At 40.9% G+C, this 144,179-nt stretch overlaps 3 protein-coding genes and 1 pseudogene across 25 annotated transcripts; 2 read left to right on the forward strand and 2 right to left on the reverse strand.

Annotated features, from left to right (window-relative positions):
- Positions 1-9,356: 9,356 nt before the first annotated feature.
- Positions 9,357-29,273, reverse strand: MLC1 (modulator of VRAC current 1). 6 transcript variants are annotated; one of them, XM_066990356.1, is made up of 14 exons: positions 28,825-29,272; positions 26,320-26,523; positions 25,793-25,930; positions 24,963-25,146; positions 22,997-23,086; positions 21,042-21,095; positions 20,843-20,944; positions 16,872-16,973; positions 15,730-15,801; positions 15,138-15,254; positions 13,309-13,365; positions 12,153-12,275; positions 11,898-12,065; positions 9,357-9,944 (listed from the first exon to the last, which is right to left on the reverse strand). In XM_066990356.1, the coding sequence occupies exons 4-14, from the start codon at positions 25,140-25,142 to the stop codon at positions 9,870-9,872; spliced, it is 1,140 nt and encodes a 379-aa protein (XP_066846457.1). In that variant the 5' UTR covers positions 25,143-25,146; positions 25,793-25,930; positions 26,320-26,523; positions 28,825-29,272; the 3' UTR covers positions 9,357-9,869. The 6 variants fall into 6 exon arrangements, with proteins under 6 accessions (XP_066846457.1, XP_066846468.1, XP_066846477.1 ...); XM_066990354.1 differs by having other exon boundaries at positions 9,358-9,944; positions 24,963-25,179; positions 26,370-26,523; positions 28,825-29,270; XM_066990352.1 differs by having other exon boundaries at positions 9,358-9,944; positions 24,963-25,179; positions 26,332-26,523; positions 28,825-29,270.
- An 839-nt stretch (positions 29,274-30,112) lies between these two features.
- Positions 30,113-70,356, forward strand: MOV10L1 (Mov10 like RNA helicase 1). 6 transcript variants are annotated; one of them, XM_048080834.2, is made up of 27 exons: positions 30,113-30,250; positions 32,567-32,754; positions 39,071-39,227; positions 39,609-39,721; positions 40,622-40,812; positions 42,646-42,786; positions 44,702-44,943; positions 45,067-45,262; positions 47,207-47,401; positions 48,073-48,184; positions 49,654-49,831; positions 50,427-50,497; positions 50,849-50,940; positions 51,715-51,773; positions 52,254-52,369; positions 56,441-56,537; positions 57,464-57,621; positions 58,145-58,291; positions 58,667-58,788; positions 59,639-59,738; positions 60,003-60,167; positions 61,664-61,837; positions 62,652-62,801; positions 64,416-64,523; positions 66,619-66,756; positions 67,538-67,629; positions 68,074-70,353. In XM_048080834.2, the coding sequence occupies exons 1-27, from the start codon at positions 30,163-30,165 to the stop codon at positions 68,081-68,083; spliced, it is 3,600 nt and encodes a 1,199-aa protein (XP_047936791.2). In that variant the 5' UTR covers positions 30,113-30,162; the 3' UTR covers positions 68,084-70,353. The 6 variants fall into 6 exon arrangements, with proteins under 6 accessions (XP_047936791.2, XP_047936790.2, XP_047936789.2 ...); XM_048080833.2 differs by having other exon boundaries at positions 52,266-52,369; positions 57,464-57,642; positions 68,074-70,351; XM_048080832.2 differs by having other exon boundaries at positions 57,464-57,642; positions 68,074-70,350.
- A 17,374-nt stretch (positions 70,357-87,730) lies between these two features.
- On the forward strand, positions 87,731-114,864 carry PANX2 (pannexin 2). Of its 13 annotated transcripts, none has more exons than XM_066990397.1 (7): positions 88,739-88,880; positions 95,863-95,950; positions 97,853-99,313; positions 99,747-100,223; positions 105,709-105,857; positions 107,002-108,453; positions 110,333-114,864. In XM_066990397.1, the coding sequence occupies exons 5-7, from the start codon at positions 105,815-105,817 to the stop codon at positions 110,692-110,694; spliced, it is 1,857 nt and encodes a 618-aa protein (XP_066846498.1). In that variant the 5' UTR covers positions 88,739-88,880; positions 95,863-95,950; positions 97,853-99,313; positions 99,747-100,223; positions 105,709-105,814; the 3' UTR covers positions 110,695-114,864. The 13 variants fall into 13 exon arrangements, with proteins under 13 accessions (XP_047936781.1, XP_047936778.1, XP_066846504.1 ...); XM_066990413.1 differs by having other exon boundaries at positions 95,863-95,930; positions 99,181-99,313; XM_066990394.1 differs by having other exon boundaries at positions 88,742-88,880; positions 95,860-95,950.
- A 20,853-nt stretch (positions 114,865-135,717) lies between these two features.
- LOC106040466 (tetraspanin-7 pseudogene) lies at positions 135,718-139,597 on the reverse strand (annotated as a pseudogene).
- Between the last annotated feature and the right edge of the window lie 4,582 nt (positions 139,598-144,179).

Genomic DNA, 144,179 nt, shown 5'->3' on the forward strand with positions numbered 1-144,179 from the left:
CTTCTGTATGTGTGGTCTTGCACATTTAGAAGACAGTAAATCTGTGCCCATACTTTCTGAACTGTTGCATAATCTTTGTTTTTATAGTTAACAACGATCCCCCTACTGAAAAGGGAGGAAATTAGACTCTGGGGAAGTCCAGTGAAACAACCTATTATTCTGATTAGAAGCTTCTTTTTTTTGCCTTTTTTTTTCTCAAGGGAAAAGAAAATAAAAAGAAAAAAAACAAGACGTGTTTGTTTGTTTGTTTTTTAAGACTGTGTATATCTCCTAAGATCATCCTACACACTGTGGTTATTTTCCACTTCACCAACAATGAAAACTTAGCAGGAACTTATTCTCCCTGTACAGCAAAACATTTTAGTGGTGCAAAATCAGCACTGGTGACTCTGTCTAAAGCTTTAAAAAACATCAGCTGCTTTAATAATCCAGTCATCTGATTGATAGAGCATGGAACTTTGGACAAGCCTCAAGCAAAGACATATACTCCATAAATTATGCTTACAGTGCAGTATGTACCCCTTTAAATTGTTTGACTTTTTCACTACTCTGTGTAGTTGTTATGCATATTCATGTATCACTGATCTTCCTTTGCATGTGATATCAGTAAGATAAAACTACTTTAAATTAGCTCCCCAAGTACAAAATGAAAATACTTTTTTTCCTTGCGGTACCAATTATTTGCTGCGTGTGGAATATCAGTCATGCCAGCAACATCCTTCAGTGGCAGGGAATCTCTTATTCCAAAAAATTAAAAACAAAGACCGTGCCTTCAGAGGATGCAGCTATTTTCAGCCTTAGTACATGTAAGCAGCATAGCTTTTAGAAAAGTAACGAAAATAAGTATGTATGCACTTTTGAAATAAAACATAGGTTATGATTATGATCCATTAGCTGATCCATCTTACAGGCATTGTAAAAGTTACAACAGCCATGGAATACGTGCAACTTAATAAAAAGAAGCTCATTTTGAAAAGCCAGAAAATTTCATCCTCTTCTCATACAATGAAAGGGAATGCATCTTTAAGGCCAAACTCTTTAGTTATGCAAATTATGCTTAAATGCTAGAGTTAAGTAACTGAATGACTAATGAATCCACTTCACCTTTCTGAAAGGCCCTGGGGGTAAATGAGGTGTCTTGAAGATTAACATTTCCGTACTCTCCAATACCATGATAAGATGCACGTTACCAGTATATCTCAAATAGTAGATTTTGCTTACACATATTCTCTTGCAGGAGTGAAGACAGACAGTGAAACAGCAGAATGTATCTGCCTATATTTGATGTGAGGTGCTAAATTTTCTGAATCCAACTCAGATTTGGGCTGTCTTTACAAGGGTGTAACTGTATGTGTATAATCTGTGGACATCCTACCTCTGGCAAGGTGAACGTTATCTTCTGGCAGGATTGGCTGCTCTGTACTCTGGAGTGAGAGCCCATATATCAGAGCTCTTAATGTATGTTATAAAGCCAGCTAAATATTGCATGGAAAAAAATATGTTCTTCTGACTAAGTGATTGTTAGTTCATACTTTCTGCGGCTTTGTGCAGAAATAGTCTAACACTGATATAGTTAGCAATTTCCAAGGGCTTATATTTATGTGATCACAATACAAATTCTCTTTTTATATCATTATTGGATGGTAAGAAATGAAGATACCTCTTCATTCTTGACTGCAAGAAAGGATGCCATGACCCACTCTAACAGGTCCACATCTTTCTTGTGCTGGGTGTTCCTGCGCTTGCTGCAGTAATATTGTGACTATGAAGCAAGCTCAAGCTAATTTTAAATACTATATAGGACACTGTATTGCCTACGTATGGTCTGTTGTATCAAAGGAACTCTTTCAGTTCTGTCTGCTTCCCAGGCACAATAAATCTTCACTTCTAGAGAAAAAGCAAAGAACTTCCATTTCCCATTGTGTATAACAGGGACACTGACATTGGCTTCTGCAAGTAAACAAGACAAAGCATGTGCCACAGATAGTGACTTGGTTGTTGTGTAACATCATCTAACTTCTTAACTGCTGAAAATTAAGCAGAAATTTGACCATTATTTCTAACTCTGTGCTTATCCGTTCAATGCAATCTGATATGCAATACTTGATTAATCAAAGCTCCACATCCTTATTAATATTATCTTTACATGTGACTCCTTTAATATACAATTACATGTTGCACTTACATGGTGCCAAGTTTTTTCCAGTGTAAATACATATTTACTGGCATCTCTTTCTGCTGGCCTCCAGGCAAATACCTGCTCTGTGCCGTGTGTCTGATTCTCAGAGTTTGGTCCATTGTGACTGTACCCAAGTGAGTTCAAAGTATCTCAGAGCACAGACAAAACTGATTTTGCCACCCTGAGCATGAGGAACCAGGCTGTTCTTGCCATAGAAAGAGATGGAATTGTGATGCCAAAGCCTTGGGCAGACAAAATTGTCACCCTTCAGCTGCTGCCTTTGTGGAATTACCTACATCACCTGCAAGCAAGAGTCCCAAATACATCAAATCAAGAGGGCATAAATTGTATTCTATGACTCTGGAAGAAACAGAGACCATGAGGTCAGTTGCCACTCAAAGATCTGTTGCCATATATATACATCTGCCTACACTGACATGATTAGAACTAGCAGTATTTTGCTCAGGAGACGCTTCATATTTTATTTCCCTTAGGGTTCCATCTCCCCACATCAAAATACAAAACGTTATACCAAAGGACAGGACTGAGTTCTTCCACTTTTCAGGCTCAAGTTGCAAAGTTTTACTTCCAAATCAAGCTGGGCATAATATATTTTATATACATAGTCTTCAATCCCATGGTTTTCCTACAGAACAGTAAGGAGATGAATTTCTTCACATACAACAAATTAGAAAATTCTTCTGTAAGGGGCATAGGTGTTTAAAGCAATACTAGTTTACTAACACTGACCTTTCAAGACACCTTTCCAAACAGGTGAAGACATATCCTGCATCTAGCCCATTAGACTTTGGCTTCCCAGCAGCTACCACGGGATGGTGATGAAGGGCTAAACCACTTTCTCTCTCTTCTGCTCCTTCAGTCACAAGTACCTTCTGTTTTCCACACAGGACCATTGGAATTTCTCAGCAGCCCCTCACCATCAGTCCTTTCAATCAGAAATACCAAAGAAACACCAAACTATGTTTAACACAGCAACCATAATCCAAGCAGCAATGAATGAATGCAGTACTGGAAACTTTCCTCTGATTTCTGTGGAGGGAGTATGTTTATCTAGTTATTCAGATTTACTGCTTGCATTAATACTGATGTACTGAAAGACAGAGAATTTTTCAGATTTGATGCAAAATATTTTCACCTGGACTCTGAGGCTGCTGACTAATGATAGCTAGGGAATGTTATAAACTTTGTTATGAATCAATTTCGTAAGATCTGTGTTAAACTTTCTAAAAACCTAAAAAGATATTACCTTACTTGAGTTCAGATAGATATACTGACTTTGTTATCATCTCTGATTTTGACATCTGTATAATGTTATAAAATTGAAATATAAATAAAGCCACACTGAAAATATACAACACAATGTCCTGAGTTTACTATGTGCTCACATCAACCCAGTTTCCTAACAGATGAAAGAAAATTAGAAGACATGGAAAAAAAAGAGCATTTGAAGGCGAGTTCTTAGGAACAAAATTCCCTTAATATCATTCTTTTCTTTTTTTTTCTTTTTTCACCAGCCCAGAGCTCTGAGTGTAACTAAGTACTTGAAATACTTTGGTGCTTCAATTTTAGCAATAAAAATTTTTAATTTTATCTGATTGCGGTTTTCTGCATGCCCACAAATATTCTTCATATATGTCTGCTTAAAGGAATGTGGCTATTGAGTGAGTTAGAAGTTGTCCTTACCTAAAAAGCTCTAGTGCATTTAAGATTCATAGATTTAGAAAGCACATAGGCTGAAGCCCCTTGTCCTGCCCACTTGTTCTCAAATGTACAAAATCCCACCTGTCAACAAGTCTTGCAGGCACAAAGATTTAAATAGTATACCCTCCCCAGTGCAAGCAATTGCAATGAATGACATTCATGAATCAACAGACCCAAGTGCATCTGTAGAGAACTATGTTGGATCCAATTATATCAAAACCTCTCAGTTCTCCACCTCACCAGATACTAAAATTTTTCAGTTGTGCTACTTTCATTGAAAAAACTCTGCAAAAATCTTCTGGGATTATTTAAAAAAAAAAATCTACTTCATTCTGGTGATCCTATTTTTTTTTCTGGTTTGGTTTGATTTTTGGTGTTTTGTTTTGTTTTGTTTTGGAAGGTGGGGAGGGAAGTTGGGGAGGTGGTTAACTCCAAAATTCCCTTGTGCTCTGAAATATCCATGAGTAGATTACAACTCGCCTTTAAAGTCCTACTGCATCATTGTTGGGACAGACTAGAGGTTATAGAGAGAAATACATACTCTGTGATTAGGTATGAGATCTATGGATTAGATTATGAATAAAATAGATATTGAAGTATTGGGTCATAATACACACAAAGAGATGCTTCACATGACGACAGAAGCAGCTTCTAGAATAGAAAGCAACCCTTAATGTGGAAGGATTGAAATAAAATCTCCTTCCCAGTTATCAAAATTTTAGCTGAGGTCAGCAAGGTAGGATCTCTGCTTTTAGGCTGTATTAACATCAGGACCAAAGAAGAAATAAAAATGAACTGAGTTACAGAAAGAAGGAAAGCTGCTTCTCATCATGTTCTTTTCTCACAAAATCTGGGAAACATCTTGCATTGAAAAACATGGAGCAGCAGATGACAGTGATATGGAGAAGTCTGGAAAGATTGACAGAGCAGCAACTATCAACAAAGTGATGCTATGCAGGCCTGAGAAACAGGAAGTCTAGGATAGGGTTTGAAAACTTATCAGCAACAATGCTGGCTTAAGATACTACTACATCTGCTTTCTTGGGCTGTGGCATGTCAATCCTTCAGTTGAAGTGAGGGTGTTGAACCACGCTGTAAACTACGCAAGGAAACCAATGCAGCTTTAAAACTTATTCAGAACAAAGAGTGATCTTGTGTGATTTAAGTGATTTGGGTATTTTTAGGCAGATCAGGCTGGAGCGTCAGAGGTGTCTTTCTGGAACTGAAACTGTAGAAGCAGGCAGTATAGAGCAGATCAAAGGTTTTCTGCTATCATTTCTTTTTTTCCATTTCAGTCTTGAACTTCAGTGTTTATATAATGCAGATAAAATTATTCTGATTTTTTTGTAACTTTTTATAGAAATCAGATGTTGGAAAGAACATTTAAAAAAACACAACGACTGAAAGATTAACCATATTGAATTAAACAAGACCCTTCCCGTAGACTTCAATGAAACTGGGTAAATGAGCAGCAGAAGAACATAAATAACTTGAACCAGGATTGCTGGCGAAGAGTACATATCCTCAGCGCTGAGCCTGAGTGAGTCAAGGCTTGTGTCTAGAAAAACAAATACCACAGCAGTTGATATTAATCCTGGTTATTTGTTAAACCATGCGCACAGGAACAAGCAAGAATCAGTTGTGATCCCTGCACTGTCAGTTGGGGCCAGTAAGAAAGACAGGCTACACCCTACCACAGATGATATAGGGGAGGCAGGGGCATGCCATCGGCATTTCCCCTCTGATGGGGCTTCTGAAAGCAACCAGTGCTGGGCAACCCCTAGCAATTCAACCCCTGCAGAAACCCTTGGCCTGTTGTAGCTGCTGGAAAGCAAAGCTGGCAATACAGAAGCACGTTTCCAAGCTCCTTCTGGATGCCCAGAGCCTGACAGCGTAAAGCACAGAACTGTGCAATACCAGGCAATCCTCCTGTTTGAACTATTTATTTTCCCATTGCAGGACACACAGCTGGTTTCTGATACCAGAATCCCTAAAAATTCTGGATATTTGGATTTCTGCCTCCCCAGTTCACAAGAAGCAGAACAGAAAAGAGCAGGGCTAGTTTAAACCTAAAACTCTGTGCTTTGTTTGAAGGAATTGCCACTTCCAAGCACTGAATGCACACATGTAACAAGGTGTTTTCTCAAACTAGGAGCGACATCAGATATTTAAACAGAGTGAACTAGGGGAAAAATCATTCAAATTAAAGAAAAAAAAAAGTGTAAGTTTTATATTTTTTCCTCATGCAACAGTTTATCTTCACAGGACAGAAAGGAAAAATGATAACCTGTTCACTACAGAGGTACAACCTTCAAGAGAATGAACACTAACTTGTAAACAGAAAAGTTAATTCAGAAAAAAATGTTAAAAAAATACTCCAGGGAAAGCTCCAGTAAGCATCACACCAGGATATTTTATACTGAGACACCTCTCTTGCCTTGAAAAGGGAAGTATGAAAAGCAAATTTTGATTGTATTTGATGTTCATAATTTGAAATTAACAAAATACCGATTAGAAATCAATTGGCTAATACAAACTGTTTTCACCTTAATTTGTTTCTTCATTACTTCTGCATAAATCTGATTCATCATGACACGCTCAGCTCTAGCATTGTTACTTCACTCCTTGGTTCTTTTACCTATAAATTTAGGGGTAGAGAAAGTTTACTGTGAAACACCTCATATTGGTATTACACAGGTTATAAAAGGGGAAAAAAAATCCAAAATTCATCTTTCAAAGATACTTTACCTAAAGTACAGTTAGTCATAAAATGAACGATACTCGTATTTTCTTCAGACTGTCAGTTTCTCCCTGAGGGACTTCCCACTCTGTAACAAACAAAAAGTACTTCTAACATTTGAAAAAACAGGAAATTATTATAAAAGCAAATCAGTTGCCAGGGAAGCCTGACTACTCCGGTTTCTGAAACTAATTTAGATTTTATTATTTTGATCTGATGGATTCTTTTCAGAAACACAAAAGCCAGATCAGAAACCATGCAATTTTTTACTTGAGAAATTACTTTAACTGCATTAATAGTCACCAACTAAGAAACCAACTGATTACATGGTCAGTCAAAAGCTGTAGTTCCTGGTATGGATCAGGTACAACCGTGCTTTTTGGAACAGGGGAAGTTCCAAATGGGGGACGTTCCTGTGGAACAGGAACTGGGGCATGTGACTAAAGCAAACCATAGATAAGGAATGTGGTGGGAAGGGAGAAGGAAAGTACTAAAACAAAACAAATATTCTGCTGATCTACCTCCAGTGAAGTCATATCTAACACCTAAAAGGCCACTATAAGTTTTCAGTGTCCTAAGAATGCTAACTAGATCAGCAGAAAACTATTCTTTTTTTTTTAATCGATAATTTTCTGCCAGTTTAATCGAATACCAGTCACTGTGAGTACAAGGGAAGAGGCCAGAGGAGACAATTCCCTTCAGCGCTGGGGTATCTCGTAAAATTCTCCACTTTCAGCTGCTGCAGACGAACAGTATGAAAGATCTAAATAACTCATACCAACTCAAAACTATCCACACACATATAAAAGCTCATAGCCCCCAGCCCACTTGTCCTGCCCCAGCTGGCAGGGCTGGGGGGCTTCCCACACCTAGCACCTCCTGCACCCACCTGGCTGCTGTCTCTGTGACCTTCCACAGGCTGCTCCTTGGGCAGGTGGATCCACAGCTCGCCATCGGCTTCCCAGATGGGCCACGGAGGCAGATCATCTACCAGCACACCCTAATTTACTCCATAAGCAACGAGATTTGCTCTGTGGTGAACACCAACGCACAAATCCTTTGGCTGGGGATAGCAGGGGCCACAGGGAGGGTGTTGCTTTGAATTACAAAAGCATTTACCCACAGAGTGAGGTTTTACAGTGAAGCTCTGTCTGCCTACGAGAAGCTCTTCATGTCAGCTGCCAGCCCTACATTGGTTATGGTTTAAAAGTCTCCACGATTCTCGTTCTTGCATGGGATAAGAAAATTTGACTTCCAGAGCGATATCCACAGCCCATTTAGTTTTCCTTTTTCTTTTTGATGAATGCTGTTTTCTTCACCTGTTAAAACTCTTCAGTTTCCCAAAAGAAAGGTAAATAGCACCTATTACACTGTCATTAGGTTCTTCCTGAGCACTCCTGACAGCAAAATGAAGATCAGCAGCAGATTACTCAGTTCTGACTGTTTGGAAGAGAGCATCTCAAATCATTGGACTCAAAAGGAGATTAAAGACGCTCAGTGCCTTGCCTTGTAATTGGATGGGTTTTGTGGAAAGGAAATTCCCTAAGAATGTGTCACTTCCTGCTAATTTCTTTTCCAACTGAGTTTGGTGATAGAAGTATGATCTTACCTTCTGCATAACCAAAGCCAATCATCATTTGATAAAAATGATAACCTCTTGAAGATACAGATTCAGTTTAATGAAGGCATTACCACATAAGGGAAAGCAAACGGTTGAGATACATTCGAACTATTCTACATGTGACTCTCAATCCTTTCACTCTAGAGTGATTCATGAAGAACTTTTACACCACCGTCTTTGTCTAGTCTTTAATCCATGTGTGAGATTTAAAAAGTTGTTTGAAGTTTATTTGTAGGTGGAACTGTCACTATTTCTTTGTGACTTTCAAAGAAATACTGTACAATCAAATAAATACTTTTTTGTATTTATAAAAATTGTAAGATTGTAGCAGGGAAAGTATTATCTATTTGTGGTGTTGATAGAATGTTCACACAAATACCACCAGTAAACAAATACATGAGATTTGGCAAGAGTAATCTCTGTGTATAAAAATGCTGTAATTGTTGTCAGCATTCCCAAAACCAAATGAAAACATCCCAGCGAACCTGAAGGGCTCCACCCCTCACCCATACATACCTTCTTTTAACTATATTTCCCCTCCCCAAAAGCAAAAAGGTGAGCTTTGCACCAGGTTCTGAACAAATTATTTGGTTTCAAATTAAAAAAGAATGAACTTCAAAGCCTAGAGTGTTTCAAAAACAAACAGAAAAAAAATACAAAAAAAAAAAAAACACCACTACCATTCATCAGCTATCCCCAATTAAATCAAAAAACATCTATCACCATGGAAATTCTTATATTCTCCAGTATCTACCCAGGTATACATACAATTCAGGTAGGAGGAAAAGGTGAACGGAATGGAGAATATCGCTTGTTAAAGAGCAACTACATTCTTTATGTTTAAAATGAGTAAGGAAAATAAATGCAAAGTAACATACTTAAAAAGACATCTTCATGTGTGAAAAAAAAAAAATCTTTTCCTATCAGTAGTAGCTCCAGTTATTTGGCTGATTGTTTCTGTTTGTTGTTATTTTTTTCATTTTGACTAGTGGATTTTGTGCTTGAAAACTCCAAAAAAGTCCCTTCCTCCCTTAACAGTTCAGAAACTGCAGCTTAATGGGAGCAAATACTCTATTTTCACCTCTACAGTTAGAATGTCAATCCACATTCTTGAGTTTCCACATAATAAAGACTTTTATTTATATAAAAGCAATGAGATGCAAAAGAACTTTACAACTCCTACAAAAGTGAAGTATAAGCAAAAAACAATTATAACTTGTACACATAACTTTACAAAAGCATTTTATCAGTTACAGATTGCATAACTGCAGTTATAACAATCTCTTGCACATATATGAAACCTACTGTATATTGTCATATTTTATTTTGCTATCAGCATAAATTGATATGAATGATTACCTTTGTTCCAATGGTATCTTTTAAAGCAAGACTAAGATACAGATACCAACACAAAAGACAGATGTATTAAAAATATTATCAACATATTTCACAATAATTAGAAAGACATTATTTACTGTGTTACTCCTTGGCTCCTACCACTGTAACTATATTGCTGTTTATAAACTGAAAAGTTTTTAAACCTTAATTCAAACAATTGATTTGTTGTATTGGATTGTACTGTATTGGCTCCATTTGCAGAATCCAAACTACTGAGCCATCTGCACCACAACTGCTTTCCAAGCTTTGTCTTTGTCAAAATCCTTTAAGGTATTATTGGAAACCTAAAAGGAAACAAATTTCAAACAAATGGAAATATGAAACAATGCTTTGGTTGAAAACTGAAGTTTAAGCAATTAAACATCTGAGACAATCTGGGAGAATGTAAACATGAATGCTTACAGTATAAACTATTAAAATATTATACACATTGCAAATTGCATAGCTTCGTATATTGTATGGTATACATTTACAATAGGCAAATATAATAATGTAAATTGTATAATACTTCAGACATTTGGGCCAATGAAACTTTGCCAAATTCCTGTTTTAATCACGTAACTCCAGCCCTCACAGTGCAACTGAAGCAAGATTTATCTACATACACGCAAGGAAAATAATGTCTTGCTTAAGGACACAGACTCGCGAAAAGCCAGAGACCTACACCTTTACCTGTAACATTATTCATGTGTTTAAATGCTACAAGGTATGCAAAAAAGTGTTGCTTTTCTGAAAAAATTTGCTCCTTTTAGCATTTGACTTGCACCTAATTGATCAGTGACTCACAAACAAGGCATACTTATGTAAATAATCCCCAGAAGAGAACTGTTCAGCCATGACATCACCTATGTTCAAAAATGTGACTTACAGCAGTGGCAATGCTGCTATGCTCCATCTTTTATACAGAACTTAATTCTCAGATCACAGATCCAAACAATTAGCAACCAACACTGAAAGCCTTCAGCAGCCTGAGGGGAACTTAATTCCACAGCTTGCACTTTCCATTACCAGCTGTGAAATAGCTCTACTGAAATTCAGTCCCTGCTTCCAGCACTTTCTATCCAGTGCTGTTTCTAGATGCTGTTTTCCAGATGCTCCTTCTCGAGTAGAGACTGAATACAGCACATCAACCTTTCCAATGCTGGACCAGCCATAGAGCAAGCACCCAGATGACTGGATGATTTACTCTGCCCTGTTCTTTAAGAATATAGTGCTTTGCTCTGTAGAGAAGAGATGAGGAAAGCCTCAGGGCTAAATGTGCTGTATAGGCTGTATAGTGTTGGGCACTGTAGGAGCTGGATGTAATTTATCTATGCAGACTGAAAAAAGCTGGGTTTCCCCAGTCCCTGAAAAAGCACTCTAGCCCTGAAATACTGTATGAAAAGTGGTAACGGTAATACTGGTACCACCATGCTCTAAGAAAGTATTCACTAAATCTGTATCTGAAAGGACAGCTTAAGCATGTAAGTGCAGGAGGGAAATAAAGGCTATCAATTCCGACCTTCATCATCAACTTCAGTAGTATAGTTAGGACATGGCAAGAACTGGGATTCCATACACCCTCCTCTGCTCTCTACTTCATACTGACCGGCACGTGTAGCCACTCATGCAGCTTGCCAAGTGTTGTTCCTATGCTCCACGTTCCTAATACTTCCCATTTGCAGTTTAGGGAACTTAGAACTAACTTGGCTTAGTACATTCACTCCCCTACAGCAGACCTTACACAGTACAACTGTACTGACTACTGTCATTCCATAGTCCAAAACTTCTGTTTGCATTTTAAAGGTTAAGTCCACTCCTTTCTTAATAGATGGCTATCCCATTATCAGAGCACAGTCATGCAAGGCATCATCTTTTCTAAAGATTTGTGCTGACATATATAAACAACAACTATGGATTGTCATATGCAGTAGGACTACCATTTTATTTTAGTACAGTGATGGACTTTGTCCATAATTGGGAGCCCATAATACAAATAGGAACAGATCAGGGCCTTAATCTTACAACAGTTTTTCTCGTGACAGGACTTGTCACAAATATGATTCTGTCATACCACAGTTATCATTTGACCAGCTAAATGTTATCTATTTACATTGGAATTCACCACTATATTCACATCTTTACAGTTTTACACAGCAGCTTTCACTTGTGATCTGAGTTAACTAAACACAAAACCTTACCAAAAAATATCATTTTTAATAAAGATTTTTAAATTTTATACTGGTGTAAATACATACCTCTGTTGTTCTGTATTCTTGTTTTTTAACCTGTGACTCTGCCCAGGACAAATCTTGAAGTTTCATTTTTGTCTTGTAATTTACACACTGTATTACAGTTCCAATAGTAAGGCATGCCTGAATTAGCAGCATCAACATCAGAAGCAACAGTAGTACATCATAAGATTGCTAAAAATAGAGACATGGATATCTTCATTCTTTTGTTGCTACTTTACTAGGTAGATGTTAATTTTCCAACCGCATAAAAATACATACTTTAACAGCAGGTGGATAATTTTTAAAGATGTCTACAACTTGCATGATACTGAAGGATAAGTATCCAGAAGCTGTGAACAACAATGGAGAGGTGACACTGCTAATGGCAATCAGAACCTCAACCTAAATAAAATAAGACAATAAATGATAAAGAGGGACAAAAACAAATAACAATTTTGGTTTGTTAGCTGTATCTCCTTAAAGCAAGCATAACAGAAGTGCATAAAATTACACGAGACAAATCTTCACAGCCATTTACATTGTACAGAGATACAGAAGCAAGCTTTGAATAAATTAATTTTCCTAGCCAAAACACTGCTGTTTTGTAATTCATTTTCCATTTAAGATGTGTGACGAGTCTTTTGTCTAATTTTAAAAGTGTCTTTCATATGCAGATAGGGGAAACAATACCATATTTAGAGACCTAGTAAAGAAGCATCATTTATTCTTCAGTTTGTATGAAACAATGAGAATTAACAGCATGTACTGCAGACTTACAACCTAAAATAACTATGCAAATAGATTTGAGTGCTTTGAGGCAATTTTATTGCAATACAATAGCAGCCTAGTTTTCATTCAAGTATCATCCTACAGGATCAAATTCTGACTTCAGTTGTGGTCATGCATCATTACTGACTTAAGTATGGCTGCATGACTGTAACTTCGAGCAGATGTTTTAAGCAGACTTTACTACACATCTGGGACACTCATGGATTAAATGCACTCTACTGAACATTCTTTATTTTTGTTGCTAGTCATGCAGATCAAGAAGTTGTTTAAAATAGGTTCTAAGTCCAATACAGACTGCACACCTAATTTTCTTCTTTCAGAAAGCACAGCACATAATGGAAAGGACCTCAGCTCAAGACCATGAGGGCAGTTCTGGTTGTACAATATGAAGTATTTCTTTTCCATTTAGCAATATCCATTCCCAAGGAACCAGTACAAAACCAAAAATAAACAAACAAAAAATCTGTAGAATTCTTTCCTAGAATTGATGGAAGACTCCAAGGGAGCTACTGGATTTCTTTTCAGGAATATCAACTTACACTCTTGCTATAAATTTCTGTTGTATTTGTAAAAGTAACTAAAAACAAGTGGGCAAATGAGTATTACTACACTCTAATGAAAAAATCCAAGGATTTTACTCACTTACCAGACATTTACTTGGATATTCAGCAGCCACGTGACTTGCAATGGCACTTGGAAAGCACTAAATGTAACACAAGGCAATAAAGTATAAAAAATAAATATTTACCTACTGGAAAATTACACAATCCACAACTGTGCAATAGTGATTCCCACTTGTTATAGATCACATCCTGAGTTTCCTGAACCACATATTCTTTTTATGACGCTATTGGTAATCAATTACTTAAATGGAGGTAAAACTAATATTCATTTAACTTACATTTAATGAGTATCATGCATTAAACCTACACAGACTGAAATATTACCCACAAAGCTTGATGCTTCTGCATGAAAAGCTAAGGAACCCCGCTGAACTTTGTGAGTTCTGCATTCTGAAGAACTTATTTATGATCTTTTCCCACTTTATACCGAGGAATTTTCCAGACATAGGAGCCATATATAAATCTAGTGTTCACGGTCATCCTTCTGAACTTCTTCAGTTTGTTGCAAGCAGGGTAGCACAACATCCTTTATCACAGGATCATAGAATCATAGAATGGCTTGGGTTAGAAGGGACCTTGAAGACCATCTAATTCCTGTGCCATGGGCAGGGACACCTCCCACCAGACCAGGTTGCTCAAAGCCCCATTCAACCTGGCCTTGAACACTTCCAGGGATAGGGCATCCACGGCTACTCTGGGCAACCTGTGCCAGTGCCTCATCAACCTCAAAGTAAAGAATTTCTTCCAAAAAGCTTATCTAATTCTCCCCTCTTTTACTTTTAAACCACTCCCCCTTGTCCTTTCATTGCACTCCCTGACAAAGAGTCCCCCCCCAGCCTTCCTGTAGGCCCCCTTTAGGTACTGGAAGGCTGCTAGAAGGTCTCCCCAAAAGCCTTCTCTTCTCCAGGGTGAACAACCCCAGCTCTCTCAGCCTGTCTTCATAGGATAGGTGCTCCAGCCCTCTAATCATCCTCTTGACCCTCCTCTGGACTCATTCTAATATGTCCATGTCCTTCTTGTGCTGAGGTCCCCAGAGCTGAATGTAGTACTTTAGGTGGGGTCTCATGAGAGCAGAGTAGAGGGGGAGAATCCCCTCCCTTGACCTGCTGGCTATGCTTCTTTTGATGCAGCCCAGGATACAGTTGGCTTTCTGGGCTGCAAGCACACATTGTCGGCTCATGTTGAGCTTCTCATCCATCAACACCCCCAGGACCTTCTCATCAGAGCTGCTCTCAATCCATTCTCCATTCAGCCTGCATTTGTTTTTGGGATCACCCCGGCCCACGTGCAGGACCTGGCACTTGGCCTTGGTGAACCCCAAATGCTTTGCACAAACCCAGGTAGACAATGTCAGTTGCAGATCCACCAATACTACAACCCCGTCATAGAAGGCCACCAGATTTTTTGGGCATGATCTGCCCTTAGTGAATCTGTATTGTCTGTCACCAATCACCAGACAACATGGCTTCACTAAGGGCAGATCGTGCCCTTAGTGCTTTATGAATGCACTGCTCCTAGGTGCAGGCTATTACTTCTTACAAGGATTACCAATCAGTTTCAGGCTTTTAAGACCATTAATGGTGATGGGATAAAGGTAACAATCTAAGGATTCTACCACACTGAAATTATACTCAATTTTATATTTTGCAGCCTGAAATATTCTAAAAACTGGGACCTGTCTGACAGAAAACTTCCAATACTCTTGTTTTATTACTCACTTCCATCTTGTAAATCAAAATAGAACAACCACATTTCATAATATATTAAGTATAATGAGAACATTCTAGTAGAGAGAAAAGAAGAAAAATCAAAGGCATTGTTTAAAAGAGTACATCAATTTTGCTCTACTTACAGCAACTAAGATCCAAAAGAATGTTACCGAAAGATATGGACCTGAGACTAGAACATCCATATTCAAAGCAATTATGCCACCAAATACTGATGAAATTCCAATAATCACCTCAATTACCTAAAACAAAGTAGAGCACACAAATTATTAACTGTGTATTTGAACACTAAATTTCCCTTCTGCATATAGAAAAGAACACACTGGAAGAAAAAAATAATGCTTTTGTGCTATTAGATATGCAAAAAGTCAATGTTTTGCAGATATAAAATATGGCAAAACTCCCGCTGGCTTAAATGAAAACAAGATTAGCTTCATTATACATATTTATACTCTATTTTATTAGCTCCACTAAACAGTTCAGTTCACAATACTTATCTTTAAGTCATTAAGTAGACTTTTTCCTATTGTACAGGGCAGTTACCATTTATCTTGCAATATTGTAAAAGGAAGCATTTTAGGATGTATCTGGTATTTCTGACTCTAAATCTGTTCTTTCAGTTCTTACCTACATTGAACTGTTTCTGACTTTAAAGGAGTTTAGCACTTAAAACAATGAAATAACAAATTGATTTAATGAAAGAAAACGAGTACTTACTGAGTATGACTTCAGAATTCGAGTAGGAAAGCTGACATTGCTTGTAACAATGGTACTGTCATATGCAGTATTCTAGAGGGGAATAAAAATCATGACTGAGAAAACATGCAAAGCAATACATTTATTCTAATATCCTGTGGAATCTGTTATAGATCCTAGAGATGGTAGGCAACGTCTGGTTGGTCCACCAGAACCACCAGTGACACACTGCAGTGTTTGCCAGTGTTAGACCATCAGTGTCAGACCACTGAAAACAAGTGAGGTAGTTCCACATTAGCTGTTACACTGCTTAACAGTGAAATATGCTCATCTTCTCTCCCTTTTCCACCTTCAAAATACATACTTTGTTCCTGATCCTTCCAAAGTTCTTTCAGATTTTCAGAAATCTTTCAGAATCTTTCAGATTTTGCAGACGTGGATAAACAGTAACTGAAGGACAGTTTACAACATGACTTTGTCTAGCAAGCAATGCTTCCACTGGAACACAAAATGGCATAGCACACATATTTGCTTCATTATTAGGTAAAGGAAATAATGTAGAAAAGAGGGTGTGATTTGGGAGAGCGATTATGAACAAAGACAATTTTATCTATAGCCCCAAACTGTGGGTTGGAACTAGATGATCCTTGAGGTCCCTTCCAACCCAGGCCATTCAATGATTCTATGAAATCCTGAAGACAATATTAATTGTCCAGACACCACCAAATCAGCGTACATGACAGACACCATCTCCACTTCATGCATCAAAAAGGCATTGCTTGCATACATACAAGTCACAGTATTCTAATGTTTCATACTTCATGGAGTTTTGTTCTACAAAATATGAATAAAACGTTTGCCATGCCTGTTCATAAAATATTCACACAGCCCCACGCTGCATAATTGCAGTAGTTCATTTTGCAGAGGGTCCACTGAACTCTTAAAGATAAAAGAGGCTATCACTGTTTAGTACAGTACGTTTAATTACTGTTTAAATCTAGTTTTATAATGTTCAAACCTTATTTTACCATGAAATATGATATGATACACCAGAGTCACCAGTAACTCGTCAACATACATAATATAGGAAAAATCTAATATCTTTTAGGTTACTTAGAAAAAACAGCAAAATACAATGAATTCCAATTTTTAAGGGTACCTACTTTCTTTCGCATACAGCAGTCTTCAGTAGATCTAGCTGAAATGATCACGGTAGTTGCCATGAAGATTTCCAGCAGAATAAGCAGAATCAAGTTGAAATTTATCTGTCGGTAGAATCCCAGACAAAAGAGTTATATCTTCCATATTAAAAGTAAACAAGGGGGTGGGATCCAGCTGTCTGTTTTCTCTGACATTTAGATGTATCTATTAATTATGTACTTTTTAAATTTTTTTTTTTTTTGATGAATTTCTAGGACAGCACTTAGTTGCCTACATAATACCTAGAATGCCTAACCCGAGAAAGATGTTTATTTCACTTATGGAAATAATCTGCCTGAAGAAGAGTGCATTATTGTCTTCCAAAAGACAGTGTTAATACATGGGGGATGTTACTAGGTACTCTTGCATTTTGCAGGACCTCCCATGTGAAACCAGAACACTGCTGCAAATCATGAACGATTCATAGGAACAGAAAGAAGACAAACAAGAGGGAGTTTGACCAGCCCAAGGGCTAAGGAAATCCACTGGGAGAGAAGAAGGGCCACAGGCTTCCAATCCCTACACAGCAAATCACGCAGTGCTGAATGAAAACGCATTCCAAAGAACTGGGCCAAGAGTCCTAGCTCTGTGTTCTGCCTCATGCGAGTAAAGCACTGATGAACACTCTTCATGATTTTACAACTCCTGCAGGTCTAACAGATTACTTTATTGTATAAAAACGGGGATGCTGCCATTCCTCCTGCCATTGTTCATCTTCAGGACATGAATATGTGAATGGAATACTTAATGTCCTCTTCGGATCCTTATCTACCTCTTTTTGTGAGACAATACCTGCTCTACATGGGTTTGATTGATCATTTTTTGGAGGCATGCAAGTTAGGCACTGTAGATCTCCCTGTGGAAGTCTTCAGAAGCACTACGTTTTTCCAGTGGCAGCCCAAGAAAATATGTGATGGTTAGGTCTGGCCATTGGGCAAAGTACCGGAAGTTTAAGGAGAACTAACCCCATTCAGAACCAATATAATTGTAGCAAACTGTTGTTCAATAAACTATATTGTTTCCTCATGTCAGACCTGTTTCTGGGATGATCAAATCTAAATTCTCCTTTGACATGCATCTTGCAGCGTAGGTTTTGGGTTTGTTTGTTTGCTTGCTTTTCTGTTGTTGTTTTGAAAAAGATCATACATGGCAGATTTGAGAGGCTTTTTTGTACTGAAATTCATCCTTTTCAAAAAAACACAACTGTGTTCCTTGCAGGACACAACAGACTGTACAGTTGTGCTAGAGCCACAAACAGCAATAAATATCATAGTGGTAAGCTTCTAGGAAAAGTGCTAGATGAAGAATAAAGGCATTATTTGGCAAAAGGAGAGGTGTCAAACATGTGGCCTGCAGAACAATTTAATCCAGCCTGTAAATTCCCATGATTTAGATTTGTTTTGACACATAGCACTGGTACTGACGTGGGCTGGCAAGGCCACGTTATACAGTGCAGTGCCAAGTAGATACACGAATTTGGGTCCAGAAGCACCATAACTACATGGACACACTAGCTCATTTAGTGTTAGCTATAAGAAAATAACAGAAATCAAAGAAAAACAGTAAATAAAATATAAATTTTTAAATTTAAATTTTATCTTTCCAGTATTTTTTCTGATGTGTCTAGAATATCAGAGTATTCCATTTGCAAAATTAATTCAATGTCCTTAGACCAAAGTAAAAATATCAACAGTTTTGAAGTTTGGGTGTTATTCTATTTGTATTTTTTAAACAGAAATACAGCTAAAACTAGAAGTAAATACCTTTTCAAACCACCTATAACAATGGGAAAATCAATGTTACATTTCAAAGTACGATAGAAAACTCTCTATAACTACCATTCCAGATACAGAGAACCGTGTAAGCTACATCCGTAACCCCCTTCTATGACTAAGGAACATGCAAGTGCAACTGGGTAGAAAATAGTGGATCATCACAACCTTAATTAAAGTTGTTCTGAACCTGCACCAGGTAGTAAAAATGTGGTTTATATGTAAAGCATAGAACTCAGTTCAAAATGTAAGTGATTTCATTTCACTATAGTTTTTTTAAACATACATTTAATATGATTTGAGATATCTTACAGATGTTCCAATCCATCTCCACAGGTCTGACAAATAATGACAGAGAACCTAGAAGAGACTGATGCCCTCCTGCGTCAGTAGCTGGCGCGAGGCAGGATGAGCCACTCCACAGCTAACTGGGACGCACACTTATGGTTAGGTAACCAAACCAAGCAGCTACACGCCAGCATCTCCATACACCCACATCTTCTCAGCTTCCACCTCTGTCAGTGGCAATGGCATCTATACAGACAGCAGAGGGCGCCCAGAAAGATACTCAGCCAAGCATTTGGGGCTCAGTATTACTGCTGCTGGTGCCATCTGAAATACTGAATCATACTGAACGTGCTTGCGTGAATGGTGTGGGGCACAGTGAGTCCCCTGGGCCCACCTTTCCTGGGCAGACACAGCCCCCGCTGACAGGGCCGTTATCCTGCCTACACACCTGTCTACGCGCAGAACCCAGAGGAACACATCCCAGCAATCACAGGGACAAATCTCCTATATCTAAAGCCAATACCACTTGAATTCCAGTGATCTGGCTGTCCGGTGTTAAATCTCCACAGCTCTTACTGACCTCAATACCCGGTCCCTGAAAATGAGGCCAGCTGCACAGAAATGTGAACCTGGAATTAGTTACTAATTTTAAAAGCAGGTTTGTAAGTATTGACCTAATATTCCACGCTTTTTACGGGGAAGCAAACACAATTAATTTAAAAGTTCAACATCTGTGAAATCTGGCGCTAACCAGATGTTATTAAAATAGCATAGCTAGCTCTAAAGCAAACTCTGTATTATTTTTCTGTTAAGAAGTCTTTTGTTAGTAACACCAATTTAGATCTCCTATATTATTATAGGGAGCTATTATTCTTGCTGAGCTATTACTATCACAACAGCTGATACAATGCTGGGAGAAGAAATGAACAATAGCAAATGATAGCAGTCATTGACCTTCATACGAAGTTGTACAAAGACGTAGTTGTATCAAGCACTGCTGTTCTGTGATAGAGCATTTATCAAGAGTAAGTATTTATCAAAAGTATATTTATCAAAAGTAACAATAACACCTACTGCTATATTACTCATTCTTACACATTATATTCTTATATAGTGTAGAGGTTTCAGAACATTTTACCATAGCCAAAAAAAAAAAAAAAAAAGTATAGTTTTACTTTTTGGTTTAGCCTACCAAAGACAAGTGTTAAAAGGTTGTGATTCCAAAACAGAACTTTTCCCAGCATGAAATACATGTGCTTCGAATAACATTCACAGCTGCCTTCTCTTTGTTGATGATGTATGGGAAAAATGTTCACCAAAAGTTTCTTTCCTGGTGACCTCAGAAGCAAAACTATACACTGTAGAAGATCCAAGAAAGGAATACACTTAATCTGAAATGTCCTAGAATTGCACTTTTGTGACACACTCTCATGTCAGTAGAATTCAACTCTGAAAATTGACTTATCTACAGCAGAGGTACTAAATCACTTTTTTCTCTTCTGATCCTACTCTATTTAAAAAAAATAAAAATTACCACAGTTAACAGAAAAGTAAACAGTCAGTTGATTAAACTGGATCACCTTTGAACATCTAATTCATTCTTTTGAACTTAAAATACAAGACAGGAAAGTTATTTTTATTTTAATCTCCAGTAAATTAGCTGTACTGTGCATCTTTTATCCATAGAAGGTTTTATATCCGATGTCAATTTTCAGGTCTTTTCTTACTCCAAAAGGCAAAGTTACTGCTTAGACGATCTCTCTAGATTGAGAACAGTGTCGTTAAATGTTATCTCCACTTTTTTTTTTCTTTTTTTTTTTTTTTTTAAATAAGGATAAATGTAGCATTAATTAGTAATTGTTTAGGTAACTTACATTTATAGCTGATGGATTTAGGACAAGTTTGCATCCAAACCAAATTAAACATGTTGTTGTAACCGCAAATGTAGAGACAAACAGAATCTGAAAATTGGGTATCTGTAAAACAGTTTCAGAAAGGGTTTCTCTCTCATTTTAACAACAGGAGAAAAAAAAAATATATATATATAATTGCCAATAAAAATCTCATACTTACCACATTAATTTTGTTCCTTGCTATAGCAAAGCTCACAACTGCTGAAGGAATACACTGGGAAAATTAAGAGAGAAGACTAGTGGGATATTCTGCACATAGAATTTTATATACTTTTCTATACATGGTTTTTATTGGGTCTGATTTAATATTACAGTTAATAATTGGACAAACAGAAGGTCTGAAGCTCTGAGGAAAGACTGTCCCTCTTGTCTGAGCTCATTAATTACATTTGGTATCTGAGGATTACCAGAGGTTTAAAAGAGCCTTCCATACCCCTCAGTTTTGACTAGCTACCTGGCACAATGTGATGAGTAAAGGAAAGAAAGAAAGTCTTTCACGAGGCATTTCACGCCTTTGTTAGTTCAAATTAACTCTAGAAGGCATGAGATCCTTAAACAGGAAAAGAAAAACACAGCTACTCCTAGACTTGGCCTCCACATTCTTTTAAAAAGAGAGTGCCATGGTTGCTGAAACTAGAATTTGGCCCATCTCAACCACACAGTTCCAAAGAACTTTATAAAAACTGATCTGCTGAGTCATATTGCATTTTAAGAACAGTGCCTAAGACCTCCAGGTTACTCTCACTAGGAAACTTTCACTGCATAATGGCAGAGCTAGATGGAAAAATCCCACATACAGGAAAAGTTTCAAAAAGTAATTTCTCTAACCTCTAGCTGCTCTGCATCACAATTGATATGTTACTATTACAGATCCAACTCTATTTTCCACAAATATGTAATGTTAGCAACATATTTATAAGCAAAATAAAAATATACTAAACTAAAATTATTGAAAAGATTTCCATGTTAAATGATTAATTGTGTAACAAACGCGGCATTTCTTCACTAATTATCTTTTCACACATCTGAGCAGCGATGGTTAACAATGGAACCACTACAAACAGATTAACAAGAACATTTAAAATTTTTGGCAGCACTTCCTTAACATCTAACCAACCTCTATTTAACCTCATGAAAAGATACATTTCAGTCCTGGATGCCCCTGAGTCTCAAGAACATCACTTGATGATGTTTAGGTGACTGAGTTCTACTCCTGGTCAAGATAGACAATAAGGTCTAGAGAGCAAAGCTGCTCTTCCTAAACGAGCCCGTGGTCATTTATAGAGCTATACAGCTCTCTAGGCTCTTCCAGCTGCATTGCCTCCATTATCTCTGGAAATTCTCAATAAATACAAGGTTTAAAGAGACAAAATTTGGGGCAGAGAAAGGTAACTACAGTAACTCAGTAACCACATTAGTGTTGCAGAGCATAACAGACGAGCGAAGTCATTAACTTCAAAAACTGCTTCTGCTTTATTCTAACACCTCTAGCAGAAACCTAAGTGACAACTCATTCACGGAGCAACTCCTGGGACTTGTTTAAAATAAAGCATCAGCCGTACATCTAACTTAAAACAAATCCACAGGTCAAGTTGCCAAAAAAGCAATGGTGGAACAGAATCCTGCCATGAACAAAGCAAGTACATCAGACTAATCTTATGCACAAAGATCTAAAGTGTAGGTTAAGCATATATATAAATACATAAGTAAGACAAATATGATTTGGATATTATCACAAAATACGCCGAAAAACATAATACTTTGAAATACAATCTGAAACACTTCTGACAGTATTCAGGCAAGAAATTCCCTAAATATAAAGCACTGCAAATTTTCTTAAAATCAGGCACAGAAAAAACATTCATGCAGATAATTACTGGCCGCCCATGGTAAGCTGGTTAACAAAAATGGTAGCACAGATCACTGTCTGTGAAAATGGCTACTCCCTTACCCATGGGAAGAAAACTCACTTCATGAACTGTTAAATAAGATTGTATATTCCATAAAGAAAGTTAGTACTAAAAAGACAGATGAAATAAAAAGAAACGAAATCCACACAAAGTATTTACTGATTTTGCTGTCAAACAGCCACAGCAAATAATTAAGAATGCTTACTGAACCTGCTGCACAACGTAAATAATCCATTTCAGATGGAAAAATATTTCCCAGATACAGTGAAAATCCAGAAGTAATAAGGAGGCAAGTCTGCAAAGCAACAAATAATATAAATTAATACAAATAAAACTATTTGTAAAAAAGAAGTGAGCAATTCCTTTCAAATTGAGCTACTGATGTACATGTAATAACGCAGTCTTTGTGTTAGTAATTTTGAAGCAAAATATCAAAGCATGTTGAGTTCTGAAAAATATATTTTGCTGTTTACCAAGACCTAATACTGAACAATACAAGCATGTTTGAATCAAGTACTGTGTCCTGAGCTGGCAAATACACTCAAAAGGTAATTGCAGAGGGTTCGACAACAAAAAAATGTTTCAGAAAACTCAACTAAGCCTCTACTTTACATTCCCTGTTTGGCTCCACCAACATTCATGATTTATGTGGGCAGCCAGGCAATTACTAATGAGAACACAGTAACAGGAATAATATTAGGATATATTGATGAAGGTCCTTCCACCTATATTAGTCTCCCTCCAAACTCCCTTACCACCTTCATCTAGTGGCATAACCATAAATGCTCAACTCCTGCTGTTCCCTTGCCAACCATTCTATTTATTCCATAATTATATCTGAGTTAAACTTCCAGCATTAAATGATTTATTCTTTTTGCTTGTTTGTTGTTGTTATTTGTTTGTTTTCCTTTGAGTATACATTTCTTCAAAGGGGTTGGGAAAGATGAGACAGAATGGCTCTTCTTTCTTGTTTGGATATTTTGTTCATGTCGCAAAGTTCTTGGGGGTTCTTTAAAAAGTCCTCATCAAAAGACAGATCAGAGAAAATAAGGATAGCATATGTGTGTATGAGCACACACTCACACAGAATTATGGCACACTGGAAGAACAGTATTTATAGAACACAACTTGAAATTGTGCTTGAAGCATACTGAATTGTTCTGCACAAGAACAGCCTATACCCTCAGCCACCTTGATGTCAATCTATATATACATTGCAACTGCTGCCCTGAACATGGTCCTTTTCGCCATGGAAGGAAATGCTTCTGTTGCTTAGCATACAGATACTGAGAAATTTTAATGCAAAGAAAGCCAGCTCTTAATTTGCTCTTTCTTTTTGTGTAACAGTACATCTGAAAGGAAACCCAAGTTTCACAGATTGTCAGGATGGAAAAATGTTCAGCTGTTTCCTCGAAAGTAAGGCACTACTTTTATTCACTGTGCAAAAATAAGTAATTACTGTATTAACAGTGAAACATATTTGATCTTACAAAAATTATTCTTCAAAACACACCAGATGACAGAAAAAGAAAAAAAAAATGACATAATTGTAATTGCTATAATGAACTTTAATTATCTTGGCTCAGGACATGGAGTAACATGATGCATGGGCAAGATCAGTGTCCGGTGACTCTAGAGCAGTGACACAAAAATTCAAACGACTATGATGTTCATGTAAGGAACAGAAGTATGTCACTCACTACATGAAAATTACATCAAATAACTCCATGACCATTGAAAACAGCAGAACTCGGCAATTAAATATCATATACATTTTTAATGCCAAAATGCTGTCATGCTAAGTAAAGTACTTTATCTTAAAATAACACATATGACCAGGATACTTGACAAAAAGGCATTGCTAATACATACAAATAGGTTGATTAAAACCACCACAAAATTGGTTAAAACCACCACAATCACTCTGTTTAATATTAAAGACAGCCTTTGTATAGCATATTTAATTAGTGCAAAATGATACAAAGAACAACATTAGTTACACTAAGAGTTACACTATAAATTTGCAAAATATGTTGCTTTCTGTGCAACTGTTTATATTCAATACCACCAGTGATGAAATTGTGACTCCTCTAATGATCCAAAAGAGGATAGATTCCAGGGTACTAAGACCTCCCTTACACTTTTAAATTTTCTATACACAAAGTACTTACACCCATCAGTAAAGAAAAGATCCATGTTCTATAAATAAAGCAAGGATGTAGCCTCTTTGATAGCTGAAGGTCACTGGATTTGATATCTGGTACATAATTTCCATTCTCTTGCTTTCCCCGCTCCAAAGTCGGCATTCTGTCATAGCTAAATTCTTCTCTGTAACCTTCTTCCCTGGTCATAACACTTCGCAAAAGCAATTAAATAATAATGGCAATGCTAATGATGAAGAAAGACCAAAAATATAACTTAGTTTCTTCGCATATTCAGATCAGTGCTCAACTATTATTTTTGTCTATTTAAGATAAAATTAAAAAGTAGTACTAGTACTAAGCTGCATTGAAATATGCAGGTTTAAAAGAACTTACTTGCACACGGTAACTAAATTACATCCTGTAGCCATGGTTCATAATAATACAATACAAATGCCAACAAAATGAAAGTTTGTGCACCTATGACAGCTCAACAGACTTTTATTGTAAGATCTAAAAAATATCTTTGGAAGTAACTCTATAATCAAAGTATTCCCCCCCCCCTTAAAAAAAATGTAGGACAGAAAAAGATTTTTAAACATGCTTGGATGTTAACATTTGATTGTAAAACTTATTGGGCATCTAAAATGAGAGACGTCACTATGACTCCGATGAACTCATATAATCACAGTAACTCAGCTACAGCAAACTATTTCTGTCTTACCAAGTATCAACCATTTTGCTTGTTCACTTTGCCCTTTTCTGTTCATCCCTCTGCCTGCCAATCTGTACAAATACCTTGAGTACCTTGCGTTAAAGTTCCTGCACATTTTTCAACCGTTAAAAACCTTCGTGCTTACCTTTGACTGAAAAGTTAACTGTCAGTTTAAAAGAGCCTTGTGAACACAGCTGCCTGTACACTTTGTGATCTTCTCACCGCTCAGTGAGTCATGCCGTCTTTGAAAAGTTCTCCCTTACACTTTGGCTTTCAACAACATCTATTCAGATGGGGAACAAAAGCACAGCAAAAACTTTGGTTAGGCCAGGGAACAGGAAAATGCCTCCTGAATTTTAATTAACAGAATACACTAGAAAATGACCGTACTACGCATATACAGATCTGCTTCCAAATCAGACAAACAAATGGAAAAAGTTTCAAATATCTTTTTTAATCAAGTACTACCCCTTACTTGGCATCTTAAATAAAACCTTCTTCATAGTTTACCAGTTGTATTTATTATCATAGCCAGTGATAATGATATTCAACAATCTGGTTCTTGTTTCAAAAGAGCAAAAGCTACTCAGAACAGAGTATTCTTTCAGAACACCCTACAGTTAGAAATTCAAGTATCCCAACAAGTTGGGAAGTTAAAAGTTTGAAACTTACCGAGAATCTTACCTTCACTGTAGAACTCTTCTTTAGCTTTTTCTACTAACCTTAGTTTTCTAGAGTGTTCAGATAAAGCCTGCACACTGGAATCGTGCTGACGTTCACACTTACAGAGCACCGTGATGGCTACACAACGTACTTAAAATCTAGCAGGCAGCAGTGACATGCATCAGCCAGCGTACATTGGATCCAGTCCTCTTGCTTATTAGGCAATAAAAAAAGAGAAAGAATGCTTTTATCTCGAAAATGCTGGCACCTTGACAACTACTGCAATGACAGGGTCTTTTGTGTACACTTTAAACACGGTTGTGCCCAAGCCACAATTAGATTTTCAGGACTCTGAAGAGCATCACCTTTTAAAGTATGCTAAAAAAAAACTTTAGAACAGCACTACTTTTCAATTTGTACTGACTGTAGATTTTGTTCTTCTCAAAATGCCAGCCAATACTGAAAAAATATCAAATGTTACAGTTGGAATAGGCTGAAACTTGGAAATTAATCATGCACTATACAAAGCAGTAAACTGTGCTGGAAAAGGGCGAAAAAAAAAGAAACTGTAGCCTAGCAAAACTGTCTTAAGCAATTAAGTCCTGTTCCTCTGCTCACAGAAGACACTATGCAAATACTTCCATTCTCTGTATCCTCTCAAAGACTATGTTTTAATGGAAAATGGATAGTGCTTACTTCACATCATTTTCAATGACTGTTAGGTACTAATAATAGGGGTTTGCCCTAAGATTAATTACCACAGATATAAAACAGGATCATATTTTATTCCTTTTGACCATTCGTGTCAGTTCAGGGAGGTGTTTGTTGATTTTTTATTTAAATACGCAAAGCTGGTGAGATATTCAGATATTTATTTCATCTAATATCTTTCAGTAAAAATGAATTTGTAATATCCCATGTCACTGAACGGAGCAGGGATCAACAACACCAGGAATCTCTGTTCACAATTCCAAGTTTTCCAGCCAGTATGGAACCTGAAAGCCCCCTCGCTCAAGCATGGCACTACAGCGTTTCCTCAGGTTACAGTGAGATTCCTTCTTCCCCCTTTCCTCTGCATTTCTCCGTATTTGCTGGCTTGCTTTTGCAGAGAGGCTCAGTATGCGATTATGGTACTCTCTGCATTTTTCATCAGTGTCAACAAAAAAACACCAAACCTTCACCCTTCAGTTTCTACTCAAAACCTTTTTCTGGGGATCTTATTTTAACTTCCCTTAATTTCATGTTTCTGACTCCATTCAAAGTCTTGGGTCATTTTTATATATGTACAAAAGGCACAAGGCAAGATATGGTAGTCAGAGCCCAAGTCACCTTGTAATGCTAGGTGCTGTACAAAGGGAGCTAGATGAGAGAGAGGTTCCTACTAATTCTAACAGGTGCACAGGAAACCTACAAAAAGACTGCAGAAAATACAACAATGCCAGCAGAACGTTACAGGCTTCTGAAAAGGGTTTACGAATTAAGCATGTTTATTCTAAGTTAGGTTAAAAGATAGCGCGAGATGACAAATCAAATTGTGAGAGGCTACAAAGAACTTAACAGCTAGAAATGACCACTGAACAGATTCAGTCTCCTGAAGCAGCTGTAGCAGATGCTGGATCATTTGCCAGGGCTGTGCCATGCGAGCATCCCCCACAGTAACCACAAAAGAGAAAAATTAGGTTGAAGATTATATTTGACCTGCCAAGGGACAATGTGATAAATAGGTACATAAACTTGCTATACTTATAGGTTTATATTACTAAAGAACAAAAAAGCATTTTAACCTGAGGCAGTTTCCCTACCTGTGAACCCAGGGTCATGCCTTTGTTCCCATTTGTAAATGCAAAAATATATAGCTCTGGTGACATTTATTTTTATCATGCTAACTCTTCCTTTTTCAGATGAGTTTTTATTAGCTCCATACATATATATTATTATATACACACACACACATGTATTCATGTTTCTGATTCAGTTTCTGATTCCTATATATAATACATAAGGAACTAATATACATAATATATATATATAATATAGTATAAACACTATTATACATAACATATAATATGAATATATAATAGTTACCTATGCAATCTTTCACACGTTATTTCATTACACTATTTTAGTTTATTATCTGTATTTCCTGTGTAGTATTTTTAGGTCTTTGAAAATCATCTCTTTGAAGTATTTTGTTTCTTTGGAGCCCATTCCTCAAAATCTTTGGTTTCCCAGCTTATGTCTGGGGACATGTACAGAACCAAGAACAAAATATAGGCCCAACAGCTTCAAAGGGATGTCTTGCTCCCCCAGTATAACACACATTTCCTTGGAAACTCTTTACTGTCTTTCACATGAATCATCATCTGAAGAGTTCACACCGGTTTGTATACACATAGATAGTACATATACTATCCAATTTATGCTATTGAAATATTATATGTTTTTATTTGTATGGATGTAGTAAACAAACATATCATGTTCACATGTAAAATGACATCCAGATTAAATACTTGCCTTTTCCACCTTGCAGTAAGATTCCTGAGCAGCACAAACAACCTGTGAAGGCTTTTATAAGCTATGTCAGGAACAGGATCTTCAGACAGGCATTTATCTCCTTCTAAAGAGGTCACTGACTACGGACACTCATACTCACACATCCTGCCTCCCAGTAAGCATCTCCCCAGTTACTCCAGAGCAGGACATGGGAACCCGTGTGTAATTACTGGCAACTTGAATTTCCTCCAGCCTAGGAACCATACAGAACTCTGTAAAAGCGTCAAACAGTCGCATTCCTAGCCCTTCCCTGCCTAAATAACGCCGAGCTAACCATATGAGCAGAAAATAAAAGGTTGCCGAAGACAACCGCTACTCTAGTCTCAGAATCTGATGACAGACTACACCACCTTCCTCCAACTAACAGCCGTAACGCAGTTTCCCACAGAAGTGTAGGCTGCTCTGCCAAACCTCCTGGAACTGTCTCCTCCGCTAGCCCCGTGCGGCTCTTCCCGCTGACGTTACCAGGATGCTGAGCTCACCAGCTCAGAAACTGCTTTGTGAAACACAATTTGTTAAATAAAATTTAAAGGGGGCTTACACCAAATGCCTAAAGCAGGTTGCGTGAGGAGAGCTGGTAAAAAATATCAAATATGGAAATGGTAAGCAACAGTTAGTCAAAGTTTATTTCCTCTAGAGCCACAGCAGCTCCTATATTAATGATAGGAAGACAAACAAAACTTGTTGTTGCTGTTCATCAAGTTTATAATGTTCTATTGCTTCCTCTATTGCTTTGAAACTTGCTTCAGCTGATGCTACAACTCAGTAGTTATTTGCATGTGTGTACTCTCCCACATTCTCCATGTCGCGTCAGTGGGTTCCATGCCACACTCCCAGGAGAAAACACGGGCACTGATGGGAGCCCTCAGGCCAGGCCAGGCAATGGTTTTGCCTGGTAACTCCTCATTTACAGAAATCCAGAAATCCAGGCTGCATCCCCTGATGCCTCCAACAGAATACACGCGCTCTCTGCTTGAAGATTTGTATAGTAACTCCACAACACACTAACTTTAATACCATAACACACCAACTTTATTATTATAACACGTCAACTTTATTATCTCTAAGGGCCAGGGAACGAAGCCCCACCCCCTTCACCCCCGACCCCGCCAACAGCGCCCTCCACAAAATGGCGCCCCGGCTTGCCCTGGCCCCTCCTGGCCCGCGGGCACGTGGCGGCGGCTGTCCCACGTGACCGCGAGCCAGCGGCGTGATTGGCTGCCGTCGGGGGGGGGGGGTGCGTGAGGGGTGGGAGGGCGCTGAGGTGTCGCTGTCGCTGTCGCTGTGGGTCGGAGCGCGATGCTCGGGCTGCTCTCCAGGGTGCTCGCCTTCTTCTGGAGGCGGGCAGAGGGCGAGGAGGGAGGCGACGTGTGGCGGGCGGGCGCAGGTAGAGAGGGGTTCCTGCAGGGCTGAGGGTTCCTGGGGCCGGGTGCGGGGCCTGTTGCGGGGGTGAGTGGGGCCGGGTCGGGGCCGGGCTGCTCAGGGAAGGGAGGCAGAGCGGGAACAGGAGCGGCTTGTTGCCTCCTAACCGCCTGGCAGCGTCCTGGCAGCTGCTTCGCACTGTGTCCCCTCAGGTCTTTAACCACTGTTGCTGCTTAGAGCATGGAGCGAGGCCTGAAGGGTGTGTTGTGCCAGTTGGCGCTTAGGGTTTTCCTCTGTAATACCGTGTTTGTAAGTAAGGTCTCTTAACTCATTTCAAATGGGCTCTTACGTGGAGAAGATCATAGAATCATAGAATATCCTGAGTTGGAAGGGGCCCCGTTAGGATCATGGAGTCCAACTTCTGAGTTATGTCCAATGCTCCTCACTTAAAATTGCATTTAGAAGAATTTACGGTGTTGATAGGTAGGTTGTTGAGAGAACACAAACATCAGCAAAAAAAAAAAAGTGTTAATACCTTTAAAGGATAAATTTAAGGCCTGAAGTCACTGGAAAAGTAACTTCAGCTTTCAATTCTTCCCTCTAAGAGGACATAAAGACTGAGGATAAAATCTTTTATCTAAGAAGTACAATTTTTGCTATGTTCCTTTACCTAATAGTCATAATGCAAGTTTAAAAAGTAAGCAAGAAAAGGTAAGCATCATTCCACATGTATGAATAAACAAAGCTACCTGAACATGTATTTCAACCTTTTCGTTTGTAAGTAGTTTTTGAAGGATGTACACTGCATCCTACTGCCAAAAATACTATAACCTCAATGCTTCGAGGCTTCAAAATGGTGTACAGTTAAGATGCTTCTAGTAAGGTTATATGTATTATTGGGGGGGGGGACAGTCGACAGGAAGGTTGTATGATGGAGTGGACTGCGCAACATGGAAACTTACTTACAATTTTTGTGCAGTACACACCCAGAAGTGAGTGTAAATGACTCAAACAATAAGGAATATTTTTAAAACAAAATCTTTCAATTTTTTGTTCTACATTTAGAGCTAGACAAAAGTGCCTCTTGGTTTCGCACATGGATACCTAATTGAAATTCTTTTAAGTACTACATCACTATTAACTAGTTTTCTGAGTATTTTCATAGAAGCTCCCCCAGGAATGCTTGTTTCTAAGCTACAACCTTTATGAACTAGGTGCATCAAACTAGGGAGGACTGTGTTTCTTGTAGGGCTGGAGCCTCACAGATGTTTCATAAAATGATATTGGCTTTTAAACAAAGCATTGTGTTTAGATTTTAAACCGTGTGCTTTGTGGCTGTAGGAATCTTTTATTTTTCATGCATACTGGCAGTACGTTTAGATTATAGGATAATACTAAATGTTTTGTGTTGGACCAGGTATATGGGGAGGCTTAACAAGGAGGAGCACTCTGGTGACTTAAATAGACATTTTGCTTACTGCAAGATTAACTACGATAAATGCAAACATGTCTTAACAAATGATGCTTTATTCAGACTACTAAAAAGTACTTCTTGCATACTTAGGTAAACAGAAAGCAAAACAAACTATTGTATTAATAGTCTTGGTTGTTAGTGTAGCTAATAATACCTTAGAACCGTAAAGCTGGGCTGAAGTATATTAGTTTAAGCCTGACATTGTAGTACAGTGCTGTTGAGGGAAAGTTTCTGTGATGTGTAAGTAGATACTGCTTCTAACCCAAAACACTTGAAAGTCGTGGGTTTCCAGAGGAACAGCACGTCTCAGTTCAGAAGCATACTAATTATTATACAAACAGCTGTGATAAATTGATTTATATAGCATCATGCTTGTTTACTTTCCCTACTTCTTCAGTATAGAAAACTTAAATCTGTTGGATTCCTTATGCAAAGAATGCTGAGAACTGTTTATTTTGGTGTGGAAAATATTGAAAATTGCTGTTGGCCCAGAACTTTTGGGAAAAGTTGTTTAGCTGAATGTTGTTTAACTTTCTGTTAACAGTTGTTTTAACAACTGTTTAGTTGTTAGTTGTTTAGTTGTTTAACCTGAAAGGTTGTTGGTTTTTTTTAATACTAAGTTTTTCAAAGTATGTTTTCCATACAGCTCAAAGACAAACATCACTTGTACTTAATGAGCTTTCTTCTATAAGCCTGCAAGTTTCAAATGTGAAACTGTTTTGTAATTGCTGTTGGTATTTAAGTTGGGCAAGAGAATGATTTCTTGATTAAAAAGTAGTGGTACTACTTTTACTTCGTAGCATTCATTACGCGTTTAATGGTTCTTTGACCAAGTGATTTGCTTTTACACCAACACTTTTCCTGTAGGTGCAGGTCATGAAGCAAAAACCGTGCAAGGAGTGGTGACAAGATTTTGCCATGATTATGGGATGATCAATGACTTGATAATCTTCACAAAAGATGCTGTTTCAAATGGCATGCCACTGGCTGTTGGACAGGAAGTTATTGCTATTGTTGAAGAGGACAAAATATCAAGTGGCTTGAAGGCCATCAGGGTAAGAGGTGAATATAAATGGTAGTCTCACTTTCTCTGTAAATTAATTGAGACTGTATTGTGGAAGTTACTATAATTTCAGTCTCCTGAATGCTGAATGGTTTAAGAAAAAAAAAAAAAAACTGCCAGCCTTTGACATACAGGGGATAAGTGGTTTTGGATTTAATGTATGCCATTTTTTTTAGCATATTATTCTTGTGCTCATGCTCTGAGTGTCGATCTGGATGTAGTAAATATTATACTGTTGGTTGAGGTAAGTGCATCAGAGTTTTGTTTTTTTTAATCAGACCTAACTCAAATCTGTATGTTAACTTTTGAGTTTGAGTCATATTTATGACATCGCTATGTGAATTGATAGGGAAATAAAACCAGTGTCTGTAAGCTTACTTTTTTGGAACAAAAGTGAACAAGAACACAAATGTCAGAATTTCTTATTGTAAAAATTCAGTAATTTAGTGCCACTGAGTTATAAAAAGGGATGTTTCAGTACCTCTTGATGTTTCATCTGTAAACCTACTTCAGGCTTGATGATCCATTGCTTCCAATTTTAATCTACTATAATTTTTTAAAATCAGCCTTAACTCAGATGCCTATGATAATCTAGCTTTCTTACACAGAGAAGCTGAGTCCAACAGCCCTTCTTTGTTTGGATCTTATGTAAACATAACTGCTGCTTCAAAGGCTGCCAGCCATGCAGAAGCAGTTGGTAACTGGGGGTACAGAACCAGCCTTCTTGGCTGGCATCTGCTTAGCTACGTTATGCTTTGAGTACAGCACTGGGCCAGTGTGCTTCATCAGCAAACTCACCGTGAGCCAAAGCAAGTAAGTCTAGCTGGACTTGAGCTGGCTGCAGGGAGCCAGTCTCAATACAACTGCAATTTTGAAGTTAACTTTCCTTGTAAATGGATGTTTTATAATGAAGGATTTTAGGATCTCTTGCTTTTTATAAAGAATATAATCATCAGAGTAGCTTCAGGCATCGTGTTGCAGGTAATAGGAAGTTGATGGTTAAACAAAATATTCTATTTTTTTAGTAAGCTTTATTAATAAAGTTCTTATACACAGGTTTAATGAGAGTAGAAGCTATCAGATTGAAGAACTCATCATTACTATTTACTTGCCTTTACTATGCTAAATTGACAAATGATGTAAATAATTAGGGAAAGGAGATCAAAATCTTGCACTGATTAGCATGTAGTGTTCTTGATGTCTCGTGCCTTCTTTCTGTGCACTATCCTGATTTCGTAACTTCAGAGACATTTTGGTCAATGTCCATTAATAACTGGCTGTCTTACAGAAGCCAGTTTGCATTATCTTGATGTGTACCACAACTCGCTTAGTGCCAAGTGGTATACGTTTGTAGCAGGATGATTTACAGATCATAACTGAAACTGGTGGCATCTCTGTTGCAATGTACTGTATCGTTTTCTGAGCTTGTTTGTTGAACAATCCTGAAACTGTAAAGTTGTACAGTGTATTTTTTATTTCTCATTCTCACTTTCCCCAATCCTTAAAATCTGAGCATTTGACCCATCTATTTTAATTTCCCATGTGTCTGAATTCAAGCTAAAACAGTAAACTACTGAACATTTGGAATTCCACTTGATGTCATGTACATGTGCGGAGGCATCTGCAATGCATCTGTGACATGTAGAGCATGTAATTGCCAGCGTGCCTTGCTGCATAAAACATCTAATGTTCAGAAAAGGATGCATGTGGTGTCAGGCATGTGCTAGATGTGTGTGTGAGCTTTATGTACATATGACCAAAAACGTAAGAATTTTAAAACTGCCTATTCATGCTGCTTCTCTTTTGAAGAGCTGTGTGTATGGCCAGTAGAGCCTTTGTAAGGAAGGACCAAATACCATCACAAGCTGCCTTGCGACTGATTGCATGAACAGTTCAGTTCATGAACACAGCTCTGTTCCCTGTAGTAGTCTTCCTATCAGTGTGGCTTTGTGGATGTAGGAGAAGTGAAGGTGTGTGTTTGCCATCTGAAAGAGTTGCTTTCTGTAAAATACATGTTCCTACAGATGGTAATCTAGAAAGATTTATTTTATTGTCTTTCTCCCTTAATTTGCCTTGAATTTAAAGATCGCCTTCGGATTTAAAGCTCTAAGTTCCATCAGTCAGTGTAGCTGTTAATTCTAGGGAAAGACCTGCATCTACTTAACCTGTAAATGGGAAACCAGTGCAAAGATGCTGGATGGTGGCCAAAAGCCTTTTTTGTGATAACCATGTTTTGCAGTTGAACATGATGATAATCATTCCATGAGATGAACACTGGGGTAATGAGGAAGCCAAACTTTCTGGCTGCTCTAATGACTTGCACGTAAGTTCCTCCTATTTCTGTCATGGAAATAGCCTGGAGGCTGCTTTATTTATTAAAATAAATGCAAATGTTCAGGATTTTTTCTTCTTTAGTGGCTGAACTGGCAGTAACTGTGCTGAGTCTGGTAAAATGAAGTTGGCTGAAAATGTGACCTCTCAAATAAAAGTAGATAGAAAATTAAAATGCTAGAAGACTAAGTGATTTGCATTTTACTGTGTGATGTTTGGGTGTTTAGATGCATTTTATGTATTAATGAGTTCTATAGATGATTGAGGAAATGCAGTAGAGTTACTTCAGTGGACTTTTTTCAAGCTCCGTTGCTGGTTTGATAATAACTAATGATATCAAACTATTTCTGAGATGTTTGCAGTTCATAACAAACCAGGTCTTTTTTAAACCTGAATTTAAGACATCTTTTTTTATAACATGATTTCAAGAAGACTTTAAATGTTTTCATGCGTACATTTTTCTCTGTTCTCTCCCCTCTTAATCAGAATAGCAGCATGAACAATTCCTGAAGTAAAGATGTTTCAAATTAAAAATAGAACTATGTAAGACAACATCACATAGTAAAATGAACTCCAGTTACACGCAAAATTCTGGGTGAGTTTTTCCTTGGAAACCTGTTTCATTTTGCAACCAGTGCAGTTTTGCTGATTAAATGAGACTAAGGAAAGGAGAGTAATAAGGACAGAGCTTGATTGTAGGACCTAAAATGAAATACCACAAGAAATCTAATGAAAGATTTCTAAAATATTGCCAGCTCTAGTACTTATATTAAAAAATAAAAATAAAAACCTAGCATCTTGTAAGGTAACCTCATGTCCCTTCATTTTATATATTTTTAGTGGAATTCACAACCCAGTAAGCAAGGAGACAAAACTCATTTCTTCAAAGGATGCAGTAGTCTGTGAACTCTTGCAAATAAAAAGAAAAATGGTACAACTGTTCTCAGACGTGAGAGGAAAAAATACATCCAGATTATTTTGAACAAGAATAATCATGACTGTAACGGACTTCCTACATAAGGATTTCAAGGTTCCCACTTCTGGTTGCAAGTTTCTGTCTTACTCGCTAATGTAGAATATTTAATTCCAGTAGGACAGCGCTGCTCTCCCTTCTTTAAAGGCCTCGTTTAAGTACTTGGATAAAAACCCAGACTTGTTCTGTACTCTGTATTAAAGCTTGATTCACTTTCTGTATAGTGGCACAAAGTTGAGATGTGTTGAGAATGTTGCTCAAAGCAGCCAAATAGCATTTCAGTCCATTTTTTCTGGGCACAGGAAAATTAGATTATTTTTAATCTCATAGGCAGAGGGGAAAAAAAAAAGCTTCCTGACAAGTGTAATCATTAAACAGGATTGGTGTGCAAATACCATTTCATATAACATCATCTTCTAAAAGTCTGAGCTCTCCCAGGCTTTCTCTGTCATAGAAAGAAGGCCATTTTGAGCTAGAACCAGGAACAATTTCTCTGGTAGAGGAAAACGGAGATGGAGAAGAAGGAAGAAAACTTACATTGGGATGTTTCATATATTTTCATGTGTTGAAAGCATTTCTGTAGGTGTGCAAGTTATTTTGACGCACAACTCTGTATGTAGCTTACACTAAACGTAAATTCAGTAGTCTTATGTGGATCAGTGTTCAGGGTCATTTAGACTTTATCCATATGAACCCATATAAATTGTTTAGGGAAGAGCTTGATATTCAGATCTTCTTGGTGAGTATTAAGATCTCTTTCAGACTGGAGCAAAATGTGCTTTTTTTTTAAAGTGGTTTTTTGATGTCATTAAAAAGAGTACCAAGAAACAATAGTTGTTTAAATGCAGTATAGCAGTATTGACTGTAAAATACGTAGTTGTATCCTTAAACTGTTTGCAAACTGGAGTAGAGATGGGGCGCTGAGTAACCTGATATGGCAGGTGGCATCCCTGTCCGTGTCAGGGGGGTTGGAACTGGATCATCTTGAAGGTCCCTTCCAGGCCAAGCCGTTCTGATTCTATGGTGACTTTACTCAGGTGGGCAGCTGAGCTCCACCACAATGGCTCTGTCACTCCAAAGGGAAAGGACTGACTGCAGCCCCCATTCTCCTGTGCTGCTGGGGTGGAGGAGGTGGAAGAGGGTGGATTGGGGAAAGGTGTTTTCAGTTTTTCTGTGTTTTTCACTTCTCTAGCTTGCTAGTAATAGGCAATAAATTTCTCTAATCTCCCTACTCTGAATCTGTTTTGCCCATCACAATAATTGTTGAGTGATCTCCCTGTCCTTACCTCAACCTTTGAGCCCATTGCATCGTATTTTCTCCCCCGTTCCTTTGAGTTGAGTGAGAGAGTAGCTGTGGTGAAGCTCAGCTGCCCAGCTGAAGTAAAACCACCACAGTCAGCATCTGGGTTATGATCTGTATGATCGAGACAAAGCAGTTAATACTCAGTCTATTCTTGCTTCATAATGTACTTGTTCTTGGTAAAATTTGTCTCCAGAAAGTGCACTATACAAATGTAGTAACAGCATGTAGCAAGTGTAAAATGCCTTTTAATATTTATGAAAAGTGTGGGTAAAGGACTGATTTTCATCTCTGTGCAAATGTTGATCTGTAAAAGAAAGACGATGTTACACAGACTCTTCTGTTGGGGTGACTTTTTTCACATACATTAAGAAAGTACTTTCTAGTTCTGAGTGTCTAATCTTCGTATAGAAGTGAAAACACTACAGCTATATTTTTCTTTTCCATCCAGTTTGGGTTGATTTTGTTCTGGTTACTTTTACCTGCATTATGCTAGGTTTCCTATCAGCTTCTTTATTCTGGTTGTCAATTCGTAGGTGCTTTCTGAAATTAGCTTTCGTGGAACACCGCCTTAAAAAGACGAGAATATTACTGACTGTGTTAACTTAATGATCTGATATGTACGCTTGCACTACATATGTATCATTCATTGAAGAAGTTGTCCACAGGCATTTCATTCAATTTGTTTAATCACCGCAGAGATACCTTGCATACTTTCATAATGCTTTCATCCAACCTAATCCTCATTACCCTCATAAAAGAACTGGTGATCTCCTTTCTTTTGCTCTGTTGCACAGTGCGGCTTCTCTGCATACTATACAGAGTCAGCAGTTCTTGTGTAACAGCTGAGTGCGTCTGTGTGGTGGCATTGGCATTGTTACTGGTTCCATCAGTGCTTCTAGGGAGCGAGGAAACTGAATACTAAGCATTTGAGATGTAGAGCCAGGACCCCTGACCCCATGATGGTAGTGCCCCTACAGAAGCAAGGAAGACAATTCACAGTTCTAGGAAATGTTAGTGTGCTTATATTGAGTAATTAACAGCAGAGCTCCTATTATCCTTGCCCCCAACATAACCATGCAGGGTTAAAAGGGTTTGTAAACATTGATAATTTGTGGCTTGGGTTCTGCAAAGGCCTGCTTAAGCAATTAAACTTACTTTTGAGGTGCTGATATGGAGAGCATTTAAGAAGCAGATGTTTCTTTTCAATTTCAATGATTAAAGAATGACTGAGGGACAGTCTAAAATGCTTAAGGTGTTGATAAATGGCATTTTGACAACGTGTATTTTTTTTTATTGCTTTCTGAAATAACGATGTTCTAGATCCGCTTGTGTACAGTCAAGTTGCAGGGTTGAGGATGCGGTTCCTCTTACCAATATTAAGAAAACTCTTAACAGTAGACCTAACACAGAAGAGGCGTGACAAACATTTGGCAAATCAATATTTAACTATTTTACTGACTACCACTGAAGCATGCAGCAGACTTCTTAAAGGGGGAAGTTCCTTGCTGTTTACTACGCATTCTTTTCTACAAAAACAAGCAGCTGTGGTGAGTATAGAATTGTCTAATAAGATTGACTTCCAGCAGCAGTTGGAATTCTGAGGATCATAATAAAATTTGTTTAACTGTCTGCTTTATAAAATAAGCACACACTTGTGAGTGTCAGCTGTGTATGTTTCTTTTCTTTTTATTGTATTAATAGGTAGATGCAGTCCAGACTACATGGGGAAGCTACAGTACCGCTTGTAATGCTTCTGAACAACATGTGAAAATATTAATTGGCAATATTACTTCTCTCTGTAAGGATGGTGGCTACATAAATCAGAATACTCATTTCACAATGGAAGATGTCTGTGAAGGTGTGTAGAGGCTTTCTTGTTTGTTCTTCCTTAATTTTCTGTTAATCTGAAGCACGTAGACCGCATCCCAAAGAAGTTCTGATAGTGTATGTAGTGAAACAAATAAGGGGAGTTGGGTGAAGAAAGCTTCATCATCGTTCTCACTGAGCATGATGTACTTGCAGTCCTGGTGTATACAAGTGTGCTTTCCACTGGCATCACTTGCATAGTTTGTCGTAACCTGCTCGGGATTTGAAGAACTAAAAAGAGAAGCCTCAACTCATTGGATCTAAATAATGCATTGTTCTGGCTGGTCGCATTGTTTAACTTCATTTAGTTCTGTATGGGAGTAACGCAAATGAAATCAGTAGCAATTAACATGAGATGTTCTGTTTCACATAGGTTTCAAGCCTTGGGTAGGTGACTTGGTGCAAGCACAATATTTTATTAAACCAACAACATGGAGCAGTGAAGCAGTTGCTGTAAAGCCTTTGAGATATAAGCGAGTGGATAAGGTAAACGTTCAGCATGTTGTTTTTCATGGAATCATAGGATGGCTCAGGTTGAAAGGGACCTTAAAGATCCTCCAGTCCACCCCCCTGCCATGAGCAGGGATGCCACTTAGTACATGAGGGTTTTTGACAAGGGGAATCTTTCATGAAGTTGTGGAGTTTGTGGGTACTTTTAGGATTGCTACTATTGGTACATATTCAAATGATAAAAGATACCAACTCATTGCTGGTTTAGAAATAATCCTATATGTGAAGGCTTTTTGAAAATTTAGGCACGTTCTGGGTAGAACAGGTTGATTAACATACTGGCTGTTGATTCTGAATTCGGATGCTTACTCTTTTAGTTACGTTGAAAATTCACAGATCCCTACTGCAGCCAAACTTTTAAATAAGTGAGGACTGGAATTTATGTTAAACTTGTCCAAGTATTGTGGCTTTGAAACAGTAATTGTCCCTTTTTTATTTTACTGAAAATACTCATGCCCTCTAGTAATAGTGATCTACATGACTTATTGTATTTAGCTTAATTTTATATATAGAATAATATCTGTTTGTCAAGCATAGGAAGAGGAGGAAAAGAAAATTCCTCCTGTTGTGACTGCTAGTACTGAAGTCTTCCAACTTACCTAATTTGTATGATGGGTATCATGATTAAGTCAAACATAGCACATGAAAGTAGAACCTAATGCTTGAAGTGCTTCTGTCTCTTTACATTTTAAAATCTATAGACAAGCACAGTGATTCTAGGTTAAGGCTGTATGTTTGTCTGTTATAAATAATTGAAATTTCAGATTGTTGCTCTGTTAACGCGAGCATGACTTGCATGGAAAACTAAGCAATGATAGTATGTCACTTAGATTAAGCAGGTAATACCAAGTAACACTGAATAACAACCTGTTACAGGTTCGCATTTCCAGCATCTGTGGAAGAAACGGTACTGTGGATGAGAATATATTTTTCACTTTGGATTCGCTGAGACTTCCTGATGGCTATTCACCTCGTGTTCATGATCTAGTGAATGTGATTGTGGTGGAGAGCAATCAGTCGTTTTATGTTTGGAGAGCTCTCTGCTTGGCTCCAGTCGACCAGAAGGGGTAACATTCATTATTTTCTTCTTTCCACTTGCTAATGAGTAGGGATAAATTGCAGTTTGCAGTTTAAATTTTCTTGCATCTATTAAGCAAGAGATACTGTGGTTTGGATTTTTGACTAGTTGTCTAGAAGACATGATGATGGGAAGATCAGAGTGTTATGTTTTAGCCCTGGCTCTTTCTCCTTCCTTTGCAGAAGATGGAGGCATCTGTGCTTACTAAAGGAGTAAAACCAGTAGCAGCTGTGCTCAGAATACAGCTAGGCAAGGATGGAATTTTTCACAGTTGAGTTAGAGTAATGCCAAGTTCCAGTAATTTGTGTTGTTCTTCTAGTGACGACTTTACTGTTTGAAACCTATTTTCAGTGGAACTGATGTGGAAATAAAAGTAGTTTAGTATGGGAAGAAGCACAATCTTATGAAATAATCCCCTACAGAAATGCTGAATAGGAAGTAACTATTCAGTAGCAGTTCTGCAGGACAGATCTGTAGCTGGACTCGTGAGTTCCAGTCAGCACTCAGTGCTGACAAGGCTCTGGTGGGATTGCTCAGCCTGATTATGCCAGCCAGAAATAGGCAGTGGACCAATGGGAGAGTCGAAATGAGTAAAACAGACCTTTCTATACCTCAAAAACATCAGGTATGGGACAGTTTGCTTTGTTCCTCTCTAGAGAAGATGGCGAAGGGCAGTACATCCATCTTCAAAGGACCTGTGAAGAATGGAATAAGCTGTTAGTTCTCACTGGAAATAATGGATATAGTAGGCTTACCTTGTACCTAGGTAGAGCTGGAAGTGTTTGCATCACTTTGTACGACAGTACAATTTGTTTGGTTGAGCTTATTAGTGATGGATTTTATATTCAAAAATCTTATAAAAGTAGATACTAGGGTTGACTTCTCAGTTTTCATGTATTTTCTTGCATCAAAAATGAGCCAGGGTAAGCTGCAATGGGAGACATCTAGTGGGCTTTGAGAGTAAACTCTGTATCTAATAAAGAGCAGCTGTGATAATTTTCTACTTTATTGCATTAGGTGACTAAGGTACTCACTGAGGGTATATAAATATCGGAGAAACAATTAAACCAAGGGCCATTTTAATTAACTGAATACTTTCTTCATTGTAGAGCAGAAATGATTTTGAAAAAGGCTTGCTGGTAGCTGACATTGACCATTGAGAGCTACAGTTGCTGTCTGACAGGAAGGAGCATGTGGCTCTGATCTTGTAGGCTTTTTTCATCACTAATGTGTGTAACAGTAGTGTTTAATGTTATTTTTTGTTTTTTCAGCTTTTTAAACTCTTTTTTCAGTATACTTGTAGACTGTTGCAGCGGGCAGAAGGCCTAAGTGGTTAGGGTATGTGTTCAAAAAGGTTTGAAGGCTAGTCAATTTCCTCTATCAAGCTCCGCTGCTCAGCAAGGCTCTTGCTAAGCATCCTGGTCTCTCTTGTGTCTTGGTTCAGATCCCAAAGAGATCCGCAGTGGCTTCAGTCACCATTTGGATTTGGTTCAGCTCTTCAAGAAAGACCAGCTAGCTTCTTAATCACTTTTATCTTATACTCAGAGTTTCAGAGTTCAGTTTATTGTGCTGTTAAAAACAAGCCTTTCATCAACTTGTTGCTTCAGCTAGTAAAGGTAACATAATGGTTTTGGAAGTAAAACTAGCTGAGAAAGCAAAGCCTCTCCCGTGCTTCTTCATAAACATTGTGACTGTTCTATGCTGTAGTCATTCTTAAAGATACTTCCTGAGTGAGTGTGCTGAATCAGAGATGCTTCCTGAGTTAGTTTTAAAATCACTACCTTAAATTGAATCACTACATAAAATTCAATCTTTTTTACAGACAATCTCCCTGCAACCCAGTTGATCTGGATGACCCGTATGAAAACTTAATGAGAAACAAAGGAGGGCTGGAAGTATCAAGAACAACTGATTTTGGAACTCTGAAGCAGGGGGAATCTAGAAGCATGACTGTTTGGATAGAGTAAGCCCTTCTGGTTGTTCTGAGCTTTCTTCCTTTCCACCCCTCCATAATCCGTAAACTTGTCTTTCATACAGAAGCCTTTCATAGTTAAATATTGTTGTTTACAGCTTTCAAGTAATCCACTGCAGTGGTTTTATCCAGCAGGGCAGCTGAGCTCCACCACAGCTGCTCTCTCACTCCCCCTACTCAAAGGAAAAAGGGGAGAAAATACTGGCTCATGAGTTGAGATAAGGACAGGGAGTTCACTTACCAAGTATTGTCAGGGGCAAAACAGACTCAGCATAGGGAAATCAGTGTAATTTATTGCCTATCGCTAGCAAACTAGAGCAGTGAGAAACTAAAAGCAAACCAAAAACACCTTCTCCCCCTGTCCACTCTCTTCTACCTCCTCCCCCCAAGCAGCACAGGAGAATGGGGACTGGGGGCTGCGGTCAGTCCCTGGTGGTTTGTCTCTGCTTCTCCTTCTCAGTCACTCTCTGCCCCTGCTCCATGTGGGGTCCCTCCCACGGGATGCCGTCCTTCCCGAAACTGAGCCTGCGGGGGCTGCCCACAGGCAGCAGCTCTTCAAGAATGCTCCAATTGGGTCCATACCACAGGGTCCATCTGTCACGAGCAAACTGCTCCAGCACAGATCCCCCACAGACAGCAGCTCCCCCCAGACCCCCTGCTTGTGTGTGGGCTCCTCTCCACGGGCTGCAGCTCCGGCCCGGGGCCTGCTCCTGCGGGGGCTCTCCATGGGCCGCAGCCTCCTCCAGGCCACATCCACCTGCTCCACCGGGGGCTCCTCCACGGGCTGCAGCGTGGAGATCTGCTCCATGTGGGACCCATGGGCTGCAGGGGGACAGCCTGCTCCACCAGGGGCCTCTCCACAGGCCGCAGGGGAACTGCTGCTGCGTGCCTGGAGCACCTCCTGCCCTCCTTCTGCACTGACCTTGGGGACTGCAGGGCTGGTTCTCACTCCTCACTGTCCCAGCTGTTGTTGCCCAGCAGTTGTTCTTGAATCTGCTCTCACAGAGGCCCAGCCAATTCTGTAATTCTGTGCTCGTTGGCTTGGCTCTGGCCAGCGGTGTGTCCCCTTTGAAGCAGTCTGGAGCTGGCTATGATCTAACATGTGGCAGCTGCTGGGCTCTGCTCAGAGGGGCCACCCCTGCAGCCCCCCCCCCCCACTACCAGTACTTTACCACATAAAGCCAATATGTCCCCAGATAGTGGGGTTTTGAAGAGGTTTTCGTATTGGATTTAGTGATGTCAGGATAGTCTTATTGAGCCTCTGTCTTATAGATAGTTCTCCAAGACTACCCAGTCATAAGTTTCTTCTCAATCCTCAAACTATTTCCTTTCTGAAATGAGGATCAATGTAAATGCTTTTGCTTGTGTGTTCAGTTTAAAATGCAGATACGCTGCGTTCCTCAGTCTTAGAGAACAAAACTGTTGTATACTTGCATATTAAAAGCAGACCAGACTTTTCTTTTTTTCCTAAACTTGCATGCTGGTGTACTATGTTGGTGCATCCTTGGATTTTGGTGGGGTTTTGTTCAAATCTGTACATAGATGCTGAAATGGAGTCCAACCTCAATACCACCTATTTGTTGCTGTGCGTTTTTTTCCTAAAAGTTTGTTACCCTGTGTTTGGAGAAGAAAAAAGCTGTTGCTTTTCTCATACACGGTACTTCTGTATGCATGTTGCTGGTTCTTTTGCTGTACTTCGTAGGGTGGTTGATAGACCTAAAAATAATAAAATTTAGCAGAGGTTCTAGGCCTCTAGCAGCAGTGTGATTTCTTCCCAGTAGTGGTTATGAAATAATGGTGACCTGACCCAACTACAAACGGTTGTATTTAACTACAGGTAGAATTAAGCTTGCAGAGATGACTACTAACTGTGCATTTAATTACGTAATTCCATAACTATTTCTAGGAATAAAGGGAGTGTACCACAGTCCTTAATCAGCTGCAGATTAGCTGGATGGGTGAAAGACAAGCAATTCAGTTTTCAGATTCCTCAAAAATGCCAGGACAGTCCATCAGCGCATCTGTCGTCTTTTGCAATAAATCAAGAAAATGTTTCAAAAGCTGCAGTTAATTTCTGTAATGGCAGTGGAGGAACAACATATGAGTCACTGAATAATGCGTGCGTTATGAAGAATGGAGTCATTTCAGGTACAGTGAATTATTACCATTTGAATTCTGAATGTTAACTTATGAGAAGATCCATAGGTTTGTTTGAAAAGGCTTGCCTGTGCTAGCCATAACAATCCTGATAAAATAATTTGTTTCCTACAGATAGAAACAATCCTCAGGAAAGAAATTTGTCAAAGACAAAAGAAAATGTTTCCCTGGTAAAAGATGAGAATCTCTATAATGGTGAAAAAGAGCAAAGAGATGATGTCGAGCAGCCAGTAAATCAAACTAACATTACTGGAGAAGTTGTCATACCACCAGGAGGAAAAACATTTGTAGTGATCGTATGCACAGCTGTGTAAGTATTTCTTTGTTCTCACTGGTATGATGGAAACAAATCATAAAAACTGACTTAATACTTCCTTATTCTGGGAACATTTTTTGTGTGTGTGTACATTAAAGGCAGCCAGTATCTGTTAGCAAATGATGTAGAAATCTATACTGGAGCTCGAAGTGGTTGGCATTTTAACACTTCGTTCTGATGTTTGTCAAAAGAAAAGATGGTAGTAAATGAAGAAATACAGTGGGAATGGGTAGTTTATGGAAAAAGGCAGTAAGGTAAAGGTAATGTCTACAGCTGGTTATATTCTGTTTGGGAAGTCAGTTGCTCTATGAGCTCTAGAGCTAATGTAGTTTTCCAGGGGATTTCTGTGTGTTGTATGATGTTTCTTCTGGTCTTAGCACCGTGAAGTTAAGTTGTATTCACGTTGCTCTATGTCCAAATCTCAAACTTCCCTGTCCTGTGATATTAAGTGCAAGTTATCTGTGCCAAGGGGGGGGGAAAAAAAAGCTTTATTCCTTGAAGGTCTGATTCCTAGAGGTTTGCAAATACTTTTTTTAAAAAAATAGAAAATCACCTTGTAAATGAAAGTACTCTGCTGTACAAAATATTTCATGGAACTGGCTAAGAATAGTAAGTTGTGGTTTTGTGAGCTCTTTCAGAACTCAGGAAGGAACCTCTTGCTGGAAAGCTTACTTTCATGTATTTTTTCAGTTACTTTTGTTGTAGATCTACAAAATGTGTACTACCACCATCAATTTTTATGATCATAATTTCCAAGTTGAACAGGGAAAACAAAGTCTAATTGTTTAATTCATCAAAATTATAATACATGAACTTACCGGCTACTTCTGTTAACCCCTGCCTTACGATTTTAAAACGGTAGCAATTTTCCTAGGGTGATATAGTTGCAGTTTGGAAGGTAAGCTGCCAGCATGGCACGTCTTTATGGACAGAGATGTGTAGAAAGAGCAATTTGTATTTCACTGTAGATGTGTAAATGCCACAAAGCCTGGGTGAGGACCTTCTAACAATCCACACAACTCTCCATGGGAGAGTACAGCGTGAAGGTAACAAGTGCTTGCTGGCCACTTAAGGGACCATAGGGACTGAAAATTTAGACTGTAAATTTGGACAGTTTGGTGTTTGTGCTGGATTTGTGTATCAGGGAGAAAACAGGCTACAGCTTTAACCTGAGTAGGTAGTGTTAGTTGGCATGAAAAAGTGGCACTCCTGCCAAAGAGAGAGTAAGCTGGAATCCTTCTGGATTTCAGACACACAGTAACGGTATTAGACTGTGTAGTTGGTGCTAAGGAGAGAATTTGGCTCTAGATAGTGCTGGGAAGAGTTTGTTAACGGATTTTGGAGCAGATGGTGTGCATGAAGGGTCTTAAGTTCCTTAGAACTGGATCTGAAGAAACAATTCCCTCTGACCTTTTTTTCCTCTGTCACTCCCCAAGCCCCACTTACAGATACACAGTGCATTTTTTTCAGAAGATGAAGATCTTGCCTGCTTTCTCCACTTGATGTGTTTGCAGTTAGGACTCAGTTCTGAGTAGCCTTAAGCAAGGCAGAGCGAAAGCTGTTGCTGCACACTGGGAGGGGGGGAGATATGCTGTAGGTTCCTCTGCTGGAAATGTTCGGCTCATTGTTTTCAGGAGCAGTAATTACAAGACATTCCTTGTGATGGGAGTATTAATTCTGTACCTGGTATGTTGAGGAGAGAGATGCTGTTCCTTACGCAAGCTTTTGATGAAATTGGGGTTTAAAATTTTTTAAATTTTTCATTGTGTAACATGATACCTGGACTGAACTCATAGGGAGTGAGTGTAAGGAATTGCCCCAAGTTAGCAGCTCTCTTGTTACTGAAATGACAACATACAGTTTTACTAAAAAATGTAATTATGGCTGAGGAAGAGACAATGTGATGGTTTTAAGAACTTAACTTTTGCTTGCTTGAAGAAATCCTGGATACAGTAAAGAACTCCTGTTGCTTGGTTTTTCTGATTTTACTATTGGACGCTATATTGAAACCACAGTAACAAATGAAGCAGAACTACTAATAGCACCTGTGGAACCATTTTCTTCAAGAAAGCCTAAAATTACTTCAGTACCCCAGCAAAGGACGACAACAGTGGTTGCCCCTAAATGCAAAAGGTACTATGAGTTAGGGGGGCAGGGAATAATATTTGTCTTATCTTGTGTTTAGTATTGCTATATCTGTTTTGTAATGCTGACAAATGTCAAACAAGAAGCATTTGTGCATATTTATATAGGTATGTTGTAAACATTTTAATTTCAGATTTTACTGACAGGGTTTTTTAGTAGTGAACTGCTTGATTTTTTTTGTAGTCTGTTCGTACAGAAGCTTCCTACTATATAATGTGATTTTTTTATTTTAAATTAGATTGCTATGTAAGTGTCCTACAAGTAACAGTTATTTCAGATTTTTTTCTTAATCATTTTCTAAGCAAGTTAGCTTCTGAACTCCTCAAGCAACCTGACATCTGTATTAGTTGATGTTTTTGCTACTTTTATTTCAGAAGTTTTCTTCTTCTAGATAAACTTCTGTAATACTTAAGAGTATTTGCTTAGTTATAACAGTATCACTAAATGGAGAAGAGGATAAAAGCAGGCTTTTTTTTAAGTAATGAGTAATTGGAACACGTACCTTTCGTCCAAATGTAGAAAACTTATGATTATCACCTTGAAGAAATCTGTTTTGTTGCATGTGGTTTCCTTTAGCCTTGAGGATGTGGTATATTAATTTGCTGTCCTTCAAATAAAAAAAAAAAACTACTGAATGATTCAACACGCTCTTGTTTCAGAAATAGCAGAAAGCTTCCAAGCTTCCTCCCACATTATACCATACCAAATGAGTTAAGAAGATGTGTGGAGCAGAAGTTAGACGTACTGACCTTCCAGCCTCTCCTAGCAGAGGTATGCAAGTGTAGGTTTATATAAGAAAATATATTTTACGTGTGTCTGTTCAAGCTGACCTTAATTTATCAAAAATTTGTAGCCCTTAGCGTAATAGAAACTGATACAATGCTGTTATCAAGTAGACTAAGACTGCAGTCTGTGTCCTGTAACTTACACTGGTTTCAGTGTGTCACAGAATTCAAGCTTAGAAGAAAGCAAAATGGTAAATGTGAAAAACTGAAAAGGGAGTTAGATTATACCGGGGAGGGATATTACAGTAGGTGAAAAAGATTCCTCCTCACTTCTCCTTTGTAGGCATCATTGGAAAGGGGTTTCAGGGTGTTGGAACAGTAGTCCAGCAGTTGTTTCATAGGAAATGAAAGCAGAAGTTCTTAGGCTTATTGCAGTAACAGAGGATTCTTTTCTGCTTGTTCAAAACCTCTTTTTAAATCCTCAAATGTACAGCTAGTTCAATTTCTTCCCATGAGTACAGCAGTTCTAAAATACATTTAAGAAAAAAAAAAAGCAAATCTAAAGTTTGTTTTTTGTTGTTGTTTTTTTAAAAAAAAACGGCAAACCTAAAGTTTAGTAAAAAATATTAGTTATCCTTCAGAAACTGTCCTGATTTCTGGTAGAGCACTGCTGGTGGTCTCTTCCCTATTTTTTTTTCCCCTCCAACTTTCTAAGGACTTATCTGGGGCAGATATTTAGGTAAAATGTGCTGTTTGCCTTCTAAACAGCGTACAAAACACCCTGAAGTCATTGACATATGGTAGTGTGCTAGAGATACTGTCTAGAGAAAAAAGTAGTATTTGAAATAATTTTGTACTGAAAGCCTGCTGGTAATGGTAACTTTTTTTTAACAGTATCTTAAGTTCCATCTAATGTTGGTGACTGTTGTGAAGTCTGCACCAGAAAGCACTGCTCATTCAAATAATGTTTGAGAGAAAATATATCGAACTGAAAGCATTCTTTGCCGCCAGTCATGGTTTAGAGAGAGGTTTGTGCTGTTGGTGAACACGTCTTCAGTGAGAGTGCGTTAAGCTGTGAAGGGGAAAGTTCAGGTTCTTTCAGCTTGACGTAAGCTGTATGATCATCAGACAGGGCAGAGACTGATGTGACTCCATCTTTACCCATCTCTGGCCAGTGTACTTAAATTTTTAAGCTTTCTGAGACTGGTGAACATATAATTCAATTTCGAAACTGCCCCTGAATTCAGGTGTAGAAATGCCCATTTTAGTTAGGGAAGACATGGTTAATGCTTTAGCTGACTGGCTGTTTTATCAGAGCTCCAAAGATACACAATTCTGCATTGACTGTTGTGGGAGTTTAGCTTAGTGTATCAAGATGCTGTATTTAGTCACCTTAATTGGCAGCCTGGTTGCTCTGCAGTCTAACTTGAACTGTTTCACGTAATACTAAGGTTGGTGGGGTCTGTATCTCAGCATAGAAATTGCAACTGTAATGTATACTGTTCTGCTTTCCAGGGTCTTAATATAAATAATTACAAAGCAAAATTTTCTACTCTCTTGTGGCTTGAAGAGATCTATGCAGAAATGGAGATAAAAGATTTTAGCATGAGTGGCATTACGTTGAAGAGGAATGGGAACTTTTTAGTGTTAGAAGTACCAGGAGTGGAAGAAGGCAGACCTCACCTGAATACAGGTAGTAATTGATGTGAGATAAAGCTTGTTGATCTGTATTTTTAGTGCAGTGCAAACTCCATTGCATTGTCATATGCTTAAGGAAGTCTTTCATGTATTTGAACACAAAATAATTAATCTAGGCTCCTGTACAGGTGAACTGCACTGTTAATGCCTAAGTCTTAGAATGGCTGCTATCTGAAGAAGCATTACATGTCTGTTCCTAGGAGCCTTCTCATATTTTTAGACTTAAGTACAAAAATGGAGGAAGTTTTCCACAAAAACACTGTGCAATGTTTATTTTTGCAATAGGTGTATCAAAACTGGGAAAGTAATTATGAATTAAACGTTACAATACACAGGATTCAGTTTTCAGAAGGTGTTGAAGGTCTGATGGCATCAATATTAGGTGACTTTTAAAATGTGATCTGAACTGGTATGTGCAGTTGTATAACTAGTGCCTTCTGAGGTACTCGTGGATCCAGCTACTTTGCTGAAGTTAGTTAGCATCCGTCATCCTGCAAATTCCAATCTTAACCATGCAAAAGGGAAACAAATGAAGTACTGCGGTGATAATTTTACTATTCCTTGTAACAATGTTGTCTTTTGTCAATTAGGTGATAAGGTGATACTGAAAAGTCAAGTCTATTCTGAGCATGTAATAGAGTACGTTGCCTATATTACCGAGGTAAGCAGGGTGTGTTTTCTGTTGAAAATACGGTAGTCTGCAGGATTCAGAGGGGAAGCCAGCACAAGTCATGGAGCTTAACCTGTTTTGGGGAAGCTAGATTTTTATCTACACTCTAAATGGTGTATTTCTATTGTTAGGTGGGTTGTTTTGAAGACTGTAGGCTTCCTTTTTTCTATCTAGATTACAATTGTTACCTGCCCTAAAAGTGCTCATAACATAATCTAGAAATGTATTAGTAGTAAATCTAGGTATTGGCTTTTTTTTTACTCCTAGTGCTTTCAAAGATGCTTTTGTTGTGTGTAAAGGACTAAGGCCTTCATCAGTAAACTTTTCTTTTTCTTGCAACAGATACGTAATGAAGACGTTACTCTTAAATTTAATGCAGATTTTGAACAGGCTTACAACTTGGAACCCATGGATGTGGAATTTGTTCACTGCAGGTATTTTATAGACTTCCAAAAAGCTCCAATTCATGATTCCCCTAGTAAAGCAACTTGAAAATACATGAGACTGTTAGTTGGTAGTTTGGATAGATACAGGAAGGGCACAATTAAGAACTCAAGTGCCAATTCTTTCACTTCTTTCCAACTATATTCCTTGATAAGACTGCAGTGGTAGTCACTACCTACAAAGCAGAGACACAAGACAAGAATGTTTCAACATGTAAATGATTGTTGCAATGCCAGGCGGTGGAATAGTTATTGGGGTGGTATGGGATTTTTATGTTCGTTTTCTTGTTGTTGTTCTTGGGTTTTTGGTTGCATGGGTTTCTGTCGAGTGGGTGGTAGATTTTTTTTTTTGTTTTTTAAGAAAAATATACCAATATGGCTGCAAGACTATTCATAAACCTTGAATTTTGCTTTATTTGTGGCATGTTAGCTGTATATAGCTGCTTAATCTTCTGTTAAAGATCGGTTTTACCAAAAACTTATTTAAAGACTATCTGAATCAGGAGCGCAAGGTAATCTTTGTCTCACCGAAGGGCGAGAGAATATATGTATCAGTGCTGCTCATAGCATATCCGTTGATTAACATTTCTGCAGTGTATTTTTCAGTAAATACACTACAGTACTTGTGTAAAAACTCCCACTTTTATAAGCAGTGATGCACAGAAAAACTACTGGATGCCTCGTAGGGTGTATGCTTTTGCAGCTTACAGAATGTCGGAATTTTACTCTAATCCACAAACTGCTGATCTGCTGTTCTAACAACAGGATTACTAGCAGACGGTGCCAGTTGGCGGTTGAACAAGCTACCTGTCTGGGTGAAAAAGGTATATTTCAGTTAACTTAAGCTGTCTGGAGGGGTTTGGTTGTGAGGAGTCTCATGTTTTATATTGCTTTCACATCAGGGCATACTGAGAAAAATGCATTATAATAATGTGTTCTTACAGTTTCCTGTAATTACTTTATAAAAAAAACTAGAGGAGTTGTTGGCCATCACAGGGGACATGAGTGGAAACTTAAACTTCTGTCAACAGTTTGAACCAATGAGAACTGTTTAAATCATGCTGTGGTAACAATAATATGTGAACTGGCAGTTTTACATTGCATCAGAGCTAAATAAAAAGCACAGATACCCTGTTTTTTATGGTAGAGTAGAACAATTCCTATGAACTTCACATGGATCTTTCCCAGTTCTGTGATAGGTTTTGTAAATCAATTTTGAACACTTTGAGCGAGCTGGTATCAGTAGAATGTGTGAAGTGCTTATGTGGCTTTCAAATTCCTTTCTTTCTTCTCCAAACTTGAAGTTTTATTTCCAGAACGGCTTCTCTTACGGTCACCACAAGCTATCAAGACCCAAAATATTACTGAGTACTGTGGTGTTGATGATGGCCTTGAACAATATTCCCAGCAAGAGAGTGAGGTAAATATTCTGTAAATGTTTATTAAAATGCTTAACGGCATTCATATTGGTAACAGATAAGTACTGTACAGCTGTTGTTAGAAATCAGAGAATCAGTCATATTCTGCTGCTTCTGAAAGCCGATGTAGCTTGTCTTCAAAAAGGGCCAGAAGGAGGACCCAGGCAACTACAGGGCAGTCAGCCTCACCTCCATCCCTGGAAAGGTGGTGGAACAGCTCATCCTGGAGTCATCTCTGACCATGTGGAGGATAAGAAGGTGATCAGGAGTAGTCAGCATGGATTCACCAAGGGGAAGTCATGCTTAATCAATGTGATAGCCTTCTATCTATTTACAGGACATGGAGCTCCTGGAGTGAGTCCAGTGGAGGGCTATGAAGATGATTTGGGGAATGGAACATCCCTCATATGAGGGGAGGCTAAGAGAGCTGGGCCTGTTTAGCTTGGGGAGAGAAGACTTGAGAGGGGATGAGATCAATGTGCATAATGATATGAAGAGAGGTTGTCTGGAGGATGGAGCCGGTCTCTTTGAAGTGTCGCCTGGTGACAGGACAAGAGGCAATGGGCACAAGCTGAAGAACAGGAGGTTCCGGCTGAATTTGAGGGGGCACTTCTTTACTTTAAGGGGACAGAGCACTGGAACAGGTTGCACAGAAAGGTTGTGGGGTCTCTTACTCAGGAGATACTCAAAACCTGCCTGGATGCTATCCTGTGCAATATGTACTAGGTGACCCTGCCTGGCAGTGGGGTTGGACTATATGATCTCCAGAGGTCCCTTCCAACCTCAACCATTCTGTAATTCTGTGCTTTCTGATGACAGAAGGTCATTTGATACCTGGAGAGAGAATTTTGTAACAACTGATGCTATTAAGCTAACCCTCCCATCTAGAATGAAAAGTGCTAGTAACAACATGTATGATTATAATTTGAATTGTCAGATTTGCATTAAACTGGTTTTAATAGCAACTTCTTAATAGATGTGTGAAGTCTTCTCACTGTGGCAGGAAACATTTTATGATAAAAGATAATCATCCTGGCCTGAGGAAATTTACCTGTGCTTTTTAGCTGCTAGTTAAATTACAGGAAGAAATTATAGTATCTTTCTTAAAAGGAACTTAAGAATGTTACCTAGTCATTTTTACTGTTTGAAGCAGAACTGTCACCAATACCAGATCAAGTCAGCTTTGGGGTAGGGGTTCATTTGTTTTTGTCCAGAGGTTCCAGAACCTCTGGGTAACCTGTTCCAGTGTCTCAGAACCTTTCCACTCATTTTTTTCCCCATTCCCAGTATCAATTTTTCTACCCACAATTTGTGGTTGTAACCCGTTGTTTATATAGTATGCTACTACAAAGAACTGTTTGTCTTTTTTTTTCCAAGTCTTATTTAAGCCCTTATGGGCATTAGATTCCTGTTTACCTCCTCCAAATTAAACTTAAAAAAAAAAAAAAAGCTAAGTTCTTTCAGTTCTTAAGAACAGGCTGTTGGTTTGTATACATCTAGCAGTAACCCAGGATCCTGGAAAGGGCCTGGGGATTACTACTCAGACGGTGGGTTCACAGCCTGTCGTGGTTTGTGCAGTTTTTCAGTCCCAGGTACAGAGCTTTCCACCTCTAACTGATTTTGTGAGTTTTTTATTGGCCTAACTGCAGAGTTTCTCGTCCCTCTGAACTGGAGGTGAGCCATCAGGCATTTCAGATATGAATCCCAATTTTGTTTGCTATTTTATTGAGGGTGTACTCAGTCTCATCATAGTTCCCAAAGATGCTAAATAATATTGGCCCCAACAACAACCCTGGGGTTCCTAGCTTGTGGCGTGTTTGCAGGTGAGTATCAAGCGATTGATTAATGCACTTTGAACCCAGTAATTCAGCCAATTTTCAGCTTATTTAACAGTCTCTTCATCTAGGTAATGTCCTTGGACTAATAAGAATGCTGTGATAAATAGATCATTTTGAAAGCCTTACTGAAGTCAGGAGTATTACAATAACTGCTTTCTTCTGTCCACCTAAGTCCCTTCATTAGAGAAGGAAATTGAGTTGGCCACCTGTTAAGAAAGCTCTGTCCCTTGTTACAGCTGTGTGAACTATTCCTGGTCACCCTTTTTTCTAAATGTATGAATCCAAAAGGATATGCTCTGTGATCGGTTCAGGCATGGACTGAGGCTGATGAGCTGTAGTTCTCATGATCTTCCTTGTCCATCTTAAATTGGAGCAATGTTAGCTTCATCCTGCTGTCAGGGACATTGCTAATTTTTTGTGGGAATGATGAGTTGGTTTTTGGGGGGAGGGTGGGGGATTGTTTGTTTGTTTGTTTTTCCATTTAGTAGGTAGCAGCATCCACAACTGTATCGCTATGATGAGTCACAGCCACTCTATGAATGTGGGTGCATCTAGTGTCTCAAAGTAGTTCATAGCATGGTGCGCTTACGTTACTTTTCCCCCCATTCCCAAACTGCTCAAGGGCGTTGATTTCTTTCCTATAACATCCATCAGTAAGTTGTCTTCTCTCATCCATCTCTGGACTGTCTCTTCCACACAACAGTTGCAGAGTCTGTTCTTGTTACTCCCTTCCTGCCACACTTAAACATCAGCTGGGCTTTGATTCTCCAGATTTTGTCCAGCTTTCCAAGCAGTGTTTTTATATTTTTGCCTGTCCTAGTTTAACCTTCCAGTTCGCATTTTATGAATTCATCAAGAAGCTACAAGTTTAGCTAAGCAGACCTTCTGTTGAAATTCGAGATGATCTTGTGCAGCAGGATGGTTTGTTTAAGATGTCTCAATAAACAGTTTTCAGATCTCCTGGGTACCTTTTCTCCCCATGTCCGCTTCCCAGAGGACTTCATTCAGTGATTCGTGGAGTCTGCTCTAGATTGTCCAAAGTTCTGACTGCTCTTACCTTTTTAGCCTTCTTTGAGATCTTGAGGCAGTTACCTTGCAGTATCTGCACTAGAGGCAGATCTGTGGAAGCATGCGTTTTTCATGTATGTGAGCAGCAAGTCTAGCAGGGACTTATTCCTGATCAGTGCCTCTGCCATTTATGTCAGGAAGCTGTCATCCACTCACTAGTAATTCTGGAAATCTCCTGGGTGAATTGCAATAGGTATGTGAATGATAGAAATCTCCAGTGAGCAGCACAACTTGTGATCAGGAGCCTAATGCGAGTTGTTTGTGGGAAGTCCATCCACATTGTCCCATTCCTGGCAGGGAGTTGTTAGACCATCAAACAATATCATTGCTGTTCAGTCCTCTTGTGGTGACAGCTCAGGCATGCCTCTGGTTTTGCAATGAATAATGTGCAGCCATGGAGCTCCTGCACATAAACACAGAGCCATACTGATAAGAGCTGCAGCACAGCTAGTTATTGCAAGGTGCCTGTTCTACTGGGTTCCTGCTGTTTAACTATAGAGGGGCGGTGGAGAACATCACTTGGACCCCTCATCTTACCCCAGAGATCCCTGTATGATCCCCTGAAGTATTCAAGTCGCTAGTACCCTTGGATAAGCAGCAGAGCAAGTAATCAGAAGACTGCATAAGCCTTGCAGTATTTCCATGGCATCATGACTCTGGGGAAGCAGCAAAAATTCCAGGATAATATGGCTAGAAAACAAGTACCTCTGTCCTTTACAGGAAGTAATCAATGCCAACGCTCATCAGTTCACTTGATTGGGATGAGTATTACTAAGAGAATTGTAACATCTGGTCCAGAGTGCTGTTGATGCCATGTTCACTACAGTTTCCTCCCGTGCTGCAGTCTGAAATTATCTTGCCAAAACGCATGGAATGTGAACGTTAGCTTTTGTTGAAGGAAGCTACTTAACCATGACTTCACAATCCTTATGTGAGCGTGCAAAGTATTTCTGCAATGTATGTTTAATTTTAACATAAACTCAAACTTCTAGAAACCTTAGTTTTAAGGTGGAAACTCCTTGGATCTTTTCCTCTCATACTCTTCCTTTCTTCACAGATAGTCTGTTTAATGGGGAAAAAAATGTAGCAACTTCAAAAATATTGGTGAAGATAATTGGCTGTTACTGTAAGATGATAAATGCATTTACCTTGACTTTATGATTTCAGGTCAAAAAACTGCAGAACAGACGGACAAAATGTATGGCATCCAGGCAGATGAACATACCAGACGTGGTGACAGTTACTGCACAAACAAGCCAACTTGGTATGCTTTATTACTTTCTTTCTTTATTAAAGAATAACAGTTCAGCATTGCAATCGCTTCAGCCAAATCGGGGCTGAGTATGGTGGCGCCTTTCAGATGCCCTCGTGCTCTTTTAAGGAGAAGCGGTACTAGCAGGAATTTCTGTTGGAGTCCTTCTGTGGAGTATTTAAACATCTTCAGCTCAACAAGAATCCAGTGATATTTTGTACTCAATAAATTATCCAAGTCATCTACTGGAAAATGTTCACTCATGTTCCAAGTTTCCGGTTTGTAACTGGATTGCTGGGATAGCTACTTTGGAAAAAATGATACCGATTTTTAAAAGGTTTCAGAAAGTACATATCATTCCTTTGCTTATCTGAGAGGCATCACTTCAGCAATTAAGTATGCTGATGTTTAAATAGGGTGATTTTATCATGTTGTAGCAATAGGTTACCTAAATTGTGGAGTAGGTTGCCTAGATTGTGCTTCTGTTAATGTGTTAATAAGATTCTGTTGTGGAAGCTAGGGCTGGACTGCATGAGGGGGGGAAAATTACAGTTGTCATACGACTTCACCACTGGTCATCAAGTACTAGTATTATCCCTGAAAAATTACCGAAATTTTGTTGCCCTAGGACAAAAAAAGGAAAGTGAACTTGATGTCAAAATTATTGGATAGAGTTTTTACAGGTTGTTACAGTAGGTAATGATAATCCTTTTCTGTCCTTCAATTTTATGAAAGATCTAGTACAATTCTGAAATATAAACATCTTATTTTCTCTGTGCTGTTCTAGGAAATAAGAGTTTGAGGGGGGGAGTTCATTAGTTGTTACCACATAAAACGAAGAAAAAATTTTAAAACATAACATGAATTGGAGTTGCTTTAACCTGTGTATGCTAAAAATATTTACGTTCATGTTTAATATATGCTTATCTTGATCATAGTTGATGAAACTGTGGCAATTAAGCAGAGAGCTGGTGAATTTTTCAATCCTACGTTGAATGAGCAACAGAAACTGGCAGTGAAAAGGATAGTGAGTGGTGAATGTCGTCCAACGCCTTACATTCTCTTTGGACCACCAGGAACTGGAAAAACAGTAACGGTAGTCGAAGCTATTTTACAGGTAGTGATAGATGACAATTGGGTCATATCTGATCATTTCAGTGTTAGAGCACTTAGAGTAATTCTGTAAGTACCATCACATTTTTTTCCCAAACAAGAATTCATGAAATGCTCTTTTAAGCAATTTTGCTGAGCTATGCAAAATAATGAAAGATTTTGATAGGAATCTTACAGAATTCCTGAATGACTTACTTTCAAGTCTTCCTATTTTTATATCTTTAAAGCTTTTGTGAATAATACCTAACTCACGATTCCAGTACTGCATAATGCATTCCTGAAACACAGGTATACATCAGTATGATAACCACGAAATACTTCTGCTGTTGGTACGCTTAGGTTATGAATGTTAAGACTAGTGTTCTTGAACTGCAGGAGTGTGGATGAGTATAATGTGTGTTCAAAACCCATCTGGATTCTGTATTCAGTGGCATAACATGAGCATATTTTAGCTATTGCTGCATCTCCAAATTAACCTTACTTTATGTCCATCTTCTTGAACGTAGATACATTATACTTTACCAGACAGCCGAATCTTGGTTTGTGCTCCATCAAATGCTGCAACAGATCTGATCTGCTTGAGGCTGCATCAAAGCAATCTGTTAAAACCAGGAGCTATGGTCCGAATCAATGCTAGCTGCAGATCACTAGAGGTAAGTATTACAGATAACTACCAGTTATTATTTCACGTCTAATATTTTATCTTAAACTACTGATTTATTAATGTTACTGTCAAGGTTTGGTAGGCTAGTTAGGCTTGGTGGTTAGGATCCAAAGTAATAACCAATCTAGCCCTTCCAGAAGATGAACTGGAAAATATGTATATGAAATACAGCTTAAAATTTTGATCCCTAAGATGAAGGAAATGCAAATACATTGCTTAAGCACATTCATGAAGAAATCATTTCAGTTATGGGTCTAAATCTAAACGTTTTGTTTGGCTTCCAACATAGTTTTCAGTGCTTTTTATTCAAATGAAAACATCGAGTAGCATATTTGTTTTACAAAATACCTTTTTGTTTCTGCAGCAAATTGATGACATAGTGAAACTTTACTGCAAAGATGGCGAAGATATTTGGAAAGCATCTTGGTTCAGGATAATAATTACCACTTGTAGCAGTGCAGGAATGTTTTATCAAACAGGAGTAAGGTACTGTACTATAGACAGGAGTATTGCTGAGATAGCTGGAAATTGCAAAATCTCAAGCCTTACCCTCTGAGATACCCTCTATATTGCAACTTCAGCTGTTTTAATACAGTTCATTGCATGTACCTCTGTTCTTAAGAGGTTTGCCAGGAAGACAACTTGTTTTTAGTAATGTTTCAGCTGAGACTTTCTCCACACACAGTGAGTTTAAGAAATATCTTGAATAAAATTAAGAAGTCTTGACACAGTGGTTTCTCCACCACTAGCAGTTGGAGCCTTAGAAATTATATTGCTTCTTACAGTCATGTTGGCTTAAAAGTATTGTAGGAGTTCACACTAAAAATTGTATTTTACTTAGTAAAGGTGACCTGATGAGAAAACTAGCTGTAAACAACCTCCATATAAAGTGCTATTAAGCAAAATCACAGGAAACTTTAACTTTTTTAAAGAACGCTTTAAGCGTCTAACTGTCTTAAGAGTTGTTTGGTGGAAACAGGGCCTAGTGATTGTCTTTGCGTAAACCAAGTGCATTATTCTAATTAAATAGCTGAGGGAATTTGAAAACAATGATTTTTTTCCAAGTATCTTAGCCTTGCCCTAACTAATACTTTAAGATAAGCAGTGGTTGTGTATATGATAGTACGGAAGAGAAATCACAGATGAGGAATCAGTTACTGAGTTTTCTTCTACCTTCTGTGTTTTGAAATATTTTAACCTTTGCTGTATATGTGGAGGGAGGTTCCTGGTGCACATGACAAGGAAGCTTACGGAGCTGCTGAGGTCAACCACAGGGTGGCAGAATGAACTAATCTGAAAAAAAGCCCTCTTTTGAGTTCATGTTATTTAATTCTAGGCTTGGACACTTCACACATGTGATTTTGGATGAAGCTGGGCAAGCATGTGAACCAGAGAGCCTGATTCCTATCGGGTTGATTTCAGAAGCTAATGGACAGGTAATTCTCTTAGCATCATCTTCTGAAAGGAAGAACAAGTTTTTTGCTTGCTGTTTTTATTGTTGTGAATGTTGTAGAATGCAAGCTGCCATTTTTTCATACTTCTGTCCTGGGCCTAAGCCTGTGCAAACAAATTAGAAGTCTGTGAGGAAAGCAGAGTACTTGACATAAATTCATCTTACAATTCTGAAGTGTGCATGTTACTGAAACTACGTTTTCTAATAACTGTTATAATACAAGGTGGTTTTTTATCTGTATACGCAGATAGTTCTTGTTGGGGATCCAAAGCAGTTAGGACCTGTAATAAAATCAAAAATTGCATTGGCATTTGGCTTAAATTTGTCCTTGCTGGAACGACTGGTATCAAGGGATATGTATCTGAGAGATGAGGATGCCTTCAGTGCCTGTGGATCATATAATCCTTTGTTGGTGAGTAAAACTAAGTTATTTCAGTTTATTTCTTGTAAAGAAGGAGAAACTCTGGTTGCTGATGTTTCCTTGCCATCTTTCTTTACTCCTTAATGCTTAGTATTAACTAAAACAGTTGTTTTTCTAGGAAGACTTGATTATTTTGAATAAATATTCAGAATATCAAGGATGTTCAGCCTTCTAACCTCCTAAAGCCCTTTTTGGCTTGAAAACAGACAGACCCTTCAGAGTTGGTCAAACGTAGCACACATAGCATAATTCCAAATAACAGCTTAAAATTTCCTTCCATCTCCATTGTCCAAACTTACCATAAATTCATAACGTAATTCTCCACAAATGGACAAGTTTGAACAACTTACTTCAGGAAGGGGGAAAAAAGAAACTTCCTGTTTCCTTACCACTTCTTCCTCTGAAGGATAGCTTTGGATATTTGTCATACAAGCGTAAGAAAACAGTGTTTACAGGGTAGCTGGGAATAACTGAATGTTCCATGGCATAGAGAAATACTTAAACTATTCCCTTCAACTCTGAGCTGGAACTGTGTCTAGCAGCCCAGTACATGAACTGGTGTATCAAAAGCAAATTGCCGTTAGTGAAATGTTTTTAGGACAGTTGGTGAACACGTTTTAGTGAGCATAAGCACATTTCACAATCAGGATCTGGCAACCTGTTGATATATCCTTGACCAGAGTAGCTCCTTAATGTCATTCCAAAGTATGGATTTGAATCGAAGAGCCTCATAAGTAGATTTTTTTAATGATCAGAACCATTACTTCTTACTTGACATTTGTTGAGTAAACACTTTAAATTTAAACAAGGTAAGCTCAGTCTTGCTTTGTGGTCTTCTGTAGCTCTGAAGGTTGAAAGGTAGAGAATGAAAAGGGCACTATTTGGGGCAGTAAGTTCTTGAACGTGGACAGCTCTACACATGCATGTTGAACATGTCTTCCCTACATGGGGTACTAAAAACATCCTTTTTTGCTAGACTCTGTGTCCGTTTGATTAGTACAGAAGCAGTTCAGAATGTCGTTACAGTTTCCTAATGCTCTTCTATGGTAAAGTACCTAAAGTCCATTTCAAGTGGCAGAGGTAGCATGGCTAGTTAAGTAAGCACAAATGTTTCAGTGGCTTTAAGTTCTTGTCAGCCTGAAATACAGGGCTAAAATGTAAACTTAATTTACTAAGGTGCCTTCTCATTCTTGTGGTACTGTACTTTGAAAAATTAAAACCAAAGGTGATGTGATAATTGTGTGGCCAGAGGAGGAAGCCTGATGGCAGACCTAAGTTGCTGGGGGGGACAGGGAGTGGGTGATGTTTAGCTCTAGCTAAATCACAATTACAGATCACAATCACAGTTTTTTCCCTTTAATGCAGTTCTTTGGCAGCTTTAGAAAAGCTAAACACTACAGGATGGCAACATAGGAGCTGCAGCAGACTTTGAAGCTTGATGAATAGTTGCCTGTTTCAGTTAAAATTTTTTTTTCTTGTCGCTGCAGATCACAAAGCTTATAAAGAACTACAGGTCGCATTCTGCGTTGCTTGCTTTACCATCTAAACTGTTTTATCATAAAGAGCTGGAAGTTTGTGCAGACACTTCAGTAGTAACGTCTTTGTTGCATTGGGAGAAATTGCCCAGGAAGGGGTTTCCGTTAATTTTTCATGGAGTCAGGGTACGTAAAATGTTCATGTAGTCAGGTATAAACAAAGGGGCCTCATAGAAGTTGTCTGACGTTGTAGACAGCAAGTTTTATTCTTTAGAATTAATTTCAGAAAGGGTATGAAAATAACCTTTTGTAAGAAGTGTGGCTTCTTGTTTTTGAAACAACTACTTCTTCAGTACTTAGTTGGTTTTTGAAAAAACCACTGAAGTCAAATGTTTGCAAAGAACTTGAGCAGCTGCAGATTGAAGTATATTGTGGCGACACTTTAATACAAAAAATTAAGTTGGCAAATTAAGCAGCATGGAGCTGCAGGCAGCTCCGTTAGATTTAGATCGCTTCTGATACGAGTTTGCTGCATTAGAATGAATACGATCCCCTACAACTGGAAGATCATTAAAGATTAAGTAGTGGGGGCGTGGGGAATAGAATGTCAGGAAGAGAAGTTTTCTGTGGTCTTCCAAGAATTAGTGAAATAGCAAGTGGTATATCCACTGTTTGGAGGTGCTTTTTGAACTACTTGCAGAGTTCTGCCTTGCAGAAAAGCAGATTAGCAGCTTGCTAACACCTGTCAATCTGAGTTGAGATTTGCATCCTTTGTCACATAGAAATCACTGTCATCATATAAATAATCTAGCTTTTTAAAAAAAAGTTGTGATGCTTTTTCATTCATTGGAAGGGGTTTAGAGCAAAGAAAGGGAATTTGTATATAACATTACATCACACTTTTTTTTTTTGCATTTAGGATGTTTGAGACTAATCTATTAAATACATAGTCATATCAGCACATGGTCTTCATCTGCTCACTTTGCTTCCCCTAATCCAGGGCAACGAAACACGCGAAGGTCACAGCCCCTCGTGGTTTAATCCAACTGAAGCAGTTCAAGTGATGCAGTACTGTTGCCACCTGGCTAAAAACGAAAGCACTGCAGTGTCTGTGACTGATATTGGAGTGATCACACCGTATCGTAAACAGGTATAATTAGTGTTTAAAAACTTCAGAGTTAGTGTATTTCATGTTGTGGTTTTGCATTGTTGTGGTTTGTTAGAGCAGGAAGACCTGTATCAGAATGTCACTGTGTGTCATTACATAGTGTGTTATCAATCATTAATGATGTTTCCATTGAACTGTAAACCTAGATAGCACTAATGGCATTCTGTTTTGCTTAGTTTTATAAATCAGGAAATGATAGGGAGAGTTCTGCTTGTAGTTTTGGGAATCAAAGCAGGTATTTCAGTTGCTGGGAGTAGAGAGCAAGTCAAGAATTTAATATGTAACAGCTGGAACAGGTATCTGATATCCTCACTTACTGTCCACGCTGAGGAGCAGAACAAAACGGAAGTGTAGCAAGTAGATGGCATGTCACTTTGTTGTGACTTCGAGTAAACTACGCGAATTGGGACTTAGCAGTCCAGCAGTCAGACTCGAAGCTTGTACTGCTCTTTGAACCCATACAGAATGTCAGGTGGCAACTTCAAATTCAGTACTTTATTTTTTAAAACTGTTTATGGTCAAGTCTGGTGAGTATATGTCTGCTTTAATTTTTAAAATAAGAATAAATCTTTTATTTCCAGAGGATGCTCTGGATAGGTTGCGCTCAGTTTTTTCTTGATGTGCACATCTCAATCTTTGTGGACATGCATGCGAGGGCTGGGGGGAACACTGTAAGGCATGTGGAAAAGACCAGCCCTGTTTTGAAGAACTCTGACTTGCAAATTAGAGTTATCTGTGCTGATTCCTCTGTTGAAGCATATGCACCCACCTGTATTTACAGTTACTGTGTATTTTTCAAATACTTATATACGGTATTGATGTGGCTGAGCCTCTTGTATTAAAAGCTGTGAAGTGTTTTAGGGAGTATGACTGTGTCCTTCATCTGCCTGTGGTGCAAGGCATACTAATAACGTCTGCTTCAGGAAAGTCACTTTGTCTTGCAAGAATGCTGATGTGAAAATAATGACTGTAACCCTTGGCTTAGCCATGGTTCATTTTTCACTAAATTTGGAGCACTTCAGCTGTAGCCTCCAAGCAGCTTTTTGCTGGTGATGATACGCTTATCCCAAACATACCAGCATTGCGGAGGGCAAGACTGCCTTGTACCCTCTAGAAGAGAGCAAGCACCTATGGTCACACCTCGCCTCTGCTTTTCACTCTGCATGGTACAGCTGGCAAGTAGAGGGGGAATCTCTGCATGGTCTTCTGGAGGGGTGGGGGAAGCTGCTTGCCCTACCACACCTGTTTTAAGTCTTGGTTTTGGATATGTTCCACACTGCAAAAAGGATTCCAATGGATAAACTCCTAAGATCTAAGTTGTCGTTCTCATTAAAATCTGTGTTTATCAAAAAACTGTCAATTTCTGTACACGTGGTGGAAGTATTTCACTTGCTGAGTCATGTAAGCAGTGTTAGACCTCTCAGAAAAAAGCTGCTGTTTCATTTTTAAATTTCACTAGTGGCTGATGGCTAGCCTTGCTGTGGGCATTCCCTACAACCTGTCTGTGTTAAGTTACTTATTTTTGTGTCATATGTTTTGGCTTTGAAGTAATCCAGTCTCAAATGTGAAAATAAATTCCTTCAAATTTTTTTGTAGGTGGAAAAAATCAGATTTCTCCTGAGAAGCATTGATTTGTCAGATGTTAAAGTTGGCACGGTGGAAGAGTTTCAAGGGCAGGAGCACATGGTTACCATCCTATCAACGGTATGTATATTGCTCTGGTCCTGTGTAGAATATTTGTATGTTTTTAATTCTCTGGCTCCTTTGACGTGGGGCTTAGGGAGGGAAGGGGAGGAGGAAGCTATATTTATCGGTAGTCTGTTGCAGTATTTGGGAAAAGTGCTTATTTTAAGCACATGTGAACAAGGTGGCGTCTGGGCTTTAGAAGTAAACTTTAAACCTTTTTGGATGTTCACACTGAGTTTGTTCTAGAGTTTCATGCAGATTATGTACCTTCAGTTAAGTGTGCTTAGAGAGGATGGAAACTGGAAGCATTATTAATATTAGAGGAGTGAGTGAATCACAGTGATTGATTACCACACTCCAGTTGACAGCCTGAAAACTGTCTGCAGCAGCTGAGACACCAGGCCTCAGAAGACTGAGGAGGAGCTCCACTCACCAGTGTTTACCACCCCTTTGTTTTTGGTTAGGTGCAGGTGTGTGCCAGTTCCTGCCCTCTAAATGCTAGATGTTACTCCAGTGCATTTGCACACATCTCTGGTATGTGGATTCACATGAAAACCCCATATGGAGAAAAAATACTGCAACTTCTTTGTCCTTTGTCTCCTCAGGCATGGAATTGTTGGATGGGGCTCTTGATAGCGGAGTTTTTCTTGGTGCTTGTAAGGAGAATTTAGTGTGGAGTCAAGAAGTATAAGCAGTCAGCTGATCAATCCTGAGGTGTTTTGCAGATGCCTTTATACAGGAATGTGTGATACTGATCCTTTATGTTCTGAGCTAACATCCAAGTATGCTCTGGTGAATATATTGTACGTACAGCCTGAGCTGCTGGCCAGGAGTAAAAAGCTGTGCTGAGTCAGCAGAGAAGGTGGGTGGGAAACCTGAGAGAAAAGCTAACCTGACACTGAACATCACAGTGATAGCAGTTTGGTGTATGTGATGGTGTTCTGGGGTTTTAGACTTCTTTCTGGTGGGCATTTTGGACCCACGTGGACCTTTAAAGACCTTTATTTCTACAGTGTGAAACTGGTTTCAGAATGCAAACAAAATCTGTATGCTTGCTTTCGGTCCAAATGGTAGGATGTTTTTGGTGCAGTAAGTCTCAAAGTAAAGTAAAAGGTGTGTGTCTGGAATGTGGAGTTCTTGAGGCGTTTGTGACCTGGGATCCTTTAGAACTGTTTAAGAACGTGCACTATTACAGAATGAGCCCCTTTGAGTCTGGGTAATGGCACAGAGGACAGACTGGTCAAAGGAGGCAGTGCAGACCAGGAATGTGTGGCTGAAGATAGGACTGGTACTGGACTACTTTTAACAGCACTGCATAGGATTTCTGAGAGAGAGGAGGACAAAATAGCTATTAAAACAACCAAAGCTCTGGAAAACTGGATGACTGGGGAGGAAAAGGAGGGAAGAAATTGGTTTGGGTGAGGGGTTGTCTTGTGGCTTGGAGGAGGCATTTGGGGGATTTGCTTGCTTGTTTTTTTTCCTAAGGGCAGCAGAAGCATGCTTCTCTCCATGCTTTATCATGTCGTGGCTTTTCAGTCCAGCATTGTAACTATCTTAAAATAGTTGTAGGTACACACTGTGCTCCTATTTATACAAACTCATTATTGGTGATGGAAAATTATTTTATCAAATATGAGTTCAAATATTGATTGAAATAAAGGTGAAAACTTGATGAGAAATCATTATAAAGCACATTAGTTGCTTCAGTGGCATTTTCCTCTAGGCTATGAAACACTCTGAAATATCATTGAACTGTAGGACTTAGAAAATCACTAAGTACCATTTCTTCTACTGAAAAGACAAAATTGGTGTTTTTCAGGATGTAATGTTAGTATTTTGTGTTTCAAATTACAGTGGATATTCCTGATACTAAAATAAAGCTAATATGCCACTTTTCTGAAATTGCTGAAGTTGTGTTAGTGGGCTATTGGAGAAGAGCTCTTCTCTGGAAAAATCCATTGTGGGAAATGTAGTTATGAAGCTAGCTTGTGTATTGCTCACACTGACCTGTGGTTTGCTGCGGTGAGCAAATCATATATTGAAGTTACGCTATGGCTAGGAAAGTTGGTTTCTCATTATTCCAATTCTGAAACTAACCATAATTAATTTCTAGGTGCGATCTCATGAAGGCGTATTTATGGAAGATAAATACTATTTGGGCTTTCTCTCTAACCCAAAGCGATTTAATGTAGCAATTACTAGAGCAAAAGCTTTGCTGATTGTTGTGGGAAATCCTCATGTTCTTGTGAAGGTAAGTTTGTTTGTTATCTTTGATTTGCATGTGGTATTTGCCGTGATAAGATAAACGACAATTGTAAATGACTAATCTATGGGGTTATTTGATGTTAGAGAACATCTTTTATGTTCATAGTTGGTATGCTGTCCTCAGTCTGCGTTTGGGATTACCTGAACTCCAGAGGTTCCTGTAAGGGTGGACAGTTCAGGCCCCTGTGCAGTAGACTCCCAAGCACAAAGAGAACTTTATTGCTGATCTGTGCAGGCAAATCCTATCTGCTTTTTCTGTCTAGCAGAGGTCAGAACCTCAATGCCAAAGTTCTCCAGCAGCATGTAAGTCCAATGAGAATGTTCTAAATGTTGTTACTGCAGCTGGACTCCTTCACAAAACGCAGTTACTGCCATCTTTAAATGGAGAGAGGAAGCATTCTCCATTCAATTGATTGCTCCCAATTGATACAACAGCCTGCCAGGGAAGTGTCTGAACTCAACGCATGGTCCTTCCATAGAAAGAAGATGGGCTTTTCTTAATACCTGATAAGATAGAAGGAAAAGAGTATTCCAGAAACAAACTAAATAGAAAGCTTAGTCTCCCCACACCTACATGCAATAAATGTAACTTAGTGCAGCTCTCAGTATCTTCCTCCGATGTTATTCCACACCTGCACTGTTTGCATCGCTCTGTTTCTGGAAGAGGTCCAGTTAAATCTCCTGCATTCATGTGCTATGCTAATTTGTTTGAAAATTCATTACACACAGTAGCATGATTTATATTAAACATTAATCTTTTCTTGTAGGATCCCTGTTTTTGTGCGCTGCTGGAGTACAGCTTAATGAACAAGGCTTATGTAGGTTGTGACCTGCCTTCTGAGCTGGAACTGCTGCACCAGTGAGTGTTGCTTTAAAAATACCATAAATTGCTCTATACCATTTGAAAGATGACATATAAAAACCTCTGCTACAATATATTAAGATCTGATTTTTGCATTCTTAAGTACTGTAAACATAATAACATGTAACCATATTTTCCCTCACTCCATAAGAAAAGTCTGAGCATTAAGTACAGGGTGTTGCTGACTTTAGTATTTTGCATACCCCCAAATGATGCATGATGTATTTAGGGAACATAAGGGGAGCTGGGGTGGGAATGTGGTTCTGCAGGGGAAAGTATTTATGGTGGCTCTAATATAGTCAAGGAAATTTGTTTGAAAGATTGATCTAAACATGTATTACATCTTGCTAGAAGGGACATTCTAGAAGAAAATTTTTATTAAAATTGTTATTTATGTAAAGGTAGTCAAAATTCATTTCTCTTATTTCCTTTAATTGACAGATGTGAGTGATTTTTCCAGTGTTGAAGATGCATTCAGTCCTCTTCTGATTTTGAAGCTAAGAATGCTTAACAGAAATCCATTTCTGAGCGAATCCAACACCTTTTGGCCTCAGGGAAAGGCACATGTTCTGGAATTCTTTGAAGTTTATCCAAGAGACACTTGTAATACTTCTAAAGAAGTAAAAAAGTTGACATTTAACAGTATAAAAGAGTGGTAATTAGTCTGCTTTTTTTTGGAAAAAAGTGTATAGCTTTATGCTTCTGTTCAGAAGTGTATGCAAGTCCTGCAAGCTTCAGAAGATACTGAATAATTATGTTAATTTTTTCTTATTCTGTAACTTTTTTGAGAAGCTCATTGTTCTCAGACTTCTGTAATGCCTTCTGAGACTGGTCTGTCCCACGAACATATGTCTTGTAATCTCGTTACAGGAGCGTTACAGTAATATATCTGCACTGTGAACTGGAATGATGCATGAATCATTCCAGTTGGCTGATGTTGAGTACCTTAAGCCAAGCAGGCTGAAAAGCCCTACTTTCTGGTCTAAAGACTCTGTATGTACTTGAGTTCATACAGGGTTCTCTTATTTCTTTACTGCAGTCCAGCTGTCTGGTGTATGTCAGAATGCCTCAGATGATGGATTTAAAAAGGAGAAGGTGGGGCGAAAACTGCTTGGCGTTTCTGCAAATGCATGGTAGAATAAAAAGTTGTATTTTACTTCAACGAAATGAAAAATAACTGATGGGCTGGCTGATGGCTTAGCAGTACTCTTGCAATCACCTTAATTGTGTGCTGTGCTGTTCCCTTGAACTGAATATTCTGCTCTTGTTGTCCTCTAAGTCTCACCGTACAGCACTGTAGAAGTAATCATGAAGCAGTATGTGCACTTACGATGCACCAGGTCTTACAACCGCTACTCAGCCCTACTGCTGCTTACACCTACTGTCAAGTGTGCTCATGCTCTCCTTGAAGAAGAGATTTATTAATTCCTTGCTTTAGTAAGAAATGATAGAGGCCAGAGTGGTGCCACCATTTCTTGAGGATTAAGATGGAGGTGCATTGAGTCAGAGAGCACAGGAACACCTTGGCATTTTTCCCTCCTTGCCCTGTATTAGATACTGATGGTTTACAAAAGGCAAGAGGTAGTCTGTAAAGCAAACAGTTCATGAGCTGTTTAAGATAAATAGTTAAGAGTTTTAAAATCTGTCAAAAGACCAGTCAAGACATTGCATAAATCCCAGAGGTTTTCTTAACAGAATTGAAGCATGTAGTATTCAACTGTGTACTCACCAGGTTGTTCTGGTTTTCTCAGTATGTTTCAAAAAGTAATGAAGGTTTGAGAAGTATGTTCTGTTGTAGCTGTTGCAGCCCTACGAGTAGTCCAGTGCTAAACTCTGTGCTGTGGCAAGGAGTTCCCGCAGTGGGTTTCTTTCTTTTTGGAAGAGATACCTTAACCTGTAAGTGGCTGCATTTAGACCTCCAGTAAAAGAAAAAGCATGCTCTTTAATATCATTTTAGAATATGAAGGCTTCATCAGTCACAGTCCTTCCTATTGCTCATTCTAGTCTTCTGTTGTTTTCAACCTTTTAAAGTTGTAGTTTAATGGAATTTCTGTCATCGATCTGTTCAGAGTGATGCAGGTCAGGTCAGGCTAAACCATTGGCGTAGGAGTTGCTGGGCAAATAATTCTGCTCCTGCTAGTTCCATATTTTGTCAGAACAGAAATTTGCTTTATCTAATAAAAGTCACATCCCTAACAATTACATAGCAACATATTGAAGGTCAGGCTGCGGGCCTCCAGCATCAGCCAAATTATTTGAGCCTGCCAGCTCAAGCAGTCCAAGATACACGTGTGTGCCTGGGTGCTACCTGGTGCTGCGCTGAAGAGGCTGCACAAGCAGGTGGGTGTATTTTAACAAATAATGGGGGGTTGGAGCCCTGTTAATTTTTTCTTGCTCTTCATTCTCTTGAAAAGTGGACAGTTTGTACCTGAATGAGGAAAAAATAAATAAAATCAGGTTGTACTTGCAGCCTGTATTCTACACCTCCTGTGATTTTTTTCCATTCCAAGTAAGGACGTTAGATCAATGGGGCAAGAAATAGAATCAGAGTACGCACCAGCTGCACCTGCTGTACACTGTCTTCTGGAACCTTGATTTTATAATGTTGTGAAAGTTTAACGCACTCTTCTTTAAATAAAATAGCTTTAAGTTGTCGAGGGACATTGGGCTGCATATTTTGGAGTTCAGATACCAGAAAAATAAGTATTCTGCATCTTAATAAGAAACAGACTCTTTAAAAAAAAAACTACAGCATTCATTCACAGAATTAGAAACAATTCATTTGTCTCTGTTTTACCAGGCTGATTATTTAAACAATTGGCTCGTTTTGTAATGGTAAGGAACATGCAATAAGGCTGCAAGCTTGGGGGGGGGCGGGGGGGGGTTGGGATGTCTTCCAGCATATGGTGAATAATGGGAGTATGGAATAATCCTTTTAAATGTCTTACATTTGCTTACAGCTTTAGGCGGTTTTACATCTCAATACTTCTTTAAAGATATAACGGTACCCTAAAGATATATCGGTACCAGTTTCTTGAGAAATGCTCTGTAAGGGTAAAAGGAAGCACTTCCACTGCTGTGTCTCACTGGAGTGCAGTAAGTAAGGATGTGATGTGCTGTAGAAGGAACAGAAGGCAAACTGCAGACCATGGAACAGACGACTGTCTATAAATAGAGGACAAAGTGCTGTTGAAATGTTCATTTTGGAAAGGCTTGGAATTTGACCAAAAGGCACAAACGAACAGAATAGTTCTTCTAAGAAATAGTAATGTCGAGGAAGAAGAACTTAAGAACCAGGAGAGACTAGAGTTAAGGAAATAATACAGTCAACAAATGGTAAGCAGAGAAAATAGGAAAAAAAATACACCCCACAAATAGTCTCTTTTTCTAAACTTTACAGGGTTAGCTCTGATTTTCTTCATATATAACTTCTCCTCTTGTCTATCTGGAAGGTGGAGGCGACAGGGAAGTGCTAGAACTGAGCAGAAGATTCTTACCTGGTATCTGCACAGCTGCAGCTGAATGGCTGAGAGCTGTGTTTTGACTAGATCGTCCAGGCTACCTTTCTAGCTAATGGAGAGAAATAAGGTGGCTTACTGCATCCTAACATGTGTCTGGAATATGTGAATGAATCCCCCGAAGGTGCCTGTCTCCCTGCACTGACTGGAGAGGGAGGCTAGGAGCTGGGATGAGCTGAGTTCTGGACAACTGAAGATAAGTGAGCAAAAACCTGCCTCAGGTGCCCATCTTCTTTCCCTAGAAGCACAGGAGGCAGTTCTTTTCCTAGAAGTTAATGGAAAGAATCATAGACTGGTTTGGGTTGGAAGGACCCTAAAGATTACCCAGTTCCAACCCCCTGCCGTAGGCAGGGATGCCACCCACTAGGTCAGGTTGCCCAAGGCCTCATCCAACCTGGCCTTGAACACCTCCAGGGATGGGGCATCCACAGCTTTTCTTCTAATTTCCTTCTAATGTCTAATCTAAATCTCCCCTCTTTTAGTTTAAAACCATTCTCTTTGTCCTCTCACTATTGGCCTATGTAAAAAAGTATAAGGAGAGAAAAGTGTTTGGGAGAATTAAAACATTGGAATTTCATGGTTTCTGCTCGTGCTGAAGAAGTAGAGCTTGCTGCTGTAGAGGCAGACCTGTTTACCTCTCTGTGGAGCACAGCAGCACAAAATTAAACGCTTCAGCGCACTTTTTAGTACAGCGATGCTTAGCAGAAGCGTGTATTTTTGTAAGAAATCAGAGTGTTCCCAACAACACACCAGAGGAGAAACAAAACAGTACCAGTGTGTGGCTGCTGCTGCGGTGGGGCTGGGGCAGAGCAGCCGCTCTACACAGCCCTGCAGTGAGGTTGGGGGAAACGTGAAAGTATGCACGCGGGCAGCTCCTGGCCGTGGGCTGAAAATATCTTGGGAAGTCTTGTGGTGGTTTCTGTTCCGCTGCTAGCAGGCGTACCCTGGGGTACCAGGGAGAACAGGATAGTGGGGACAGAAGGGTAGTGACAATTTCCCTTTTGGCTTCCCTTAAATTAATGTGCAAACAGCACAGATGGGATAAATGAGGCAGAAGAAGAAATCCAGCATACATTTCCTGTAGAGCTACTAAACAAAAACATTCTTTACGGAGTAGGACAGTGACCAAAAGGCATTTTAACCTCTGTCATAATTCCTGTTCTGGGCAGAATTCGAGGTTGTGCTGGAGCTGCCTGGTTTAACACTTGATGTTTGTCAGATGCGGCGATTTATAACTAAAGACCCAAGGAGAAAGCATGACTGAATTGCTGAGAGGTTAGTAAACAGAGACCAAACGACTTTCTTAAACTGCTCATTAGTTTTACTTAAGCCAGCAGTGATTTTTAAAAGCAATTTGCTTGCCATACTCTTCATTCAGATTCCTTCATCTGTTATAATACTATTAAGCTTTTGTCGGAAGTGCGGTGTACTAGGTAGCACTAACTAGATAACGAGTTTTCCCACATACATTCCAGCTGAATGTTGCTGTCTTATTTGCACTGAAAACGGTAACTGTGATATTATGCTTCTGCACTTCAGGATGTTCTGAAGTTGTCTTTAAAATGAGGGTGTGCTTATCAATGTATGTGGCTGTATGGCAGTACCCTGTGCATTAACCTCACTTCTGTGTGAAGTCAGTGCTGCCACCACTGAAAAATCTAGTAAGAGAAAACCTAAAGTGATTTTTTTATGACATTGTAGAAATATACATGGGAAGAAACATTGCAAACGAGCAGAATTAACTTTTATAGGATTTATTAATAGTAGAAATAAAAATAAATTTGTTACAGATAGGTAATTGCTGTCATTTGTAAATTCCTGTGTAATCTTTGTCCAGACTGTATGCAGATCTGCCTGGGATCAAAGTCAGTAAGATTTGGTCTGGAATCAGAAGTCAGTCTCTGTTGTCCTGCTTATAGAGATACCCTGAAATAAAATGAATTAGTGTTTCTCCAGCAAGAAAAGAATTTTTAACAGCTCAAGAGACTTTTCCCTTCTGTTTGTCATTTTTACCTCCTCGTGTTCATACGGCTGTGTATAGCACGGGTTTGCCTTTAGTCGTAACGTGCTGAGGAGGAACTAATGTGAACCGAACGAGCATTGGCCCTGCTTACGCTGTCACTGAAGATGTGTGGTAAGCAGGCTGGGGTCAGTGGTCTGAACTGCACATTGAAGAGATTTCAAACACATCCTTGTTCCTTGTATAAATGATTCCTCGGCCGTTTTAAGAATAAATTATTCAAAGAACTAGCTAAAGTTCAAATCTTACTTCACATGGTAGGTATGTTTTTAAACTCTCATGAAGATGATGAAGTGCTTTAAAAGTACATTCTCCTGTCTTCTGTTAGTCCCCGATGCGCCAAGCTCATCATCATTTCCTACCAAGTAAAGCTGTGCCTGTGATCATGGAGTAGCTGTGTTCCAAAATGCCTGTTTCAGGGTTTCAGGAATTCCTTGGGTTCCTACTGCAAAAGGGATTTGCCATTTCCACATTTTCATAATGTGAGTTTTCAGTTGGATTTGGTGCTGGAAAGCCTAGCAAGCCATGCCTTCCTTGCAGCCCCCAGGCCTGAGGAAGCAGCTATCTGTACCCAGAAAAAAAGCCCAAATATAAACTGTCAACACGGCTTTGGCTGAAGGATAGAACACCACTCCAAAGGATCATCCAGTGTAACCTGAGGATAGGGCCCAGGAACAAAGAAGTAAATTCACTCATGTGAGCAATGTTGTTGAAATTCAGGCATTTGCCTAGATGGGGCTGAGCACTCCGTGCCCAGAATCAACATCATTTATTCCTGTGAGTAACCTCACTGACTTGATGGACTTTTTGAAAATGCTTTGGAAAGCAAAGGGCGATGGTGGAACTTACTTATTTCAAAAGTTTCTTATCTCCTTTTTGTGCCGTATGCTAGGGATGTATGCAGAAACCTTGACAATGCTTGAGGAAGATGTTGACTCAGTATCTTGTGTCCAAATGTAAAGGTAGATAACTAATGGTGTATTGAAAGTATGAGTAAGCCCTCAGACTCCATGCAGTCGGTCCTGTGGGTTATTGCTTTATATAATTCACTTTTCAAGACTGGGAACTGCAGAACTGGTTAAGAATATGAGAAATAAAATAATCCCAGTTTCCAGTTAGAGTTTATCCCAGACAAAGAGTTAGAAATCTTGGGATTTCAGGATCTGTGCGCTGCTTGCATGTGTTTTTGCTAAGCATTTTTGATGCTCTGAAAAACATGTTTTGAAAAACTGCTTTATGCAGTGCAGATACAGGCTTGTGTAAGGACATCATCCAGTCTCCACAGACAGCAAAAGGAGTCCCACTATAGGTTTTGGATAGAGAAATAATAAAATTTAAAAGCACAATTAAAGTTTTCAGGAAGTGGATTGCCATTACATCAGCAAAAATTTGCAGGCATTGAGGCTGAAAACCTTTAAACGATGACGTTTTGTCAGGTACTCGTGTAACCTCTCCCTTTTTCTTGATCAGAACATCACAGATTAAATGTGAGATTTGTAACAGCTGCCTGCGTGCCTTGCGGTAGACGTGTGCAGCTGAACGATCCGGTAGGGCCTGAGCGGTCGGGTGCCCCAGACGAAGGAGGCAGGTACCTCGGCAATTCTTCCACCTCACCGACAACATCTGCGCCGGCAGGGCCTGGGCAGCCCAACGCCTCCCGCTCCGACCAAGGCAACTAATGGCTGCACGGCCTCTGCAGTGCATCAGGCTGAGCACATCCATCGTGATCAAAGAAAATGCACAGCTGTATTTAACTCCCCCTGCCGCCGGTTTCCTGTCGTGTATATCAGACTTCAGTAGAGCTGCTCCGTTAGCGGAGGCAGGTGGAGGTTTCCACAGGCATCTTGTTCCTTTCTTCAGGTAACGTGTCAGTTTTATGCAGGTTTACCCAGGATGACTGGTGAAGACTTTTACCACTATGATATTCCTTTAATAATTTTTTCCAGTTTCATTTATTTTGCTAATTAAAAATGTATTTCTCATATCTTTAGATAAGATATTGCAATCTAATATTGCAAAGACTAATTTCCCTTTCATGGCTTCAGGATCATGATGAACAACTGCAGTCTGCAGACACTAGGCTGAATGCCCTAAGGGCAGCACCACATTTTCTGCAGACATTACCTGTCTCGCTTGACTTGACTTTTCTCACTTGATTTTTGCTTACTTGACATTTTTCTTCTAATGCGAAAATGTCATTATATACTAATTTAATTCTGCTGCAGCAAAAGCTTTATTGAATACCCTAAACCTTTAAGCCTTCTCTATCAAATATCTATGCTGTTTGTATTACCTAGCAGCTTGTGAATCAGCATGAAAAGTTATTCATATGCTTTAATTTTCTGTATTGAAGTCACCTAAGTACATATTCAGTATCTTAAAAATTCCTTTAAAAAGACTATTACTTCAAGTCATTTTTTGAGAGTTTATCAAACAAGTTTCTAATTTTGGCCCAATATATTTTGTAAAATTTGCTTCAGATTTCTGGATTCCTGGTGTAACACCTGGATTTCTCTTTAGCTTCTCAGCAAAATACATCAGTTACAAAAAGCTACGGGGAAGCTACGTCGCTGTGCAGAGCTGGGCAGCCTCTGGTCCCTACCAGCAGAAAATACTGCGTGATCTGATATTGGGAAGAAGCCACATCCGAGGACTGCCCTTACCTTCTTGACTGACATTAGTTACGCCACCATAGGCAGCACATTCTCTACACTTTCTCCTCAGGGAAGACTGCCTGGCCTGTAGTTCCCTGTGTCGTGGTACTCACCCAGTTTAGTTAGGGATGAAGTGATGGGGGGTTTCCAGACTTAGCAGAACTTCAGGGTTCAAGCAGTTTTTTAAATTCAAACCAATTCAGATTATTTTCAGTTCACTCCTTAATAATGTGTCTGCAAATGAACTGCTTCCCTTAATTTGCCATTTTTTTCCACGTGACTAGTTATTTTTAACAAGCTCTATCAGATAACGATCGAATACAAATTATCTCCCCATTGCAGCCATATACAAATCGCATCTTCCTGCTACTTGCTAAAGAATATGCTGATTTCGTGCAGCCCCATTTTCTGCATCGTGACTGGCAGCTTTGCCCTCCTTGCCGGAGGAGCTTGTTGGAGCTGTTCGGCCACTGGGGTTTCATTTGTTCCAAGTCCATACAAGGAATTTTGCCCATTGTCTTCATCCCCACAGATGAAAGGATTTTGGTCAGTACCTCGCTTGTAGCTTTAGGCATACTGTTTAACTTCAGCTGCAGGGGCTTATGCCAAAATGAGTATTTTCTGATACAAATGCAGCAAAATCAGAAACTATTCAATCACTGATATCCTCTATTCAGAGGTAAGTAGCTCAGTGCAATCAAGTTAATATCGCAGACCACCATGTTATTACACCCAGGGTACAGCAAGATGTACAGCAGCACCTAGAGAGAGCTCAGCCACAGTGCTGGTGATGTACAAACGCAGACTGTTTGCAAATGCATGTGCAGTGGCTTAGCCTTACTGATATTTCCACTTTTTTTAGTATGACTGTGTAGGGCAATCCAATTCAGAGAGTGCATCAGTGTTTACAGGACCAGGGACACAACCAGCAGGCAGGCCACAGCTTCCCTGCACAACCAGTGTCTGGCTGCCATTACACTATTTTATTTTCTTACGCCTAATTAGAATTTCCATCGTTCAAATTTGTGTGCTTTGCCTCTCATGTTGCCACTTCTCTGTACCCTCATTAGGAAAGTGAAGAGAAGAATGTTTCTTAATAATGTTCTCAAATAAGACAAAGTCAAATACAAATACAAAATCTGTCTGAACTGTCTGAAGCAAGTGGAAATCTGTTATAATGCATCTGGGAGGATTTGTTTGCAGCTTTACTGTAGGACTTCTAATTAGTAACTTTCTCTGGAACAAGACAAAATGAGCTTTACTTCAAACCTTTATCAGCTTACGTTGTTTTGTGATAATGTTAGACATCAAAGTTGCTTGCACATCTTTTTAACACTAAGTCAGTCGAAATACTCAGAGAACATAAATTCAAGGAATCTATTATTCAGATTTGGAGTTGTAGTTTCACTGTGGCACAAGAGGCTAGGATACTCCAGGTAGCAGTAAAACCTAAGATGCATGCAGGCAGCAAAACCCACAAAGTCACACCAACAACCCCACAGGACAGTGCCCGGCACTCCAGATTCCCAGGCAACTGGTTTCTGCCCTCCCCAGCCCTGCAGGTTCCTTGCCTTTGTCCTGCACTGCCCCTGAGCCAGAAAACCCCATGGAGAGCTGGGACAGAGCTGCTGGATGGACTAGAAGGACTTCGCTGTTTGCTCACGACTTCCAAAATCTGGGCAGTGCAGTTATAGCAAGGGTTCAGCCCCAGCTGCTGGAAATCCTGAAGAAAAACCTGTTAGACATGTGCAGATGAGATCTGCAACGGGGGAGACCGTGGGTTTGTGGATGCCAGCGCTGTGCAGTAGTTCACAGCCAGCACACAGCAAACCCAACTGACCTGGGGCATCCAGGACTGGGCAGGTACTAGACATGGGTGTGTGTAGACATTGAGGGGAGTCTCAGCTGTGCCAAATTTCATGCACTTCTGTCAGGAAAATCTCAGTGACACAGCAGTCCTACTGCAGCAAACAGTGCAGATGCTTCTGGACTCAAACTGGTTCTCACGGTGACAAAAATATTTTTCACAAGTGCTACATAAGGTAGCACCAATATTGATCACAGTTTTTGACTGTTGTCTCTATTTCTCATGTATATTTGGATTCTAATTTTTGATAAATGTTGCAAGAATGTTTCCCTTCTCATCTTCTTCACTTCAGCCACTTCTAATCCTCTGAGCTGAAACTAAGCCAAAATATTCATGTATATGCTATACTCAAAGCTCAAAGGGTGATTACGAGTTCTTCAACAGTGAAAAGGGATGAATTTCTATCTCATTATCTTTGTTGCTATATTGCTATTAAAAATAGCTTTATAACTAGCTAAGCAAAGCACTGTTTTTTTTAGGAGTTTTCTTCCAATCTTGTTGTTCCAGAAACATATGTTTTGGCATCCATGAGAAAATATGCCCGTGCCTGGAAATAAAAGCCAGAAAATCTCCATTTGTGCATGCCCATTTGCAAACACCAGACAGCAAAAGCCCCTGAAGATCATACTCTGGTTCTGCTATATCTATTCTGTGATATTTTCTTCTAACAATGAGGAATGTCATCAGCTGAAGTCCTCTGGATGCCGAGTCCTTCCAGTATCTGGTTCAGTTTACACTGAAGTTAGCCTGATGCCCAAAGCAATTCACACCCAGCAGCGTCTGCCCAAAGGTGTGATGAAGGCTGCCTGCCCCCTGTGAGCACACAAGAAGTCACTGACCGTACGAGGCAAGCGCATGTGAGGAAATATCCACACATTTGCACGTGTGGATGCCAAGCTCGAGGCAGGTGAACTCCCTTCGCTCCCACGCTTTCTGTCTTGCCTGGCAGGCACCTACCAATGGTTATCGGTGCCCACGTGGTGACTGCTGGTCCGTGTGATGGTCGGTAGGGACAACTCCATCCTCTCCGTGAGAATGCAGAGCTGTTCCCAGGAGGACACTCCCCTGTGGTGCATTGTGAGACTTGCTTTTTTCTTAGCTGCCCCAAGGGCAGCAGGCTGCCAAGGCATATGGCTTTGGTGGGCCTGAGTACTGTTTGGTTCTGTGCTTGCTGGCAGTTGTGGTTTGGGACACTAGATCAGAGAGACAGTTCATAATTATGTGAAGGCATTGAGTATGGAGGCTGAACACAGAGCGTGTGATAAATCTGGCAAAGAAAATGAATGCTGCGACTGCTTTCTCATCCATCAACACTTCAGGAGCAGCAGAACAAGACGCAGCATGGTAGGTGGGATTATATAGCCTTGCTGACATGGGATGGCCAGCAATGGCTCCACAGTGTCTGAAGGATGTCATGGCTGTAAGGGAAGTACTCCAGTCTTCCAGGGCCATGGTACATGACTGAAGAAATCCATGCCAGTACTGAAACAGGCTCTCGGCAATTTCACTTTGCAGTTCCAATTCATTTAGAAGATTTGGGAGGGGTTGCCCAGTGCATGTGGAACACAAAAGCAAAATGGTACCAGCCTGAAAAGCACCTGGATGTTAAGATTGCAGAGGCATGTAGGTATATCCACGGCTTGCTGTGTCATGGTCCACAACTGGAAAACCAGAGGCGAGTATTTTTGCGTGGGGCAGAGCCTACATACTGATGGATCCCTTAAGCAAACAATGCTCCCTCATAAGCACTACAGAATTAAGGTTGAAACAGGCAAGGGAAATTAGGGATACCATATGTGCTCAAATCCATGCCACGCCTAGCAACTGAGTTATTGCTCACTGCAAACACATGTGCTGCCTTGTGGGCTGTGAACTGCTGTTAGACATTTTACATTGATAGGTTACAGATCTGAAGTGCTTCTTTTGCCTTCTGGGGTTGTTTGGTTTGGTTGTGGGTTTGGGTTTTTTGTTTGTTTGTTTTGTTTTTTTGAACACTCCTGGGATGTTAATCTTCGTAGACTACTTTGTGCCTAATTAATTGTAAGGACTTAGGTAGCTGAGGGCTTTTACTTTCCTTTACAGAATAAAATATCAATTAAAATGTAAATTTCTCCAGTTGCTGGCTTGGGGACACAGGGATCTGCATCACTGAACTGTGTAGATTACTCACTGTTTTCAACTGCATCAATAATAATACATCAGCACAGCTGCTCCTTCTCATTTCCATACAATTAAATGGACAATATATGGACAATATCAAGTGTTAAAGACCTGTATGAATTTTACTAATGTATCCAAGAAGGTTAAAATAGCCACGGTAGTTAGAGCAGCTGATTGATAATATGTTAACAGTCCCTATCAAAGAGACTGCAACCTGCATTTAAAAAAAAAAAAAAAAAAGGCAGGAATTTCGTTTATTTCCTCGCCTCTCCTCATTTCTTCTCTCTTTCACATCTTTACTTGGGCATGTAATGCAGAGCTGGCTGGAGACTACCTGGAGGAAAAATATTTCCGCCTTCACTATCTTGAGCCATCCACCTCCCTGGAATTATCTTCACTTCGTGGTAACAAAATAAGGAAGGCTAGATTAACTCCCTTCTGAGCATTTGCAAAGGAATCTAATAGTGAAGGCCGTGTATCTCTCCAGCACAACACACCAAGATCTGACCCACGGTGTGGGGAGAGAGGAGCTGTGTACTCATAATCTGTTGCAGAATCACAGACCCACAAGAGAACATGCTGCAAGTAGTTTAGGCTGGCTGTGAACCAGCGTTGCAGTTCCTCACCTTGACTCTCTCCTTTTTTTATTCCGTGTGAAATTCTCTGCTGTGTTCCTCCTGCATTTTTCCACCTTGAAACGGCCTCCGTCTTTTGCCTCTGTGGCAGTATCTTTCACAGCCCCCTCTGTCCTTCCTCCAGGGGGACAGCAGTACGCTTGGGTTCCTGCAGCATAGCTTATCCTGCAGACCTCAGAGCTCCTTGCAAAGCCCATCCAAGTAGAAGTCCTTAATAAGCAGGCAAGAAATGGAGGAAATGGAGTCCCTCCCATACTTCTGTATGCCAAGATGTAGGGTTAAAACATTTCTTGTTCTTAATATACCCATTGTTTGAGGACTGATGCACAGAAACAGCAACACAATTGATCATAATTGAATGCTTTGAGCATCTGTAAGATCACATTAGTATTTTCCTTTGTTTTTCTTTAATGCCATTCCAATATTCCCTGCCAGAGGACATAACGTGATATCGGAGGGGTTAGAATGCCTCCCTGGGAAGTGGGAAATGTGAGCTTTAGGTCCTCTTCAGCCTGAAGAATTTGAAGCCATACTTCTCAATAAAATGCCTAATCATGCTACAAAATAGGCTACAACAGTGTTGTTCTCCATCTGTCCTGCTGAAGCAGAGCCAATGTGCAGCAAAGAGTGCAAGATTAATGGGACCAGGGAGAGGGGATAAGCAACAGAGATACTGCATGTAGCACAGTGAGATGGGGACTACCAGCCATTTATGAGTCCTGGAGATTTTTGCTCCTTGCTCTGAAAGGTATTTGTGTATTTTATCTTGGGATGCATGAATGAGCAGGACTAGCAGCAGGAATCATGTCTCTTACACCTTCACTCAAGTTTAATGAGAAAAAAAAAAAGCCATCATCACCTCATCTGCACTTCCTTGTTCATTTGTAGTATGAGTCTACTTCAACTTTAAATGCTCCTTGCTACACTGAGCAGGAATTATGACGGCCTTCCATGTGATGGCTAATACCACTGCCTGGCAGGATGAAGCCTTTTCCTTGCAAGCTTCAGAATGGAGTTTGGAAAAGTGTTGCTGATTGCAGTCTGTATTGAGCAAAGCAGGTAAGTGAGGGCTTGGCTTTCCTATGTCAGATTTTGAAATTTTGAAGCAGGAGAATAAAACAAGAAACAAGCGATCTTCTGGTAACAGAAAAAAAAATAAATAAAAAGAAAAAAATAAAAAGACACCACCAACTAAATACCCAATACATTTTTGTCTCTAGTCTCCTCTGAAGTAATATGAATTGCTAGAATTAAATTCAAATTAAGATGCTTTTTTTTTCTTGGTGTTAGTTTCTCTACTTCAGTGGGCTCTGTCTAAAAGTATCATCAATCTCACATTGGTATATTCATCTCCAGGTCCCACGCACCAACTTTTTTAATACTCTTTACATTTCCTGCAATTAGCAACCTGTACATAGCTGTGGTCTTTGCTGCAGAAACATTTCAGCACCTTGCAAAAGACAAAAAAACCTCTGGGCTTTTCCAGTGTATTCAGCTGCAGTATTAACTGCCAGAAAGCATCCACATTTGGACTCTGGGCAGCGTTTTGGCTTGCACCACTGTAAGCCCCCTTAACTCCACAATGATAAACATCATAATGATATTTCAATAGAAGTATGGGGTCAATGCTGCATAAAGTCCCATGTCACAGGACACAAAAGTATTCCTTTGTCACATTTTCTTGGTTGTTTTGGGTAAGTAGTTGGGAAGTCTTTGGGAAATGAAATGTTTTCAGTTTTGTGCATGTAAAATAGCTTTTAAGATAGTGACCAAAGTATATTACATGTCTGACTCTGCTCCTTTAGACTGGAGAATTGTGATGTAATTGGTTGACAGTTATGATGCTTATTGATAAAGAAACACACCAGTAAGAGGCTGATAACACCTTAATTGGCTAATGAAAAATAATAATAATATTAGTGGTATTCATTCCCAACTGTATCACTACAACCAATGCAATACTGAGTTACAATTCTATCTCCTATTAGTACTAGCAGTAGTAATCCACAATTGCATCACTATAAAGAAATCTTGTAAATTGTATGAAAGCTCTATTATGTTACAGTTCTGTTGTCTTCCCTTCTCCACTCAGCACTAGGGCACAAGCCCATCCCACAGGGACCATGGTGTCCAACTCCTGGCTCTACACAGGACCACCCAAAAATCAGACCCTGTGTCTGAGAGCACTGTCCAAATGCTTCTTGAACTCCGGCAGCTCGGTGCTGTGACCACTGCCCTGGGCAGCCTGTCCCAGTGCCCGACCACCTCTGGGTGCAGAACCTTTCCCTAACCCCCAGCCTGACCCTCCCCTGTCCCAGCCCCATGCCGTGCCCTCGGGTCCTGTCGCTGTCCCCAGAGAGCAGAGCTCAGCGCCTGCCCCTCCGCTCCCCTCGTGAGGGGGCTGCAGGCCGCCATGAGGCCTCCCCTCAGCCTGCTCTGCTCTGGGCTGAACAAACCAAGGGACCTCAGACGCTCCTCATACGTCTTCCGCTCTAGGCCCTTCACCATCTTCGTAGCCCTCCTTTGGACACTCTCTGATAGTTTCATGTCCTTCATATACTGTGGCACCCAAACCTGCACACAGTGCTAGAGGTGAGGCCGCCCAGCGCAGAGCAGAGCAGGACAATCCCTTCCCTCGCCCGGCTGGCAGTGCTGGGCCTGATGCACCCCAGGGTGCGGTTGGCCCTCCTGGCTGCCAGGGCACACTGCTGGCTCATGGTCAACTTGCTGGCGACCAGCACTTCCAGATCCTGCTCTCCAGCCTCTCATCCTCCACACAAATGGGACCTATTTAATGGCAAGTCCCTAAATATTTTTTCATTGGTCCCAATTTTGCTGCATCGTTACCCAAATTTGGTGTTTCTAACACTTATCTAGACAGTTTTGATCCAATATGGATCCAATAACTCATACTGTTATCTAGAGAGTTCCAAAACCCCCTTCAGACCCTTTGGTTCATGCTGGTTACATTTCACCCTGGTTACATTTCAACTATACCATATACTTTCTGGACAGAACTACCTTATTTTACTTGAGCCTTGACTTCCCTGTCTAACTCATATTAATCCAACAGTTTCCCTTTTTATGCAGAGACAGCTTGCATTCCCGAGCAGCAGACTAACCCATTTTGTGCTCACATGGTATCTTTGCCCTTGAATAGTTGCAGTCACCACCCTAGCTCCCACAAAAGGCTTTTGATGGTGTTGAATCCCAGGGTTTGAGCTGGGCCTCTTGCCCACAGCGTGCTCCTGCACCTGCCACTGCTTCCAAGCGGACCCCTGTGCATGACAAGCAGACAGCGCAGACGAAGCTAAGAGGACGTCTTTCTACTTCAAAGCCTCACCACACGTCTTTGTGTTAAAAAAGAGGACACAGGAAAGGACGGACATAAAGAAGGCAGAAATTGGTCTCTGCCGGTGGGCCGGCAGGCAGAACAAGGCAGATGACAGGCGGAAAGAGCCCATGCCACACAATGTCCTCCTGCAGCGATCTCTTCCTTCCTCTGCGCAGAAGAGAGAAGCTGAAGTAGCAGCAGCAGGAGGGAGGGCGAGCAGCCAGCCAGCCTAGCACTCTGCTGTCACCCGCCAAGCCTGCAGCGTCAGCACGATCTCCTGTCACCTGCACGATCCTCTTTTGCTTGAATGTGTTACCCATGCTCAATGGAAAGGAAAGGGAAAGGGACCTGGATTCAGTACGGCTTCTCCAAGCATTTTAATGGGACTGGTTGGAAAAGCTCTTCAGACCTGAATGGAAGGGAGCAAAATTTGATTTTGATCACTCGCTTCTGCTTGAGAAACACTATACAGCAAAGTAAGCACAAACTTTTGAGCTCCAGCTGAGCAGGATTCCCCAGGGACCTGAGGGATTGAGAAGATGAGACATAAATGAGCCCAGAAGTTGAGATCCATTAGCAAGGAGATGTGCATTGCTGGGAAAAAAAAAAAAAAAAAAAAAAAAGAAGAAGAAAAAAAAAGCTTCACCAACGTCAGCAACAGCATTACATCTTACTGCTAAGAGGAGTCACTTTTTCTTGACAGGAGAACACAGCCTCCTCGTACTGCCAAAGCCTCATCTCAGTGCCAGCAGCCACAGCCAGACGGCACTGCCAGTTGCCACTTTTCACTATCATCTGGCCCCTCACTTCATTTTACTGCCAGAACTCTCACCTCCGTGCTCAGCCCCACTGTCACAACCCACTGCCAACTGCTGGTTCCCACTGCCAGCTCTAGGCAGCCTCGTCTCGCTGGGTGCATCTGCACTGCATCCAAAGGCGTGCCTGCGGCTCACGTAGGCAGGCGGCAGCACCGACAGAGCCGTGGTAGCGCCGGCTGAAAACCCAGCCCAGCGAGAGCATCTCTGCTCCTTTCCTATGTCATCAGGGAAGCCTTATCCTTTCCATAAAGACACCCCGGGGGACCGCATGAAGGAGTCGTGGTAGCGTGACTGATGTTAAAACAGCCAGCTAAAAAGGCAGCGATTCCCAAGTGACTAGGAACTGACAAGGACAGCATGCAGTCGCCCTTGAGGAAATGGCTGAGCTGGGCCAAGATGTAATGTAAGAGACAGTGAGTGGGATTTATATGTAAACTCTGGACACCTACAATGTGGAAGTGATTCATCTCGTTTTGAAGAGGACATCTGCATTTGGTCACATGAACTTCGCTGCTACATTACTTCTCCTCCTACATGATTCAGAACAGTGCTCTGCAACATCTAGCTCAGATGCCTTCAAGTTTGAATAGATAAATCTCGCCCTGCACCTAGAGGTGGTGTAGCCTCTTCGTATAGGGCAAATAATTCTGGAGGCCACAGGTCCCCCTGTCAGAATTTGCCATCTATCATTCACCGTTGCTCATTTTCTTTTAAACTTCTGAACTTCCAGAACTTCAGAAATCAAGGCTTTAAAAGGTCACACACTTTACCTTCAAGAAGCAATGTATTCTAAATGATAAAACCAAGTAATTTATTCAAACTGTGACTGTAAAATAATACTCCTTTTTTGATCTTTTGTTAGAATTAATTAGAATTCATTCACAAGCCTTTCCACTTTGATCTCTAAATCAAATTCCGACCCTACCAGCAGCTTGTGAAATATTTATTAGCACAGGATTATTATCACAGCCTGATTATTGTCTAGATTATCCAGCAGCATACATACCAGTATGTTATTGCTGAGAAACTTGGCCATGGTGTTTGTCTATAAATTATGACTGTAATTTTTCTGTGTCCCCATCTCTGCCCTACTACAGGTCTTTGTTTACCCACGTTTTGGTTTGACAGTACCGTTCCATCTTGATTGTCTCTTTGGCTTGCTACAGAGACATAATGTTGCCAAGCAAGATTACAAAATCGATATGATTAAATCAAATAATGGTATTACAATGAATAAAGCTTTGGAAGAGAAATTTAAATTACTCATGGAGACCATTTATTTTAAAAACCAAGTGACTGATTTATGGTAATTTTCCTATGGGAGTAGGACTCTTTGCTTATTAAATGTGGAACTAGATATAATTTAGGGGAAAGATACAACAGATGTCTACAAAAGCATATGTGTCATGAAAAAGATGGATGGGGATTGATCCAAATACTTTCCCATAACCAGGGCCCATCGAATTAAAATACTCTCAAACAAACAAAAGTAGTTGTTTTTCATGTAACAGGCTGTAAGCCTATAGAACTCCTTAATAAGGGATGTTGTGGACACCAGACCCAAGGAGAGACAAGAAAAAATACTACAAGAAGGGACTCTTTTGGTGTTATTACACCATCACAAGCTCAAGGAATTCCCTGGACACCGCTGGAAGATGGAACAGTACTATGGGAAAGGCATCAACACAAGTTGCCTCGTGTCCCATTACAGCCATTCTTGGAGATGGGATACAGGACTAGATGGCTCCTGGATATTTACACAGATCCTCAGAGGTGGTTACTACAGGCTGGAACTCTTTCCTCATGTGAAAACATGAGGAAGCACCTAAAGTCAACATCTTGACAGTAAATAAGTGGTAAGGTCTTAGGCTAGGGAAGATACAAGTAGAAACACCACAGAGGCCTCTGAAAACAAAAAGCAAGCAGCTTGTTTTGAATTAAGTAACTGGATGGATGGGAAATAGAGGATTTGAAAAGGAGATGACAAAGTGAGGATTAGGAAAATGGTCTTTCAGCAACACTCTCAACAAGCAGGACAAGACTGTCAGCAGCACGGAAAAGCATGATGAAATGATTGCGATTTTGAAAGTCTGAGCAGAAGTTTTGCAAATCAGCTGTACTGGTCCGGGCTGTCAGCCCACCTCGCTCAGTGTGGTCCCTCTGACTGCAGCAGCAGCAAGTGCTTAAGGAGTTCAAGTTCTTTGTTGTTAGTTTGGAAAGCCTGTATTTTAGAGGCTGATAAAATGCATGTGTAGCCCAAACACAGCCATGGTGAGAGAATCTGGCACATCCACCCCGCATCCTGGGTAGGAAGCTCACTTCCAGAGCTCCTCACTGCATGTCGGTCCTCGGAGCTGCTTCTGCTGCCACGGAGCCTATGGAGGTTGAGGAGCTGGGAAAATGAAGCAAGTGATGGTGACAGCTCTCGTCCCTTCTCACCCCCAGTGCCCTTCAGGAGCGTGCGGCAATGACAGCTTTGTCTCTGCTGGCTGGGCTCCTTCATCAGGGCTGTCGCCATCAGGGCATCCCTCTCGCCTGGCTCATTACATCCCTGCCCGCATGGAAGGACCCCTGCAAAGAACCATTATTTTAAGTTTGCATCCAATATTTAAACTTGAATAATTAAACTTGAACAGCAAGCAAGGATCATCGTATTGTTCACAGTGAGTGGGGAAAGGGAAATTTCAAGGCAAAGATGAAAATCTCTGCCTTACTCATGCTGTGTTGCAGATGACAACTGCAAATCTTTGAGAGAAAAAAAAAAATGTCAGCGATATTTATTTAAGCGTATCTCTGGTTTTCATCCGAGCACTGCTAAATATAAACTCCCTGAACAACTTGGGAACGAGGGACTGCGACCTGGAGCTTTTGTCTGGGTGCCGTAGCTGCCAGCTGTGATGCAGCACACACCTCCTTTGATGCAGCGTGCCCCCACCGGGGCTTTAAAACCCTTCCAGCGGGGACACCTCGCCCTGAGGTACCCCGGCTGCGGGCCCGCGGGGGCTGCGGCTGCTTCCCCCCCTCAGGAGGCGGCGCGGCCCCGGCCTCCGCCCGCCGCCGACCTCCGCGGGCCTCCGCGGGCCCCCGACGCATGCGCGCTGCCGCCAGCGGTGCCTCCCGCAGGGACGGGGCCGCCGCAACGTGTTGCGCGCTGCAGCCCCCCGGGCGTGTGCCTGCTGCGGCTGCTGCCCCCTCCTGCTCCTCCTGCTCCTCCTCCTCCTGCTGCTGCTGCTGCTCCCAGCCTGGCAGGCTCCAGCTGCTCGCATCAGATCCTTAAAGGACCTCTGCGCTCCCGCAATTCATTCCGGTGCTGCTCTCTCCTCCTCCTCCTCCTCCTCCTCCCCGCTGCTGCTGCTGCCAGCCCCCGTTGAGCCGCCCCGCACGCTGCAGCCCGGCGTTTCCATGCATTGCCAGCCAGCCGCGGCGATAACCAGCACCGCCCGCACGCCGCTCGCCCCCCGCCCCGAAGCGGCGGCGCGGGGACCTTTCTGCCGGCAGGAAGGGCCGGTGTAAGTTTATTTGCGGCTTCCGCTGCTGTTGGCAAGGCAGCGCCTGTGCTCGCCAGCCCCTGCGAACCGAGGGAGCCGAAGCTGCCAGGTAAATGCCCCCTCCCTCGCCCGCAGCAGCGCTCGGCGGGGGGCAGCCCCAGCCCGTGCTGTCGCATGCCCGGGCACGGCTGCCGGCGGCTCCCCGGCTCCCCCCCGCCTCCCTCTGCGGAGCTCCGGGGGGAGGCAGCCCTCCTGCAGCACCCCGGGGTGGCTGCTGCCGCCGGGGGCGGGGGTCTGCCACCGCTCCCCGGGGCTGCGGGGACACGGGGAGGTCGGGCTGGGGCGGGGGAGGCCGTGCGGGACCCGCACCCCACCCCGCAGCACCCCACGGCACGCCAAGCCCTGCCGGCCCCGCCGCCACCCTGTCGGTGTTGTCCCCGCAGGCCACCGCCCGTCCCCGCGTCCCCGTCCCCGGGGGAGGCCCCGTCGGCGTGAGGCCGCCCGCAGCCGCCGCCACCACCGCCGCTTATGCAACACATCATCGATAACCACCCCGACATGGCCACCGCGCTGCTGGCGGGCGAGAAGCTGAAGGAGCTCATCCTGCCCGGGCAGCAGGATGACAAGGCGGGCGCGCTGGCGGCTCTGCTCCTCCAGCTGAAGCTGGAGCTGCCCTTCGACCGCGTGGTCACCATCGGCACCGTCCTCATCCCCATCCTCCTCGTCACGCTCGTCTTCACCAAGAACTTTGCTGGTAAGGGCAGCGGGCCCCGACAACGGCCCCAGAAACGTCCCCCGTGGCTCCCCCCTTTGTGGACAGCTCCTCGAGGGCACGGGCAGCGGGAGCAGAGGGGCCGCGGGGTGCCCCAAGGGCCAGCGGTGCTGAGGGAGGGGAGCAGGCGGCTCAGTGTCAACGTCCCACCGGAGCGCCTCTTTCTGCTTCGTTATGAGGAGGCAGAGAGGTGTAAAGACGAGGCACAGCCTAAGCGTTGGTCCTGACGTTGAGTCAGCTGTGTGCAGCACGGGTATTTGACTGGCCCACGAGGTGGAGGGGCGCCTTGTTATACTGGCTGCTGCGGTAATTACGTACAGGTACACGCCTCTTGGGCTTTCCCATATCGTGATATCTCTGGTATTTCAGGGCCTGCATAAAAATTTTCACAGGTTAAAAAGCCTAGTTTGATCGCCCATCACAGCCAACGCATTGTCCTGCCAGTCTGGGAGGGTAGTCCAAGTCTGTCTGGGAGGTTAGTTCAAGTCTTGGTGAGCCTCAAAAATCATTCACCCAGTAAATTGCTGTGACATCTTCTGGGCCACTAGCAAGGCAGGTAACCATTGCTTTACTTTCTGAAGTATTGCCTTCAAGAGTGGAGCTGACAGCATGGGACTTCTTTTGGGTCCCCTGAGGCTCCATCCTAAAGATCAATTTGGAATTATTAGCGCCTTTATGTACGGACTGGAAGTCTGTAGCTTGTATGGTTAGTGGGAATTAGCTGTGTTTGATCCATAAACGTATCCAAATCAGGCTCTTACTTTGCACGTGGCTTTGGGATTGACTTCCAACACTTACAATGAAAGCAAGCATAAAGGATATGTAAGATTAAATTACCTAGAAGAGTAACTGCTTGTGAAGAACATCTTGGTTGAAGATTTTTCTTAATTATAGTTAAAACATTTTGAATATATTTTTTTAATATACATTTATATATCTTAAATTCTTTGGCCACAGTTGATGGTAGCCTCATTTTTTTCATGGTCATCTAGAGATATCTTAAAGAGACCATATTTTCAGAGCACACTGAGCTCGCTGAACATCTGAAAACTGTCTCTTCATAGTGACCTAAAGGCAGGATGCGGTCACTTTTGTGGGTCCTTCCTGTAGAATGCAAAAGTGTTGGGTCCCTTCCTCTACTTGGTTTGTAGAGAACTAAACATCAATGAAAAGGCGAGCCTACAGAAGGCAACAAGAGTGCTTACTTCATACTGTTTGAGATTTACAAATTTGAATATTAGTAGGCCTGAAGATAACCTTGGGTGCCAGAAAGGTCGTGCCCTTTCACTTATGTTTATTGTAGTGTGAGTTTCCTACCAGAGATCTGTGATGAATCACTGCTTGCGCAGACAGCAGGAACTTGCTCTGTATGAACAAGTCCTCTGAGGCTGCAGATTGCGGAGGAAGACACAATTCTTAGAGACTCAGAGATTTATACAGGGGATGTTCCTCTGAGAGTCTATACAGTGGTCCATGCAAGTTTATGGAAGGAGTTTAGCAATTTTACTCACTACTCACATCTGCCCGTATTTCCGCAATTGGGTTTATTTTATGCCATGAAAGACTATTCTCTAGGACAACAGTTGTGGTCTTCAATGTTGCAGTTGTTTTGTTGGTGTTTTTTTTCAGAAGTACCAAAAGCAATGTCATTTGTCTAGTCACAGACCTCGTGTGCTCATTTGACCCTGTAAGAGCATATGCAATGCTACAGGCTTGGGGCGGAGTGGCTGGAAAACTGTGCAGAGGAAAGGATCTGGGGGTGTTGGTTGATGCTTGCCTGAACATGAGCCTGCAGTGTGCCCAGGTGGCCAAGAAGGCCAACAGCATCCTGGCTTGTATCAGGAATAGTGTAGCCAGCAGGACCAGGGAGGTGATTGTCCCCTGTACTCTGCTCTGGTGAGGCCGCACCTCGAGTACTGTGTTCAGCTTTGGGACCCCTCACTACCAGAAGGACATTGAGGCCCTGGAGCCTGTCCAGAGAAGGGCTATGGAGCTGGTGAAGGGCCTGGGACACAAGTCCTGTGAGGAGCGGCTGAGGGAACTGGGGGTGTTTAGGCAGGGAAAGAGCAGGCTCAGGGGAGACCTTAGTGCTCTCTACAGCTGCCTGAAAGCAAGTTGTGGGGAGCCGGGGGTCGGCCTCTTGCAGATAACTAGTGATAAGACAAGAGCGAATGGCCTCAAGTTGCGCCAGGGGAGGTTCAGGTTGGAAATGGGGAGACATTTCTTCTCAGAAAGAGCAGTCAGGGTTGCCCAGGGAGGTGGTGGAGTCACTGTCCCTGGGGGTGTTTAAGGAAAGGTTGGACGTGGTGCTTAGGGACATGGTTTAGTGGGTGACATTGGTGGTAGGGGGATTGTTGGACCAGATGATCTTGGAGGTCTTTTCCAACCTTAATGATTCTCAGATTCTATATGCTCTATAAGAGCAGTAACCTGTTATGTCCTACCCGGACAAAGCTTATAAGGCAACACAGAAAGCACCTTTATGTCACTGGAAAAACATGGGACAGCACTCTTCTCTCATAAAATATACATACAATGAGAGAAAGGAAAAAAAATAAAGATACAAGAAAATGTCACACAAACTGAAAGGGAGTGATGAAACTAGACTTCTTTTTCAGGTCCAGTAAAAGAGCTCAGGGTTGGTGGATTCAATTCTGCTTCCAATGAACTCAAGAGCAAAACTCCTCCTAATTTTAAATGTGACCTGATTTAGATGTTTACAGCCCTGTTACCAAAACAACATTTACTCAAACTTCTTTACTAAGAAGGTTGTCCAGAGACACTGACCATGGTAACAGCAATAGTCCTGCTGAGTTATGTGCTTATTACTGGCTCTGCTGTTTGTGTTATGTTTCACCCACGCGCTGCCACTGATCTTTTAAAAAAAATATATTTTTTTTCATGCTTTGGATATTGCTTCCTGTATGCAATTTAAATAATACATATGAAAAGTGCAAACTTTGCTGACAAAAGTGCTGGCAAGGGGTTCCAGCTGCTGCTTTGGGTGTTAGTATCATAGTAGCTTCCCAGCCTTTTCTTTGTGCCCTTCGGTGCATCAGTTACAGCCTCGGAGTAGGAAATAAAAACTGATGCTTATAATTCCTCCTAATGCTGTTAATGATATCCAGTGCAAGCTATTTAAAGCTACCTTCATGGCGCTAAACCAAGAACAACCCCTTTTTCTGGTTTCTGTCACCTTACTTGAAGAGTCTGGTAAAGGCTCTCGGAAGAGAGGTGAGCGTGCTCAGGGCGTGGACGTGCGGTGAGCGTGGTTTCTCACAAACCCTTCAGCTTAGTATCGGATGAGTTGCATGATGAGCGCCTAGAGGAGATAAAACCCTATATACTGCTGATCTGCCTGTGAGTTCATGGAGGATCCAGCTTATCTTAAAGCCTAGTCAGGAGTGACTAGGCACGGTGCGGTGCCAGGCTTCTGGGCCCAGCGACAGCACTCCGCGTGAAAGTTGAGTCCAGCATCAGCATGCAAGGCAAAGAGTGCGTGTGTTGTGACAGATGGAGTTAAGACGATCATTTATTTATAATTTTAGAAATCGTTATGTCCGTGGGATAATACGTTACATAGTGTAGTTTTCCTGTGGGTGAAGATAAAGTTACTTAATGAATTGTGTTGTTTTAATGGCAGGGGCAAAGTGGTTGTTTAGGTTAATGTATTTGCTGTTTGTGTAACTGATTTGTTCATCCTCATGTTTGAGTGTTCTGGTCTTTACATTGCTTTTGAGAAATTAAATCACAAATTGCATAATGCTTGCACTGGCATCTCTACAAAGAAATTACTACAGCCTTTCTTTGCACTTCCCAAACTTTCTTTCATAAGAGAAAAGAAGGTCCCTCAGCTAACACCTTCTATTATCATTTCTGAGTCTCCCACTTCTCCTTTAATGTTTTTCCAACAAACCAGTGTGATTCCAGGAAGGGTGCACCTAGAAAAGTAATTACAGTAAATCTGTGTGCAGTATTTATACTGTGCAAAAGAATTGGCTTGATGGTTGTACCCAGAGAGTGGTGGTCAACGGCGCTATGTCCAGGGTGGAGGCCAGTGACAAGCGGTGTCCCTTAGGGGTCTCTCCTGGGACCGGTGCTGTTCAATATCTTCATCAATGACGTAGATGATGGGATTGAGTGCACCCTCAGTAAGTTTGCAGATGACACCAAGCTGAGTGGTACAGTTGATACACCAGAAGGAAGGGATGCCATCCAAAGGGACCTGGACAAGCTTGAGAAGTGGGCCCATGTGAACCTGGTGAGGTTCAACAAGGCCAAGAGCAAGGTGCTGCACCTGGGTCGGGGCAATCCCAGATATGAGCACAGACTGGGAGAAGAACTCACTGAGAACAGCCCTGAGGAGAAGGAATTGGGGGTTCTGGTGGATGAAAAGCTCGACATGAGCCAGCAGTGTGTGCTTGCAGCCCTGAAAACTGCATCCTGGGCTGCATCAACAAAGGAGTGGCCAGCAGGGGAGGGAGGATTGTCCCCCTCTGCTCTGCCCTTGTGAAGCACCATTTGGAGTGCTGCATCCAAGTCTGGGGCCCCCAGCACAAAAAACATGTGGACCTGTTAGAGCAGATGCAGAGGAGGACTACGAGGATGATCAGAGGTCTGGAGCAGCTGTCCTGTGATGGAAGTCTGAGAGAGCTGGGGATGTTCAGCCTGGAGAAGAGAAGGCTCCAGGGAGACCTCATTGCAGCCTTTCAGTGCTTAAAGGGGTGTTATAAAAAGGATGGGGAAGGACTCTCTACTTGGGTAGATAATGATAGGACAAGGGGGAATGGTCTTAAACTAAGAGAGGATAGATTTAGATTAGACATTAGGAGGGAGGGTAGTGAGGCACTGGACCTGGTTGCCCAGAGAAGCTGTGGACGTCCCATCCCTGGAGGTGTTCAAGGCCAGGTTGGATGAGGCCTTGGGTTGGAACTGGATGATCTTTAAGGTCCCCTCCAACCCAAGCCATTCTATGACTCTGCGATAAAGTCGTTCAGGAGCAGTAGTCAGCAACTTCACACAAAGAAAGCCCAGACAAGCACCCCCAAGAGCCAAATGAATAGTCTCCCTTTCTAAAACTCACCCGTGGGCAGACTTTATATACCATCAGGGTATCTTGTATTTATGGGCCAGTGTGCAGTGAACCTTGAGGATCTCAGGGATAAGTTTTGGAGGCATTTGCCCTCTGTGTGCTGCTTGGAAGGGTGCCTGCAGGAGGCAGTGTCAGCAAAGGAAACCTCTCTGGTAGTGATGTTCTTGTTCAGAGCTACAGTGCGTACAGGTGGTAGTCCCGGGGGAATTTACTTGGTTTCATTCTGTTTTCTTTCAGAAATTACTGCCTTAAAGATCACAATTTATTATTTTATTTAAATCCGAATACCAGTGTGTTTGAAGTTCTTTCAGAACAGTGGCATGCCCCCAGTACACCCTGTATGTTTTTCGGTATCTGTTGCAGCACTCCTGCATTGTATGCGCAGTGTTTTGCAAAGGTCTGTGCTTGTATTTTTTTTCCTTAGGGGTTTTATTTCTCATATCTGAAGATCCAGAAGCCTGATTTTTCATTCACTAGCACCTTGAAGAATAAGTTACTCCCATGCAAACTAGAAGTAAAATACAACTACTAATCTCTGCGTGGATAGTTCTGCTTTCGTTAGTACTGTACTGTCCCAGTGCAGGGATAGATAACCATGCTGGGTGCCAGCTAGCAGAGGAGCAAACTGTAAGCCTGTGAGTAGAGGTTGCCACTTCTGTTCTTCCCGTTTAGCTGCCTTGGAGCCGGCTGGGTTGTTCTCTTTCACATGATAAAGGGTTTGGGGTTCTTTATTTAGTTACCTACCTACTTACTTGGAAAGAAATCATTTAAAGTGTTTTCTTGCTGAAGCAGACTAGCCTTAGGCTAATATTTAGTGAAAAAAAAATGATAAAACCCCAAACTTTAATTAAAGTTTAGTAGGTAAGACTCTAAGATACCTAGTTCTAGTCCAGCTGTAATCTGCATCAATGTTCAGCAGCTTTTTTTAGTTATGATGTTTCAGTATCTCCTGTCAAGGCCTGGTGAGTCAGGGGAGGCACAGATCTAGATAAAGGGGACTTTAGATAAAGGGGTCCTTTAATACACTGCATTTCCATTTTTACTTCCTTTCCAAAATGCAGAAAATGCGTGGTATTAGACTGCAACATTCATTATGTGTTTGATGGGGATCTGTTTGGTGTTCCATGGGTTTTTCATCCTGCTCACTACTCTCCGCGGTTTTACCATGGAGGTAGTACTTGCAAACCACAGCCACAAGCAGAGCGCTGTTGGGTGTTGAACACCTCTCTCCATCAGCAAGTGTGGTGTCAGTCCTGTGACACTGGCAGTGAACGGCAGCCTTCTGTAGTGAAACATCTCATGGCCTTTGCTTAGATTCCAAGACACCATGGACAAGGAGACATTTGGCTTTCCTTATGAGCTGCTTAGTTTCTATTGTTAATGTTTTCAGTAAGTGGTTTAAATGCTCCAGTTCAGTGTTATGCTGTGTTCAGAGACAAGACCATCAGTAATGTCAGTGGGAGGTTTGCTCTGTTAGGGACTGGTGAGAGGTGGGTCCCAAAGGGGAGTACCTTGTTCTTACTGTTTTGTGTTATCTTCACAATACTGAAATATTTTGGTTTCCAAACTTTCAAAAGCTTTAGGATTCATGTTGTCAGCCACAGCAATTGCTAAGTCATATTCCTTGTACAGTGCCTTGTGCTTTCTATTCACAGTGAATCATTCGGTATTGCAGTCATGTCTGCTTTTCCTTCAGAAGTTGTTTAATGCCAATACTTTATTAAAATAAAGCAAAACAGTCATCCAGTTGATTTTTATACTTCAGTCAAAAGCCAAGCTTTGGTGTTGATTTTCTTGCTAGGTTTATAAAACAGTGCCTACCAAATACCAAAAAGTTGCTCACAAATACTGTATTTCTATGTCTCTTAGCAGTTACGTAGCTCAGCCCTCTACCACCCTTCTGCTAGAAAATTCTCATGAGGAAGTAATGGAAGGAGACAGTAAGTTAAATGACTGAAGGGTCAGTTCAAGTTTTATGTTTTATTTTCTGATTTGTAATCATTTTGCATAAGCAATGCTTACTTCACTGTGTAGTACAGTGTATGCGTGAGTTCAGTGTCTCTTTATGCATTTCACCCAAAAGTATGTTTGAAGTAGTACGTTGAGGATTTTTCTACTACAAGATGGAATTTCATTTTGTATTGCCGGTCAGCTTTTCTAATTTGTATTTCTATCTCAGGTTGTGGGCAGCATGTTTACACACGCTCACTTCCTGACTTGACTGTTAGTTGGCTTTTGAGCTTATTTTCCATTTTTACTCTGTAGCTGTACTTAAAGCCACATATAGTAAAAAAGTGAAGATGACGTTTTGGTTACTGTTAGTGCTAAAAGTACTGGACCAGATTGTTTTATGTATGCATGTGAGGACATGGATGCAGAAGTTAGCTGAAGTGGTGTTAGCTGCTGAAACACTCCTTAAATTCTCTTCTCACACCTCTTGTGTTTAAGTGCTTTCTAATCGTGTATTTTTTAAAAGAACTGAAGTAGTGCAAGCAGCCACGGGCTGGCTGTGGTTCAGCCATTGGCAGTTTGCACTGCAGTTGGAATTCTTACCAAAGGGTGAGGGCAAAACAAAACACAAACACAATGTTCGTGAAATATGCAAGCTGGCTTTGTGATTTTTGGTCACTTAAAGATTTGCAGTTATGCAATTGAATATTAAATAGAAAGGTAATCTTGAGGAAATGCATGAGCCTCGCATATGTAATCATTCCACTGCAATTCCCAGAGGGCACAGACGTTTTTCTGTCACAAATTCCATCTCTCAGTCTTCATTGATACATACATGTCGTCTTTTTTTTCATATTGACTTTGATGACCCTGTATACACTATTAACCCTTTCATTTTCTTGTGTCTCATATGTGAAGAGGTCCAAAATCTGGATAAGATTTAGTTTAATACATACTTTCAGGATAACTTCAACAATCTGAACAGATAGGTGGGTCAAAAGCAGTCTTGTTTAAGAGCTATACAATTCATCTTATTCAAGAGGGAACCTTTTGAATAAATAAGAGTAAGGTTGAGACTGTTTTCGAAAGCTACCATGAAGTATTTTGAAGCTTTTTCTCTCTAAACTAGACAGAAATTATGCATCCATGATCTAGAAGTCTCAGCTTGTATTGCTTCTTAGATTGGTAAAACTCCTCAAGAAGAATCTATATCGTCCCTGAGTTCCCTGGGATTTTTGAACACTAAAGATGACTGCAGTAGGCACCTTCAGTAGGTATACACATTTAATTATAAAGCTGAATTATTTCACAGTAGACTGGCATCATTCTTGCAGAAGCTTCTTTTGTTTCACATGATACAGGATTTATTCTAAGAAAAAACATTGAAAGTAGTGCTGGTGTTTCCATCATAAGGGATTTTGTATATTATTCTCTTGCATTTGAACTCGGAAACACAGTAGTACTTCTTATGATAGTAAGGTTTGGGGATTTGTTTGCTTTTCTTTTCTGGCACCAGTTGCTGAATGCATGGTGAGTTTTTTGCAGCTTGGAGCTCAGTGACTATTTCTGGAGCATTTCAGCTGTACAGTGAAGTAATTATTTCTGAGGCTGAGGTGCCTTGTCTTCTGTGGGATCCACAAACTGTTCAGGAGGGCAGGAAACCTCCACGCTGGAAGTTGCAGGGTCCCTGGGAGACTTTGGAGGCTGATTCTCTTTTGCGCTGTCATGACAGATCAGCACAGGTCTGATACTTCACAACCCCCAATTTCTCTATACATGGAGGGACCAGTTTTCCAAAAACCAGTAGACCAGTCATCTCTGCCTCCAAATACTAAGATACTAAAAGAATATAATTACCTAATGAACTAACTACTTGCATTTTCCTTTTCTTTTTTTTTTTTTTAATATGAAGTTTTCCAGGTGCTGTGTTTATGCCAAGAGGTACTTAAAACAAGCCATCTTTTTCATTTCTGACCATTAAAAAGCAGTAATGCAGTAGAACAAACCTGCTGTTTCCTGTTGTTTCCTGTGTTTGTATTTTGCGCTTGACCCTTGCATTAAGAAGCCACCCATGTCTGTGTGTCATCAGTTTCACTAGGTATTCATTTCACTTTGGCATTTATGTGTTCTTGCAGTTTGCTTTAGGTGCTACTCTAGTTCGCATCATCCTAGTGTCTGGGTGCCTGTGTAGCTGCTTTGGGGTTCCACCTCTAGAGGGGAATTTTTGAATTGCCCAAAAATATTTTTTGATCTTTAAGTAACACGAACACACTTACTTTCCCATGTTACTTCTACCCCTATACAGAAGTTCTGACATACCAAATTCCACTTACCTCCTTATATTAGGGATAATTGTAGAAGTAAATATTATTCAGGTCTCTTTTGTAGGGCTATCTGGCTGAATTTCATTAATTATATTTTGGTGAATGCATTCCATTAAAGTCAAATCTAGCCTTTCCTCACATCTTAACGTAGTACAAAGCAAATTATAATACAGAAACACACCTCTAGGTGCAAGTGCAAGCATTGTAATTTCCTTCCAGATGTCTTTTGTTTTCACATAAGGCTCTGTTGACTGCAGGAAGAAATGCTCTCAGTGTTGCTCAACAGTTCAGTCATTACAGAGAAGCTCTCTTTCTAACAACATCGCCACCATACTGCGTGGCCATCACGTGGTGGATAGTAGCTCATTACTGAGGAAAGATTTCTCCATAGGAGCATCCTAAGGGATTTCATTTAGGTGTTTCTGCACTGTCTGCATAATGGTTGCCATTTCTGGAATAATCTTCCCCAACAGACATCAACATACGAACCAAGTAGGACTAGGTATTTTTCTCTCCTGAATTGTGCAGGGCAGGCATTACAAGTCTTTAAGCCTCAGGTTGCTGGTAAGTGAACTTCAGCATACCAGCTAATTTCAGAAGAGCTAATGTATGTTACATACAGGGAATACAGTCCTGCAAATTTATATATCCACTGGGAACGTTCAGTACTAATATAGTGATTCTGCAAATTCAAAATACATGCAGTTTGAACAGCAGTCTTGCAATAAAAATGGCCCCAAATTATAAATATGGGGACACCCCTGTGGGAAACCAATTGCCTGTTAGTCTCTGAAGCTGTTTATCTCACCCATTACAACTAATCCTTGTAGAATGTGAGTCAGTAAAACTTAGTAGCAGATGGTTTCCTGTCTCATTTCCTTAGGGACTTTTCTTTTAAGATTTTTTTCTTAAACAGGACAAGTGATTTCAGAGAGTGGTCAAAAAAGGCTATACCTTACCTTGTTGATCATGGAGAAATTTGTACCTTAGGAAGACTTCATGGGCATGGAACCTTTATTCAGAGTTGGAAAGAATATTCCCTAACAAAGGTAAAGGTATTGTCTTTTTGTTTTGATAAAAATGATAATTCTTAATAATCAGCTTGCTAAGCTAAGGCTGAGTTCTATGAATGCTTTTTCTTATTCATATGAGTTAATTGAGTTAAATAGGACAGTATGACTACAATTGATACACAAAAGTAATTTCAGGAATCCATCCTCATGCTGTACTAATTTCTAACCTTTAAATACCCTTTAAATAAAGTAGTTGAAATAAACCTGTTAAATTAAAGGAGTTTTTCCTGTGAATTAATTTGGATACTAGCTAGCATTTGTTAAAATCACATCCAAATTAGAGTTACATATTCCATATGGAAGCTTCTGTCTGGGATGGAAAAGCTGTTTACTGTTTAGGTGACATCATTCTTACCTAGACTACATTTTCAGCCTTAGTAATGTAAATGTTTTTGTTCTGTTTTTCCAGAGAGAAGAGGATCCAGGACATTTCTTCTTTTCCTTTTAAAAAATACTGAAAACTACTAAATAAATTATTTCTGTTTCTCAAAATAAACAGTTTGCTACCTGCTTTCTTGTGCATTCCTTTTAGTACTTGAGATGAATGAGGGATGTACGTCTGATTGCTTACACTTACGTGATACAACATAGGGAAAAGCATTATGATAGAACTACACTTGTCAAATACTAACATCTGTGGCTGAATTCAGGGAGCTTCTCATCTATCTTGGCTATTATAAACTCGTGTTCTAGCATCTGATGGGGCAGGAAGATTCAGAGATCCTAAACACTGATTTTCTCCTTACAGTCAAGTGGAGAGGACCTGATGAGGAGCGCTTCAGAGAACTTGACTGAAATACCAGCTTTTCTTTGTAGGCAGGCTGAGCACCCACATGAGGATGATTTAGCAGTCCTCTTCAAGAGGGTGAAAAGCCGTAGGCCCAGGGTGAGTCTGCAATATATTTAACTTAGTACGTATGCTTACCTGATACTTACGTACCTGATACTCAGGTCTCCAGAGTTGATGTCTCCTTCCCACTGGCGTTCCCTGTGAGCCTGTCTGACAGAGCATGAGGGTTTAGGCAGTTGCCCAGGAGTTGGGAGACCCAGCCTGTTTGGCAGAACCTAAGCAGCATCTCTGCTGCCTACACCCAGTGTATGACCGTGGCGGTCAGGCAGCATGTTTACTTTTGGATCCTCAAAGAATTACTTGAACAGGAGACATACTAACCTTTGTCTTGGTATAGCAAGCACAAGAATTTCTTCATCTTTCATTTTTTTCAGTTATATTTTCTGTAAACTGGGTTCCTTTTTTTTCCTTTTTTTCCTGTATGCTGTTAGGAAATTGTTCTTTGCCTCCTGCATTATTGAATCACTGTTTGGAACGCTGGAATCATGCAGTCTACTTGGAGGGTTAATGAGGTGTGATTTGGTTTTCCAGAGTAAGTTCTAAAAGATGGAGGTCACAGGAAAATACACAATTTATTGTTATGGTTTATAGTTTGCTTTTGGTGAATATACTTTATTTCACAGGGAATATGGTAGGTGTGAAGGGTCATTTGCCCCTTTATATAGGGGTATATACTGTGTATTAAAAATATTTTCCTGTATTTTTAATGTCTACCAAAAACATTGTAAATGTGTTGCCCATATTTATTTAAGTAACTTTTGATTATTGCTCATAATAAAACTTTAGAAGCTCGAAATTGACCCCCCTACAGCATCAGTTCTTCAAAGAGAGATTCACATGCCTAATTTTATGCACTATGAGTAATCCCATTGGCTTCAAAGAAACTGCATGAAGTCATTTTTAGAAGCAGGGTCTATTTTTTTACTGTGTTGAATACTAAGAGGCTGGTATTGTTACTTTATTTGAAAAACACAAATGAATATTTGTGTTAGATCCAATTCACTCACTTTTTCTAGGAAAACTTGTAAAAAATAAACTTTGAAAGATACAGGAGAATAATACATAACTACCAGCTTGTCTGTGTCTTGCTTGACAGTGTTTCCTCTCTGTACAACATACGAGCTCACATTTTTGCAAAATTATTATTTTTTTAATATATAGAGGCATATGCATACACTCACACAGCCTCCTTGGTGGACTGTGCTGTTGACATCTTTTCCTTTGGCTGAGATGCAAAACTGGGACCTGAACTCTAACAGCTTGTATTGCAGTGTGAGCCTTTGCATTCCTTCTCAGAAATGGCCGTTTCTCAAAAGAGAAAAAAGTGGCACCTGCATGAATCAGCCATTCTTGCTAGGCATAACCCAGAGGAAAAAAAAATCACCTTGAGAACAACCAAGCATTGGAGCAGGTTGCATGGGTGGTTGTGCAGCCTGTGCCTTTGGAGGTTTTCAAGCCAGACAAAGCCCTGATCGAGTTGGTCTGAGCTCAGTGTTGACCCTGTTTTGAGTATGAGGTGGGACTCAGTAACTTTCAAGGTTCCTTGTAGCGTTTCTGTGATTCTGCATTGGGGTATAATTTCCAGAGCAGCAATTAGCAGATTTTCTGTTGGTAACTCTGTTTTCAGATCTGAGATTAATTTCTGCAATGGGAAGCGGCACAGGGGTTCCAACCCCAGCTCAGCCACCCAGCCCCTCGTTTGAGAAATTTCAGAACTTAAAGTATTGTTTTTCCAGGGTGAAATTAAGCAGGATTAATTTATCTAACATGTTTAACACTTGCAGCCTGACAAAGAGTATTTAATTCAGGGGTTCTTGAAGAGGGCTGTTGAGTGTATGCTGAAGTGTGTAGAGGTTGGGGAACCACTGGGAGGAGGTGGCTGACTTTGGATTGAGAACAGTAGAAGTGGTAGCCTGCACCTGCAGAAAGCCCCAAGCATTTCTCAGAGTATTTACTAACAGGCAGCAGACTCAGCAGCACCTAGCTTCCATACTTTGCCTTCCACTTCGTCTCTTTAGGTTCTTTCTCAACATTTTTCTGAGCACGGTCCCTGCCTTCATCCCTCTCCCTACCTTGCTTATTTTCTCTCAACCATGTTCACTCTTTCATTCCCCTGAAGTATGTCCTTTTTACCACCGTACTGCCTGGAAGTAATTTTTCTCTAAGTAGTACTTAAACTGATAGGATGAGATGGTACAGAATGGAGTATGTGAAAAAACTTGGCTCTCAAGGGTTTTTATTTTTTCTAGTGGCATAACAGAATTTTTATATTCCACAACTAACTAATTCTGCTTTGACTATTTTATCTTGTCTGTATATCCAAAATGATTAATTTGAGATGTCTCATATTTTATTAATGAGACTAGTTTTGTGGACTTCTAGAAGTTACTTACATGAACAGTGAGCAGCATAAAATGTATTTATGTACAGCTGTTGAAAACATCTGATGTACTGCTCCTATGATCACCTAATGATATCGAAAAAAGGGAAGCTAAGCTTCCTAGTATGCATCTTTATACTCAACTCAGTATAATATTAAGTATAATATACTTTATAATGTATTGATATTACGGACTTTTTCCCCAATGCATTATTTCTTAACAGCATTAACACAGGGTTACTTAGTTTCCTAAAAAATTATTCAAAAGGAACATTTCATGGGAATGACAGCGACTTTTAGCAATTATTGCAGAAACAGAATTTGTTCTTGGGTATTCCTAGTGATTCTTTTTCTGAAACAACTGTGTTGAACGTCATATGTTGGAATGCAGTTAACACATTTGCATAGGTGGACCTAATGGCAGACCTTCAGGCTTTGAGCTTCCTGAGATTTTACTGAGCATGAGCCCTGAAAATCTTGCAGTAGGCCATCACATTTAATGAAGAAATGTTGAGTTTAGTATTCCAGCTCTCAATACTGATTACAGGCTAGTTGGGTAGTATCTTATTTTTTACCTTTGTTGCAGTTGCACACATGTACAAGTCACAGATACATGCATACCCTGTACCACCTTTTCATTATTGTTTGGAACAGGCAAAAGATTGTTTTGGAGATGATGACCTTGCTCTCCATAATTTATTTATCTTTTAATGGTAGGAATTTCTTTCTCCTGGGCTCACAAGAATGTAGCTATCAAGGAATGTGTAGGGACAGATTATACTTATGGCCTAAGCCCAGACAACACTCAGAAGAGGACCAACACACTCAGCCATCGTAGTATCCCCTAAGCTTTAAAAACGTTTTTCCTTATTGTATCTTATTCTACTGTCATTTTATCTTTTCCTACACAATTGAATAATTATGCTATATGCAATTAAACTGCCAAGTTTGGGGAAAAACTTTCTATATTTATGAGTATAAACTTCAAATACGTACTTTTTATTTTATTTTTATAGTATATGACCCAATATCGGAGCTATGGTTTTAACACAGCTGTTTTTTAATGCTGATTATCTATCAGATCATTGTAGAAAAAAAAATACATCTGATGTGCCTTCTGAACGCGCATTGTGGGGTTCTCACAGCTAAGTGAGCTGTGTATGTGAGAAAAAGTTGGTACTCCTCCATCCTCAACAGATCTGCATTTTGAGATCCAGCAATATGTTGATGCCATCTTTCATAACAAACCAGATTAGTTACTGATGTGATGCTTTTCTTTCTCATTTATTTCTGATTGACACATTTCAGTAGAAGAGAAACGGGTCCATGCCCTAGTATGATAGGATCAAACACCTTCATGGTGTTAAATGCAAGGTAAAATGCTGCTATTGCCTTAGGAGCATTCACAAAAGCTAACTTAAACCTAGCATTGATCTTGCTTGGCATCCCCTTGTCAATGAAGAGAGACAGGTTCCTCCAGGCACCAAGTAAATTAGTCTTTTGCTTTGAATCTTTGTCTGGAAGGGTCTTCCCCTCCTCTCTGTTTTCTCGATGGTTGTCTAGATGAATGAGCTTTCCAGGACTGATGCTTTGCTTTGTGAGTCATGTCCTTTGCTGAGAAGGATAAGGTAAAGTCCCCTGTGGAGTAACTAACAAGATCAGTGACATTCTCCAGCAGTGAGTATGACTCAAACATGTCAGAAAACACTGAATAAAACTGAAGTGTAACCCTGCCTCCTCTTCAGGCAGTTATCAGAAGTCCCACTGGCTTCACTGAAGATGGGGTTTTGTCTGAAGGGTCTTGGGATTCACCTGACCCATAATGAAAATCATGTCAATTTAATAAATATGCAGAGAAAATATGGGACTAGCATCAATAAATAACAACATTAAGAATGGAACACCATGCTCAGCTATCCTGATAAATTAGAGATCTCTCTCAACTTACCAGGCAGTGGGAGCAGCTAAATATCTTTAACAGGAAAAGTTAGTAAATTCCTATAAAATGTCATTTGCTTTCTTTACTGGGCTGGGCAGCCACATTTTTGAAGTAGCCTCCAATGAAACACAGAGTCCAAACCAGAGTTGTGAAACTTCAGTTCTTCACTGAAGCAGTGGCAATGGACAAAGTGCAGTTAGTCTCCAAGTGATCTGTCCAACATAAATGTAAATGTTAAGACATTTCAATGTGTTTATACATTAAATTAATATTTGTTGAATTCATAAAATTTTGGCAGAAGTCACCTTAGTCTTTCAGGCCTCAGTGAGAACTGTTTACTTTTTATTTGGTAGTAGCAAATGATACACGAATCCCAAAAAAGTAATTATGGATGGTTTATATGAATACTTGTTGCTGTCTTCCCAACTATTCATGGTGCTGAGACCCAGGAGAAATGAATCTATGTATTTCACAGGAAACTAAGTTTTATGTTGGCAGGTTCTACTAAGCTTAGGACACACCATTCAAAATATTTCTGCTTACAAGAAATGCTCAAAGCTATTTGCCGGGAATATATTCACATAGGAATCTTCTGAATCTCCTGGGAAATCATAGAGTAACTCCTTGATAGTAGGAATTAAATATTTTTGTATGCATCCTTTCATGGGTAGGGTTAGGAGGGCATGTAATTGCTGAAGACGAGAGGCAATGAATATTTTTCTTGTAACTGATGACTAAATACACAATGTTATTCTAAACGGGAAGCTGTGTCTGAGAAAGCCTGAAGGTAGATCATTTTAAAATAGTCTTCAGAAGTGATTTTAGAGAATACACAGGACTTACTCACTTTGCATCCTGTCTTGGGTAGTATCATTTATTCTAGCAAGTCTGTCCAAATTGGTTATATTTTTAGAAAAGAATCTTCACTGAATCACTTTAAAAATATTTTGTGCAGTTCTAACCATGTAGATCTCTGGAGACCAGAGAATATGTTTACACATCCACATTTTACCAAAGTGCTAGTAAATGCTTTTGAATTTGCTTGAATATGAGGAGTAGTTAGTTGGTCAACTAAGGAGTCTTCTGTTATGCCAAAAGGATTAGGGCTTCTTTGCCTGCCTATTAATTTTTAATATTTTACTTACTGTTTTTGAATGACATAATATTTTATTATTTCTCTTCATGATTTGTATTATTAAAAGAACAGTACCACCACTCTTCAAGTGAGCTGTTCTCCATCTGAATTGTGACTGCGTTCAGAACTGGAGCCAGCTTGGTGTTCTTGAGCGATTCTCAATTCAAGAGAACATGCCTTCCTCCTATGGATCTCATTTTAGGATTTTTTTTAAAGGTATACCAGAACACTGTATATTCACTTTGTTCTACCTGCCAAAACATTAAAATATGGTCTTCCTCTTTGAAGAGGGTATTTTGATAATGGTCATTGATTTCGGAGCTGTTAATGCTATTCTATCTTTCACAAGTTTTTCTGCATTATTTTCATGTCTATTGTTAGAAAAATGTAATTACATAAGAACATAGTACACCTACTGTGTCAAAGCAGAAGTTTTTTAGCCCAGTATCCTGTCTCTGATGGTAGCAAAACTCAAATGCTTAGGAAGTAGTATTAAAATAGACAAGCATATGGTATTATTTTCTTGGAAGAACCCTCGCACTGCCCAGCAGCCTGTGGCTTGAAGATGATGCTAAGGAAAAAAAATGGATCATTATCTGTGTATTAAATAATTCTTGCTATACTTTTTCTTCCGTTACTTTGTCTACATGTTTTATTGATCCACTGTATTTGTTGCTACCATAATGCTGTAGGACAGTGAGTTCCACCATTTAATTGCACACTATGTAAAAAATGATGTTACATTTTCAAATGTAAAATTAATTTTTCATAGTGGTAAATACAATTAACACACCAGATTCTGTCTTGGTCAGTCACATTTTAATTCAAGACCATTAACTGGGATACAGTTGCCTAAATGTTTATATGTCTTTATTTTTTTTTTCTACTATATCACTGAGTAGATATATCTACTAACTATATCATATATCTAACTTTTTTCTATTTAGAAGAATATTCAGATGGGATAAACCTTAAATTTCACCTAAATGCCTTTCAGCATTTGCACATATGCCAAAATAACATCCTAAGCTATTGCGTAGTGGATATCAGATCTTTTAACTTTCCGGAGTTTAGGCCATACTTTAGCTTAGGATATTGTTCTCAGGGAGATAACTAAAACCAAAATATGTATTTATTGCTGACATTTCTAGCTTAGGTTCATTATAAAGCTTCCAGGTAAATAGTTTTGCCTGGAGGCTTGTGAAGATGTGAGCAGGCTGAGCTGTCTAATAGACATTGTGGGCTTAACAGTCATGTGAAGATACAGTAAAGTAAAATTGATATCATTTGAAATGTTTATTTTCCAGAGCTCCTTTTGTAGGTTAAATGCACAGCAGTGACTTTTCTCTCTGTTATACAGAGGAGCCAATATACTGTTACACACCACACAACTTCACCCGCGATCAAGCCTTGTATGCCAGAGGATATTGTTGGACAGAATTAAAAGATGCCTTGCCAGGAGTTGATGCCAGCCACTGGCCCTCCTTGTTTGAGCATAAGTTCCTACCTTATGCACTGCTGGCTTTTGCTGGGATAATGTACATTCCAGCTCTGGGCTGGGAATTTCTGGCCTCCACCCGACTGACTTCAGAGCTTAATTTTTTGCTCCAGGAGATCGATAATTGCTACCACCGTGCAGCTGAAGGACGGGCACCAAAAATAGAGAAGCAGATCCAGTCCAAAGGCCCAGGGATCACAGAGAGAGAGAAAAGAGAAATCATTGAGAACGCAGAGAAGGAAAAAAGCCCCGAACAGAACTTGTTTGAGAAATACCTGGAAAGGAGAGGACGCAGTAACTTCTTAGCTAAGCTTTATCTCGCGAGACATCTGTTCATCATCTTTTTAAGCATTATACCGATTACATACTTATCCACCTACTATGCTACACAGAAGCAAAATGAATTTACATGTGCACTAGGAGAGCCTCCAGACAAAACAAGCAGCTCCAAATTGCACATCAGAGTGAACTGTAAGCTGCCATCTGTCCAGCTCCAGCGGATTATTGCGGGTGTAGATATCGTTCTCCTCTGCTTTATGAACTTGATCATCCTTATCAACTTAATTCACCTCTTCATATTTCGTAAGTCCAACTTCATATTTGATAAACTGAACAAAGTTGGAATAAAGACCAAGAAACAGTGGCAGAAGTCCCAGTTTTGTGACATCAATATTTTGGCCATGTTTTGTAATGAAAATCGGGACCACATAAAATCTTTGAACCGTCTGGATTTTATTACAAATGAAAGTGATCTGATGTATGACAATGTGGTACGCCAGCTGCTTGCGGCCTTGGCCCAGTCTAATCATGATGCCACTCCGACCATGCGTGATTCAGGGATCCAAACGATAGACCCAAGCGTCGACCCAGCGGACATTGATGGTAACGAGCAGCTCATCATTAAGAGACCAAGGAAGAAGATGAAATGGATCCCAACTACCAATCCACTTCCTCAGCCATTCAAGGAACAGTTAGCCATTATGAAGGTTGAAAACCATAAACCTGAAAAGCCTAAGCCTGTGCGGAGAAAAACGGCGACAGATAGCCTTATCGCTCCTTTGCTAGAATCCACTGCAAAAACCTCACAGCAATCATCAGCTCATAAAACTGAGTCAAACGCCATCCCAAGCACAGGCAGTGAAAAAAAGCACACACGACACTTTTCCTTGGATGTACATCCATATATACTTAGTAGTAAAAAACCCAAGCCAGAGATTCCAGCCATCCCCTCGATGCCTACATCAAAAAGCCAAGAAGGTGGATTCCTAAACCAGGAAGAGAACGTCATAGTACACGTTACCTCCTCTCTCAAAGGTACAGTATGCTGTAATGCCAGTACCACCTCCACAGACCATGATTTTCCTAGTGACCTTTAGGAACTCAAAGCGTTCCTGAACAGTTTGACCTACCTCACTAGATTTTGGGATAAGTAATAATGTTAGGATTTGTAGGTCTCAGAAACAATGGTTCTCTCTCTTTATCAGAATACAGCTATATGGAGGATAAGCGTTATTATAGGTGGAGCTGTACAAAACAGCCTGTAGGCTGTTTCTACTGGTAATTTTTCAAACATGAGCAGATTTTCACAATTATGAATATGGTCATGCCTTGCTAAGGAAATGAGGAGGACTTGGCCTCCATGACACTCTTCCTGCTCCACCAGCACCTGGTATATTTCAAACCTGCCTTATTTTCAAGTCATATAGAAACTGCCATGGCAGACAACCAGTATGCTGACCAATAACAGCAACTTCTTAAGAGATTGTGAGAAACTGTGCTAAAGGTAGTTAAAGCTGCCTGTAGAAAAAAAAAATCTCAGTAACTACTAATTTTTAGGGGTTGGCATTTGCCACCTATGAAGGCACAACTCAGATTATACTGTTCTTCGCCCAAGAGGCATTTTAAATTGCCCTTTGTCTGATGTGGACCAGAGGATGGATGGTCTGAAGTGTGGGTGCTGGTCTGGGATTCGGGAATTCTGCCATTCACATCCCCTGTGGCCTCACAAGAGATGCTCTTTCTGTGTCTCAGTTCCCTGTGTGTGTCCTGTAAATGCTACCCCTTTTCTGCCTCAAAAGAGTTTTCCAAATAAATCAACAACTGTTAGGTGCTAGAGTGATGGGGAAAGCCATGTAATCACTAAGAAAAGTGATAGACCAGTAGACAAACTGACAGAGAGATAGGTATCTTCTTGTTTATTTTTGTAAGCTACTCACGTAAGAAAGAAGCACTATGCAGTTGAAGTTAAAGAAAGATTTGTACGTACTTAAAGCAATGGCTCTCATCTCATTACAAGCTAAGACCTCCCTCTGGGCCTCGACAGACTGACAGCTACCGTCACCCACTGCCCAGCAAAGAAGTGATTTGAGGTATAAACGTTTCTGTCACTTCCAAATCCGTATGCTCCTTAGAGCCCTCCAACTCCCCAATGTGCATGTGAGCTATTCTACAGCTTTCCTTATCCGGTCACCTGCTCTGATTTCAACTCCTCAAAACTACTGGGGTTTTCTGGTCTCAATTACCTTCATCTAAATTAGTGCTTGAATATTTTAAGAGTGAAAAATAATTACTGTAGTTTTGGGGCTCTGTTACTCTCCATTCTAATTAAAAGTATTCAGCTTTGCTTTTGAGTTAGACCAACATTGCAGTCCATCAGGTAAGGCAGACTCCTAATTTCTAGAAAGAGACACCAAATTGCTGAGTTCTTTCTGAAGACAAGTGGCTTACAATCTGTAACCACTATTTTTTCCCATTGAAAATATCAGTGCTTTTTGTATTCCATCTTGTGGTTTTCAACATTCATAGCATTTGTCAAAACATTAAATCATAACATTTCTAAAACACCTGCCAGACCATAGAGGAGAGTAAAAGATTCTTTTCAGTTGTTTTTTGTTCATTTTACAAAAATACCATTCACGTTTGGAAGCATGAGCATGCCTAAAAAAGTGAGATTTACAAAACCCGTTTGTTGTTTGTCCTGTTTCCCTGAGCTTATGGTCCTCATGTTACAAAGCAGTCCTGCTGGATTCCTCAAAGGGTCCCAAGAAAATTCACTTTGGGGTCCACTCCTGCTTCCATTGAAATCAGTGGCAGAACTGCCAATGGCCTTTATTGGTTCAGGACAGTGCTCTGTGGTGGACGGGGAGGGTGCAAGGCTACCTGTCTTTTAACTGGCTGTTCTGGTTTCTCTTAGACGCCCCTCATCCTGCAAAAGAGATGCTGTACTCATCAGAGACATGCAGAACTGGGCCCGCTGCTGGGGCTTTTGTCACATGCAACCACAACCACATAGCCACCACTGCTGCGACGACAACGATGACTTTGAACCCAGTCAAAGCAGAACCGGGCCCCGCACTGAACTGCAACCCCACGCACCCGCTGCTGCACATCAACACGCTCTACGAAGATCACGAGGAGGAAGTCCCAAACATAATCGACAATGGGATTCACTCACCGGCTGACACGGGGGAAATCCTCTCCATCCCCACCCCCAAGCAGATAAGGCTGGCAACGTTTGACGAGCCAATGGCAATCGTGAGCTCGGTGGAGTACTGAAGGCCCCGGCTGCACGCCTGCTCCCTCGGGGCCGGGTCTGAGGCTGCTGCAGTGAGAAACGTGGTCCCCTCCGCAACGCGCTGCACTGCATGAGCATGGAGAGTCCTCATACAGACTGCGATAACAGCTCTTGGTAATAGTACCAAAGGGTTTTTCAGGATCACATCATGAGCACTGTCAATCATTTACCAAGTAGAATAAGTAAAATCTGGTGGAAATAGACCTTTAACGCCAAGACAACCATTAGCTCTAGCTCTGAACGATAGCTTCCAGATTCAATTGGTTTTAGCACAATTTATGAACACTAAGAGTCTGATGGCATGCCACAGTAATTTTAGCAAGTGTTTAAATTTTTGCATTCAGAATCACTGATTGAAGTTAAAACGACATGGTGGTGAGGTATACTTTTTTAATGGCAGCAGTTCAATAAGAGTTTTTTTCTTAGCAGAGAGGTGGGTGTTGGTTTTTTTTTCACAATTCAGGATTATGAAAAAGTTATATGCAAACAAATTTTTGTTTGTTTGTTTCTTTAGCTCACTAATGTTGGGCTCGATGGAGACTTAGCTGAAAGGGCCTTACTACCACCAGCATTTAAGTGCAAAAAGAATTGATACGTTCAATCTCTTGCATTTATAAATGAAAATACCTGAGGTATGCCCTGCCCTTCAACAAGCTTATATGTTTGATGGAAGATGATGAAATGAAGAGTTTATTTTTTTAAATATATTTTACCATGGGAAAAATTACTTTAATAACTTTTCAAACCAGGTGTTGCTTTTAACAAAATGTGTAGAAGAGAGTCATTGTAGCCGCTTATTTTTTCATAGTGTATTTATGAACCAGGTTAGAAACTTTCATGGGTGCTTCACTGATGAAAAATCTTACAGAGGTTGTTACAAAACATCTTGCAAAATAAGAAACCAGCAAAACTGTTTTCAAATAACACACAGTTAAAGAAAGTCCATGAATTTATGTCTGCAGACTTGGCTAGTCCCTGATTCAGCAAACACTTAAGGCCATGGATGTCACTGAAACGACTCATATGTCTAAAGCTAAGCACATACTGAAGTGGCTTTGCTGGATCTGGACTCAAGTGCAAGCAGACAATAATCCTGCCGTATGTGCTAACATTCTGATTCAATATTTGCCTTCCTTGGCTCAAAGCACATCTTCATCCCCATCTTCCTATAACTTTGATATGTGTGATTTAATAGAAAATTCTAGTATAACTAAAACATCTATTAAAAGTGTATCATGCAATAACCATTCTCAGCAAAATTATAGTGAAACAAAAAGTGACTGTGTTAAAATAATATTACTAGCTGCATTCAGAATTATGGACTATATGTGTTTGCATCAAAATTATGTACAATGGTAGAAGAACTACGCAGCACAAATACAGGATTGAAATCTTGAATTTATTTTTAATTTATTACCTCAGACATGGATATATGATACCAGTATTTAATAAAAATAGCACTGAAAATAAATACATATTATTCTGAATAGCTTAATGTGTACTATTTCCTAGCTTAGTTAAGTACAAGTGGTATTTTATTATAAGCAGTAAGGGGGACATTTAAAGCCACTGTTCCCCCATGGATCACTTCAGTTATGCCCAACCTTTTGGGCCCAAACAGCCAAATATCAAGAAGCAAACCACAGGACATGTGGCACAGTCAGGGGAGGGAGCACTGGGGACAGCTGAAGAAGGATGTGGCTGTAACTTGCTGAGGTCTCCGTGCTGCAGAGCCGTCTGTGTCAGGTTGCCTTGGGATGAGCGAGGACTTGAGCTGTTTACAAGTGGCCTGTGGCTCAAGGGCCACAGGTTTACCACACCTCTTCTAACCCATTTGAGTGCAAACCCCAGGGCATTGCTATGGTCTGTCGGTTGATAACCTGTGTGAAGTTTCTAAAGAACAAATCTGCACCTGCATAGGCAGAGGAAGCTTTCTCCAGGTGGGCACCCTTGGAGCAGAGCCCTTGAAGGCACTGCAAACAAGGTCTCTGCCCTGCCAACGGGTAGCCACCATCCGTTCGGATTCACCAGTGTCACATCAAGACTTTGGAGGTGAGCCAAATGCCCACTACATTATATTCACTCATCTAGACAATCCACGAGTTAGATTTTTTTTTTTCAGGCAAATTAAAACCATTATTGTTCGGTACTTCTTAAATGCCAATAAAAAGGAAAAAAATGGAGAACTGTCTCAAGAAAATCAGGAACCCATTAATAAAAACAGAGTGAAAGAATAGGACCCTGAGGCCAGATTTAAAGAGATGCAACTCCCTTATGCCACAATATTTTCAGCTGCCAGAAGTCATCATGGTGAATGTCTTCCAGCTTGTGGCACCTCAACTGACAATGTTACAGACACGAGGAGAACTCTTCGGGGTTGCCTCATCGCCCTCCACCTGGTATCACACATTGAGCAAAAGGTCAACCATGCTGGCCTGTAGATAGTTAGATACCAATATTTGAACGTACCAGTGTCAGGCAAAGTGGGCTATGTCCACAAAACAAAGGATACAAGTTGTGTATGTAGTGTATTGAAAAGAGCTACATCCAGTAACTATAGGGATTTTCATCATGCAGAACATACAGGGCTGGGTTCTTGGGTCAGATAGATGTGCCAGTCTCATGAGAGCACTCCCTAGGAATGGCTGTTCACCTAGGTTGTAAAGCCCCCTGTTCACTCAAGACGAGGACTCACATCTGTGCGGACATACTGTCTTTCTATTGCCGAAACGCTCTGCTACTGATTTAGGGCCTGATGGTGCCCTTGTAGGAATCGGTATCAGACTTGACTGGACTGACTCAGAGCAAGAAGAGCATATATTTTTTCTCATCCCCTGAACTGAGAGAACAGGCACCTTATTCATACTTACCCGTTGTGCTGCAGGGTTGTTGCCCCACCATCTTTCACGAGCTGGAAGCTGCAGATGTACGGCGGTTGTTAATGCCAACCCCCGAGCTACCTGGTAAAAGCCTGGTGGCTGGAGGCCCGGGCACAGTAAGTCACTGGGCATGCAGAGAGCGAGAGCAGCTCAGTCCTGGCTGCTGCAGGGTGGATAACACCAAAGGCATGCAGCAAACACTGCCTTGCTGAAGGAGACAAAAACGTTAGTGTCCTGCTCACTGAGAGGAACTTACCTCAGCTGAACTGCCAAAGATGAGAAAAACAAGGCACAGGCCCGTTCGTAAATGTCTCCTTCAGCGTGCCTCGCGCTGTCATCGCCATCTGCCTGGTCTCTGCGCTAATGGCTTCAGTTTGACGAGTCGGATGACTCACGTTGTTCTCGGGCCCTGCCGCCCCGCTCGGATCGGTGGCTGCTTTCCATCTGCTTCACGGGGAAAGTACCGCGCGCCGAGAGCACAGAGCATCCTCTCCTCGGAGTACTTACTCGGAGTATATTTGGCAACCAAACGGTAGGGATAAGTGTGTCAGAAGCATCTTTTGGACTATTTTTAGGCTGTACAAACCTAGCAGGAGACCAGCCATTTCTCTCACAGCCAGCTAGAGAAGTGCTTTTGGGTTTTTTTCTTTAGTGCAGTAATGCTTTTTAGTACTGATGTTCCTAACATTTAGCTGTACCAAGTAAACACGCATATTCACATACACATCCATATTTATATATATCAACTACATACCTATAAATGCCACACATACATGCAAATACGTATCTGTTGCATACAGAAAACATTCACCCTCCCTACTTTGCCCTGTAAATATACAAGCAAGTCTCTTCATTTCCCATTATCGTGCATTAGGCCCAGCCCAGCAACATGTTATGCATCTCTCTGACTCCACTGGGATTTCCTGATGCTGGGCATGCTGGTGAAGATGCTCTGTTCCCTTCTGAATTAAGTGTGCTGGCTAGCTTATATTTTGGTACTGAATCAGATCCTCATCTGGAGAGCCCTTTTCCACACAGTGCCTGTGATGACTCCTGGCACCAAAAATTGAAACCAGAGTTTCTCTCTCTGTGCTGGGGATGTGTTCAATAGAACAGACAGCTATTTGTGCATCCTTTGCACAACTCCAGTGCTGTGGCTCCCAAAGCCAGTGTTGAACCCTGAGACAAGCCAAGCAGAGTCCTAAAGTTCCTCTCGCTTGTCCTTGGTGACCAGCCACCAGGTTACCTCATGGCTGAAAGAAAGTACAGGCTCCTAAAGCCAGTGACTTAAAAACTGCAGACAGCCTTAAACATACTTAACCTAGCACTGCATGGAGGAAAATGTCTCCTTTCATATCTCAGCGATAAAAAAGTATTAATAGGAATAGTGAAAATCCACCTTTAACCTTTCAGTCAGAAGGTTCAAGAAGCTCTAGAAAACAGGCATCATCATTGTCCCCAGCTTATGGATAAAGGCACTGAGGCACAGTAAAGTGAAACAACTTGTCCCAAAGCTACTTAGGCTGTGTCTAAAGTATATAAACTAGAGCTGAGACATGCCATAGGTAGGACAGTGCCTTGTCTTCCAGCACAGGTAAGTGGGGATGTCTTTGGTTGGTTCAGTAAAGCTCTCTGAATTCTTCTCCCAGAAGAAAACACTTTTTTTTTTTTTCCTACTAGAAACATTGTAGAATATCGATCGGAGAATGCTTTGCTTTTAAAAAAAAACAATGGGTTTTCTCAGTAAAATCATTCTGCTAAAATACAAGCCACAGAGCACAGCAGGAGTTTTAAGGAGGACAATTATTTTTCAGACACCTTCCAATATTTTCTGGCTTTTAATGAAGAACATTCCACTCTGCCTGTAAACAGACTGTAGCTAATGGAAAAGCAGTCTATGTATATTACTTACAAGCAACAATTTTCTCAGCTTTTGCTCTCAACATTTTTAAAGCCATTTTGAAACACTATGCAAACAGAAAAAAATATGAATGACTGCTACAACGCCAATGAGAATCTCAGGGTTCTGCAGGTCACAAGCATGTAGATGCTAGCCAGCCAATCCTGCTGTCCTCAGTGGTTATTGATGCTCATGAATTAATGTTTTACTGACTTGCTATTTATTCACAGAGTGAATTTGCCCAGAGCCAGAGCCAGCTTAATCTGAAAAAAGAAGTTGTTGGGCCTCCCACTGGGCTTGAAAGCAAAGAAGTTTACTGATTCTTTTGGCTAACTAGAAATCATTTTGCTTTATAATCTCAGGGCTAGTGGCATTCACCAATCTATCTTTCCAAAAACACATCCAGGGAGTGCACAGAATGCACAATAAGTCCCTGGAAGAGGAATTCATGATTCACAAGCAAAATCTGATGTCTCGCATGAGATGAGACAGAACCCCACCCTCTCCCCCCTCACATCCTGCACTGCAGATGCCTGCCTGTAAAGAAAAACTACATGCTTAAAAGACTATCCTGTTTTTCGCTCTTCAAGCTTTTATACCATGTCAATGAAGCCATGACAGTTACCACAGTTGATGCTCTGGGATAAGAAGCCTGTGCCCAGGGCCTGAGGCACACAGCGAGGAGACAGCTGGGTACATTTTGTTGCTGAGGGAAACAGCTTCTGAGAGCAGTTCAAGAACTTCTTTTGTGAAGTGATGGATGTGTTCATCCACAAAAGCCTGGGAAAAGGATGTGCCAGAATGAGAACTAGGAAAACTCTGTACTATTTGTCCTGTGTGTACAGTCCTGCAGACTTCACACTGACAGGTCTATCCTTTTTGTTGGAAAGAATGAACAATGTAAAGGAGTGGCTAGAAGTATAGAAAAAAAAATGAAAGTGAAGGAAATAGTACAAAACAACAGAGTGCGACGTGATGAAACAGGTAACCCAGCAGAGCAGAGGGATGCTTCAGAGGACAACATGAGCTGGAGAAGAGTCAAAGAAACTTCTGGCAGAAGCTTAAAATTGCATGAGGATGACTCCGAGGCCATGGCAGAGAATATCATAACACCTGTGAAGAAGGCCTTGAGCAACTTTACACTGAAAGCAGCTGGAGGAGCCTCTGGAGCATGAAGTGACAGAAGGGAAAGCCCCTGTTCTCCAGCAGCAGCCATGAGGTGGGCCAGTGCCCATGGGGACAAGAGGGCAGTGGGGGATGGCTCAAGGCCAGCCCTCACCCATGGCCACCATGCCCCAGGGCTGGACAGGTTAGCAGGGATGGGAGGGGATGAGCAGCAGGGATAATCTGAGGAACAACAAGCATCACTCAACCAGGGGAAATGCAAAGTCCTGCACCTGGGGAGGGACAGCCCCAGGCACCAGGACGTGCTGGGGGGGCACACAGCTGGAAAGCGGCTCTGCAGAAAAGGTCCTGGTGGACACCAAATTGAACATGAGTCAGCAATGTGACCCTGCTGCTAAGGCGGCTAATGGTATCCGGAACTGCATTAGGCAAGGCGTTGCCAGCAGGAGGAGCGAGGTGATCCTTCCCCTCAGCACTGGCGAGGCCACCACTGGAGGGCTGTGTCCAGACCTGGGCTCCTCAGTACAAGAGAAACGTGGATGTACAGGAGAGAGTCCACCAAAACTGGCAGTAACAGGCACTGCGTGCGGCCTACCTCAGGCCTCTGCCATCACGCAGGCCCCTGACTGCGGGGTCCCTGGGCAGCCCAGCTGCCCTCCTGGGAACCACTCTCAGACCCTGTGAAATTGAGGGGCTCTCTACTGTGGAAAGGGAGCACACACCTGGGAAAAGCCAGCAAAAAATATACATATTCTCTATTTTACTCCAGTATCTTTGCAAAAGACTGTTTAACTCCCGTTCCCACAGATTTGTTAGAACATCCTACAGCAGCAAAGTATTTCTCTGCAAGGCTGTCTTTACTTATAAGAGTTGTGGGCTTGGCCTGCCACTACCTAATTTGCTCTAAATCATCGGTTTCTACTCAAGTGCTGGGAAGGCCTGGTCTCCTGCCATACGTCCTTTTGTTTAAGCTAAGTCTCATGTTAAAGTAACCACAGCACAGGAACCATGTGCAGATCCAAGGGCAAAGTCCTGGAAAGAGATGTTTGGCCATAAAGCAAGAGCTATTTGTTTTCCTTATTTTCCCTTTTACTATGTAAATGCAGGTCTATGTTACACAATCTCTGAGAAACGCTAGAGTAAATGTGGGCTGGCAAATAAAATATCCTCTGGAGGCACGCTCCTCTTTTTTGCAGCAGACCAAGTATCTCCTCTGGAGGTTCTGGCCCTAGGCTTTACATAGTTATAATTAAAACTTAATGTTTTTATTGTACTGACTTCCTCTGCAAATACATATTAAAATAGAAATGTCATTTTCACTGCAAATGCAAATTTGATTTTTGAATTTTTTTTACCCTAAGCATTGAATTCAAATTGAAAACAAAATCCATAAAAGATTATCTAATTTCTGCAAATTTTAAGTTGTATAATTAAGTTGTGTAAGTTGTATAACAAATTGTGATGTGTAATTCACTGCTTCTTTTTAAAAGTTTCTTGTCTGAGCTAACAAATAATGCAATAAATTGCATTAAATTGCAATAAATTGCAAGACCCTCGATGACAGGTTACATGCGCAAAATCAAGACAGGAGACTTCTGATGAGGTAACTTCATAATTTCTTACACGTTAGTACCTACTGTTTGGACAGCTGTTACACTTGGCAGCTGTCATAGACCAGTAATACGGTGGCAGCTCCGGCCAAGAAGCCAGCTAACCTACAGCCATCGCACTGTTTCTGAGCAGTCAGCGGGAGCTGCCCCTGCTTGGAGGACTCCTAGGCAAGCACTGACCAGCGTTAAAGTTTTAGTTATTAAAACACACCCCCTGGTACTGGAGGGTTGCCCGCTTTGTTTCTGCAGGCCCTAACATTACCCACTGAGAATCATAGAATCATTAGGGTTGGAAAAGACCTCCAAGATCGCCTGGTCCAACCATCCTCCTACTACCAATGTCACCCACTAAACCATGTCCCTAAGCACCATGTCCAACCTTTCCTTAAACACCCCCTGGGACGGTGACTCCACCACCTCCCTGGGCAACCCGTCCCAGTGCCTGACTGCTCTTTCTGAGAAGAAATGTCTCCTCATTTCCAGCCTGAACCTCCCGTGGCACAACTTGAGGCCATTTCTTCTTGTACTATCACTAGCTAACTGTGAGAAGAGGCCAACCCCCAGCTCCCCACAGCTCCCTACCTTTTAGGTAGCTGTAGAGAGCGATAAGGTCTCCCCTGAATAGAAAGCCCATGAATCTGCTGCCTTGGCTGTATAGTACCAGGGGGCACTGGAGAGCTTGTTTGACCTGCTGGCTTTCACAAGAGAGCAGGTGATGAGCAGAAGACTCAGAAGGGTGAGTCAGGGCCCAGAGCAACCAAAGACAACAGTCAGGCACCGGGAAGTCAGACACTAAGGCCACACAGCCACAGCTTATCGTTTATTGGGATAAGCCACAGTTATTTCTGCCCCCTTCCCCTCAACCAAAGTCCATCATCTCCTCCCAGGACCGTGATGTCCCTGCCTGCTGAGTCATCTTCTGAAGTTCTGCCCTTTTTCTCTTCCATATCCCTCTCTGCACTTGAAAACTGTTCTTCTAAAGCCAGTTCCTACAGATATCATGCCTGGGTTTCACTAGCTACTACTTCATTAGCCAGTAATTTAGTGCAAGTGCTGCCTTGAAGTTAAATTAGATTGTGGATTTACAGTGTATTAATTACCTCTGTGTGGTACCTGTGCATGTGTATCCTCTTACCCCACACTAAATGTTGAATAATGCCCCCATCATCACTGAAGAACAAGCTTTGCTTTACCATAGGATGGACATGTGTACAAGTTTTATTACCACAGACTACCTTCCCTGCTAGTTTTGTGAAGCTGTGCCCTTATTTTCTAGCTAAAACACAATTCTTCAAAGATCTTTTTAAAAGGAAAACACTTGTAGTCAGTGAAGTTGACTCCATTAGGAAACTCCTTAGAGACATGAACATTAACATCCCCATTGCAATGTTGAAATTTTAAATGTTAATTTGTTAGTTTTGCTTTGGGAGCCAAAGACCTTGTGATAAGTGATACCAAATGTGTCCAAATAAGCTATGATTGTGCTGAGCAATCTGTCAGGTTCAGAATAATACACAACTACAAAAATAGCTAGCTTTAATGATGTTTCCTCTACCAATTTAGAGCAGAAATAATAACCCCAAACATTTGGCTCTCGAGGAACATTGATAAGACTTGTTTAGCGTGGATGGCTGATACATAAAGATTTTATGGCATAAATGTTGCCAGTGTACCTGAATGCAAATGGAGGATTTTATGGCATCATTTCCATTTTCTCCCCCCGAATGTTAATTAAGCAGCAAATGTATGAATAAGATAACATTGATTCTGTTAGCAGGTTTGCAATCAGCTAATCGACTTTCTCTGTGTGCTGGGTAATGCTGGTGCCATTATCTCTTACTCCTGGAGTAGTAACTCCTAATATTTAGCAAAACCATTATTCCAAAGATATATTACCTCCAAATGTTTCCATTAAAATATCTTCCTCTTGATTGCTCCCATAATTGCCTTCTGAAATGTTAACCTGTATCTGCTCTTATGTTGATATATTAAATCCTTTTCTATTAATTAGTGTTCAAAGACAAAAGCTTTACAAATTAAATGGAGTCAACACTCCTCTAAATTAGCCTGAATTATTTATATTGCACTCGCTTGGGTTGGACCAGGGGCTGTTCCTGCTGCAATGCCAAGCGTGACTCCTGTGGGACGGTCAGGATGGGCTCTCTTCAAGCTCAGCGAGACAGGCACAGCAGATCTCTTGGTCCTAGACCTCAGAAAAGCCGTGACTAAAAGCCCACCGACCTGCTGAGGGGCCTTTACCCCAGCAGACTTGGTCAGCTGAAGCCTGTATATCAGGGATGTAACTGAACCACTAGTTCCAGGTCACAGAGCTGCAGGGGGGGCCGATATAAACTGCTGTATTTAGACACAACAGGCACAGGACATTTTTCATAACCAACAAATAAATTTTCAGGGTTAGCCAGAAATCTGAGAGCTCGTTAATCTAATAAATGTCAGGGGAAAAAGAAAAATAAGTAATAGCCCAGTTGTGAAATGTTTTCCCAAGTAGTGCTCTTTCTCTGTCTTCTGCAAAAAAAAAAAAAAAGTTGTTATGAAAACACCTGGTGCGCACACACAGAAAAAGGAATGGAAAAACTGAGAGAGGACAGCAGGCACATCCACAAAATTACTAAGTGAAAATTCAGTGATAACCTAACAAAACTGGCTCACATTTTCCCAGCATAAAATCAGCCTGTGCAAAATTCCACTTAATTGTTCAGCTGGACTGCACAGGTGAAGTAAAGAAACACTATCTGCTATGCCTAAAATAAATGTCAAAACCAAACACCGGGCTGCAAAGTACTCAGCACTCCTGTTTGAAAGAAGTTTTTATTGACTGTCCTGCATCACCCCTTCTTTGTTCCCCCCTCTTTCACCACGGTACTAAGGTGTGGATAACTGATGCTGGTTTGGGAAAGGGGTTTAATGGGTGGTCGCTTTAGTGGGATATCAGGATTGTGGTCTGTCTGGCTTCACTACGGACATGCATGCCTGTTGCCTGGGGACTGCTTTAGGACTCCCAAAGGAGGATGCAGGCACCTGTCTCACCTCCAGCAATGTTCTGGCTACCACCTGAGGCTGCTTAAAAAGAAAGATCTCCACCCCTGAGCCTTTTAGGGTGGGCTGTATGAGTACAGGCAATTACACCAATATGGTTGCAGCAGTCCCACCTCCTTCTCGTAGCTGATACGAAGCATGGACTTCAGCCCAGGCCTTTCGTTTCCTAGAAAAATATATACAATTAAAATTTAGTTGGAAAATTTAGATCAGTGGATAAAAACTTTGAAGTGGAGGGATTTTTTTCCCCTGTCTTACGGTCCAGTATTTGGAGGTAGGGTGGGTCTCTCAGCAGCAGCTCTGCTTTACTGTCAGACCTGGCCTAATCGTTACTAACCTTGCAATGAGAAAGATTTTGTAGCCAGTAAGTCTGATACCTTCCCTAAGCCAGAGAGCAAGTTCAGGCTCTGCAGTCTGAATTCTTTTGAGCTAAGAAGGTGCTGCTCAGCTTTCGCTCATTACCTGATGGGAGTCCGACAGGTCTGCTCGGTCACCACTGCTGTATGCATGCGTTAAGTATACACCATATACCTTTCCTACATGAAATAATACATAATGAGTGTTTCTAATTAGCTCACACCAGCTCCTCCCACTCCCCTTCTCTCCCCAGGAGAGTTTAATACTGTCAATGGGAGCTACATTCGGTACACGTAGGGAAATGTCTCCATTAACTTCAAAATTACATTTGATGATATCAATGGGTTGAAGTGGAAATGAAAGGTTCAGAAATGAGCAGCCTCCTATTCCCTCTGATAAATTAATCCAAAAGCTGACATTTTGTATGTGACTTAACTAGCTTGAACATGAACCAGTTCTGAATGTACTCATTAAATGTCCAATTTTGTTGGTTAATATTCCTACAGAATCCATTACTAGTGTCATCAGAAGAGAAAATATTGTAATTCATTAACTCTATCATGCCTGATTTAATGTGTCGTTAAAAGCATTTGCAACAATCTCAGGTATTATCCAGGTAACTAGTATTAATAACAGGCTTCCTAAATGAACTATAAGAGCAATTAATTAGCCATTACCTTAATTGCATATTGCATTAATTATGCATTCACCCAGTGACAGCATTTAAAATTCAAGACTTGCCTGAAGATAGACTTAAGAATCAACAAATACATTCTTGACATCTGGAAGCTAAAATCACCTTTTATGCAATGTCTTATTGAGAGATAATCATAACACTAGACTTGCAAGACACTTGCAGACAGGGTCATTTTTCTGAATTTTTTTCATACCCATTTTTCATTATTACCCATTTGCTAATGTCTAATATACTTACACATCTTTGCACATTGTACACTCTTAGCTAGTAAGAGATTTATAACCAGTTTGTCGGGAAAAAATAAAATTTTAAATTTTCAAAATTAAATCCCAAACTATCTCAACTGGAGATGACAGAAACAGAGAAAATGTATTTCCACAAAGCTTATGTAATGGGATCTGAATTAATCTCAGTGATGGACAGGCAGTAGAAGTTCCCCTCTTACTAAGTCTTCTGCAAAGAGACGCTCTCCTAACAGTGAGCAGCAACGCTTCTTCTTTTGCTGTCACAAGCCAGTTGTGGCTTTCAAAAACATTCATTCCCTGACTTGTGAGGAAGCTCACAAGCTTTGATAAATAATATATTAATATTGCACAGAAAGAGCTTGGAATAATTTTCCATATATCTATCATATGTGCTTTGTGTTTAATTTATTTTATGGATTTAGAGTGCTCCCAGTGGTACTGCAATGAAATCAGTGCAGTTATTGTAATTGAATTTACCTTGCCAGGGGAAAAGTCAGCTCTCAAAAAGAAAAAGGGATTATTTTACTTTTCTCTTTATCGGACAGACTCCTCTCAGATGTGTACATGTCAAGCTTCAATTTCCAGCTCCTTTACTGACCAACACTTTTACTGAATTCTGCCTGAAAAAAAAGGCAAGAGTAACCCTCAGCTGAAGGCATTTTCAAGCTGTGTTTAGAAATCACTCTACTCACTTGTGAAGTGCAATCACCTCGAGTGAAGTGAAATGGCTTTTCTAATAGGAAGCAGCCACAGAGAATTTCAAAGTGAAGTTTCAGGGGGAATGGAGACAAGTCAGACTGTAATTACACCTGGTGAAAATTACCCAGGACTGAAGGCTAACAGAGCATCTCTTTTAAGTCTCAGGGGAATGTTTAAGTGACTGAAAGCAGTGGAGTGTTACCATCACAGGAGAGGAGTGAATGATGTGGAACAGACAGAAAAGAGCAGATATGTTGAAGAGTGAGAGGCAATATTAAGGATCTGGGGAGTCACGGCACAGATGCTGAGACTGACTCTGTGTGGGCATGGCTTGCTCTACTCTCAGGGCTATGCTGCTTTCTGCTGAGAGCTGGTACCTCTGTGTGGTGCCACAGGACCCCACCTACATCCAACAGCCCGATTCAGTGCTTACTGAAGAGTTCCTGCATCTCTGTGCACTGTCACATTTTCGTTCTGTAAAGTACTGAAATATGTACACTTACAGATACTTAGGGCCCCAGCAGTTCCTAGGGAAGTTAAGTGGATTTTTCTAGGTAGGCTTTGTTTAAGATCAGTCAGAAGTTAAATTCCTTTTTGGAAAAGCTTGACTTTGTATCAAGTGAATTTATATAAATATACAATGAGATCCCTTTCACAATTGATATAAGTGGCTCCAGGTGACAAAACTGAGTGCAGGTGACAGCTCAGCCCATATAGAGAATGTATCTGCAGTCTGCAGCAAATGCCCAGTGCTGGAGCCATTTTTTTTATTATATTTTTTTAACTCAGCACTCTGTGTCTCTAGCTGCAAGAAAGGTATAACATTTTTTATTTCTATGTTTTCAGATGGGCAAGGTCAGTCTCTGAAATAATGGATATTCAATCATGCCATGCCTGAACACATGTGTAAGTGACCCATGGCAAATGTCCCAAAGGACGTTTTCTGGCATTCGCTTAGGACAGCTCAAATTTCCCAAAGGTATATCAGCCTGGGAAGTCCAAACCAAAACAAAAAGATGTTCATCTCTGCATGGAAGAAATACCTGAAGTAAAAATTCACAATCAGAAGAGCCTAACTCAAGTCCAATGAAACAGGAAAGTGATGACTTTTTATTTTTATTATTATTATTATTATTTTTTGGGGGGGAGGTGGAGGAATCAAATCAGAGAACAAAATACAAATCAGTGAAAGGGAAGGCATTCTATAGATGTGTTGTATCTTAAAACCTTTAAGAAACCATATAACATCACTAAGGGCAGCTCATAGGGAGCACTGCAGGGTCTGCGAAGATCTGCCTGTGACCAGGCTTCGGCAGGATTTAGGCCGTCCGAGACTCTGTGAGGAGGGACCAGCCTGCTGGAGCAAACAAACCTCTTTCCACAGCTGTGGTCAGCGGGGTTTCCTCTTTGCCATTTCCCCCCGTTATAGGGTCCAAGGCTGTTTAGTGTGAGGTCTCTGAGACTGCCTCGGTTTGGTGATGCTCTGAGCTGGGGCCTACAAAAGAGAGCTGGGGCCTGCTTTTGTTCTACGGGGGCTTTGGAGGGGTTTCCCACAACTCCGAAAGGACACTGCGTGACATTCATCTGCCTGGTCTACCCCTTGGAAACCAGCTTGCTGGCTTGATAGCATGGTCTCTTGGGCTTCACTGTGTCCATTACGCTGTTAAAAATTTGCTAGAGTTGCTTACAGCCTTGTAGTCATTCCTGTCCTTTAAATAACATTAACAAATATATTTTCAGAAAATCAATATAACATCAGGCTGTAACAGTCCAACCTAGCCCATCAGATAAATACCACAAGTTGCATAATTATTGGGTGCCTAAAAATTGCTCAGCCTGATTGTTGCAAAAAAGGGAGATAAAAATTACTTTTCAAACACAAAATCTGAAAGAGCTGACCAATGTCTGCATCAAGTAAAATATTCAAGTCAGCTTTATAATATCTAATAGAATTATATCAAATTGGTGTTTTTCTGTTGTGTGAAAACGACCCTCTATGAAAATGTGCCTGTGCACCATTTTAATCTGAATGACAAGCAGCACTGCCAGGCTTTGAAGTGATTTCTCCAACCTCCCACACCCGCTTGGTATTTGGAGCCTTCGGTTATGTTCATGGTGTCACCACAGAGTACAGGATGGTGATTTGCAAAAGAAGAAAAAAGTAGCTTAGCATGAAACTGTATAGGACCGTTCTTGTTGCCAGAAATGGCATTAATGTTCCCGACAAATACCCGCTCTGTCAAAGTGCAAACATTTTCTTACAGTCAGCTTTACAAAATACATAGATACTCTGCCCAGAAATGAGATGCCTGGGAGTTAAGTGAACAACTGACTTCTTGTCTGTTCTTTATATAAGGGGCTTTAGGTTCCCTACTTATTCTAACAAAATATGGATTTTGAAGCTGGTAATTGCATGTTTCAAAGGGAGAAGTTTGTTTAGAATACAGAACAATAGAACAGGAAATTATTATATAAGGGCATTATGAAAAGGTTCCTGGAATTAATGTGCTAAACTTGCACAATATTGATGTTTTCTCTAGATTTCTCTATATGATGTTTTCTCAATAACCATGTTTTCACAGAGATGTTCCACTAATCTATTCAATTATTCTATCTGTTGCAAGCGTTAAATAGCAAATTAAAGTATTTTTCTTCTCCTACTTCTTATTTTCTACTTTGAAAAGTGCTAATTTGATTTCATGATTTAGCTTTACTCATGCTGAGAATGTATCAGGGCTCTGTCAGACAGTAAAGAAATTAAGTATATAGTGCCTTTTATTTTGAGCTGGTTTCATTTTTTTTTGCATCTCAGATTTTCAAGCACTGTGTCAGATGGTGTCATCAGAATAACTCTATCATAATGGCTCTGATTTCAGGAACCAGTTCATCGCTCCTAGTGAGATGATCTGTGGCCCAGAACAGCCAAGTCATTCCTTCTCATGTTCACAACATCGTCTTTGTAGCCCACAATGGTATTGGTCTACGTGAGGCATGGGTATGTGTCTGGTTTTCTGCTATTTTTGACAGAAAATGTCTCCTACTGCTCTGCCTGTGTCCTCTAACTGTCCTTTTTGCCTCTGCCGTAGAGTAGGGAGTGGCGTAAAAGATGTCCATATTTCCAATACCTTCTTCTGATAGGGCTCTGAGCCAACAACATACTGGTAACTTAATTCTTAATTACTTTCTTTGTACTTGTCAATTAACAAAGCCCTCAAGATATTAATCTTGCTTTATTTGTGTTAGAGAGACAGTTCTGCTGCTTGCCTAACTATACAAACAACCAGATTAAGAGTGTGCAGGCTGCCATTTTCACCAGCACATTCCTTTGTCAGATGGAAACTGGTTTGATCAATTCTGGGTATCAGTGACTTTTTTAAATTTTAATTTATTTCTACTGTAGAATCAGTGATCTTCACTGAGCATTTGATGGCCAGCTAAAGTGCCTAGCACTGATTATGTGAGAAAAAGTTATTGTATTACTGACTCATATTTCGCATGTGCACACAAATGTATACATAAAAGGCATGAATCCCTTCAAAGCACTGCTTTGCCAATGTTCAACAATAATGTTACTCCCTAAATTTGCTTGCAGTCTACTGCTGAGCAAAGGACTTATCCAAAGGGAAACCTTCCCACTTGTGTCTGCAAAGTTCCTATTTCCGAAGAAGCATTGTCTCAGCAAGCACTGCAGTTCAGCAGAGTGCCTAAGGGTACTTCCTGAGATGACACCTTTGATCTCCTGCTTTCTAAGATGTACTCACACAAATGAAAGTGCCCAACTATAACCTCAAGGCATACTGTTTAGTCAGTTCAGTACCGTGATGCAAGTTTCCAGCCATTCTGCTGAAGCTTATTGTAAATTACATGTAGATTAAATATGCCCAAAAGCACATTTTCAATATCAAGTTTCTCTTACCAGGTTAGGATTTATAACACATTTATAAACTGCATTTATCCTGGCCTATTCAGAGTGTGTAACACATTCCCATGATATAGAAAATAAAAACGCAGGGCTGTGTTTAGCTATATTCTAGTCCAAAATCTGCTGCATGCTGAGGCAAGGCATCAAGAACACTTGACTTGTGTAGTAACATCTGTTACCATTCAGTGACTATTGTTCAACATTTGGTTATGTTTTTCCAGAAGTTTGATTCAGTCCTTCTATGAAGCAGCGGTTTGACTCGTGTACACAATGAGTACAGACCCATCCAAGCCGGTGACCACAGTGAGTAAACCCCAGAAGCGGCATGCAGAGATGCTTCAGTTGGCTCTGCGGGAGCCGTCACTGAAACCAGAAGCAGGGTTAGCTATGCCAGGGTGTGCTCTGCCCCAGCTAGACAGCATGGTGCTTCGCTGAGCCGTGGGGACTCACCAGCTGGACGTCTGTCCTGGGCTCCTCTGGGTTTCTGCTCCTGGCTATGCCATAGTTCTTCAGTCCTTCCTGAGAGGAAAACCTCCACAAGAGCGGGTGAGGGAAGGACAACTGCACAATGGGAACTAGTACCCCTCATCCGGAGTGCCTCCGCTCAGCACAGTTCCAATCAGTCATCCTGGCCTGAGAATAGGAACAGAAGATGATGAATGATGTATAAAATCTCTGGACATAAATATTAACTGAGTTGTCCTGAAATGGCTGGATAAGGTAGTGAAATAATCACTGCTTCTCTTCCCTGACATAATGGGACTGAAATTAAGCATTCGTCCTCCCTGTAAGCAATGTTTGATTGCCAGGATCTGTCTTGAGGTGTGATGCTGTGACTTCCCAGTGGTAGTTGGCAGTATCCTACATGCTGTGTTTGCTCACGTAATGGTTGTTCTTTTCCTCTCAGTTTTGCCTCAGACCTGAAGTGTGACTGTCGTGTCTCAGTTCCTATGAGCAACCACTGTATGGTCAAACACGGAGCACCAAACAGGATCTGCAAATGTAAACAGCTCTGATACCCAGAGAACTGCATATTGGGCACCCTAAAATCAAGCCACGAGACAGGTGAAGACAGCAATTTGACCACCCGCCAAGCCTGCTCCTCTCCAGGCTGAACAAACCCAGCTCCCTCAGCCCCTCCTCATATATCACACTCTCCAGCTCCCAGTCTTGGTGGCCCTCAACCAGATGAGTTCCAGCTGGTCAACATTTTCTTGTCCAAAACTGGACACAGTACTCCAGATACAACCTCACGAGTGCCAGAGGCAGAGAATGAATCATTTATCTGGACCTGCTGGCTGCACTTTAATATAGACCAGGACATGGTTGAATGCCTTTGCTTCAAGGGCACACTGCTGACTCTGATTCATCCTCCACAGCTGCTAGGTCCTCTTTTGCAAAGCTGAAAATGAAAAAAAATAAAAAAATAAAAAAATTCTAGAGCAATGGACTTCCAAAGAAATCCCTCAGAAAATAATGTGGTATTTTCCTCTCTCTGGTGTCTGTTCTGATGAATTGATACCCTCACTTAACATTCCCATTTCAGAATACTCCTTATTTCTGAACATAAACTCACTCGTGTCAGCAAAGAGCTCTACACCAGCTATGATCTCTCTGGTGCCAGCACAACACCGCCACACTGCATCGACCCACTCTGTGTCTGTTTATACAGACTATAAAAACACAGCACCAAAAGCTGTAAAATCACCAGGAGGTTGCTCTTCCTTCAAGGCCTGCATAAATGAACATGGATCTGGGGGGCTGTGGTGGCATAGGCAGTGAGGTCTGTTTCCTTCTTGCTGTCCAGGAGATGGGGATGCATTTGTCACATAAGGTGTCCGTCCAATGCTTTTGCTCCACAGGAAGACAAATGCAAACACTTAATTTTCCCTGTTGCCACTTGTATACAGCTCAGCAGCACGGCCCTGATGAAATTCAGTGAGAATCACTGAAGAACACTGCTGTGACTGGCACTGGCAGTGATAGAATAAAGATTTTCCTGCTGCTACATTGTACTGTAGCTGACTGCTTTTAGAGATGCCAGCTGTATTGTCAGAGCAGATTTATTGAATGAGGAGGTCTCAGAAAGCTTGTAGGAGAAGTGCCCACACTATTAACTGTAGGAAAATTGCCCTGAGAAGAAAAATCCCAAGCTTAGGCCAGTCACTCAGTTTGACATCTGCTCTCATAAGTGGCTTGCTTGGAGTCAGGATCCCAGGTAACACCATGTGTCAAAACCAGAAAACCCTACAGGTCGCCCTTCTACATCCTGAACTCACTCATTTCCTTTAAAGGCTGTTACAGGTCTGACAGACCTCTGCTGCCATATGCTTAGGTCCTTCTGGCTTGCCTTCTTTCCCTCTTCAGTTTCTACTCTGCACAGAAACCTCTGACTCCCCCCATCAGTGGGTTATAAAGCATCTTCTTGTCTCTGAGTGGGATAATGATATTTCATGGAAGAAACACAGTGTCATGAAATGACAATAAATGCCAGAGGGGCAATGGGACATCAAGGTACTGTTTATTTACTAAAAATATATGTAGTTCTCGGGATCCCTCAAAACTGCCTTTTTACTTCTTCCTATACTCAATGACTTGCTAAGTCTAAACAAACTTTAGGAAGAAAAAAGGTATAATATCATGTCTAGGTCTTCCACAGAAAGTGCAAACCTTTGAACAGCTTTCTGGAAAGGATGGATGCAGTCTTCTTAATATCATCAAAACTAGTGACTTCTGGATGATAGTAATACAATATTAATACAATATTAATACAACATTAAGGTCTAAAAGAAATGAAAGCTTTGGTTTCAATTAATGTGTATATAAAGAACAAAGCATTTTTAGTAAGAGTACAGGCTTAGCAGAATGTCCTTAGTGCCTCTTACACAAGGCAAACATTCTTGGGAACAGAGTACCTTTTAGATCTACAAAGGGGCAATTTACGAACCAGGGGCATAAAACAGAAGATCTGGTGGTTTTAGTTATGCTTTCTGTAAAAACTGTCAAAACAAAGGTTTACTGTACCTAGAACTATAATTTGTATTGCTTGTCCAATTGTACACAAAACTGGAAAAATAAAATCCAAACTTGTCTTATCTCAGATGGGAGGTGTACTATAGCTAAGGATGAGACTTGCAAGACATTTCATAAACTGTGTAGAAGAATTAGTGCTATTAAGAAATTGGATATAAATATTTGCCAATATAAATATCGCCATATGAGGAAGAAATTCTTTACGGTTCAGGTGACAGAGCACTAGAACAGGCTGCCCAGAGAGGTTGTGGAGTCTCCTTCTCTGGAGATATTCAAAACTCGCCTGGATGCCATCCTGTGTAACATGCTCTCGGTGAACCTGCTTGAGCAGGGGGTTGGACTATGTGATCTCTGGAGGTCCCTTCCCACCTCAACCATTCTGTGATTCTGTGATTTGAAATTCTATATTAACATTAAAGCTTTTTCTTTTGGGGTAGGAACACAACAAGAATTTGTTTCAGCTGCTGTTGCACAGAGTTTTGTACTAAGCCATGTTGATTATCAGGAACCCAGCACTGAATGAGACCAACCTCTTATAAACACCTTGGCTGTAATGGGTCCCAGTATACACTGCAAACCTTCTGTGTGCTGATTCATGATGGGTTAGTGCCGTCTTCCTGGACCATGCACCCTGACTGCTCTTGGGCTGATCCACATGGCCAGCAAGAGCAGCTGATTCCTTGTATTTTAGTCTGAATGAGCACTGTCCTTGGTGAAACCGTCCAGTTCCTAGTGGTCTCCTTGGCCTTACTGCAGAAAAAGGGCAGAGGCCTTCCAGAAACGCTGGAAGGTGCTCTCTCTGTTTCTGCCAGCCCACTCATAATGTCCAGTGGCTGACCCTAGGGCAAATGATATATGGACATCTGCACACACTACTGTATAGGATGCACAATAGCGTTTTTTATAATCAAGTATACAGGTCTCCATCAGTAGTACTGTAGAACAAAAGAACATAGAGTCGCAATTTTTGAGAAATTAAGTTTTATTTTAAGTTCCCAGTGGCTTCCAGCTTTGTGCCAACCAGCTCTGGAAAAGAGTCCCAAGACTCAGTCTTACAATAATTTGGATCAAGTTAGATTTGAGATAACTGATCTGAGATTTAGGCAGTCAAATGCATTTTAAATCTCATTTGAAGCAGAATAGCATGTCCTGAAATCATGTAAATACCAGAAAGATAGAAATAATCAATATGACAAAAGCTAGGGAGAAGAACAAAGGAAATGCAGTTCCCAAAAATATAACAACTACGGAGCTGACCAGCAGCATGCTCCTTCTACTGCAATGTCGTAATTAAAAGCTGAAGAGGAAGCAGCATCAGGGGAATTACATTCTTAAAGCTTAGATAGTAACATTGAGCAAATTCAAAAAAACAAATGGCTTTAAGGAAAGCAGTGCTTTTTATATAATAGAAGGCTCTGTGGGCAAGCAGATTAATCTGTTTCATATTGTAAATTAGAACCAAACAAGACATTTTACAGTGTTAGCTTGATGAAAATTAGTACTGTCTTTTTCTTTTTTCTTTCTTTTTTTTTTTTTTGGAAAAAAAGGTGAAATGTATGGGAAGTACTAGAGAAATCTTACTGTATCGCTTGCAGGGACAGGATGGTGTTTCAACATTGCTGCTAAGCCTCCTGCAAAAGGAAAAGAACATGATGAAAAGTGTCTTGAGCTAAAAATTGAGTAATAAATAAATGTGAATGTTATAAGGACACAAAGAACATCATACAGAATGGAAATAAAGGATGGCATCCCTGACACACTGGCAGCATGACATTTATAATGCATGTTAGAAAGCTGGCTTCAGAACAGCACTCACATCTCCACTTTTATTTGTTAGGGAGACCTGCATTAAGCAGTTAATTTAATAGGGGTATATGTCCTAATGACCTCCATCATGAGATTTAAAATTAATCTCCACACTGTTTTCAAACCATGAAGATCAGTGTCTGGGAGTCTGGAACATGTCTGGAAGAAAGACCTGAATTCTATCTCCACTTTCTCCAGAAAATATCTGCTGACATTTTTATCTTCTGATGAGTTTGCTCACTGGTACCTTCTAAACTTCATTAATTCAATTTAATAATCACCAGAGCTCATCCAAAACCACTTTTTTTTTTCCTTAAAAAAAAAATAGCTTCTAGCAATAGCAATAACAAAATCTACCACCAAGCCAACAAAGAAGATGTATAGTTTTGTTTGTTTGCATTAGTAAAAAATAAATGTTATCTAATAGAAAAATAGTTTTCTGAAAATCATGACTTTCTGCCAAATTTTTCATATGATTAAAAAACAGGAAGATGACTACTAGAGCTAGAACGCTGCCGTTAGTAAAGCCAGGCAGATAAAGAGGTTTCTTTTCAAAAACCAGTCGAACCAGGAACTCGGACCTGGAAGGACTGCTGGACTCCTGAGGTGGGAAGGAGTCGGCTCAAGGTACCCTGAAATCTGCCAAAACCCAACAGCTTAGATGAGAATTATAGATAACAACACTGTGTGAATAAGAAGGGGAGCTACAGAAACAGGTTTTGGAAGGGCAAAATGGACAAGAAAGTGTGCACGTGCCACACTAGTGGGATATTTTGCAATATCTTGGATTAATGAGTTTCCAAAATGGGACTGTACTTGAAGACAATGGTCAATCAGCTCCAGAAACAAGTCATGGAGACAACAGTGTCACGGAGAAATTTTGCCCAGAATCACATACAAATGTCCTTGGAAAGGGGTGGAGCAGCTGTTTTCAGAATTCTGCTTATTACCTAGGCATCCTGATGTCTTCTTCATCAGTTTCAGCAAGCAGAGCTGTTTCCAGTCACAAGATAGGCATATTTAGCTGTTGGATTCATATTTCCTTTTGTAATTATTGTGGGCAAACTCTGCACCAAAACTCAAGGTGCTAATGCAGTTGGCCTCCACCTCCATCTGGCAAGAATGCCAGGATCTGGGGGTTACAGGGAGACAAGTACACTAGGCCAAGGAACATGGCATATGACCCCAGTACAGTTACGGAGAAGAACATCTTTTCAAAAAAGTCTTTTCAAGAAGTCTTGTCAAAAAAACATCTTGTCGACAACAAATGTCATAAACAATGTAAAAGACATCCATTACCTGAAGAGGTTTCCTCTATGTCGTGGCAGGAATGTTGAAGACATAGAAAGTAGAGCACTGTGCTGTGCAGGTCATTTTCCCAACACTACCATTTTAGTTACTTGGCCTATAAATCACCAAAAGGCAGCAGCAACCCAGTGTAGTGCTCACTGCACGGTCAGGAAATGAAACAGCACAGAAACAGCCCTGGAAGACACACTCAAAATGGTAAGAAATCAGTAGGTCTACTCTTACTAATATTATAACCAAGATACTACCAATCCCAACTCTCCAGTCAGTCCCAGAATCGACCAGGGATGCTCCCAGCACTCCAACTTAGTGAGCTGGAAGATTTGGAGCTATTGGAAATGAATAACACTAGATAGGAAAGATTGCTTTTCTTAGGTTTTATTACAACAGCGTATCACCGCTTTAAAATGCCGGTACCTTAAGATGCATGCATCTCAAGATTCAAGCTTCAAACACTACTTAACTCAAAAGCTTGCTGCTGTGAATCCAGCCCAAGGATGACTCCAGACATTAAGAGAACAGGAGAAAAGGAGAAGCAAGGCTTCACAGAAACAGCTTCAAGCAGATTAGAGAAATCTTTATAGAATTAGAGCATTTGAAATAATGTTTAATTTGATAATTTTAATCCTGTAGTCCAGATAAGATTCTCTACTAAATTATATTACATGGATTAAAATCATTTACAAAAGATTTCCTCTCTGCAATAGACAGTCTCGAGTGTTCGCTGCAAATGAGAGATAATAACAAGGACAGAACATAATGGGGCTTAGATAGCCCCGATTTTTTTTTTGTTACTATTTCATCCACAAACAAATTTGCATATTTGACCAATAAATGCAAAGCTTCTGAAAATGTTTGTGTGCATGTGTTTATGTCCTCCTTGATAATGCAGGAACACCATATCCTTTGATATTTGAATTTCACTGCCTCATAAAGCAGAACAGAACAGTGGAGGACACAAGAAAACAGGGTTAAATTGTGATACTTTCATTGGTTTCTCAGCAAAACTGCAGTGGCTTCCTTCAACTTTACTTTTCTCAGCTGCTTGAGACATAATTTGAGATGTGACAGGGAAGTGGCCCAGGAAAGCCATCTCCTCTCAGGATTCCCGATCCATTACAAAGCCCATTTTTAGTTCTGGCTATCTGTAATGTGAAATTCAGCTACACACACGTAGAGTAAGTAACTGATGTAGCAAAAAATATCCAAACACTCTTGAAATTTGAAAGAGTCATATTCTTGGCATTCTAGATCATCGTTATAAAATAGAGCCTGTTTCATAACAAGGTTCTAATCTTACCACCCTGTTAATCCTAAATCTCAGCCCGTCCAAACAACAGCACTGTTGTTTCTACAGTTGCAACATAGCCTGCTCCTATACTTATTTTAGTATGTAATTTAATCGATTAAATAACAGCTAATGTTTGTGTAAATGGTGGGATCAGCTCATATTCAAGTATACCATTTTGATGAGTGACTTTGTGCTGACAGGATGACAGAAGACAAATACGTGTTCCAGCAAGGGTTGGATGGTGCCATCTGCTTTAACATTTTCCAGTTACAGCTATTCTGACCATCCAGAACAAAAATAACATTTAATCTAAATCATTTTAAAATTAAATTAAAGTTTGGTAACTGAACACAAAGAATTCAAGACAACTGTAACAGCTACTGGGAATATGCTCATCTGGGAGTTACTAGAAAAGAATGACATTTCTGCCATTCATTTACAAAAGTTAATGTTATTGATTATTCTCGGAACTAGCAATAAACAGTCAACTAAAACTCACAGCTGGTCTGTGAAATCTTCACTGATACAAGTATGCATAACCTTTTTTTGATCATATGCCAAGGTTTATTCTATTTCAGTGAGTGTAGACCAAGAGTGTAGACTGATGGTTTAACGTTTTGAATTATTCATCACATTAAGTTGATATCCTGAGACTCAGGCCTGGCCACCACACAAACATGCACTGGTATGTTTAAAGCTTGGTCATATCACTCCTATTCTGATTAAGGGTTATTTTAACAGTTTAAGAATAAAGCAAGTGCACTGAAGTGAATATCTACACAAGGTTTTTGATTATGTTTTAGCAGCGTCCTTCATTCTGACTGACAGCTGTCATATAATGCAGTCAGGATCAATACCAGAAATAATTTTAGTAATCAGTGGAGCAAAAAAAAAAAAAAAACCACTGCCTTATTCTTGTAAGCTTTCAAATCTGATTGATTCAGGTGAAAACTGTTGTGATAAATATGGTGCAACTCCACCTCCCTCTTTCACACTCTCCACAATGTTTGTGTTATTGTTTCTTTAATTGATCTTTCTAAATAATAATAATAATTAAAAAAAAACACAGTATAGTTCTGTCTTTACATTTCAGTGTACACTACATTTCATTTACACTTTGTTGAATTGTGCAGAGCCTTTCTGAAATACAAGTACTGACCTGGATGCAAAACAGGGACTTGCATTGCTCGTAACACTTGATACTTTATTTCTGAAGTACCACTTCCCACACAGATTATACATTTTGCCCACTGGTAAGACTGTACAAAATGACAATGATTTCCAGAATACAGCAGGAATTCCATTAGTGCACAATTCAAAAACAAAACAAAACCCACAACAAAAATGTGTTAGTACAGGGACATTCACAAAAAAAAATAAAAATGATTTTACGTAAAATAAGAAACAATAAAAAAAATCCATGCTAAAAAATGAAGCATCATTTTCTCTATAAAGAGAGATTTCCAACACATTTCCATAGTTCATCTATGCAGATGAATAGTTAAATGACTACAAAACCTTTTTACATTGCACTCTTCACCTGGAATGTGATTATTGTACTACTTAATGTAGCCACCTAACATCTTAGCAAATGGACAGTTAAATAAAGCCACAGCTAATACTCAAGCACAACATAACTGTTAATCCAGAATCCTAAACTCCATTCATGCAGACACGAATTGTTTGCCCAAAAGGCATACTACAGCCTTTGTATCTTAAGCAAGGCCCTGTAAACCCTGTGAGACGAGGGCATCTTACCCCCCACCACCTCAAAATGCAGAAATTATCAGGATGAAACCCATTTCCTCTTTCTACACTTCTGATATTGTGATCTTTGGTCAAAAGAACTGACCCCAAGGAAATTATTTCCACAAGCAAAGACCATTTATATAAATATAGCAGCAAAAACAGTTTTGTGTGCCTGGACTGCAGTGAGTGCTGGATACTCACTGCTGCTCCTTATAGATTTTTGCTTGTAGATAGCATTCTGGATTGAAGCAGTTAATCTGAATTAACAGGACAAATTGCAGCACTGTCCTCAGGTCAGAAATAGTTACAGTTTTACAGGGGGGACAAATTCACCATATAATTGACCAATCCCTTTCTCAAACAAAAGGAGACTGTCAGGGGTCAAGGGCTTCACTATCACAAAAGACAGTAGTTTTTTCCAGGTATTTTTAAATGGTATGAACCATTTACAAGCAGCAAAGATACCTGAAATCAGAATATTTTGGAGTGAAATACAAGTTTTGCTCTGGCTTCAACCCCAGAAGCACTGTCATAAAATCCTAGAAGTCCATTTTCAGTATTGGAGTGAAAGGGGAAAGCACAGAAATACCAAGACAAGGTGCATTTAAGGACAGAAATTGTGAGAATTTAAAGAGGGTGATGAGAGCTCTTACCCCCTGAGGAACTTCACCCTCCCAAGCTATCAGTCCTCTCCTTCTTCATGGCACATTTCCTGTCCCGCTCATATTTGTTGGCATTTGTCCATTCTCCACGGTTTGCTAGCTACATTTCTGAAAGATGTTAACTCCTGCAGTTCTTTTGTGTTTCCCAGTTCTTTTCTGAAATCCTCCCTCCCCAGTTTGCTAGGGTGCTCAGCATGCCTTTGTGCTGCCAGCAGGGAGACAGGTAAAAGGCCAGTTTCGAGATGTTAAGGAAGAAGGAAGAAGCAGGGGTGAAGCTCTGAAAGTTCAGGACCCTCTGCAGTGCAGGGCTTGCTCTTCCTACAGCTCCAAATACAAACCCAAAGAGGCTGGGAAAAACAAAATCCTTTAAATTCACAGTGCTGCCTGTCCTGCACACACCAGGGCTACCCCACAAGTCTTGGGGTCCTCTGCTTCCTCTAGGTTATATAGGTTATATCTGCTTCACAAAGTAGGTAGGGAGCCTCAGAGACTGATCCTTGAAAAAAGGAAAAATGTCAAAGAGGGTCTGTTCTGCTCACCCTGAAATTAACAGCAAAAGTTCAGGAGAAACTTCTGAAGGGAAATGCACTCTTCCCTCCTCTTGCCACCCCTAGTCTGATCAGATCCTACAATTTTTGCCATCCTCTTCTCCAGCAGGGTTTGAGGTCTTCTCAGCCCTGCAAAAACATAACCCGCAAAGCCCTGGCTAAAGTACATCCTGCACGAGGGAGCAGTACTTAGAGCTACAGCTCCACCTCCAGATGGAGACCGGCATCAGAAACACCACTGCAGGAAAAGGACCCGGACAGCTCGAGTCCATACACAGCGAATGTATAGAACTGGACATCTTAGCAGGGAATTCACCAGACAGTGAAACACTGTTGGGGTGCATGCAGCTGGACAGTCCCTTGAGTAGCCCTCGATGGCACCTGCTGGCACAGCTTTGGTGTCCCCAAACCAGACATGCCACTTGTGCAGTCCCATTTTCCAGCAACATCGAGCTGTCAGCAGTTCCCAGTCTCAGAAGAACACTCACCCGATGAAATGCTGATATGTCTCTCTTGCTCGCACAGGCCATCTCCTCTTTCCTGGCCCCCATTTCAGTACCTCAGTGCATTTGCGTCACCCAGAAAACTGGTCAGCCTTGACCCTGCTGTCCCTGCTACCCCAGAGCATGTCCGTGCTGCCTCTCTCCACTCTGCAGGAGAGGTCCAGAGACTCTGAGGGCAGTGGTGACCTGCTGCCATCGAGGGGACACAGCCAGGACAGGAGGCTGTGGAGATGCCTGCGGTGTTGATGTACCTGACACAGGCTCCAGGAAAGAAATGGAGCGCGGAGGAAGAGGCTCACATAGAAGTGGGGGCGATGAGAAGAAGATTTTCCAGGTGGTGGGGCACATCCACGTCTCCTGGACCTGAGGGAAGGAAGGGAGCTGGAGGGGACAAGGAGCAGCACTAGGGGAAAGTCTCAGCATGGGGTGGCGATGCCCAGTGGGTGGGCAGGGATGCGGGCAGCCATCAGGCAGGCCAGCACAATGCCGATCACCTGCAGCGCCGCCAGCCCCAGGGCAGCAGTGGCAACAGAAAACATGTTGCTGCTGACAAAGGCCGAGACCTTGCCGAAGCAGCCATCGCGGTGCAACCCGTACACGTTGGGTGGGCTCAGCTGGCAGCCCCTTCGGCCCCGGCAGCAGCTGAGGGGCACCGAGCCATTTTGCTGGAGCGCCCAGGGTGTCGTGAGCCAGTCGCGGTAGCTCTCCACGCCACAGCAAGCAAAGGCACGCTGCAAGGCATCCAGGGCGTCCGCCTTCGCCTCGTCCTCGCCATAAGTGTTCAGGGCTTGGCGCAGCCCTTCCTGGAAACCCTGCGCCACGTCCTGGCGGTAGAGGAGCCCCGAGAGCCCTGCGGTCAGCCCGGCCACCAGCACGGCGCTCAGGAAGGCGCCGTAGGTGCGCAGGAGACCCCGGTGCTCCGTGGCGGCGCTGAAGCAGCCCAGGAAGCCCCAGACGATGACGGCGGTGCCCGTGGCCAAGAGGATGGCGGGGGCGTTGGGGTAGTCGCTGGCTGACAGCGCCAGGTAGCCGCCCAGCCACACCTTGGCCCAGAGGCCGATGATGAGCATGGTCAGCCCGGCCGCCCAGAAGACGAAGCTGAAGGCCATGAGGGACAGCTTGAGTGCCGTCATGGCGCCCGCGGCGGGCGCTGAGCGGCTGCGAGTGTCAGCACCGCCGCTCCCTGAGAGCGCTGCTCCTTGGCCGGGGCTCTGGCAGGGAGGTGAAGGGAGGAGAGAGGAGGAGAAGGTGGCCGGGGACCCGCTGCGAGTGGTGCCTCTGTTCCACCCCGGCCCCTTTTTCACTGCCTCGGCCCAGGGGCGCGGCCAGCCCCGGAGGGCGGACAGCCGGCCCAGGCCCTTCCCCGCACCCATGAGGCGGGTCGGGACGGGTCTCAGCCCTCCGGAGCCGTGAGGTGTTTGTGTTTTAAACAACGGAGTGCGCTACCCGAGGGGAGAAGGGAACGGACGAGGGCTCAGGCTGCCCTGCCCAGGCTGGGCTGCCTCCCAGCCGTCGGAGGAAAGGGGCTCCTCGGGCAAAATCAGCGTTTGCTGGGATAAAGTGCAGCCCAGGATGGGTCTGGGCAAGGGACAGAGCAACTTTTAGTATGCATTAGGTGGAGCACCTGAACAAGATACAGCTAATCCACAGGAAGCATAAAAATATTGTAAAAGAGAGTTTTCTGTTTATTTGTTAGACAACCTGTTGTATTTAGGATGCTTTCAAGAAACAAGACTAAATCCATACCTGAATGTTAACTAACTGTACAGTCAGCGGTTCGTTCTGTCCTGATTTGCCCAGTTGGAAACTATTTTCCAGGTGGCCTGACTCTGTTAAATATTCACTTGATTTAGCCAGTGATAGCACTGAGAAGTAGGGAAGGCATAAAATGGCTGTGCAAGAATGTCTGCGAATGCTGCGTAACAAGTGGCCCATGAAAGCGGTACGAGTCCACCTCTCTGTACACCACCCCTTCAGCACAGTCTCATTGCAAAAGATAGTCTGCTCCTACATGCCAGGTAAGCAAGAGCTGAAAACGAAACTGTAAATGAACAGAATCTCAGGCAGAGATAGAATTAGCATCCCCAGAGCTAGTTCATGCTAAATGACCAATTTCTCTTTAGCATTTCTCGACAACACCACAAGGGGTGTGTAGTACTCTTCTGTTTAAGATTACAAAGGTTTCATACCATCTCCATCTGAAAACAAAAATGACTCAAAGGCATTGCAAGACACAAACTTGACCTTCGTATGTCTTCAGCAGCTCAATAAATTAATTGTTATATACTGACATACTACCAGACTTCCATTAAATGTTTATATTGCTTTTGTTAAAATGTTTTTTTAACATTTTTAATAAAATATATATTATTACAGCTTTGTAAGTTGGTGAAAGATCTTTAAACCTATGCAGCTTACTAGGTGTCTGTGCACTTCAATCTGTCAATCTCTTTTTATTTTTTCTATAATGCCTCATCCTGAGACAAACCTTTCAACTTCCACTGATATAACTTGGAGTAAAATAAAACTTGTATGTTTTAGCTTGTATATTCTATAGTCACACCCAAAAGTTAGGTCAAACTATCCTATTGCTCACCTCTTTATCAAACTCCTTTAGTACTGAAATCTCGGGTTTAATTGTGTTCCAATGGTAATCTCTGTGTGGAAGTTTGAATAACACTTTTTGTTGGCTTCCTTCTGTTACAGAATCTTGGGAGGAAAGGAGGTGCCTTTTATATCAGTTTAACACATTAATATATGTTCAGAAATTCATAGTTGTTGAGGCATTAATACAGCATAATCATCACTGGGACATAATCTGTTAGAGGCATGAATAATTGAAGTAGCAAGGGTCTGTATGTTATAATTCCTGCATTTTACAGAATCTCCTCTTGCTTTTTTTTACAAGAATGAGCTCTTCATCAGTTTCTTGACAGATCAACTCTGCGCTACTTCCTTTGATTCTCAGATCTTCTCAGGAGACTCCCAGATCTTTATGTCAAGTTGATTCAGGAATGATGACTTCATACTCTAGAAGTATCCCTCAGTACATTGGATTATATTACCCAGTTTTACACTAAATCATGTGGCTAATATCCCCAGTGAATAATAAAAGATCGTGACAAAGACAAACTAGAGGTTTGCCAGTCTGGCACTTGATAACCGATGGCTAAAGGGTGATGGTTTTTACAGTTTCTCACCTAAGTGAACATACAGTTTTGGGAGGCTCTGAAGGTGACATTTCATGAAGCAATGTTTCCTCTGAAGCAGTAAATCTCTGTTGGCCAGGCAGTTGTCAGTCATGCAGAGAAAAGTCCTTGCTGTCCTTGGAATGGGTTGATCATTGCTGAGCTGCCATCTTCCAACCACCTGTTTTTTCCTTCAGGATTGTACACCATTTCATATCAGTGTTTTTCCTTTCAAATCCTTGAACTGCTGGCTATCCACATCTCAACATTACCCGCTGCGGCGTTGCCTTTCTTATCTGGCACAGCTCTGTGTACTTTCTCACAGTTCTTTCTCACAACTTAGCGATTTTTTCAGACATTTCTCAGAGCTGGTGCTATCAGAACTAGGTCTTTGACTGCAGACAGCTGAAACCCATAGAAGGGCTACCCCTGCTACGTTGGACAATCCTAATGAGGGGCTACAGCCCCTTTCAACAGGGCAAACCAGTGAATTCTCTTTTTGAATATTTCCCAAATTTGAAGATTCACTTAAAAGATCCTTAAAGACCTTAAAGATCCACTTTAAGGAACGTAGATAATGTGTTTTCTGTTATTAATTTTCCTTACAGTTAAGGCAGCTAGGCAGCACAGGATTGCACAGATATCTGAGGGTGTATTATGCCAGGAAGGAGCAGGTGGGAGCATACAGGGCATGTGAGCAGATCTGTCACCACTCAGGCTCCTCTGGCATGTGTCAGAGATGGAGGGTGATGAAAAGGAAATGTAAATCTAAAAGCATCTCCTTAAAGAAGTTTTGTCATCTATTAGTACTATTATGAAATATTTAATAAATTATGACTATTAGTTTCACTGTCAGTTAAGTGCCGAACTTCCTCCAGAAATCACGTTAAGCATTCCAGATTAGAAGATGTCAGATGGTATCAACACTTGTGCTTTTTTAAAATCAGGGTTAAAGGAGTCGACGGGGCCAAATTCTGCCCATTTTCATAAGCTGTGCCACTGGGACTGTTTGGGTAGGTAAAGGAAGCAGGACTGGGCTCCCTGAGTGTACGTAAAACTGTATATGATGAAACACCTTCAGTGTATAAAAATAACCATACTAGAATGGCTTGATTTTTCAGATATTGGCAGAATCATAAAACATGTTGGCATCTTAGAAAGAAAACTGTTACAGAATCTCGCAAAATCATACTTGTGAACAAATGTTCCTGATGTTGCATGTCATATATGGACTGACAGTTTGATGAAAGAGAAGTGATATTCCTTTACATGTCATCTTGGAATGCAAAGTGTCTTGGAAATTCTGTAAGAGAGGACTTGGAGGTGCGTAACCCACCAGTGAGAGCAGCAACACCAGTTATCGAAGAGTGGTTACAAACATGGGCAGCAACTGTGGTGAGATTGACCTTGGAAACTGCAAACTAGCATATCTTAGAGAAAACTGGTATTTAGTGGCAGGAAGAAACCTGCCAAACAGTGAGTCTGAAGGATATGTGGGTGATAGCAGAGATCTAATTAGGCAGTGCTTCGCAATACTACTTGGCACAGAAAAGCAGTCTGCTTAAAGCAGAGATTTTCCTTTTTACTGCACAATTAGGTGCTTAGGACTTCTACCAGTACAGTACAGGAAGAGGGGGTAGCTTCAAAAAAAGAAGAAAAAAAAAAAAGGCACTATCAACTTACAGTTAATCATAAAATACTTCTTTTGGTGTTTAAGAATTCTCATTTGAAAATCAGAATTGTTGTGGAAAATGTGTTCCCTTTTTTTAAGACTGTCTCAAGTTTTAAAAAACATGAAAAAGTCTGAAGATATCCTGCTTGAACTGAACTGTAGATTTACATATTTCAAGAATACTGTATTTTCTCCACAAAAATAATACTCTTGTTTATCCCAGCACTTCTCTAATCATGTTCTCTGTAGTTTTCTTCTTGATCCCCCACCTTAGGAGAGAGAATTAGAATTATTCTAAAGATGAAAGTATAAATTTCCTTTGAGTGCTGAAGATTACTCGTAGGAAAATTAAATTTGAAATTAGATCTGAAATTACGTGGGCGGCTGCTACTTCGAGCTTAATTCACAAAAGGGATGAAAGTATCAATTCCTGATCTTAGATGCTGAAAACTCCTGTCCCAGTTGCAGTCTGGGTTTGGATGGCGTTTCATTGTCCTAGCTGTGTGATTTTCTGTATGAGTTCTTTGTGGTTGCAGCAACAACCTGTATCCAGCTCTCACCTCTGTCTCAGCAGATCCACAAAACCAGCTCTTCTTCCTCCTGCCGTGCTCACCAGGTCTGCGTCTGTAGGTCTTCTCAAGGGCACACTGGTTTAGCAACTAATGCAAAGCACAAGGGGAAAGAAGCGTGTCCTTTCCCCTCCCTTTGTTGTCTTGCAGGAAGTTAGGGTTGTGAGCACCTACCTAGAAAAGGGAGACTTGAGCTCAAGTTCTTTTGCTACTAGAAGGAAGTGAAATAACACTTTCTGAGGGAAGGCTGAAGTAACCACACAGTGTGATGTTCTGGCTGGTGTTTGCTTAGTCCATCTAGCTGAAGCTGTTCTTTGGACCTGAGAAACTGCAGTTCAGGTTGTTCCAGTTCTGATTTACCAAATGCTAGTTTCTTATTTTAAGTAATTTGTAGGGGAGGAGACTTGCTTTGTTAAAAGGGAGATGAGGTGCCAGAAGGGCCTTGCTGCAGCTGTGATGATGATATCCCTGAGGTAATCAACCTCTTTCCAGTACCTATAGATTCTCAGAAGAAGGGCAGCTCTGCTTTCTTTAGACAACTGAATGAGATTTTCATGTCACCACTCAGAGAGGTACGTTTGCTGCCAAAGTACCTGCATTTTGGGGAAAACTAAACTCCTGTAATGCCACCATAGTGTCCTGCTGA

Source organism: Anser cygnoides, chromosome 1, assembly GCF_040182565.1.
Source record: "Anser cygnoides isolate HZ-2024a breed goose chromosome 1, Taihu_goose_T2T_genome, whole genome shotgun sequence".
NCBI lineage: Eukaryota > Metazoa > Chordata > Aves > Anseriformes > Anatidae > Anser > Anser cygnoides.

Bases quoted from the DNA above. Each gene is read 5' to 3' on its own strand.
- MOV10L1 (XM_048080832.2), top strand. From the start codon at position 30,163: ATGCTCGGGCTGCTCTCCAGGGTGCTCGCCTTCTTCTGGAGGCGGGCA. The intron at 49,832-50,426 runs GTAGTAATTGAT...TTTGTCAATTAG, and splicing joins CAGACCTCACCTGAATACAG to GTGATAAGGTGATACTGAAA. The intron at 52,370-56,440 runs GTAAATATTCTG...TTATGATTTCAG, and splicing joins ATTCCCAGCAAGAGAGTGAG to GTCAAAAAACTGCAGAACAG.
- MLC1 (XM_066990356.1), bottom strand. From the start codon at position 25,142: ATGACCAGGGAAGAAGGTTACAGAGAAGAATTTAGCTATGACAGAATG. The intron at 23,087-24,962 runs GTAAGTACTTTG...GTTGCTTTGCAG, and splicing joins TCTTTTCTTTACTGATGGGT to ACTTGCCTCCTTATTACTTC. The intron at 21,096-22,996 runs GTAAGCATTCTT...TAATTTTCCCAG, and splicing joins TACGTTGTGCAGCAGGTTCA to TGTATTCCTTCAGCAGTTGT.
- PANX2 (XM_048080821.2), top strand. From the start codon at position 88,655: ATGCAACACATCATCGATAACCACCCCGACATGGCCACCGCGCTGCTG. The intron at 88,881-107,001 runs GTAAGGGCAGCG...TCTGTTATACAG, and splicing joins CTTCACCAAGAACTTTGCTG to AGGAGCCAATATACTGTTAC. The intron at 108,454-110,332 runs GTACAGTATGCT...GGTTTCTCTTAG, and splicing joins CGTTACCTCCTCTCTCAAAG to ACGCCCCTCATCCTGCAAAA.